At 34.2% G+C, this 144,179-nt stretch overlaps 6 protein-coding genes and 1 long non-coding RNA gene across 18 annotated transcripts; 3 read left to right on the forward strand and 4 right to left on the reverse strand.

Moving 5' to 3' along the window:
* The first annotated feature begins 3,514 nt into the window (after positions 1-3,514).
* LOC114286202 (uncharacterized) lies at positions 3,515-6,188 on the forward strand. The gene is made up of 3 exons (XM_082921067.1): positions 3,515-4,579; positions 5,480-5,708; positions 5,823-6,188. The coding sequence occupies exons 1-3, from the start codon at positions 3,714-3,716 to the stop codon at positions 6,003-6,005; spliced, it is 1,278 nt and encodes a 425-aa protein (XP_082777193.1). The 5' UTR covers positions 3,515-3,713; the 3' UTR covers positions 6,006-6,188.
* A 25,008-nt stretch (positions 6,189-31,196) lies between these two features.
* LOC114286203 (E3 ubiquitin-protein ligase RZF1) lies at positions 31,197-33,862 on the forward strand. 6 transcript variants are annotated; one of them, XR_003637433.2, is made up of 3 exons: positions 31,197-32,672; positions 33,311-33,468; positions 33,597-33,862. XR_003637433.2 is itself a non-coding variant. In XM_028229302.2 (2 exons), exons 1-2 carry the CDS (start codon positions 31,628-31,630, stop codon positions 33,315-33,317), a joined length of 1,026 nt encoding a protein of 341 aa, XP_028085103.1. In that variant the 5' UTR covers positions 31,197-31,627; the 3' UTR covers positions 33,318-33,610. The 6 variants fall into 6 exon arrangements, 1 of the variants encoding a protein (XP_028085103.1); XR_014364541.1 differs by having other exon boundaries at positions 33,314-33,468; XR_003637432.2 differs by having other exon boundaries at positions 33,349-33,468.
* A 478-nt stretch (positions 33,863-34,340) lies between these two features.
* Positions 34,341-63,359, reverse strand: LOC114286204 (YbaK/aminoacyl-tRNA synthetase-associated domain-containing protein). Its single transcript, XM_028229304.2, has 12 exons — positions 63,143-63,359; positions 49,716-49,775; positions 49,554-49,607; positions 49,348-49,408; positions 49,093-49,169; positions 45,787-45,836; positions 45,582-45,664; positions 45,095-45,165; positions 44,851-45,007; positions 40,404-40,537; positions 40,226-40,324; positions 34,341-34,627 (listed from the first exon to the last, which is right to left on the reverse strand). The coding sequence occupies exons 1-12, from the start codon at positions 63,179-63,181 to the stop codon at positions 34,553-34,555; spliced, it is 960 nt and encodes a 319-aa protein (XP_028085105.2). The 5' UTR covers positions 63,182-63,359; the 3' UTR covers positions 34,341-34,552.
* On the forward strand, positions 58,668-58,985 carry LOC145822816 (uncharacterized). Its single transcript, XR_014364544.1, has 2 exons — positions 58,668-58,759; positions 58,802-58,985. It is a non-coding gene; the product is annotated as an uncharacterized LOC145822816 (long non-coding RNA).
* On the reverse strand, positions 60,812-62,211 carry LOC145822815 (eukaryotic initiation factor 4A-13-like). The gene is made up of 2 exons (XM_082921072.1): positions 61,447-62,211; positions 60,812-61,409 (listed from the first exon to the last, which is right to left on the reverse strand). Exons 1-2 carry the CDS (start codon positions 61,836-61,838, stop codon positions 61,349-61,351), a joined length of 453 nt encoding a protein of 150 aa, XP_082777198.1. The 5' UTR covers positions 61,839-62,211; the 3' UTR covers positions 60,812-61,348.
* Positions 63,360-71,333: 7,974 nt separating the features above from the next.
* On the reverse strand, positions 71,334-72,704 carry LOC114286205 (Integrase-type DNA-binding superfamily protein). Its single transcript, XM_028229305.2, has one exon. The coding sequence runs from the start codon at positions 72,312-72,314 to the stop codon at positions 71,655-71,657; it is 660 nt and encodes a 219-aa protein (XP_028085106.2). The 5' UTR covers positions 72,315-72,704; the 3' UTR covers positions 71,334-71,654.
* Positions 72,705-82,290: 9,586 nt separating this feature from the next.
* On the reverse strand, positions 82,291-107,854 carry LOC114286206 (Thioredoxin superfamily protein). 7 transcript variants are annotated; one of them, XR_014364545.1, is made up of 4 exons: positions 107,466-107,813; positions 107,220-107,309; positions 85,824-85,993; positions 82,291-82,644 (listed from the first exon to the last, which is right to left on the reverse strand). XR_014364545.1 is itself a non-coding variant. In XM_028229307.2 (4 exons), the coding sequence occupies exons 1-4, from the start codon at positions 107,724-107,726 to the stop codon at positions 90,127-90,129; spliced, it is 474 nt and encodes a 157-aa protein (XP_028085108.2). In that variant the 5' UTR covers positions 107,727-107,813; the 3' UTR covers positions 89,843-90,126. The 7 variants fall into 7 exon arrangements, 3 of the variants coding, with proteins under 3 accessions (XP_028085109.1, XP_028085108.2, XP_028085107.2); XR_014364546.1 differs by lacking the exon at positions 82,291-82,644 and adding an exon at positions 83,554-84,188; XR_003637434.2 differs by lacking the exon at positions 82,291-82,644 and adding an exon at positions 84,442-84,757.
* Positions 107,855-144,179: the final 36,325 nt, after the last annotated feature.

Below are 144,179 nucleotides of genomic sequence, written 5' to 3' on the forward strand. Positions count from 1 at the left end.
TTTGATATTAATTTAAAGAGTTTGGCTTGTCTTAAGTTGAGAGTGTTTGGACTTAATAAGTTTATTTTGGGACTGATTTTAATGATCCCAACTATTCACTTTTTACAACTCATTGAGTAAATATTCATGTAAAAAATCAAAATTATTAAATATTAGTAATTATATATTTGAATCATATTTGTTTTAAAAAAATAGACGACAAATATAATTTAAAAAATAGTCATTTATTTTTTGTAATATAAATTTAATTCAAATATATAGCTACCGATGTCCAATTATCTTAATGTTTTGTATGACTACAAATTTGATTCCAATGTATAACTACTGATGTCCGACTATCTTAAATTTTTATATGAATATTTTTCTCAACGAATCTTACAAATTCAACGGTCTGAATCACTAAAATATATCCCAAAGTGAGTATAAATTCAAATGTTTTCTCAAGTTGAGATAATCAAGCCAAACTCTAATTTATAATGGCCCTGTTTGGTAGAGCTGTGGGAAAGTGCTTATAGCTTATGCCTAAACAGCTTATAGCTTATAACTTTCAGCTTAAGCTGATTTCCAGCTTATTCTTAAAGCATCTCCTGCCCCACTCAAAGAATAAGCTGTTTTCTGACTTCCACAAAGCTATAAGTTATAAGCTATAAGCTAAACCAAACACATCAAAATAGCTTAAATTAAGCTGAAAGCTGAAATAAGCTGAATTTAAGCTGTACCAAACAGGGCCAATATTGAACAAAGAATACTTCAATTTCGTTATAGAAATTATTTTTAGACAGACGTTGGAGTAATAATGACTTAGAGATGAGTGATTGTGTTTTAAATGTTCTGCAATTAAAACAAATAGATATGCAATAATTGAAGTTAAAAAAAATTATTTTAAAAAGTATAATAGAAAGCTTGGATGACCTTTAGCTATGGGGAACAATTAGACACATAAGGACCATATTAAGCCCCCCAAAAAAAAATATGTCAAGTGCCAAATTAGAAATTCACTAATTACGACAAAGTGTAATTTATTACCTTACTCTTGATACATTGGAGAATATATCCATGGAATGGGGACTATTGCTTATGGCAAAAATTGAATTCTTGACTTTTTATAATAAGGTGCAATGATTTTGGTCAGCTGAGTTAAATTACATAAAAAATAAAAAATAAAAAAAAGTCGATATATATATCTAATATTTTAGGAATGTTTTATTCACTAGAAATTAGATGTCATATTACATTAAGAAAAAAAATTAGAATGTAAAATCAACCAAGTTACTTGAATTAGGTTGCTCGTTCTAGAGTGGGGTTGCAAATGAGTCGAATTAAGTCAAACTTTAGTATGTTTGAACTTATTTATTAAGATTTTAACGAGTTCGAGGTCGAACTTGAGCTCAATAAAAATTTAATGAATCAAGCTCAAGTCGAGTTAGTTTAGGCTTGACTCAAACTCGAGTTTATTCACAAGTCTTAACGAGTTAAAAAATTTATAAATTCATACTTACATATAAGACTAAAGTTATAATTAAAATTTTGATTATACAATTATATATACAATATATTAAAGAAAGTCAATATTCTACCATAATAATAATATCTACCACCAAATGTACTATTTATAGTTAACTATTATTTATATTTATACTTTTTAAATATATAAATAACATATTTATTTTATTTTTTATACATATTTTTATATTATTTAATTAATAAATAATAAATGTTAACCGAGCCAGCTAATGAGCCGAGTTTTAATATATTTGAACTTATTTATTAAAAATTTAACGAGCTCGAACTAATACAAAAAAAAAATTAACAAACTGATTTCGAATAACCTTTTACCGAGCCAAGCTCGAATCTGTTCACGAACAATTCTATTCATTTTGCAACCCTAGAGTAACTTAGGCCTCGTTTGGGAACAGGCTAATTTAGTAACTTTTTGGCTCTTTGGTTAAAATGTGATGTAAAAAAAACTAGTATGTTTGGGATGACTTTTTGGCTTTTTACGAAAAGATGTGCAAAAAGTAGAGAGAAAAGGGAATCTTTGACTTTTTGGTAGGAGTTGTTGACTTTTTGACTTTTTTAGTAACTTTTTGACTTTTTAGCTAAAATAGCCTCTTGCCAAACGAGGCCTTAGTATGTAAATAAGTTTAATTTTTTTTTAAATTATTAATCTTTTGAGTTTGGCTCAAATTTGTCTCTATAAGCATATACTTAAAACATAAAATACTCAAGTTCAATTCATGAATTTTTCCATGATTTTGTAACTGTTTTTGAAAAATTGGACTGAAATGTAATTTCCCCTATTGTAAAGCAACCCTTAAACAACCATTACTCTTGTTTAAGGCCCTAGAAATGTACTTGTTTTGCCAGATCATGAAACAGAATACATAACAACAGGATTCATGCCCTTTCTATTATTCTGGCTTTGTTTGGCTGAGTTTTCTAATTTTTTTGCTTTAAAAAAATTAGAAATTAATTTGACAGAATAAAAAATTATTATTAAAATTTTTGAAATTATTTTTGAAAATCCAATATTTAGTCAATTAAATAATGCAATGATTAAAAACCAACGGTGATGGGTTCGTCATGTAGCTTTAATCACACCCACCGTTTACAAACCACGAAACACATTCTTTTTCTCGTGAACTAATTTTTTGGGGGTTAATTACAATTTTTAAACACTTCTTCTTTTCTATTTTTAATAATTACAATTTTTTTAGTAATGCATTTTTTAGGGCCTATAAAAAAAAACCAATCGCTCGGTTTGATTTCTAGTTTTCAAAAATAGTTTTCTGAATTTTCAATTAATATTTTGTATTTTTAGTGATTTTTTAAATATTTTAATTTTTTTTTTTACTTTTTAGGTCTATTTAATCTTGATATACTTAAAAAATAAAAAAAAATTTAAAAAATTCAGTGAATATAAAGAAATTTTTTTTTGTATTTTTTGTAAAAATAAATAAATATTATATTTTTTAAATATATCTAAATTAGGTGTATTTAAAAAAATAAAAAAATTGAACTTGAGACATTTGATAGAGCACTCTCTCAAACCCCAAACCTTAGTTACCAAGTTAACCCTTTAGGTTAAGTGAATTTTCAAATTAATGATATAGATCACATATTTAGACCAAAAACGTAATTCTTTTATTAGTGAATTTAATAGTATCTACTGAAGGAGTAAGGTTGAAAAACCAAATTCTTTCATTTTGTATATTTTGAAAATTAAATTGATACAATTTACGCATTTAAGAATCAAAATTATACCAACAATAAATTTTGGGATTAAAAATTGTAATTAACACTTTTTTGAAGAATTGAAGAGTGGCACGTGCCGGCCTGCAACAATAAAGCAAAAGGCCGAATCTAGATCCGACGGCACTCCCACATGAAGCCAATCCAACGGCCCTAAATCCCCATGCAGATCTCACCTTCCGATCCCCATCCAACGGCCTAGATTAAACCCAAGTGGCCCCACCTCAAATCACCATATATTTCGAAGGACCAAAACTCGGTCCACAACACACCCCACATCTCTCTCTCTCTAAAACTATTTCTCTCTCTCTTTCAGTTGTTTGCTGCTGCTGCTAACTTGCGCGCACACCACTGCTTATCCTGCGCTCCACGCCTGAGATGACTCCGGCGGTACAGGAGTGCCCAATAGGGTTAAGATCAGACGGCTGTAGATTAGAGATTGTATAGAGGGAACCACGCAAATGGACGGTCCTAAGAGCCAAGCGAAGCTTACGAGGACTCAGTCGTCTCTTCTCCGGTCATCTCCGACCATCCGATCGTCAATCCACAGCCTCTCTTCCGTGAACGAGATCACGTCAGAGCAAGAAGAAGACATAGAAGAACAGAAGCCACACAAGCCCGGTTCAGCCCCGGTTCGTCGCTGTTATCGCCGGTTCGTCCCCGTTCTCGCCATACTCTCCATCACTCTCTACACCCTTTACCTCTATTTCGGAAACGGCGACGTACCCACATCGGAAAACCTCCTCTTAGCCCTGATTTTCCTCGCTGTCTTGCTCTTTTTCGCCGGAAAGAACAAGGGTTTGGTCCACCAAACCTTGGCATTTCTGAGAAAAATCTTGGATGAGTACAAAAAGAAACTTGGGTTCTCCAAAAACAATCCCAAACCGGTCCAATGGTTCATCGGGGAGTCCACAGAGTCGATAAAGGACAAAAGAGATGGAAAAGACAAGCGAATTATACGAGAAGGTGTTGAGTTTTACAGCAATGGCGATTTCTACGAAGGGGAGTTTCATAAGGGGAGGTGTAATGGGAGTGGAGTGTACAATTACTTTGTGAATGGAAGGTATGAGGGTGATTGGGTTGATGGGAGGCATGATGGGTATGGAATTGAGAGCTGGGCTAGAGGTAGCCGGTACCGGGGTCAGTATCGACAAGGTCTCCGGCACGGTTTTGGGGTTTATAGGTTCTATACAGGGGATACTTATTCAGGGGAATGGTTTAATGGGCAGAGCCATGGAGTTGGAGTTCAAACTTGCTCTGATGGAAGCTGTTACATTGGTGAATTCAAGTGTGGGGTCAAGCATGGCCTTGGTTGCTACCATTTTAGGTATAAAAAAAAAAAAAACTCATCAACTTCAATTTCAATTTCAATTTCAATGTTCTACGTTTTTTGAATTTTGAATCTTTAGCATTGATTGGTTTTTGTTGGTTTTTCCATGTGTGATCTTTACTATTTTTGACCTGTTAATGATTAATAGAACAGTAGATTGTTTATGATTATTTTGATCTGTGTAATCTTGTGAGGATTACTGTTTTTAAAAATTGTTTATGAATTGGAATTTTGTTGTTGGTTTAGTTTCTTGAGTGCCCATTGGTAGATAAAAATTGTTTCTTTATTTGGTTTATGTTGTTTCTTGATTTTTTCTTGAGATTGTGCTAATTTCTTAATTTGTATTGAGATTTTATGTTTATTGATGAACCCAGATGAATAAAATGTAGAAATTTTATGTTTGACATTTTATTTGAATTCTTAATTATATTCCATAATCTCTCAAACATCTGAATCTGAGGCATATTTATGTCCGTAGTCACTTTCTTGATTGTCTGCTTCTGCAATTTGGGAATGGAATTTTTCGTTTTAAGAATCAATCGGAAAGCTGCAGCTGTTGTGTGTTCTTGCATTTACTTGTCATAGCTTTTCTGTCTGGGAAATAACTTTTGAACTTTGATTTTCCATCCTTCTCATAACGGCCATGTAATTATGCGTTTATGTCGTCTAAGATGGAGTTGTAGTTAGCGCCTGACTTTTTTATTTTGTCTTGCATTGGGGCTTTGATGTCATCATGTTTGGAAACTTTGATGGAGGAGAAATTGGTTTATCAATCACTTTTATAATGTTTGTAAAGTTTGTGTGTTCTTTAAAGAATTGAGTTCTAGAATCTAGAATAAGACATGTAATTTCATTAATATTAATAGTTTTTTGGTTTTTTTTTTGGTGTGTGTGTAGAAATGGGGACAGATATGGCGGGGAATACTTTGGCGACAAAATCCATGGATTTGGCGTATATCACTTTGCTAATGGCCACTGCTACGAGGGCTCGTGGCATGAAGGCCGTAAACAAGGGTATGGCATGTATACGTTCAGAAATGGTGACACAAGGTGTGGCGAATGGGACTGTGGCAATCTTAAGACACCTCTACCCCTACTAACGGACGCAGTCCTGCGAGCAGTACAGGTGTGTGTTCGCTCATCATTGTTATCCCATTCAATTGTCATATTTATAATTGGAATTAAGCATCATGACAAGGTAAAAATAAACTTTTGCCCTTTCTATGTATCAAAATTGCAGGCTGCTAGAAAAACAGCTGCTAATGCAATTCACATTCGGAGAGTGGATGAACAAGTGAACAAGGCGGTGATGGCTGCAAACAAAGCTGCCACTGCTGCTAGAGTTGCTGCTGTCAAAGCTGTTCAAAACAGGATGGATGGTAAATTTTGCGATACTGACAACAACACCAATAACAACAACTGAGAGGGGACAGACAAGCTTTGCTTGCAAGTGTAAATTTACTAAAATGTTAAGTATTAGGAAAGCAAATCACCCCGGTGGGCACAAGCTCATCGGAGGGTGAGAGAGAGAGAGAGGTGTAACTTGTACAAAAATCCTTTGTGTACACCATCAATGGAAGTTGAATGAGTTTTTTTTCCCCCTTCATGTCTTGTCTAATTGGAATTATGCTTTTTTTTGGTGGAGTTGAAGAACCATGAATCTCTCCATTATTGTGGTTATACACAACAATAATAATCATGAGATCATAGTTCTGATCCCAGCTTGTCTCTTACAGCACCATCATCATCTTAGCAAGACCTTATCTCTATTGTTAGGACCTTTCTATTCTATCCTGCAATTAATTGATTTGCAATAAAATGATTTTCCAGATCAAGTAAACCGACCTACCTTATAATCATTAAAACATTTTGCTTCTTTGGATTTGTGAGCCTGGTTTGGCTATCGTTTTGGGGTTAAAAAGTAAAAAATGAAAAATTAGATTAAATAAGTCAATAAGATAAAATATTACATTTAACTTATGCTTATTATATTTTTTTTTCAAGAAAGTTACAAATTTTAAACTAAACAAAAAGTCTATTATCTAATGCCAAACGATACTTGAATTTTGATGGTTCAATTATAAGATTCTTGAATTATTCAAAGGTAATGGAACATAAATGACAGTAGTTTGAAATTTGACTCAAATTTTGTACTTTCAAGAATTCAGAATAAGATTTAATAAAATGAAAAATTGAAAAACCATAATTGTATTTTATCCAAAATTGCCCTCTCCTTGTAACAATTTAACACTTTTTTTGTTTTGCAATTTATGGGTATAGATGAGTATGTTGGTGGCTGTTCTTCAACACACTTTTCCTAACTGATGTGTGTAATATGCCCATGCCTGTCTTAGATGTGTCGTCGACATGAGTAACGTGAGAGGACGTGAATGATCTTGGCACCATTTCTTTCTTTAATGCTTACTTTTTCATTTTGGGCAAGTCCCCGATAGAGATGCTCTTGGCACTTGTGGATTCATTATAAAATCTTTACTAATTTAAATTATTCTTATTATATAATTTGTTGAATTAATTATTTTTATAAAATAAAATAAAATTAATTGAACAATCATAGCCACAAAACAATAAGTTTAAAAAAAAATTCTAATTTATTTATTTGTAATTGTTTAATTATTTTTTTATTATTAATAATCTTATAATATAAACAATTTAAATCATAAAAATAAATTTCATAATCGCCACGCATATGCAATTGAAACGAAGTCTTGCCTGTATGAATGACAAGGAAAGGAACCTATTGAAGATATCATTTTATTTTTAATTATAGTAAAATATTGAAACAATGAGTATTGACTTCTGCTTAGATGTTTGGGTTTTTGTTTATTTTGCGATTTTTATTTTTTTTTATTTTAGTCTTTAGTGAAATTTTTCTAAAAAGCTTTAGGTTTCTAGATTAGCTTGATAAGACAAATCGAAAAAAATTTTAAAAAAATTTAAAAAATTTTAAAAAAAATCCAAAAAAGTAAGCCAAAAATAGGAGACTTTTTTTTTTTTTTTACTTATTTTGCCTTTTTGATTTTTGATTTTTTACTTATTAGATTCATTTATAGAAGACAAAAATGTAAATATAATTTTGAAAAAAAAAATGCTAAGAACAAAAGAATTCAAAAAAAGATGTGACTTTTTAACTAATGAACAAACTTCCCAAATGAGAATGTCAAATTCAAAAAAATTTAATACAATTCGACATATTAATAAGTAGATGTGTCTATACTTCTTTAAAATTTTAAAGATTTAGATTTGATGGTTGTACATTACTGGATGTGATAATGTGACAAATCACAAAAACAAGTTAGATCAAAGTAAAACAAAAAATGAAGTATAGTTTAAACTATAATATGCAAATATTAGATTAAACTAATGAAGGAGCCATGTGGGTTCTATTTGAGGTAGTATAATGTGGAGATTGCCATTAAGCACATGGTGTGGTGGGTACAGGGGTTAAAAATCTTTAACTTTTTCATGCATGCTTTGATCCACAATCTCTATTTCGTCTATTTTTTTATTTTTTTAAAAGGATGAAAATAATATTACTTTTTGATTTCTTTTTTGTGAATGTTTAAATTTATGCAAATTCTTGATCTACAGTATCTGTTTGTTTCTTCTATTTTTTAAAGGGTGAAAAGAAGAGAACTTTTTCATTTTTGTTTCTTTTCACAATGTTCAACTCTTTGCCTACTCTTGTGATCTTGTTTTTTTCACAATGTTCAACTCCACTATTTGCCTACTCTTGCGATCTTGTGTTTTTTCACAATGTTCAACTCCACTCTTTGGCCTCTTTTGGGAACATAATTTTTAGTCACTTTTTTTGGTTTGTAACAATAGTTAAGATAGCGTTTGGTAACGTTTACGTTTTTTGTTTATGTTTACAAAAATTTTATAAACTGATTTTTGTTTATTTTTAAAAAAAGATAAATTATAAACGCGTTTGATTTGAACAAAATATTTTTAAAAAATTTAAAAACATAAACTAAAAAATATATTTGTTCAGGCCTAAAATATATATATTTATTTTTTAGTATTTATGACAATAGGATCACACACATTATAATTGAAAAAAAAAATATTTGAAAAAGAATTTAATTGAAAAAAAAGATTAATTGAAAAAAAATTATTTGAAAAAAAAAATTATTTGAAATTTTTTTTTTTGAGAAAAAAATAATTGAAAAAAAATTATTTGAAAAAAAAAATTGAAAACTGAAAACGTAAACTCATTTTTTGAGTTTACGTTTTTTTCTCAAATTTATAAACTAAGACAATCATTTATAAATCAAAAAAATTACCAAATAATTTTTATAACAGTTTTTAAAATTTTTGTAAATATAAACTGAAAACAGAATGGTTACCAAACAGGTCCTTAGTTGGCTTTTTTGGCTTTTTTTTCATTTGGGAAGTTGGTTTTTAGCCAATGGTGAAATTACAATTCTACCCCTCATGAGTCAAAATGTGTTATATGGCTGAAGTTGTAAATATTTTAAATTAAATAGGAATAGTTTGATTATTTTATTGTGATTTGACATCATAAACAAATATTAATAAAAAAATTAAAAAAAAAATTACCAAGTTTTTAAATCATTTATCTAAAAAAATCAAAAACTTAATTAAAAATCAAAAAATCACTTTTTATTATCTTTTCAAAATAGGCCTTCGCCTACTCTGGTGATCTTGTTTTTTTACAATATGTTCAACTCAACTCTTTGCCTACTCTTTAGTGATCTTGTTTTTTTCACAATGTTCAACTCGATTGATTGATTGCACTCACTATTTCTTATGACTTTTCGCTTAAGAGATGGTTTAGAAAGTTTATTAAAAGTTAATTTTTTTGGTTTTTTTTTTTATTATTATTATTTTTTTTTTGTTTTTTTATGTATATAAAAAAATATGAGAGGTGATGTAATTCAAAATATATTAAAAATTAAAAGTTAACTTTTTATTTGCTTCCCAAATGGCCCCTACGAGCATCCTTACTAGCCTACTTAAATTTCATCTTAAAATATTATTAAAAAATATCATTCCCTATTTTAATAATCACTTTTTCATCTATTTTTCTCAATAAACTCTCTATTCTTTCTCTATTTTATTAATAAAGGGCGAATTACACTAACAGTCCCTATAGTTTGAGGTGAGTATCACTTTGGTTTATGACTTTTCAATTGTGATACATTTGACCCTAAATTTTGAATCTTATTTCAAATAAGGACAATTGAAGATATCATTGCTCAATTTTAAGAGAAAAGTTGTTCATTGGATAAAATATAAAATAATTTGACAAAAATAAATATAAAAAAAAATTAAATTTTTAAAAATAATTTCTACCCATCAGAGATAAAATTATGTAAAATTGATAAATCTTTTAGATAGTTATTTATTTTTTTATTTTTTTCCAAATTAATTTTTGTTATGTGTTTGGATGATGATCATGTAATAGATGGTTGTTAAACTTTTAATGTGTAATCAATATATGTAATATATGAAATATTTTTAGTTTTGGATTTTTTTGATTTAATGAATTGGTTTAATAATAATATCAAAATTATCGCCATATTTAATTTTTGAAAAAATAAAAACTAGTTTAATGAAAAAATAAAACAACCATCCATTACAGGATCATCATCCAAACACATAATAAAAATTAATTTGATAATAAATAAATAAATAAATGTCTAAAAGATTTATTAATTTTATGTAATTTTATCTTTAGTGGGTAGAAATAATTTTAAAAATTCAAAAATATTTTTGACATTTATTTTTATTAAATTAGCTTATATTTCATCAAATTGACGACTTTACCCTTAAAATTGAGCAATGATATCTTCAATTGTCCTTACTTGGAACAAGGTTTAAAATTCATGGTCAAATGTGTCATAATTGAAAAGTTATGAACCAAAATGACACAAGACCCAAACTATAGGGACAGTTAGTGTAATTCGCGCATTAATAAACTCTCTATTTTTTCTCTATTCTATTAAAATATAATTTTTAATTATAAATTTTTAAAAAATAAAAATCCTAAATAGGTACTACAAACCCTAAAAAAGCAAAGCAATATATATATATATAAGGGAACTACAATGACTTCCTATAAATAGGGAGGCACTGTAGCAATTTTTATTTTAGAAAAATGTTTAAGGTGCTGCTGGAAGTATATAGGGAGCCATCAACCCCTTAAAATAGGTAAGGGTTTAGGGGTTCTGCTAGTGATGCTCTAAAGCCCATATGCAGTGGCGAAATTAAAATAAATAATGATTGGGAACTCTAATAAAGGAGTTTTAATGAGTTCTAATAGGAGTGGGCTTTACTGTGATTTGATGTTTTGGCTTCTTTTTTTTTTTTAATTTCCTGCCATATTATTAGAGCTCCAAAATTAAAGAAATGTATCACTGCTCTTAATTTTTTAAGTTTATTGCATGATATTACAAAGTATTAGTTAAAATATTAAATAAATCCCAATTATCTATAAAATTCCAGTGGGTTCATTTGAACTCACAACTTACCATGTGGTCCCATGCCGACATACATTCCACAAATTTAAGACATGTTTGATTGTGCTTTTATTTTTTTGTGCTTATAAATCATTTTTATTTTTGTGCAAAAACAATTTTTGAATATATAAAAATAATTTTGAACTTATTGTTTCCTAAAACAGTTTTCAAAAATTCAAAACATAAATTTTACAAATCATTTTACGAACAATTTTATATGTTTTTTAGAAAAACAAAAACATGGCTAAGCAAGTAAGCAAGCAAGTCCTAAACCCACGTACATTTAACAAAAGTAAGACTTATATAGCCTATTTGATTCCAGGATAACGATGTAAGATTGACTATTAATCCTATTAAATTCATATTTCTGCGTTTGGATCATACAAAAGGTATCCGGCTTAATAATACGTAAGACTCTTAATCCTATAAAATTGTAGTATATTTAGTACCAAAAGAGAGTTGGTATTAAAATTATACATATAATTATCCCATGAGATTGTTAATTCATCACTAATACTCCAAGTAATCAAACAGGACCATAAGAATTTAAGGAATTTTCAATGAGAATTTGTTAAGAACCAACTAATAGGGTAAATTTCAAATTTACATTTAATATATTTTAATACATTCTTATATATAGAGTCCTTTTGGGAAGAGCACAAAAACGCAAGCGTTTTGTTGATGTGAAAAAAAGCTGGGCCAGTCGAAAACGCAATTGTTGCATTTGGGATGTGACAAAAATGCTGCCCTGTGAAATTACGTAAATACCCTCCACGTTAACAAATTACCTAAAATTCCAAAGTTTGGCAAGGGTATTTTGGTCATTTTATTTTGATTTGATGCCAGAAAGAAATATTAATCTGAAAAATCAAAATCAGTTTTTTACCAACTTCCCAATTACTTTCTAAAAATGTCAAAAAGCTTGATAAAAAATAAAAAATTAACTTTTTACTAACTTCTCAAAACACTCCATATTTTTACATAATTAATACATATTTTACACGTATGCCAACATTAATGCATTTCCAACCTATAAAGCTAGGATTGTTTTTTAGCAAGATCTTTTAGGGTTTGTGATGATATGGTTTATTTATGTTTAACTTTGACTAATCCTAGAAAATGGGTTAAGTTTATAAACCAATAGATAGGGACTACCTCAGCCATGACCAAACCCTGTTGCCAAGATGTTGGTTATATTTTAATTAATTAATTAGTAAAATATTATACAAAAGGAGACATACAGACAGGTATGTATCTCATCTAATATATATGTAGAAAGAGAGAAGGGGAAGCATTAAAATTATTCTTGTTTTTTTATATAAATGTCTTGTAGCATGTCCCCACCATTACTATGGCTAGTAAAATTATTTTCGGTTGATATTATTGGTCTAGATATGAGTAAACAAGTGCTAGTTTTCTTCTTTTAGTTATCTTGGGAGTTGTCAACTCTGACCGCTGTGGGAGGATGCTCTTGAATTTATTATTTCTAGGGTTTTGTTTAATTTATTTTATTTTATTGTTTTTAATTTCTGATCTAGTCAATTTCCTTGGGTGAATCCTCAAAATATGTTTGTTTCAAGATGCAATCTAAAGGATTCGTCCAAATGAATAACAAAAACTTTTGAGTGATAATGATGTGGAACAACTTTTTTTTTTTTTAATTTATAAAATTTCAAATATATAATTGATATATCATCATAAATGTGCTTGTTTATATAAATGCTTTGTTTGTAAGTTACTTTTCAAAACATCTAGGCTATGTTTGAATAACAAAAATATTGAACTAAAATGAGAATGTCTTTACTAGTAAAAAATTTGCTGTGTTAATACTTATTCAAGCATTTGGATTTGTTAAGAATCCTCAATTAAAAAAAAAAAGAAAGGAAAATGTTTGAGACCCCAACAAAGGAGGACCCTCACAACCCTTACTGATGTGTTTGAAATTTTTTTTCTATTTCTGACAGTGACATGAATGATCTAGATTATTTTGGGAGTTGTGAGGGTTGTATTTTGTGGGAGTCACTATCATTATTGATAAAAAAATAATAAAATTTAAAATATTTTGGGTCCAATTATTATTTTTATTTTTAAATATTTTACATTCTTCTAAAAATGTGAGATTCCTATGAGATAGTGGGAAAATCGAATTCCTACTTAGTTTGAGAATGTAATTTCTGCTCAAATAGATAATTAAGAATCACTTTCCTATTCCAATCTAGTCTAAATGCTAAAAATCATAGTGACATGAAAATCACATTCCCATTCCCCTCAAAATTACTGTCATTCGAAGTGGGAAAGAATTATCTTATAACTCATAATACTTCTTATTAAGATTGAATTTGAAACATGAATTTGAATAGAAATTTGAAAAGAAAAAAGAAAAAGATTGGTGAAATGTAATTATATTTCAACTATTTTTTTCATTTTTCTTTTTAAATCTCTATGTAAATCTATAATTCAAATACAACCTAAGGTAAAACTTCTTTAAGAACTCGTAGAAATTTCTTATAACCAGTTCTTAAACCCATATTGTAGATTAGAAAACATTGAGCATTAAAATAACTATTTTAATAATGACATAATTCTTTTAATTGTTTTGGTTGATTTGTCCCTCATCTTTTAATTACTTAGACATGCTCCCAATTTTTATGTTAAATTTACAATTTATTGTGCAATATTCTCAGCCATTGATTCTTTCTTTTCTCTCATAGTCTCTGTCAATATATATATTATATAGGAATTTTTCGAAGTTTGTATGTTACATGGGGAACTAATATTTCAATTTGAAAGTTTTCATATTGTTTAATTCATTTTCCAAGTTTTAAAATCAATTGAATTGGGCAAAACCATGTTTGACACTCACATACACATGTGCTTAATGAAATAGATGGTCAGTTGGGCCTACAAACTTTATTACAGGCTTTATTTTGATAATTTAATTTTTATTATAATTACACTATTTTAACTTCAAAATTTTTTGTGTACGTATGAGTTTGAAACTGAGTCATCCATTTGTTTCAATTCAAGACAAATGTAATGAAATAATGTGGTTAAAATTAATATATTAATCTGATTTTTTTTACGATTAATCTATACATATAGGCTTACAAAATAAATGAATCAAATTATTAGAGTAAAGCCAGTGTTGGGCTCCAAAGACCCAGTTGAACCACCTGCAGTAAACTAGAGACAACCTATTAGTGAATTATGAAAATAATTATATTGATCTGATAATTATAATTATATTATTTAGACTTTAAATTTTTTTTGTGTATGTATGAGTTTGAAACGAAGCCATCAATTTGTTTTAATTCGAAACAAATGTAATGAAATCATATAGTTAGAATTAATAGATTAATTTGATCTTTTTATAATTGATCAATACATACAGACTTATAAAATAAATAGATCAAATTATTAAAGTAAAGCCGGTGGTGGGATCCAAAGACCCAATTCAACTACCTACAGTGAACTAGTTATACCTAGTTATAATTGATCATATTTCTTCTACTCCACTCTGTCTTTCAGTCGGCTTCAAACTCAAATAGATTTCTATCTTCAAACCTATTTGAGTTTGAGGGGGTATTATACCTATATCATGGTGAACATGGTTATGCGCACCACCTAAGTTGTCTCTTAGCGCACCACCCAAGCCGTCCCCTCTTACGCACAATCCAAGCTATCCCTCTGACACACAACCCAAGCTGCCCCCTTTGTCACACAATCCAAGCAAACCACCCAAACCGCCCCCTTTGGCGCACTATCCAAGCTACCTCCTAGCGCACTCAGTCATCTGTTGCCATTGTCGTTCAGCACCACGTCATAAGTTATGTGTGTGCCACGCTTGCTGGTTCAACATCCTGTTAATTCCTACATCGGTCCAACATGACCCCGTAAATTATCCCGACATTGATTCCGGTTAGCTCTTACATCGATCCGGCATGATCCCTTTAAACTGTCCGACATTGATTCCGATTAGCTCCTATATCGGTCCAACATGACTCTTTTAAACTGTCCGGACATTGATTCCAGTTAGCTCATACATCGGTCCGGCATGACCCCTTTATACTGTCCTGGCATTAGTTCCAGCCAGTTTCTACAATGGTCCAACACGACCATAAACTGTCTCTCGGCATTAGTTTCAGCCAGTTCTATATCGGTCCGGCACGACCTTAAATTGTCTTGGCATTAGTTTCAGCCAGTTCCTACAATGGTCTGACACGACCATAAATTGTCTCTCGGTTTTAGTTTCAGCCTCTAATCTATTTCAAGCGCCCCTGCGCTACTGTTTGGATTTTGTAATCTATTTGCCTTTTATTTTATTTAGTTTTATTTCATATTTTAGTTTTTCTCTCCAAATTCAAGATGTTTATCCTCCTTGAGTTTGAGGAGAGATGTTAATGTATATATTATGTATTGATTTCCTATATATATTAGGTATTGCCATAGTTAGGTCTCTTATAAGATACTCTTTCTCATAATTAGATTTCTAATAGGATACTCTTTCTCAGCCTATATATACATGCCTTCTATTGTATAGGACAATTTATTTTAACACAATTCATTCAATACAATACACATTATTTCCTCTCTCTTTCTCTCTCTCTCTCCATTATTCTAACAGATATTTTCAATGGAAGACATCCAATAGAAACTTGAAGAAATATGAAAAGTCGTTCCTCTATTTATAGTAGATGATAGCACACTCATTTACTCAAAATTTCTATGTGGGAACCAAGCTAAAAAATTGAATTCCAAATGAATGAAGGAAAACAAAATGTTGAATTCCCTCTAAGTGAAAGTGTAGAGATTCCTTTAGATTCCAATGTAGGAATCAAGAAAGGAAAGAAAACAAAAATATGGAAATTATTATTGTTATTAGTAAATAATATATAACAATTCCCCCATGAATTTACTAATAAAACAGAAAAAAAGAAAAAACAAAAATGAATAAATAAAAATTAGGTATTTGTATAGCACATACTCTTAAGTGACCAAGCATTGAACTTAGAATTGAATAGTAGAGTTGAATATGACTTTCGAGATTCAAACAACTAATAGAACTAAGAGAACTAAGCCTTGATCTTAGTGAATTCAAAACTAAAAACAACCGTATGCGCACCTAATTTGTTTATGAACTAGCAATTGACCCATGTAATGCACATGCTTTTTTTTTTAAAAAATATATATATATATATATATATTTAATGGTACAATGTGTGTTATAAAAGAATAATTTTAATTTTAAAATTAAAATTAAAATTAAATTATAATTATAATTATTTATTTTGATAATATTGGAACTATCGTTTTGTAAAATTATTACTTGAATACTTATATTTATTAATTTTAGTTAAATTATTTGTATATTTTGATAATTTTAGTTCTATCTCTCGTATTATAAAAGTGTAATTATCATATAATAATTTTGTATAATATATATTAAATTATAAAATTGTAAAATAAATACTCATTTTAATATTAAAATAATAGTAAAATTAGAAAAACAATTAGTAACATAAAATTAAAAGTAATTCTAACTATTTAATTTTCTTTTATATTCATTTGGAAAATAAAAATATGTACAAATAGAAATTATATAAAATTTATTAAAAAATTAAATATAAATATGTTATAATTGAATTATCATATAATGATTTAAAGAGTTAATTACCTAAAAGTCCTATCTACACATTTGGTGGTAGCTTAGGTCCCTATCAAACAATTTTTGAACTAATAAGTCCCATGTACAGGTAAAAAGGCGTTTTACTCTTTAATCCCAAAACTGAGAATGTTCACAATTTCAAAACTGAGAATGTTCTCAATTTATAATTATCAAAACTAGGAAATTTCTCAATTTTTTTCTAGTATGAACTGAAAATATTATCAAAACTAAAAAATTTATAATTATCAATTTTGAAAATTTTCTCAATTTTTTCTTGATTAAAATTGAGAATATTATAAATTGAGAAGGTTCTCAATTTGGCATCACAATTACTATCCCAAATCCCATTACTCTTCCCCTCTCTCTCTCTCTCTCTCTCTCTCTCTCTCTCTCTGTCTATATAGTTACATAATTATCTATATATATATATTGGTTCAGATGTCTTCTATTCGTCCAGATCTGACCACCAAAGTCTACCCTGAACCCTACACTTCATCATCATCGGACGAGATCGACCATTTCGATCTCTTGCCCGATTCAATCATGCTCCTGATCTTCAACAAGATCGGCGATGTCAAAGCCCTAGGTCTCCGATGACGATGCTTCTTTCGTCTCTGGATCCTCCAACAAGTCTCGCAGAGGTTTTTCGAACCTGTTTCAGTTCGTTTTCGGTGGAATCGTCAAGCCACTCCAAGCTCTGGACGGTGAAGTTGGCATGGTCGAGGTCGGCGCTGGAGCCGACGACGCTCTGGACGGAGGGGAAGGAGGAGTCATACGGGAGAGACCAGAGATTGGGTCTATAGGGAGGAGAGAGAGAGAGTGTGTGTGTCTGGTTGGCGAGGAGGTCTTGGAAGGGTAAATTGGCTTATTAAAAATTAATGGGACTTGAAGGAGCAAATAGTTTTATATAGGACTTAATGGATTATAAGTTTACAAAATGGGACTTGTATGTAAATGCCCCTATATTAAATTATAAGATTATAAAATAAACACTCTTAATTAAATTAAAATATCAACTATATAAAAGAAATTCAACAACAACTAACTAAGAAAGAATCACATAATAATATATCTAAACCCAAAAAGTAAAAAAATGAAAACATCCAAACGATAGATATATCTCAGTATGTGAAGTGATTAATCATTTATAATATGATGTCAACATAATAGAATTTATTGTTCAATAATTGAAAAAGTAACTCAATCAATAAATCTAAATTTTAGAGGTTTCTTAAGAGTATCATTATTGTGCAGGTTTTTTGCCCTGTGAATTGTGATTATATAAAATAATGTATGAAATGAAGTATAATTTCATATATAGAATCACTATAAAATTTAAACGACAAATCCATAATATAGAATAATATAGAATTGGTATTGGGTATAGAATAATGCACGGGAAAATAAGAAGGAAAAAAAAAAAGCAATTTAGCAGTAAAAAAAAAATCTTAATATCCTTGAAAGAATTAAGAAGAAAAACGTGAAATGCAAAATTGATATTAGTTTTGTGGATTATCTCAATTTATCATGAAAAATGTATGGAAAATGAATATTTGTCAAATAGAATCCATATAAAATAGGTAAAATTAATATAATTTAAATTAGGTTTAAGTTTATGTAGAACTTTATATATATAATTAAGAAAGGTTTTTTGGTGAGAACCCCCTTCTATTGGGCTTTTTTGGTGTAAAGGACATGGAATAAACTAATGTTGTCAAAACCCTCAGAATTAAATAATAATAATAATAATAATAAGATGAAAAGACAAGAATACCCTTGCATATGTATGGACAATAGTAAGCAGTTGAGCTGTTTGTCTCTCTTGTTCTTTTTCTTTGTTTGAAAACCATCGACTTCAAAAACCCCTAATTCAAAAACCCTCCTTCAAAAATTGTCAATTGAAACAAAAATTGAAGCATAATGAGAGACTTTCAAGTGCCATTGTCGAATATTTCAAAATTATTAAACGATTTCATCATCTTCTACCAGTCGTTACTTCCGAATCAACCATCACAAGTCAGAGAAGCTCTCTTTCTTTTACAACTCTCTCTCTCTCTCTCTCTCTCTCTCTCTCTCTACCAACTCCACTGTCGATGGTTGTTCATCGCCTCCACCATCTCCATCATCAGTCGGCATCGCTCATCCTCACCGTTAGCCAACGGCCACCATTTTTACTGTCAACCATCACCATTTCAAATTTAATGCCTACAAATTCATGTTGGAGATCAATAACTTCAGATCTGAAATAAAATGACCTCATATATGTCAAAAAAATGATAAATTGAGATATTACAATGTAAAATCAAGATTTTTTGTTTGTTTGTTTGTTTGTTCATAGATCTAAAGTAAAATTCGACTATAATTCATTTATCTAGTATGTACTCTATTTTTGTAATAGTAAAATTTTACTCTGGTTAACAAAAATAAGTTTGATTGCTGATTTGCTTAGCGGTAGTAAAATTTTAGTTTGAATCGTAGTAAAATTTACTCTGATTCAAAGTAAAATTTTATTCTGAATGACGCTGCGATGTCGCATTACTTTGATAATGACAGTAAAATTTTATTGTCTACGTCAATTTCGACGATATTTTGTTTTATTTTTTTAAGAAATTTCATAGTAACCTGGATCTTGTTTAATAGATCTTGATCAGAGGATTCTAACAAAATTAATTTTATTAAAAATCGATATATAGATCAAAAGTTGTATCATTTTAAAATTTAAAAATAAAAGGGCACATATGTTGGTACAGGTAGGATATATTTTACGTAGAACTCATACTAAACCTATATTGTTTATGACAGTAAATTTTATTTTCTTTCAAATAAAATTTTACTCTACCATCTTTCATAGTAAAATTTTATTCAAAACCTTCACATCTACTGAACAAGCTCCATTACAAATTCTTTTACATGAAACTAATTAAGAACATTAAAAAAATATATCAAAGTGTCAAATTGAATTACAAAGCAACTCAGTAAATTGGAAAGACAACTATTCAACAACACTGTCACGACCCAAACTCGTCCCTATGAGTTTACCATCATGACCGCCCAGTAATCCTGGAATAACCAAAGGCCTCTAAACAAATTAACAAAATACAAGGGCTAGCGGAAGCAAATATATAAAACATATATAGTCCATTGAGCTGTGTAGACAAACATGGGACACGAAGTTAAAACTTTAGATGCATAAACTTACATGTGACGTCATGCATACATCCATCCTACAAAACCAATAACATAACACAAAAGAATTGTCCACAAAAACAATAGTAAACAAAAGTCTTAAACTTATAACTTGTTTCACAAAACTCAACCACTTGACTTTTTCCGGAACCTCCTCAGGAGGCACAAAGGTTGGCAAACAAAACGGACCTCCAGGCAATCATCACTGAGCCTGGTCACCTACATACATAAATAATAGAGTGAACGGAGGCCCAGTAAATAATAACAAAGTAAAGATTTTAATGAATGATGTCCATAACAGATTCAGATTCCAAATCTCGTATCAAATTGGAAACGTAGTCATGTTCGTATTCGTATCAGTATTAGAAACAAAGTCATAATCACGTTCGAATCATGTGTGGTACATCCATTAGTATTAACATATCACTTTGGTCATGCATATCAAGTTCCATAATGGAACCTCCAGTACCGGGTATCTTACAACATACGTAGGCCACGGTATTGTTTCCCCCGAGCGAGGGCCTTGTGCCACGGTATTACTTCTCCTAGGTGAGGGCCTATGCCATGGTATTGTTTCCCTCCGGCGAGGGCGTCATGACCATAAGCCACAGAATTATGTCCTCTGGGCGAGGACCTCTGTTAAGCATACCTTAAGCGCATCACAAAGAATTGAATCATCATTCATTCATACAAAACATAGCCTTTTAGAAAATTGATCGTTTCATATCATCATAAAATAATTACAGTCAAACATAACTTTACAAAGTTATTACTCACAGATAGCTTCAGTAGTAGAACAAATGGACCAAACCGCTCACGACGCGTGATCTACACAAACATATAACAGATATACTTATTGAAACACACGCTCGGATAGTTCTTAACTTATTTCATTTTGTTCTTAGTGTGGTTCTAAGTCTTATTCTCATTATTGTGCGTTAATTATGTCCCAGGAATGCTTAGGATGCAATGAAGATGCCAAAATGCACTTTGAAATACTTAACAAAATTTTCAAAAACAGGGCACCTCACTTGAGCGTTACTTCCTATGCTCGAGCCTCTGCAAAAGTACTGGTTGCATGAATTTTCCACTCAATGGATGCTTGACGGTTGCTCGAGCGGAAGACTGAATAAACAGGGTCCTCACTCGAGCATAGCTCTTGTTGCTCGAGCGATCTACAAAACTTGCAAAACTTCTGGGAGCATGAATTTTACGCTCAAGCTTAGACTTTTTCACTCGAGCGAAAACACAAAACAAAAAGTGGTCGCTCAAGCACAACTTTGGTCGCTCGAGCTGAGAGGCAAAATTCTGGAATTTCTAGATTACTCCTAGTAGTTTCAAAGCTTGAATTCAACCAAATAAGACACATCCTTTTAGGACCAAAACTTGAGGAAACACTTGTAAACTTACAAAATATCATGATTTAAAGATCATTTCGTAAAATCGAGGCCCAAAGGCAAGTGAATTCTCCAAAAGCAAACTTGACTTGTATGTATCTATAACATGCATGTATTAATTCATGTTCTACACTTTAAAAACATGATCAATTAATGTCAAATGATGTGAAATGAGACCAATTGTCAAAACCATGCTAGAATGAACACAGGTATGTAAGAATTCCTTGGAAACAACCTCAAAACATGATAAAATAAGCATGCATGCATGAATCATGTTTAATTCTACCATCTAAACTCAATTCCCTTTGAATCATGTATAAAGTAACTTAAACTCATAGAGTGTAAGTTAATTTCTTACCTAAAGTCCACAATTCCCTTAGATTCTAACTAGGCTTGAATAACTATCACCAATTCTTTCCAATTCTTGATTGATCTTAGAAAATCTCCCTTAATCATCTTGAATTTAATCTCTTTCCTTCTCTCTCTCTCTCTCTCTCTCTCTCTCTCTCTCAAGGAATAAGGTGAAGTGGTATATGAGCGAGTCCTAGAGTTGTATTGGCCTTATATAGGCTACTTAGTGAGGCTTAATTAAGCTTTGCTTAAGTTAATCAATTATCACTATTTTATTCTGGTTATTTGGCTCCGAATCGAATTCCAATTAAATTTACCATAAATTTCTAAAAATTCCAAATAACAAATAAATCAAGTCAATTTCATGATTAGATGCCGATAAAGCCTTCAATTCGCTTACTGAATTGGTGATACAGACAGATATTCCTACCATGAACAGATAGAAATGCAAATAACACATAACGCATGTAATTAATGCAAAATTTTATCTTAATTACTTATTAGGCATTCTTAATCGTAGGTTACAGGCTAATCACAAGTCGGGGTTGTTACAAAAACAGTAAAAATGGATTGTTATTGCAAAAGTACTACATTATTTTCATACTTTTATTACAAAACAATAATGTCTTTCATGACAATATCTCCTTACAAGTCTTCATGTCATGATTGTACTTCTTGCATCTACCACACTATACTCATCTTATATTCTCACTCCTAGATAGAATCCTATTCTTTCTTGGCCTATTGGGTAGTTTCTTACAAATTAGATGAAGACAACAAGAATATCCACAGCTATCAGTAGTCTCTGTATTAACAATACCAATTGCAAGAGGAAAAAAATTGAAAGAGATAACACTTTACAATTAGTAAGTATAATACACAAAAGGTCAAAAAAGTAAAATAGTAAAATGTGACCATAATTAAAAGTAAAAGTTTATTCTGAAAATAAATAAAATGTTATTCTGAAATTAAGTAAAATTTTACTTTGTAAGACACTGACAGTAATATTTACCTTGATCTCCATCCTTCATTGTAGTTGATAACAATGTGTCCTTATATTTGCCATTCAAGAAAGTACCATCAATAAATAATATAAATCGGTTAAATCCTTCAATGTGCAGTCTGACACAACCTTGAACACAATGGTACGATTACCATACTTGCATAACAACATAAGAGGTGGAACCATTTTTCAAATTTGTAATTAGTTAAACAGTAAAAATTTACTGTCAATCAAGGTAAAATTTTATTGTCACTATGAGTTCAAAAACAAATCACAGAAGCACATAGTACCAGAGTAAAATTTTATTGTCATTCTATCAAATAAAAACAGAACACATAATATCCGAGTAAAATTTTACTCTAATTTTATCAAACAAAAATAGAGTACATAAAACTAGAGCAAAATTGTACTCTTAAACAAAAACAGAGCACATAGGGGGTGTTTGGGAACCTAGCTTTAAGACTAAAATAGCCTCAAAGACAATTTTAGCCTAAAGCTCCTAAACCAAAAGTCTTTTAAAAAAAAAAAAAAAAATAGGCCGGCAATGGGCTGTCACTGTGACGGTGTGGGCACAGCCTACCACTATCACAGTGACAGGTAGGTAAATTACAATTTTACCCCTTTAGATTAATTTTGGAAAATGTGGAGTTAGGAACAAATTTGTTATTTTAACTTCAAATATCATTTCAACACATTTTTCAATACACCAGCTCAAATAAAAATCCATCCTATCTTCCCAAATACAAAAACTAAAATAGCTTACAAAAATAGCCAAAAATCCAAGAAGCCTATAAAATAGCCAATTTCCAAACACCCACAAAGTATCAGAGTAAAATTTTACTCTCTTTCTATCAAACAAAAATAGAACACATAGTGCCTAATCAAATTTTGCTCTCGTTCTATCAAACAAAATCAGATCATACACAATAAAAATAAATAAAAAAAAACAAACAATCAACAAATCAACATATTTGATCAAACTCGAACAATAATCAAACACGTGATCGAAGCAAAACCTCTAAAACTCAATCAACACTCTCAATCTTGATGAAACTCTCAAAATCTGATACAGATTTGTATAGATTTGAAATATAAACTCTCGTTGATACAGATTTCGAGATTGCTGAAGAACACGTGATCAAAGCAAATTTGGCGAGATCATCGGCGACAAATCATCTATCGTTGACAGACAGCGAGATTGTCAGCAACGAAGTCTTCAGATTTCGAGATCATCTTCATTGATTTCAGATCGTCTTCACTGATTAGATTTTCAAATATATGAGATCAGTGTATATATCAATCAGATTTTCAAATATATGCTATATATATATATATGGAAGGGCAATATTGTCTTAAAAAAAATTATGGTGTGTCCTTGCTGAGCTACATGTCTCTTTCTCAGAAATTTTTTGAAGTTAAATTAGTTAAGTTGTCTTTTATCCTAACAAAAGTCCAAAAAGAGGGGTTTCACCGAAAATCACATTAAGAAAATACATACTAACGTGACTCTCTTAAAAAAAATTAGCCTTTATAATATGCCACCTAAGCATAAGAGAAACATTACTTTTAATAATATATATATATATATATATATAAACATGAGGAAACACAGAGGAAGGGGATGGACCTAAGGTTAGGAGTTCAAATTGTAGGAGCTTCATTTTAAAGGAAAAGTGAAAGGAAACCAGTTTTTTTTTTTTTTTTTTTTTAATTTTAATTCAAATCAAATGTGTTTATAATTTTTATTTTTTAAAAAAATAAACAAAAAAAAATTATAAATATAAATTAAAAACGTAAACGTTTTTAAATGCCACCTAAATTATTGTTATATGTAGATAGCAACTCCGCTCGAAATATCAATGGCTCGAATGACTCGAAATTTCAAAACGACGTCGTTTTAGAATTTTTTTTTATTCTTTTACCGGTAAGATAATATTTTCCGTACCATTTGAACTATTCGAGCTCTGCACATTTGAATTACGGATCATTTTCGACGTAGATAGTACTAATGAATTGGTCAAAGAACATTGGCATTAATTGGCCTCCCTATAGTGACACCGAAAAAAATCTTTTAAAGGTTTGTGGGTTCTCAAAAAAATTTCCCAACATTGGCTCAATGCATATATGTATGCATGACACAGTGGGTTTCTGACAGATTTTTTTCTTTTTCAAATCAAAAGTTGACTTTGTCAAAAGGAAAACTCTTTGAAGAGAATGACTAATGTTGCACAAATGGAAAATGTTATATAGTGCGTAATGTATGTCGTATGTGATTTTATTATAAAATTATATAAATTTTTATAAATTTATATAAGTGATTTTATAAATATACGTTTACGTAAGTTTATAAAAATCTAAAATTTATGTAAATTTATGTTTAATTCATATATTTTTATAAGATCATTTATGTCAATTTATAAAAATTTATGCAATTTTATAGTTGAGCGCATGCACACCAGAGAATTTTTTAATCTTACAATTGAATACTTTGAATGTATAATTATGTACTTGGAATGGGGAGGATTAATATCTTTTTTACTCTTCTTGTTTTGCTTCAAGTATTGGTTGTGTCATTTACTTTTTCTATCGGAGTTGTTTGCTCCACCAAAGATTCAAAAATGACAAATAAATAAATAATTATCCTTAAGTTTTATTTAATTTTATTATTGAGTCCTATTAAATTTTATTATAAATAATTAAATTATATTTTTCATATAATGTTTCTGCTCAAATTTTCATAATATTGTATTTGATTCCAATTTTATTCTTTTCATTTAATATGAACCACAATTACATGAATTTTATTTGATATTGGAATTGTTTTATTCTTGACGAATTAATATATTTCTCAATCTGTGAGATAATTGACAATTCTTATTCTTATATTTTTCTTTATGAAGTTTTATTTAATCTCAATGATAAAAAAATATCTTTATTATAAACTTTAAATAAATAAACTTGTATATGAAAATTTTAATTTACATTTTATGAGAAGAATAAAATAATTTAAGAACTAATTAATTAATTGCTTCAAAAGAATGGCATTTCTTTTTATGGAAAAAAGAAGGAGAAATTACAATTTAGTCCACTTTTCAAAAAAAAAAATTATAAATACATTAAAAAAAAATCATGTTTTTAATTATTAATATTTATAAAATTTATTACTGATTTGTAATTATTATTATTTTTTTAACTACTACTTATTTGATATTTTTTAAAAAAAAAAAAAAAAAAAAAAAAGAAGCAGTTGCCAGACCACATAAATGTTGTTGTACGGAAACACTTTTGATTGTTTGAAATGTTTGATATATTTGGAAAAAAAAAATTGTCTATTTACATGACAGCGTTTTGCTTTATGTGAAATTATTAAAATAATAATATTAAGAATTATGAAACTAAGCATTTGAAGAGTAGTTAGGGCTATTTTGGAAAGTTGGTTTTTAGTCACTTTTTTTTGTTTGTAATAAAAGTCAAAAGTTGATTTTTTTGTCTTTTTTTTTCATTTGGGAAGTTGGTTTTTAGCCAACGGTGAAATTACAATTTTATCCTCATGGGTCAAAATGTGTTACATAGGTGAAGTTGTAAATATTTTAAATAAATGGAGGTAGTTTGGTCATTTTATTATGATTTGACATCATAAACAAACATTAATAAAAAAAGTCAAAAGTCACTTTTTACCAACTTCCCAAATCATTTGTCTAAAAAAGTCAAAAGCTTGGTTAAAAATCAAAAAGTCACTTTTTACCATCTTCCCAAAATAAGCCTTATTAGCAACTTTTAAATAATTATTTTTTATTTTATTTTATAAAAGATTGTTGTGTCATAAACTATGTTGAAATAACTTTTAAGTTTTATTTATCAATATCATTATTGCACTAAGTAACCAGAGACTTTTTCATAAATAAATAAATATAGGGTAATTATATTTTATTCATTTGATTTACCTTAAAAACATATAACCCCATATACTTAGAGAGAGAATAATTCATAATACAAACATTTAAGTAGTTTCTATATAGCAGGGTCACTCAACTATGTAGTGGTAAGTTACGGACTTGCACACAGGATGGAATTCGAATCCACACTCCTAACACTGGGTATAGTTCGTCCAAACTTGAAAAGTTTGTCCTACCAACTATATGTGTTGTCGTTAAGGTAGTTAGGCCTGAGTAGAGTAGAATTTAGAACTTCAAGTCTTATAAACCAAAGTCTCCCAATACAGCTGGCGGCAATAAGTAGGTACTTTTGTCCATGAAACTCATTTTATATTTTTAAATTTTTAAAAAATAATTAATATATTTGGGGAAAATTATAATTCTATTAATCAAAATAATGATACTGTTAAAATTTGGCAGCCTTTTAACAAGATGACTCTAATGCAATTTGAAATTTTAAGAAATGACGATGTAATTCATAAATAAAAAAAATAAAGGCAAAAATATAGATTTTTATTTCTTTTTTAAATTAATAGATTTAGAATTTACATTTCAATCGAATCATAAATAAATATGTGTACAATGTTAGATGGTCTAATGTGAAGTACAATAATAAATAATAACACATACCATCAATTGTGACCGTCGCCTCCACATGTGACCAAGTTTTCTCTACGTGCCCACAATAGAACCATTACCATTCCCACTTTAATTTGGTTTGATTTTTTTAAAAAAAAAAATTATAAAAATTAAAAGTAATTTAGCAAAAAATAATAATAAATAGAAAACACTAATCAATTTTATATAACTTTGCCCTTTTGGGGTTGAATATAATTTTAAATTTTTTTTAATATATTTTAAATATTTATTTTTGTCGAGCAAAGTCATTATGTTATGTCTCTGTTAAGAGCATCTCCAATAGCAAATGCTATAATAGCATTTGTCATTATTATAATTTGACAATAAATAATAGTAAATTGTAAAATTATAATAATAGTGCTCCAATGGTCACATGTCATTTTGGTAAATCTCAACTAATTTTTCCTCCAATTTTGTATGTGTTATTCAGATATAGGTTTTTTAGTGATTTTTTTATTATTTATTTTTTATCTTTTGTGACCTTTTTCAAACTTTTTCTAAAAAAAATATTTACATTCTATCCAACTAGACAAATATAAAAAAAATTTAAAATTTTTTGAAATTTTGAAAAAAAAATTAAATACATTGAAAAATTATTGTCTTCATTTCAATAAATTTGTATTTTTTTCATAATAATAATGAAAAATTAAAATTATATTAAAAAATAAATTATATTACAAAAGTAAAATTATATTGAAACAATACATTACATTATAAAATAAAAATTACATTAAAAAATAAATAATATTATAAAATAAAAAGTACATTCTCTACCAATTATTCATCAAGGGAGACTCCCAAACACAAAGCAAGCTTCTCTAACCTCATTTTTTTAAATTTGGAGCGGTCCCAAATAAAACACCTAAATTGACTTTGACGTGTTAAAAACTAGGAAGAAAAGGTGGATCCTCCTCTCTCCCAAGTCCAAGGTGCTGGGGACATAAATGTCACTTTCAAATATTTAAATTTAATGTCTTGACTTTTTCTTTTCTTCCTTCTTTCAATGACAAATGCTAATTATTGACCAAACTTCATAATGAAACTTTATATTATTAAATCTTACAATGATGGGAGTTTTTGAAGATAAGAATTTTAAAGGAAAAAATAAATAAATTGTAAGACTTTTTCTTATTTTAAAATTTTTTCATAGATGTTACGCAATAGACTAAACGAATTTGCCTTGCAATAGTAGTTAACAAGCTTTAAAATAATTGTCTTTCTTTTTATAAAAAATTTAAATAAATAATATATAATTAATTTAGACCATCAATACAACACATTGATACGGTATTCTGACGAGAGTGAAGTTGAAGAATGTCACTTACTATTGTAGGAGTGTAAGAATAATCAAGAAAAATTGACAAAACCGATTGAACTGGATTAGATTTGGTCTTTTTTTAACAAGAATCGGTCTGTGCAGCTTTTAAATTTGATTTTTTTCAATTTTCGATTCGATCTTGATTTAAACACCTTATACTCCGATATAAACTAAAACCGACCGCTTCAACATATATTGTATTTATAAGATATATATATATATATAATCTAATTATATAATGATATTAATAAGTATAATAAATTATTAACCTTATCATCTTCATAACCTAAGTTTATAAACTCTCATTATATATAATCTTAATTCTAACTCATTATTCTTGAAACCTTAGTATTTTTGAACTTTTTTTTGTTTTTATTTTTGTGAATTTAGGAATTGAAAAGTATGTATTAAATTGATGGATTGGATATGTTTTAAATGGTAGACAAATAACTAATTTAATATTTTTATATAGATTAATGATTATATTTAAATGTGACTCAAGTTTGAAAAATTCTAAACTGATTAAACCGCACCAAACCAAACTATTTCAATCGGTTCGGTTCGGTTCGGTTCGGTGCGATTTGATGGGAAAAACGATCTGTATCAGTGTTCAAAATAATAAAACCGACATTTTCAGTTCGGTATAATTTTTTATCTAAATGTCGACCGTACCAAACCGATTACATCCTTGTACTATTGAATAACTAGTCAGACTTGTTCAAAATGACAAATGTTAGACATTGTTTAATATTGAAATTAGAATAAGAAGTATATTGAAAATGAGTGAAAATATTAAAAATATATATATATATATATATAAAAAGTGCATCGTGTTCTCTTTTTTTATATTTTACTTGTGCTTTTGAAACATTTGTTAACAAGACTTTTTCAAAATTAGAAAATAATTTTCTTTTATTATCAGCATTTATTAAGCCAACTGTGAATGGGAGTTAAGTCACCTAACCCGATCAGCTTTCTTGACTTTGTATGCAAATGTTGGTCTACTACAGAGATGAGATGATGTTAATTATTGGGATATCTAAGTTTCCCCCCAACCAAATCCTTTTTAATGACATACCAAAGGGTATAGGTTACATCATTCTCAGAACCTTTATATGACTTTCTTCTCTCTTTTTTTATGTGTGTTATATATGTATGTACCTAGTTAAAACTTAAAGAAATAAAATTAAAAAAGGTTCAAGTGTAAAGTAGTAAGGCCTTGTGATCGAAGGCCTTTTGTTTAAAGTACTAATTGGGGATGAGAAGAGGTGGGGAGCATGTGATCCTGATCGGTTATGAGATTAGCCTTTGATTAGGATGTGAGTTGTTTTTTTAATTTTTTAACTTTTTAACTAGTCAGGGGTTAAAAAGTCTCGTTTTAAATGAGTTTTTTTTTGTCTTTTTTGACTTTTATGAGAGAAAAAATAAAATGATTATGATTATGATTATGATTTGAACGTGACATTTTTTAGCCTAGGGTAAAAAGTTTATTTTATTTTTTTTTTGACTATTTTTACACAACCCACCCTAAACCCAACTTCCCAAACAAGTGCTAAGGTTATATTTGTTTGATCGTAAAATATTTTTAACAAAATAATTTTTATGTTTTTCAGTGTTTGATAGTTCATAGTACTAAAAATTGATAAAGTAAGAGGTAATATGATTAATAAAATAAAAATCGGTAACTTAAATTTTAGCACTTCAGCCAAACGTCGAAAAATGAGGTAAAGAATTATTTTTTCCTTTTGTAAAATGTTTTAACAATCTCATGGGATACTTAGATTTTGCTAATTCAATTACAAGGGAGTAGAGGTAAAAATATTTTATTGACCTCACTTTACAAAAATAACAAAGCCGCATTTTATATATTTTTTTCGTCTCAAAATATTAGTTTCTTATATTTTTATTTTATCTTTTTTTTTAAATTCATGAACAACACAAAAAGTACAATTATGACAATTAATAATCCCAAAAAAATATACTTTCAAAGGGTAATTTTAAAAAATTATTATTTTTAAAGTGCAATAATTATACTATCAAAAAAAGTTAGATTCTCTAAAAGAAGCTATTATTTTGAGACGGAGGGAGTAATAAGTTTTTTTTTTTTACATAATTTCATATTTTTAATTATAACCAAATAATAATATCACACTAATGCACAAATAAACATAATTTATCTTACATTTCTAATTTAATCTCACTGTACTAGTAATCTCTTTACTCAATTTTACTATACACATAATTCATTCAACTTAGCCGGGCAAAGAAATTGAATGTTGGCAAGTTGAGATTGATGTGTCTCCAAAATTCAAATCTAAAATCTAGGCACAGGTTAAAAATCAAGTATCAACACAAACAAAATTTTATACACAATTTTTATACAAAATAACTTGTCGTTTCGTAAGCATTTCATTTAACACCGCAATGACACCAACTATTAAATTATTGGAAAATGTTTGAGGGTTACAATTTTTGTGGTCACAATGGCTCAAAACTGTCAAAACGACGTCGTTTTAGCGGTTTTGAGCCATTGTGGCCAAAAAAATTGTGACCCTCTAGCATTGCTGTAAATTATTCCACTTAAAACAGTATCAAGGGGAACTTTGGTCCGAATACAAAATATTAGCACTAGAAAATATTTTCTGTAAGGGATATACCAATGTGGTGTACCTCTGTCACACATTCATATAAAGCCCACAGTTGTAAAGCCCACAATTGTGAAGCCCAAATAGAGATTCTAAAGTGCGTCCCGCGTAAAAGTGAGCCGTTACGATTCCCTCCAAATTTAAACAAAACGAAACAGACTTTGCACAACACATCACTCATCCTTCCCTTTCCATGGAAGAAACAATAGATGAAGAGACGGCAAGCAGAGAGAGAGAGAGAGAGAGAGAGGGAGAGAATCGCTTTTTGCGGCTCCGACAAGCTATTCTTTGCTCTACCCATCACATTCTTCTTCTATATGCTTTATATATATATGCATTATAGAAAGTCCACAAGGAACCAGTGAAAACCCATTTCGATTTCAAATATCCTGCATTCACAATCATGTCTTCCACCCCTCCACCTCCTCCAACAACCAATAATAGCATTGGCATTGGCATTGGCAACAGCAATAGCAACAGAAACAGAAACTCTCCGCTATATTGGTGTTACCAATGTCACCGGACTGTCAGAATTCCCTCTGAAAACCCATCTGACCTCGTCTGTACTCACTGCTCCGGACAATTTTTATACGAAATCGACGTAGCCAGGCCTACGCTTGTTTTTGATTTCACCCAATTCGATCCCTCCCCTGAAGCCCGCATTCTCGAAGCCCTCACTCTCATGATCGATCCCCTTATTGCCCACCAAAATCAAAATCAGTTCCCAGATATAGGACTTCAACCGCCTTGGCGGCGGCGTCATGGTTTTGGAAGTCGGGGTTGGCACTGGCCGTGGAGGCGAAACAGGGTTGTCGATGAGAGTGATGATTGGGACCCAGAAAGTGGGATTCTTGCTCGTCCTCGCTCCTGGATTATCCTCAGACCTGTAGGACCTCCACCTGTTCGACAAAATTCCCAACTCGAAGGTTTTGTTCCTCCGGGGGCTAATCCTCAGGATTACTACATTGGGCCTGGGCTAAGAGAGTTGATCGATGAACTGACTCAGAACGACAGACAAGGCCCTCCCCCGGCCCCTGACTCGGAAATCAACGCTCTGCCAACTGTGAAAATCACCAAGGACCATCTAGTCGACGATTCAAATTGCCCTATTTGCAAGGAAGAATTTAAAGTTGGTGGGGAAGCAAAAGAGCTGCCTTGTAAACATGTGTATCACTCTGACTGCATTGTTCCTTGGTTGAGGCTTCACAACTCTTGTCCTGTTTGCCGGCACGAGCTGCCAGTTCCGTTTGAGAACAGAGTTGAGGACGAGCTGCAAGTTCCGTTTGAGAACGGGGTTGAGGATGATGAGACTGATGAGGATTCTTTTGATGAAGCAATTTCTAGATACAGGCCACACAGGCGGAACAGGAGGTGCTTGAGGTTAAGACAGTTAGCCTCCTCTTTATGGCCCTTCCGCTCAAGGTATCGCCGACCACTTGATCCCCAAGGTGATAGAACATTACTTACTACTCATGCCATTGAGAGTTAAATAAATTCCTTGAAATTTATTATTTAATTTACTGTTAATTTTATTTGATTGGCCTCTGTTTCTGTTGCTTGAAGAGTTAATAATCTTCCAAATATAGTAAATTGTGTTTCACATTTTACAATGATAAGATCCAAAAGTTAGAGCCCAACTTGTAATGAAGATGAGATTAGCAAGCCAAGTTCAAAAAGTTTGTCTCAATTTTGAAGAACTTAATTTAAATTTGGTTTCTCAACAAAATTTTGATATATATATATATATATATATCCTCGATGAACTCCATTGATTGATGTTCAATTTTCCTCATTCTATAATCAGAAGAAAAAATGTCTTCACGTAGAAATTCTAGGAGGAAGTTGGAAAGGAGTGAACTTTAAAGAGGGATAGATTGAAGAGAGAAATTGTCTAATGCATTATTTAATCTCAAAATCAAAATAAATCACATGGTTGTTTTGATGAATTTCATGTCTGAGGAATATGATCTTGCGACTACAATTTTCAGGAGGAAGAGTAACAATTTGTAGTTTTTTAATATTTATCGCATTATATAGCCTTTCTCTATGTGTATAGTCTTTGTACTGAATATCTTCTTATTTCCAGCAGCTAACTCATCGTCGCATTCATGCTTTATTCTTTAGCCCGTGATGTTTCAGTCATCAATGTCCGAAGAAGTTTATGAACATGAAATGACAGCGGTTAAACATATCGCGGCTGGTAGATAATACAGTATGCTTATTTTCCATATGTTGCTTTATACGGTATGCTTATTTTCTATATGTTGATAATCACAATATCTTATTTTTATCAGATAATTCTATGGGTTTTTTTTTTTTCTGGCTTTTTATTTGTAATTTATAATGATCTTTCTATTCATGGTGGGAGACAGATTATTTTACTCAAGTATCAACGTTCATGGTGGAAGTGATTTCTTGTAATCGGCCATTGCAAGAAAATCCCACAGGACTTCAACTGTTTGGTGTACATTGATTGCTATAAAGAATATCCTCAGGAAAAAAATTGGAGGAAGGAAAAAAAAAAGTTGAACCAAACTGCTTCTGTTAGGATCATTGTATCTGCTGTAATGACCGATTAGATGTTTGATTTCAACATTAACAAATTAAAAAATCAATATAAAAAAAAGTTATTGCAGCAGGATTATTGTCATACTGGTTGATAATCAAGCAACTACGCATTGTTACTTCTAAAGGTTTCTGATCTGTTTGTTTGAGCAGAAAGCTTTTTGTTGAAAATGTTTTCTACGTTTTTTGGCGTTTAGTGTAATGAAAAACGAAAATCAACAGAAAACTTTTCTGCTAGCAAAAAATAAGTCTATTTAGACAGAAAATATTTTACGAGAGAGAGATTTCAAGTCTGGTGTAGCATCTTCATTGATGCCATGCTCCAATATTCAAAATACTAAGCACATGTATGTACCCTGTTTGATAAAAAGACAAGGAGATCAATAGATAACTTTCCTGAGAATTTTTCCATCAGCAGCCAACCTGATTGAACATTCCATCCCAACTGTTCATCAGCAATATAGAGCCAACATATCAATATCCATCTAAACACACAGCAATTATGAGCCATTATTCATAAATTTATAACTGAATTTTACCAATTCTCCACATAAAGTAACTTTCACTTGCATTAACTTGTATACCAACATAAAATCAGCACAGATAATAAATAATGCCTTTAGGCATTATGAAAAATTCACTAAAGTAATCAAAAGCTGCAAACTGAGGTTAACACATGAGTTACTATCCGATTGGCTAAGAAGAAATTCACATCTCTGATAAGATGATTCCCCTTAAGCCTGGATTGGTATTTCTGATACCATTACGGACATCTAGAACCTTGGTGGTGAGTACCGGCATGAAAACCTTCAGTATATGCTGTGTTTTTTAATATTGTCTGCAATAAAAATATTCATTTGTTACTGCAAAGTATTTAACAAAAATGAAATTAATTGACTAAACATATGAAAATGAAACGATAGAGCAAAATGCAGTGATCATAACCAACCTGTTTAGCCTAATAATCAATACAAGGAAATTGCTTTCATGAAAAGTAAAGTATATCCATATCATAATTAATGACAGCAAATGACAACAAAATAAGAACGTTGAGTGGCTAATATTTAAGCGGTAATGATTTGCAAGTGGACCATAACTCAGGCATCCAATCACTGTCATTCAATCTCCTCAACCTCTACCTCAATGGTTTGAAATCATCAGCTCATTGGAGCGCTTTGCATCAACAATGCAAACAAATAATAACAATGAATCAAAAAAATAAAATTTCTTGGAAAGAAACCTAAATAAAAGCCTGTAGGGGGTCCAAAGTGAACAGTGATTATGAGAGTAATCAGAGAGACAAATCTACGATAATAAGCCAACAAATCTGGGTTAACCGGAGAATGAGTAGCCGGGTGAGGGAGGAGCAAGTGGTTCAAGAAGAAAGAAACGTACAAATGCGTAGCATATCCCCCAAATCCCAAGAAGTTCTCCCTTTGACCTTGCGAAATGGGTCCTATTATATGCTTTTTCTCGGTACCAAAGAATCCCAAGTGGCCAAACAAGATGATGACATGTGTCCTTGAGGATCACATAAATATTTTGTCCTGAACCACCAGGATAAGGTAGTCACATGTCCTCTGCATTTACTATGTACTATCTGTTTGGCACATACCTCAACAACTTCCATTTTGAACCTCAACAAGTGCACTTGCAACGATAGTACTTGTTGCTGCACCTACCTCCTCAGTTCGGCTTGGCCAAGACATGCATTCTCAGGACTTCATAACCTGCTATCAGCCATATTTGTATTTACCTCAAGGACTCCCCGAACCTTAACCACCTAACCACAAACTCCCCAACTTCTTAAAGCATAGGCCACAACAAGAGTTGTGCCTCGTACCAAGCCCAAGAGGACTTCCTTGGTCCTGCCTGTGCAACAAAGGTAGGCTCATGACTGGGTAAATGGAAAGGGAGTCCCATACTTTCAGGCTGCCCTACTCCCATATTCGCGAGGTCGCCGCAGTATAATTATATCTCTAGCTCTGCTATTAGTTCCAACTAGTAAGCGTTGGGGCCAGCTATCAGTGCCGCCATTTCCAGTATTATCGGCGCTGCCATTTGAACTTGTCAAGGGAAAAAGCAGCCGCAACAACTACGAACCCTTTGCAAGTGCGTCGGTATGTTCACAGGTGAACCACAAGAAGCTCTAATGAAAGTATTTCTGAGGCGAAGACGCACCAGGAATATCTTGGTCCATGCTAAATTGCTTGAGGACTCCATCGGGTTGATAAACCACACTTGGCATGCCCTCCTCATACCACTGGCAGATACCTAGGAAGGACCATGGCAGTTACAAGGAAAGAGTTAGCATGGATGTTGTCAAGAGAAAAGTCTAGGTGGCGAGCCTCATAAAAGTAGAAGGGAACTGCCACGCCTATGAAAATCTGTGTATGGGCAAAAGACACACTCGTCCATGTCATTAATATAGTCCATGAACAACTTGGAACCAGCACCAGACCACTGAGTAATCCAGGGAAGGGCATTGTTTACTTGTCTCGTAACCACTTGTCCCTCTGCATCTAAGACTGGGTTACCCTCAGCATCCAAAACCTCATCAGTAAAAAAGACTGCAAACTCTTTGGGAATAGGGCCTGTAGCGAGAAACTGCTCATAGAAGAAAGCTGTCAAGAACTGGGTGTGAACAAAACTCACATATATCATAATAGCCCATGGACCTCTCCATGTCTAAGTGGATCAAGTCAAGGCGAAAGTATAGATTCCCCAAGAAAAGGGGAACCAAAGGAATATGGAAACCACTTCAAAGTTTAACTGCCAAAGGAAACACCAAGGGGTTCGAACTCTCAGCTGGATTGCTGGGAAGAATGAAGAAAGAAAGGAAATAACTCACAAAAGCAGCTTGATACAAGTTGTCACAGTAACCCAGGCCAACTATAGAATTACGGTCCTCTTCGATGATGTTGCCAACCACCGGTTGGATGTCTTTGAAAAAGTACTTCAACCAGGAAATGTATATGGTCTTGTCCCTCATCAGCCTATCCGCTAACAACTCGCCGGTTTTGGCATCATACCAAGAGTCGTGTTTCCTTGCCTCACGGAAGGCACTCTGAAAAACGATAACGGCAGTCTGTTCATTGACAGTTAGGGAGGCGGGGTCGAAAGTATGATCTCCATGGGAACTGAAATGCAACAACACCGAAACATCCTCCAGAGTAGGGTCGGTTTCTCCCCAAGTAAGAGAGAAAGTATGAGTGTCTTAGCTCCAATAGGAAATGACGACGTCTGTGTTGGTTTGCACCTTGAGCATAAAAAGCTTCCTTGAAATCAGAATGACATTAAGGATTCGAACAACCCTCAGACGCTGCTCGAAGGCATCATCCTCAATAACATCATCTACCCAAAGAGGCCAGTCAACCAAGGGGCTGGAGTGAGTGCGATAGTAGATGTAAGAGTGGAAAAAGTCACCGCGTTCAACACGGAACCACAGTACTAAGGCAAGGTTGACCATGTCAGCCTCTTCTAGAGAAGCCTTAGCAAATGGGAGTAGGGGCTCCTCCAAAGCGGGGACAAATGCGTCGTCGGCTGTCCAAAATGGGTCAGCAAGACTCCCAAAGAATGGAGCCCTCCTCCATTCGGCACGTGAAAGGACAGGTTTGTTGGCCAAGAATATGTTGCTTGCTATGTGGAAGGTGTGGAAAGAAGAGAAAACTTTGAAAGAACAAAGAAGTCTTTAAGAAAAGGAAAGTTTGAAAGGGGAGAAGTCAGGAGAGCGGGAAGATGAATGAGAAGTAGGGTACCAAGGAGCCCAAGGCAACTATTTATAAAAGGGGCCAGGAAGATGGGCCTGGGGCACCTCCCCACGATCATCATGACCCGTCACAATCAATGCGCCTCCCCAAAGCATCATGACCCTACAAAAGTTAGAGTAGCTTTTTACTGAATAGACAAGAACCCAGGTCCATCGGCTGAAGTCATGCATGCGCGGGAAAATGGAGCATGTTTCCCACGTGCGTAGGGGGCAAATGTAGGGGGGCATAAATTAAGTATGGATTTAAGTGCTGAGGTCACCTCTATTAGATGAGCAAGTATAATTAAAGAAGCATGGGCTAAAACCCAAGGGAAATGGGTCAACCAGCGGGCCGAACCAGGTCCGACCCGCCAAGGGTCCGAATAGGCTTCGTGCAGCGAAATTGCTAAGAAAAGTTGCGGAGGCAACACTTGCAGTGGTCAAGTTGCTAAGACACTTTACCTCAACACCGCCATTTCCAATATTGTCGGCGCCACCATTTAAACTTTACCGAGGGAAAAAGCAGCCGCAGCAACTACGAACCCTCCGCAAACTACTTCTCGAGACAACACTTGCAATGGTCAAGTTGCAGAAGAATTTACCTCAACTCCGACATTTCCAGTATTGTCAGCGTCGCCATTTGCACTTGCCGTGGGAAAGAGTCGTCGCAGCAACTACAACTACTGTAACTACCTACCAAGGGAAGATTCCACAAGGATAATAGCAGACTTTGAGGGAGGCTTCCATTCCACAAGTAGAGACTAATACTTGGCGCTGATAACAAGTCTCAAAGCATTACCAGCCTAGGGTTGATAGCAGGCCCCGAAGGTCTAGCTTCACGCTGATAGCACGCTTCGAAGCTCAATAGCTTAGCACTGATATCAGGCCCCAACGCTTACTGGTTAGAGTTGATAGCAGACCTAGAGAACCAAGGCGACCCCGCAAAGATAGGAGCAGGGCAGCTTGAAAGCAAGGGACACCCTTTCTATTTACCCAGGTTCTGAGAATGCATGTCTTAGACAAACCAAACTAAGAAGGTAGGTGCAGCAACAAGTACCATTATTGCAAGTCCACTTGCTAAGGTTTAAAATGGAAGTTGCTAAGGTATATGCCATACAGATAGTACAGTGACACGTGCTGAGGCACTTGTGCCAATTAAATAGTACATACTACATGCAGAGGGACACGTGGCTACCTCAGCCTGGTGGTTCAGGACAATATATTCCATGTGATCTACAGGGACATGTGTCATCACCTTATTTGGTCACTTGGTATTCTTTGGTACCAAGGAAAAGCCTATAAACATGACCCATTTCCCAAAGTCAAAGGGAGAACTTCTTGGGATTTGGGGGATACGCTACCCATTTGTGCACTGTCATTTCTTTCTTCTTAAACCACTTGTTCCACCCTCACCCTCACCCTCACCCGACTACTCATTCTCCGGTTAACCTAGATTTGTTGGCTCATTAACATAGTTTTGTCTCTCCGATTACTCTCATAATCACTATTCACTTCGGACGCCCTACACTCCCTCACCAAGAACTCTTGGATTGCAAAGGTATGTGCTATAGGGATATGGGTGGGATTTCTTTTTCTTCCTTTGTATTTTGATGGGCAATCTTAGTACTATAGAAAATATAGAACCAATCAATTTGTTTCTCAACAAATCCCACTTTTGGTGAGAAATGAAACCTATAAAATAAGATAGATTTCTTTCTCTCCATTTGTCATCTAATTTACAAACCAAACATGAAAAAAGAGTTATCTTTCTCTTCATTTATCATCAAATCACTCTATCCAAACAAACTGCCAATATATTCCCATGGTAAAAAATCTTAGAGGACCTGTGCATAATGACCATAAGACAATACCATTTACTTTTAACATCAAATAAATTTTTGGCAACCAATCAACAAAGATATTCAATTAGATGGTCAAAGATCACTCAATAGTTGGTATTCTGACTTTGCATCTCCTAATAGGGCTAAATTAGCCCCAAATCCAAAGAAACTGAACTTCCTTTCCAAGGCTCATAAGGAATCCATTGCCTCAAATGGAAATATGTAACAAACACTTCCATACTTCCAATGACATACTCAATATAAGAAGCACCGACATGGATACTGATGTGGATACAGACACGGACACGGATGCGGATACAAGACACGGCGATTTCAAAAAAATAGAGACAAGGATACGGCAGGGACATAGCAATAAAATATGTTTCCATATATTTTTATTTGCTATCTAGATCAATATTGCATCCACAAACAATCAATACTAACAAAAACTATAACTAATTCTTTTCTCTTTTTTTAAAAGCACTTTTAAATTAACACTTGCAGTTTATATCTTTTTTTATAGATGATCTATTAAGTATTTAAATCTAAAAAAAAATAATAATAAACATTCAACATTCATCACAAGCACTAAATAAAATGGGAGAAAAGACAACTTGGTATGTCCCTAGTATGTCTCCAAAGTGTTCCCGACATGTCCCTTGAAAATAAATTAATTAAATAATGGGGCACACCATGTGGTGTGTCCCATACGTGTCCCCAAAGTATCTGCGTGTCCCCAAAGTGTCCGTGTGTCTGACACGGATACGGCACTTGTTTTGAAGTGTTGGTGCTTCATAGCTCACAGTTTAAAAGGAGTTAGAAGGAAAGAAAGAGAAGAAAAACTCACCGCCAGGTTAATCAAATCCAAGCTAAGATGTTTCTTGACACTGTCTGATACCAAAGCACCAAGCTGTTCCCCATGTTCCTGAATTGTCTCCCCTTTGATCTGTGCATTATTTCCTTTCTCAGCCCTAGACCAGAAAAGAGTTTTTTGGTTGCAATGAAAGAGCATACATTCTACTTACCTCCGAGAGAATTACTGCTGATGTTTTCTCAAGTATTTCTTCAACAAATTTTTCAGGATCAGTGAAAGTGCGTGACAAATTCATGTTGGTAGATTTCTCCTTTTGTGCATCATTGAATGGTTTAGCAGCTTTTGCTGCATCAAAGAGAGAAGAATTTGTTAACAACTACAACCATTAAATACAGGTCCGTCATGATCAGCTATAGGTCTAGGAGCTGCATCAATGCAAAATTATGAACCAACTTCTTTCAAATTTTTTTTTTTTATGCAATAGTCATTTACTCAATTAGAGATCTTAACTTATAATTTGCACTCAAACAGAGCAAGACGAGACTTTTTTAAATGGCTTTTCTCACTGAAAATTTCCCATGATCAGAGTAGTTTGTCGTAATCACATAAATCTAAAACAAGCCTTATTAACAGTATTTTATAAATTAAACAGTAACAGAAGAAAATAGAAATATTAGTGATATGAAAGTCTTTTAAAGTCCAGTGACTGTTTTTCTTCATATGCTTCAGCCAAGATATTTATATGCAAATAAGCAAGAACCACAATTACGACATGTATCAAAATCATTTCTCACAAAGTATCCTACCATTTTTATCAAGAAAATGGCACAGATGTTGATTTTTATATAATCAAAACATTGGTTCACCAAATGAGTTCTAGAGTTGGGTTTAGTATATAGATTTTAGAAGTCAAAGTTCTTTTTTTCCTATTCAAAGTCCAAGTTATAGTTGGCGTAGGAGATCTTTAAAATCTATACAAAATAGAGGTCAGATTTTAGATAATTAACAGAACTCATGGAACTTCTTTAGAATTGTGTGATACAATTCTAGCCCTCAGCGAGATTGTTACGGACTACGAGTATCGGGTGTGGGTGTGTATCCAAACATCATACCTTCATAAATTTAAATCTTGGGATTTTGAAATACATATCCAAAATTAGATATAGGTATAGAGACACATCATATGCACATATATATTGCATATTATATAATATTCTAGGATGAGATGTTGTAAATTATGTAGAAACATACTAGAAATTAAATATGATTCATGAAAAATATGAAATTTTTGTATCTAATTCATGTAAGAGGCTAAAAATATTGCTTTACTGACAAATGTGAGTTTCTTCTTCTTCATGTATTGGCACAAATTAAAGTATCTGAGTGTCTAAATTAGGTAGAGTGTCGGACACATATCTCATACCTTTACCCATGTCATATCCGGTGGACATGGGTACTGTGAGAGAAATAGAAGAGTCCATATCACACAAGTTATGGAATCTTAGGTGTGATACCTAGAGTTTTTTTTTATTGTTTCTAATTCTCTTGCAATTTTAGGCCTTTTAAAGCCTCAAATAGATCTACACTGCATCTGTTTCACTCTTTAAACCCCTGTAGACAAGCCTTATCATTCTCCATTGAACCAACCAAGACACGAGAGAACCTTAGATCTGCAAAAATAATGTTCTTGGGTGCTTGTATTGTTCTTTCCACTTAAATAATTTCTCCAAACCTATGAAGCACGAATATTCCAAAAAAGGTGTTATACGAGTATCGGATACATATAAGATACGGATAAGTGTCCGATATGGCGGAATACATATCGGATAAGGCAAATAAATATCCAATTTTTTATTTTATTTTTTAAATTTCGGTTACGGCAGGATACGTGAGGGGTACACCAAATAAGTATTCAATTTTTTTTCTAATTTTTTATTTTTTATATTTTAATATGCCAAATAAGTATATAATTTTTTTATTATTTTATATTTATATTTTTTCAATGGTCAATACTCTCTGCTCTCGTTCTTCTTCTCTCTTCTTTTCTTTTTTTTTCTTTTTCCCTTATCTATTAGGCTAATTTATTTAATTTTTTTTCCACTTTTTTTTTTCCCCCTTTCCCTACACTGTTTTAATGCAAGTATTTCTTTACCAAATTTTAATTTTAGGAACTTTAATGTTAGTATTTCTTTATTTAATAGGAATCTCTCTCTTTATTTATTAATTTGCTTCAGGTTTTATTTTCATGCATATTACATTATTAAAATTATAAAAAAATAATTTTTTTTATTTTACGAACGTATCCTCACCGTACATGTATCCTTCTTGTACAGATTTTGGCGTATCACCATATCCGTATCACCGTATCCATATCCGTATCCGTACTTCCTAACTCCAAACCCTACCCATTGCTCCGTAGAAATAGAAACAGTAACACAAAAGCCAAAATTTGAACCACCATTCCAGACCCAGAACCAATGAAAATCAGTCCTAAAGCTTTCTGCAGCTGTCCCACATTATTTTGGGCTCACTACTATTAGGGAGTGTTTCCCACACTCATCCTACATCACAATGTCTAGTCTTTTCTTTTCTTTTCTTTTTTTGGATCAAACACAATGTGTAGTCCTTGGTTCATTGAAGTTCGTCAATCCTATGGTTTTTGACAGTTCAGTCAATGAATCAGCACATTACCAAATGGGAAGAATATCATATTATATGGTCATCATGTTACATGGACTTGGGTACGGGTGTCGGGTGCGGGTATGCATCTAGAGATCAGACTCATTAAATCTTAAATTTAAGGGTACGCGGACTCGACAAAAAAATATCATATTTTTATATTTTTAATCTAATATATGAGATAAAATGGTACTATATGTAACTTGCAGTGTCAAAATGAAATTTATAGTAATTATACAATAATATGTACATACGATAATTGTGTTATATACAATTATATAAGAAGTATCCGTTGAAAAGTATCCAACACATATCCTATACCCTTGTCCGAGTGTCGGGTGTCCAACACGGGTATTTGATCTATTTTGAAGAGTCCGTGTAACATAGGTCATCACTCATTAAGAGTGATAACATATGATAGATTGTGATAGGATTACAGGATGGATATGTGAATGTCAAAATGTCAAACATACAAAAAAATTAACCCCAAGAACGTTAAAACCTTGTCGTTATGATATTCAAAGTGATATAGTCAGACGTGACGGACGTTAGATACGAGAGAATGTTATAGTGATGTAAACATGCTGATTGGTCTCAAGGTCTGCAAGCCATATCACTGGGTTATCAGATAAATTAGTCAAGTATAGCTGGGTGTGTCAACAGGTATTTTCTGATCTGGGTATTTTTCTAATGTTTTGGATAACAAAAAATAAGATTTTATCCATCAAATATAGCCTAAAAAGGCAAGTGATAGAGGATGGAAATCAATATTTAACCTGATGATGAAAGAAAGAAGAGGAGAGGAGAAGAGAAGAGAAAATTTCAAATAGCAATCATGCACATCAACATGATAAGGACAGCCCTTAAGAAAACAGTCATTCCCAACCACGGGTGATCAAGTACTACAATCAATACCTCGATCAAACTACTTCCCAAGCCAGCCATGGGCTACTTCCGGGAAATCTATTTCAAGTAGCTTGGCAATGAAATTTTGAGTTATCGGTACAGGACCTTCATTAAGGGATGTTGCTTCTCTCTTTGCAGTTAACCCACCTATCCTGACCTTAGGAAGGAATGGAACAAGGGATGACTTTTCCTCTCTCTTAGTAATAGTAGTAAGTAGTCTCCCAAACGATTTGATGGTGGCAAGGTGTGTAGCCTCTTGATATCTGGGGGTAACATACAAAGTCCCCACGATAAGTAATCGAAAAGCTGAGAGAGGCCATCTCAAAAATACAAGGGATTTTCCAGACTTCCTTAAGAGGGAGGAAGGATCCTTCCTAGTTCCTACCAAGTTTATTGACCAAGCAGAGCCCGCAATATCAATATTAAACGAATCTATCCTTTACTAAATTGGGATGTGTGTTCATCCTAAAGTATATCAGTGGCTCTCTAAGGCCTCACTCGTACTTGATTAAAGGAGTGCGGTTCTTCCATACTTGTCTCACCTCACAGGAGTGACCCTTTGAGATTTGAGACACCAAGACTTCTATGAAAGTAACACGTTGTTAGTCCTTTTGCAACCCCGTACCAAAATAGATACTAAATACTGATATTTTTAAAATAAATAAAGAAAAGGAAAAAAGAAGAGGCTCTTGAAATAAGGTATGATGCATATCAAGTTGGTTGCCATAGTAGAGAACAAGAAGGCCTAAAGCTAAAAAAGATGACAGAATTGTGTATCAAAACTCTGAAAGCACCTTATGCCAACTGAAGTATGGGTCACTTTAGTTGCAATAAATAATCAAATAGACTCATTTTAAATGCCAAGTGATCAAGGTACAATAATTCCATTCCGGAAAGAACTAAAATGAGTGTGCATTGTAGAAATTAATCTAAGGAAAATATAACAGTAAAAGTAAATTACAAAATCACCAAAAGAACTTAACTGAACTAATAAAGTCAAGTTGATTTTATTCACAAACACGTGATTTTTTTTTTTTTAAGTCAAGTTGATTTAAGGCACACTAATTCCATACCTGTAACAGCTGTGGACTTATTATTCACAGACACGTGATTTTTTTCAGGAGCTTGCAAGGGAGCTGCTTTTGGTGGCTCTTCTGGCAGGGGTATGGCGTCAGATGGAACAAGAGCTGCTAGATCAGGAGGTTGATCCTTCCCTACTGAAGGGTTAGCCTTCAAGAAAGAAAATTCTTTTTGAATCACAAAATCCACTGAACAATAAGTAGGTGAATTCACTCAGGAAAACAAACTTGAAATTACCTCCAGGTCAACATAGGCTGGATTTTTTCCTATTGATTTTAGAAACTTGTCAAGATTGTGGGCATTAAGAGCTGAAACCAGCAAAATTATGAGACAAATTATTAGGTTGTGCTGTTACTCTCACAACAATGAACAGACTAAAAGTGGATTTTAAAGAGTCAAATTATCAACCAACAAAAACAGCAGATCTGTGAAAGTGTCATGTGGGAAATATAAAAACCAACAGAATAAGAGCACTTATAAACCAAAAAAAGAAAAATAAAAATTGAAGTTTTCAAAGAGAAGAACATTCTATATAAAGTGTTTTTCACACTTGTACACCGAATAAAATCAAGAGTCTTTAGAATTTCACAGTTGAAATAGATAACACAAATACCTCCAACCAAAGTCCCAATCAGAAAAGGTAAAGAAAATATCCCATAGTATCGAACACCAATACAAATAACCAAAATAAGTACAGTTTTCTTAAGAAACCATTCTCACTTACAGATTGATGTATCATTAGATAGCGGGTGGAAAAAGCAGCACTCTTGATCTTTAAACCCTTTATCCAACATCAAGGAGACATTCCTTCACAAAAGAGAAGCAAGGGGGGGAAAATAGGGTTTAAAAATGATATTACAACAGATGGATATTACAATTAAATTACAAATGATCTCAAAAAACGGCCTATAAAAGATTAGGAAGCATACCGGGCTGAATCATTCACTAGTGCAAAGGGAGTCACACAACCCAGAGGCACCTTAAAAATAATAAAGACAGAAGCAGTGTCAAGGAGTGAATCTCAGTCAAATCTATTAAAATATACATATATTACTGTTCAAGCGGAATGATATTATTGTTCAGGCAGCAGAATGATACTATATTGTTCACACAAATCAATTGCCCAAATAGAAATATTCTTTCTCCCAAGAATGACTGGATACAAAATAACATGATGGCACAAACCCCCAAGACCAAATTGAAAAGAAGATTTCCCAATCCAAAAATTAGAAGAACAACCATGCTTTATGCTCCAAAATCCAATGTAGTCAAATATATCCATTAAAGAAGCAAAGCTACTGAGATAGATCAGTTACAAAGCACACAAGCAAGAAAGAGACATGAATTCATGAGTGCCAACAAAATATAAGATGAGAATTTTCGCCACAATGATTTCCAAAAGACAGAAGTGAAAGGCTAAAAGAGGTGGAGTTTGAAGCAGCACCAAGCATCATGATTACCTTTGACCAAAAAATAGGGCCAAATAAAGAAGGCATAATAGAAGAGGTGAAGTTTACATATGAACCTTTATTTGTCTTCTTGCATCAAGGTGTAAGAGCATTTTACTACCCCCAAAAGAAAGAAAAAAAAAAAAAAAAAGGAATATATAACAAAGTTCAAGGAATGCTAGAAGGCACCCAACTCTCAAACAGAGACGCACAAACCAAACCTAGCCTAAGAAAATCCACTCACAACTTAAGTGGTTAACCTGGGAAAGAAAACACCAAGACCAAGCCTACAAAACAAAATTTCACAACCAAAGGGGCTAGGCCATGAACAAACTAAACATCCTCTCACAACTCAACAGCTTAGGTCACAAAAGAAAGTAAAGAGACTGTTGCACCTCTATTATTGGGTGCTTTTGCCCATATGTCTTTCACCACCCACTATTCTTTTGCTAGAGGTCAACTGGTCCCTCTCACTCTCACTCATGTTGTCGCTGATGGAGTTCACTGATAGTAGAACCATGCTGATTAGTCTTTGGTGCCCACTAATTCTCTCTCTGGTTGCTCTCTCATGCTAAAACTATAAATAAGAGTGCATGAGGGCTCCATGGATAGAAGCAACTAGGGAATAGTTTTTCCTTTTTCATTTTGACCGCCGAATCATCTTTTCAAAAATACAATCTAGGACCAAAACAAGTCTTGGCCATGTTTGAAGGGTGGATCATGTCTCTAATGTGTCTGCCTTAATAAATATATAATAAAATAAAATAATTTGGAGAAATCACATGGCATGTCTGACACATGTCTGAGAAATTGTGTCTGACATCTAGGGATGTACAAAAACCCGAACCATCTGACTAAACTGATCAATCTGAACCAAAAAATCAACCCACGGACGGTTTCTTAATAAACAACGGTCGGTAGCGGCTTTCAGTGAAAAAATCAATTTTTTCGGACGGGCCATAGTTTCATATACGTGGTAACCGAAAAGACCAATCTGACCTATATTTATTAAATTATATATAATTTTACTCGTGTATGCGTGTTATTGACTTTCGTATTACCCTTTATCTCTAAGCATTATAACCTGACAAGTGATAATGACTTTTAGCACTTGATTTTGATAGACTACTCTAGGGAGTAGGTTACATAGAGGTGATAGGATTCTTAGAACTAGTGCCTGACATTGATGTCCTTTTCTCTCCCTCTCTCTCGTTGTATCTCCTTCCTTCACATGTTCTGCTGTGACTTTCTCTTTTTTTGTATCTTCCTCCCTCACGCGCCTCTTCAGCTCTCTCACTCTCACTTACATGCATTCACCCCTTCTCTCTCTCTCTCTCTCTCACACACACACACACACACACACACACACCTGTTCTGCTCTCCCTCTTTTTTGGTATCTTCCTCACACCACTTCAGCTTTTTCTCACAGTCTCTCTCTCCCTCTTTCCCCTAAAATCCTTCATCTACTTCCATTATATCGATTTCCAGAACCTATCCATGACCGTGACTCAATGATGAAGAGTCAAACCCTAAACTAGGTTATTCCTAGTAAATTGATGTTGAACAACGGCCATGAACACTCGAAAGCACTTAGCAAAATAGATAAACACTCGTTGATTCTTGGTGAGTGTTAATCATTCCCTAATACAGCCTTTATTTTTTAGTGTTATGTCTTATCTTCTTCTCCAATTGACATTGAAACCCCTTTCTCTTTTGCTATTTTTTGTGTTTATGACTTTCCGTGACCCGTGCAACCCGACCAAGACCAACCACAAAACCGAATGTCACTTACGGTCGATTTCGAACAGCACATCAATCAAAAGAGGTTGATTATATCTTCAACCCATCATGGTCGGGTCAGTTGGCAAATTGATAGGAAAACCGATCCAATCTAGTGTTATTAGAGGCGATAGGCGCACCAAGGCACCAAGGTCTCCTGGGGCCTACGCTCAAGGCGCAAGGCGAGGGGCAGGCTTCACCGAAGTGAGGCGCATCTTGTACGGAAAAAAAATGTATAATTTAATATAAGTAAATAATTTAGGATTCAACATAAACAAATGAAATGTTAAACATTTAGTATTTTTTGGAGATTAGGTATTAGGGCTAATTTTTCTTATATCATTGATTTGGGATTGAATGCCCAATATATTGGCATCTGTAATAAGAGTAGGGATCTTCTACAGCTGCACCATATTAAATCAATGGTCAGATTTTAAACAAAACCTATTAAAGCAACAATAAAAAAAAAATAAAAAACCCTCAAGACGCAAACCTTAAGCCAATCAGGCACCTTATCACAGTCATCTAGCCTGGAACACTATAAGGCACAAACCTTGAGCCTAGACAGGACTTGGGCCTAGGCACACACCTAGGCGCGCCTTATTGAAGTCGCCTAGCCTGGAACACTACAAAGCGCAAACCTTGGGCTTAGATGGGACTCAAGCCTACTAATCGCACGCCTAGGTGCGCCTTTAATAACACTGATCCAATCGGACCCGTGAATAACCCTACTGACACCTTTCAGACAACATCATAGCTACCAAAACGGTGTCCATGCTTCTTAGCTTTAGCGTGTAGTTTATCTCAGAAACAACATTAGAAAGCAGGGACAACATATTTCTTTTTTACTCATCTTTTTTATTTACTTTTTTATTTTATTTTTTTTTGGGTGGAGGTAGGGGGTTACTGCCTTGCCAGGCTATTGCAAGCAAAGAAAGAGAGCATATGACATTCTCAGTTGATTAAATAAAACATCACAGGCACAAAGAATTAATAGCATATACGTGCCTGAAGTATTTCTGGTAGTGCTTCTTCATGAGCCATTCTTAAACCTGCTTTTCCCAAACCAAGCCTCTGAGATAGAACTGCTCAGCTTCAATGCCACAAATAACTCCCATAAACATCTAAGATAGTAAAAACCTAAAAGGCTACAAACCAATCAAAAGAACATATAGAAAACCAAGTCTAGTAACATCTATCTAAGTCAATTGAGCAGCTTGAGCTTTAGAATTTAGATGAAGCAATCAGAGGTATATTTATTACCCTTCAGATCTACTTTGGTATCTGCCAAAGCAGAAACAATGTAAAACCTATGTTTCTTATCCTGCACATAAAAGCAAGTGCAAGTATGAAGTATCAAGCCATTAATATAGAGGAAAAGAAGGTGCGGATATTGAAATATCAGAAGGGAGATGGAAGTGTGAGGGGTAACAAAATAGAGTGCCTTTCCAACTCTTGAAATATCATACCTTTAAGAATAGATTTTTACTCAATGCGCCTTTCATATGACCAACATATTTAGCCTGATGGTAAACAAATGAAGTTGCTTTACAGAACACACAAAAAACAGGAGAGAGAGAGAGGGAAAGAGAGAGAGAGAGAGAGAAAGAGAAGAATTGTTTTTTTATTACCTGAGCTTCAACTGTCAAAACAATAGGATGATCATATTGGATAAAATCAACTTGAAGCTCCTAAACATCACCAATGGAAAACAAGGTGTTTCAAGAGAATAGAATATACAAAATCTCACTTATCAACAATTCATATCAAGAGTAAATATCAAGTTATTCACCAAAACACACATTTGGATTCCAAATATAAAATAATTCTTCTGCTAAGAAAATTAAGATAGGTTACTATCTGGTCAAATTACATCACCATCACATAAATAACAAATGGTAGCCCCTAAAGCTCCATTTTTTAGCCGTAAAATATTTTCATGTACAATGATTTTGCTCCAAAAAAACAAAAATTTCCTTCCGGTGTTTAGTTAGCATTTAAAATATTCTCTACAACAAAAACTTTAATAAAGAACCAATTATAAAGTAGATTTTAAAAAGAATAAAGGAAAATGATTTTCATACATAATTTTCATGCAGAATTGAACACAAATGATGTGGCAATGTCATTCTTACAATTATGAACAATAGTAATGAGAATTTTAACTTTCAATAAGTGGATATGAATGTGACATGTCATTATATATACAATTTTTGTATACAAATTCTATTTGTATATCATTACTAAAGAATAAAAGAAGACAAGGATTGAATGTAACAAAAATAACAAATCCAAAACCTAATTTCGATCAATTGCTCAACCATAATATATGTATATGTATAGGTGTGTATATACATATTTAGAGAGAGAGAGAGAGAACAACAACGTTCAATGTGTATGAAAGTAGTGAAACTTGAAATATACTTCAAGTAGTGTCCGTGATGAGAAATAAAAATAACTACGGAATTTTTAAACGTAAATCATTTTACACTTTATGATGTAAAATATTTTACTCACTTTTCGGCCAACCAAACGACAGGAAATAGGTAAAATAAAATATTTTACAACGAAACAAACAAAGCCTAAATGTAAGTTATAAATTGGTTCCTGTGTTACCAGAAAACACCAATACCCTAACGAATTACGTAGTGAATTACGTAGTGGTATGCACATTCCGAAACATGATACACTTTCATTCCAAAATGGTAAATTTAGTGATCCGAAACGATCCCAAAAAAATTTCCCAATATATTTCCTTAAATGTTACCTTAAGAGGAAAACAATCAAATATAATGAACTAAAATCTAAGTTGACTTAAATTTTGGCAAGACGAAAATATCAAAAATGAAATATATATATATATATATTGATAGATGCCTAATAATTAGAAGAAAATTACTCTAGAAGTACCTTAAATTCTTAAATGTAATATATACAAAGTGTACCCCTATCGTACTACATTTTAGAGCATGGAGCATAACATGTTCACATTCCCCGTTCCACATACCGGAACGATCCACGTTCCAGGTAACATAGATTGGCTCCAATACAATATATATCCAAAACAAGTCACCTTCAACAAGATGCTATGATATTCAAACAAACCCCGTGTTTCCATTTCCAAATATTAAAAACTTCATCATTTCATTCAATTGAACAAATGTTAGTTTTATGCAGCAGAGGAAGGGTAAAAGATGAGCAAATTTTGTTGCAAGTGAGAGGCAAATCACGATCATCCCTTTAATTGTAAGAAAAATTGATGAAAATCATGGAAAGAAGAAAAAGAGCAAATTTGGAATTTCACATGAAACACATTTAGGACATTAAGAATTAAAGATTTGGAATTATTTTGAGTCTTCATGTCATTATAGTAGGTTTTACTAATTAAGGGTACACTAGTAATTCCAATAATTATAGGACATGGGTTGTAGGGGTTGCCCATGAATTTTATTTTGGGTCAAGTTATTAAATGGGTTAATATCTATGGGTTTTATTATGTCTAAAATAATCTTAGTGGTCAAAAATCCAAATTTCCTATTTTGATATTGAAGTCAAATTAGAAGTCATTAAAGTTTCCTATTATGATTGAAGTATAATTGGAAGTCATAGTTGGTCTAGAATATTAGTAGTTGCTAAATATTTTTAATTTCTAAATTTAAGTTATAGTCCTTATACAATTAGGAGAGTCTTTACCCTATAAATAGATGTGTAATTTCAATGATTTGAAAAGAGTTATTATTATGAAAATTTGAGATTGTGTTTGTGTAATTGGCCTATCCTTTGTGAGGGTGAAGCATCTCTCTCTCTCTCTCTCTCTCTCTCTCTCTCTCTCTCTCGCGCAAGGTTACTGTTCGCAATGCTTAGAACAGCCACCCGACATCCCCTAAACACTTGTGTTTTCATTCCCAAAACCCTACCCTTTTACAAACCCTTAAACTCCTATTTTTTCAAATACTTTTGCAACCAAAAAATCTAGCCCTATATAGTCTATTGTTACTGCTTCTAGTATACTTAACTCAGCTCACTACTTGTACGAAAGTAATCCCTTCTCGTCGTACATCAGTTTGGTATCAGAGCTTCAAGATCCTACCTTGTTCATTACCAATCTTTTGATGAAATTTCTTTTTTTATTACAATGTTGACAAGCATTGAATTAAATTGGAAGTTTGAAGCCTTGTCAATAAATTATAGAGCTACTAAGAAAGATGTTGCGATATTAAAGGAGGATTTTGCGATAATTAAGGAGGATGTTGCAACAATAAAGAGTGATGTGCATACTATCAAGACAACTTTGAATGGATTGAAAGCTTCCACGGAAAGATTGTTGGTTGCTATTTTACAAAAGACTAATATACAGGAGTAAAACGTTGATAGTGTAGAATATTTTGAAGAAACTATGAAAGAGCAAGATGAACATGTTGCTAATATTGAGAACATTGAAGAAATGAAGGCAAAAATTAATTTGCTTACTAACCCCGTAAACTGTCTGCTACAACGGTCCGACACGACCATACCGTGTCTCCTATCCTGTTTTTTTTTTTTATTTCTCATTTTTTATTATTATTAAAACTACAAGTGGTCTCATTTAAAACTACACAGTTTTACACACCCAGCACCCCATTGACACAGACCACCCACTCACACAACGCATGGGGTCTCAATTTTTATTATTATTAAAAAAGCCCACCCAAGTGGTCTCATTTTTTATTATTATTAAAACATGGTCTAATCATTACCCTCATGTTTTTCACTGGCAGTGTCCACCTTTTGTACTCCACTTTCTTTTTTTTATTTTCTTTCTTTATTTTTTTTTTTTCATTAAAAAAAAAAAAAAAAAAAAAAAAAAAAAAAACCAACCATTGCAGATTTTCACAACATCGTGGGCCACGAACCCACGTGAACCATTCTCCTTTTTCCCTCACTCTCTCGTTTTGATTTCCCATCTCTTCTTATTATTTCTTCCTTTTTTTTTTTTATTTCTCTTTCACTTTATTTTTTCATCTTTTTTTTTCATTGTTATTTCTTTGCACCAACACACAACAAAACATTAAAAAAAAAAAAAAAAAAAAAAAAAAAAAATTCAAACCACACCACGTTCCCACCAACCTGTATAATATATTATACTCTCTTATCCTTTGCCATATTACCTTTATTTCTTTTATTTTATATTCCCTTTTCCATTAAAAATAAATAAATAAATAAATAAATAAATAAATAAACAAAAACCAAAAATATACAGATTTGCACACCAAACTTTCCCTTATTTTATTCATGTCGGGGCTCACCCCGATCACCATTTTACATAAAAAAAAAAAAAAAAAAAACAAAAACAAAACAAAAAAAAAAAAAAAAAACCAAACAAACAAAAAAAACATCCACAGGCGGGATTTTGCTTCTCTACTCTGCCACCGGTCTCTTCTTCTTGCCTCCGTCCTGGACGGCCCTTGCCGGTGTTGCCTCTATGTTTCCTAGACCACCAAGCAGGTTGCCTCCCCCCTGCTCCTCCACTGCAGCATACGGCGGCCCTCCAAATCGGAACATCACAGTGGCCTTCCGCTTCAGCTCCTTATTTTCTGCCCTTAGCACGCTTATCTCTGCTCGCGCATCCTTATACATGCGTTGGAGCAGAGCCAGCTGGGAGTTTAACTGTTGCACCTCATTTGTCCTGCTACAATGGTCCGACATGACCCCGTAAACTGTCCTGCTACATCGGTCCGACATGACCCCGTAAACTGTCTTCAACAACGGTCCGACATGACCCCGTAAACTGTCTGCTCCAACGGTCCGACATGACCCCATAAACTGTCTTCTACATCGGTCTGACACGACCACACAGTGTCTGCTACAACGGTCCGACATGACCCCGTAAACTGTCTTCTACACCGGTCCGACATGACCTCGTAAACTGTCTGCTACAACGGTCCGACATGACCCCGTAAACTGTCTGCTACAACGGTCCGACACGACCATACCGTGTCTCCTATCCTGTTTTGTTTTTTATTTATCAGTTTACTTTTCTGTTTTGTTACTCTCTTCAAACTCAAGTTGGTTAGTTCCTATCCTCCTTGAGTTTGAGGGGGGCTGTTAATGTACACTAAACCTAACCCACTAACCTAACCCACTACATCCACCCCACTAAAACCTACCACTACACACCTCCACTACTTCTCACCCACTCCACCTACCACCTCCACTTTACCTACTACCACCACCCACTCTACACCTACTACTCCCAAAACCTCTCTATATATAGGACTTGTAATATACAGATATAAAGATCAATAAACACAACAATCTTGTAATACATCAAAACATCAATCAATAATACATTAGAATTTACCTACACCTACCACCACCTACTACCACACCTACTACACCTACCACCAATTTACCCTCACCTACTACCCAAACCCTCTCCTATATAATGAGCTACTCTGATTTGTAATATAACATATCAATTAATCAATCATCATATCAATCAATAATACATTTATTTTTTTACATGGTATCAGAGCAGGTTTAGAACCTAATATTTTCGCTTCCCCGGCGGGCGGCAACCTCACCTTAGCCGTCCGCCGGACCTCAACCTAGTCCGCTAGAATTTTCTACACATACCTTCACTCTTCTTTACCACCTCGCCGAAACAAACCCAAAATCCCTCTGGGACATTTCGTCGAACACCACAAGACCATAGATCAGCTTTAGCACCATCGTTTCGAAGCTGTTCCGGCCAAGCAGAGAACCCAAAATCGGAGACTTTGAGATCACCATTTTCATCAAGTAGGAGGTTTTCAGACTTGAGATCGCGGTGGGAGACACCGCGGCTATGGCAGAAATCGACTGCGGAGATCAGCCGCTGGAAGTACGTTCCTCTTTAAGTTGAGGAAACAGGCTGCTAACCCGACTTTCTTCAAACACCTTCTTCAGTGAAATCGGCGCCACCTCAAACACCTCCACCGTCACCGCCAGCCTTCCTTTTCTCCCCTTCGTGGCCCTCTGCATCCTCATCTTGAAATCCTTCACCTGCGCCACCTTATAGCTTAGCCCTTTCCCAGATGAAGACATCGGCCTCGTCCCCTGCTTTTTTCAACGCATTCGAGTTCATTTCATCGCTGTCATCTGGGTTTGATCTATCGCTCTTGTTCGAGAACAAGAGGAGAGTTGGGTCGCTGTTCACGTCGAGGTGCTCTGCTTCGGCGATCATGGAGAAGATAGAGGCGGCGGGAAAAGGGCCATTAGGAGCTTCGAAATTAACCTCCGAGCTTCAGAGGAAATCCATGGCGGAAATTCCAACTCTGCTTTGAAAACCTTTCTATACATGTTCATGAGGGTCTCATCTTGAAATCACAAAAAAAAAATAAATAAATAAATAAATAAAAATAAAAATAAATAAAAAAACAAAAACAAGTGGATCTGACAGTCCACTCTCACCCATGACACACACACCCACGGGATTGACAGACACGCATGATTTACTACTGCTAAAATTTTTTTTTTATTATTCTATTTTTTGCCAACCCATAGGTCCCAATTCTCTCTCTTCTTTTTTCCAACATAATCATCCATCCCAACACACACGCACATGCATAAAGAGAGCCATTTTATTTTTTTATTATTCAAACAACACCACACTGTCATCCCACTATCCCTTTTATTTATTTTATTTTATTTTATTTTATTTTTTTGTCAAAATCAAAAAAAAAAAAAAAAAAAAAAAAAAAAAAAAAAACATCCATTCACATGGCATGTCCCTCAGCCTTTTGACAAATTCTTTGTCTTTTTCTTCTTATCCCCGTCTTTATCATTTTCGTTTTTCCTATATATATATATATATAAAATAAAATAAAATAAAAAAAATAAAAAAAAAAAACCAAATTTATACAGCTTTGCACAACAACTTAGTTTTATTTATCTTAGGGATCAACCCTGATTACAGTTCTCCACAAAAAAATAAAAAAAAAATAAAAAAATAAAAAAAAAAAAACAACAACAACAACAAAAACAAACACCACATCCACAGGCGGGAGTTTTTCTTATCTACTCTGCCGCCGGTCTCTTCTTCTTGCCTCCGTCCTGCGCAGCCCTTGCCGGTGTTGCCTCCGTGCTTCCTAGACCTCCAAGCAAGTTGCCTCCTCCCTGCTCCTCCACTACAGCATATGGTGGCCCTCCAAATCGGAACATCACGGTGGCCTTCCGCTTCAGCTCCTTATTCTCTGCCTTTAGCACGCTTATCTCTGCTCGCGCATCCTTATACATGCGTTGGAGCAGAGCCAGCTGGGAATTTAAATGCTGCATCTCATTTGTCCTACTCTGCAGCCGGTTCGACAAATTTGTGACCGCTGTCATGGTTTCCACGCATGACTTCAGAGTATACTGATTAGCCTCAATATCAGTTTGCACCGCCATTTTTTGCTCCACCGACCGCATCGGAAAGTTCAATGGAGCAAAACCAGAGGTGTTTGGTTGCGGTTCACTGGCCACCGCACCAGTTATTTCTCTTGTGGGCTCGTTCAGTTCTGGAAAGAGCGTGAGCAGGTTCTGGGTAGCTGGACGGGAAGAAGAGGCCATGTTTTTGGGTTGCTAAGTGTTTCAGAAAAGGGTTGGTTTCCGGGTGTTTCAAGATTTGCAGAGACAAGCTCTCCGAGCGTTCAGAGGTTTCAGACTAGTATGCACAGCCTTCGCCTCAACCTTGTTTTAAATAGCCAGGGCCAGCCACGCGCATCGCGCGCCTCTTGACGCCCGACAAACTGGCACGCCTTTTTATGGCACATCTTTTGATAAAGTGGGCACGCCTTTTGATGGCATGCCTTTTTGAAAAATTGGGCACACCTTTTGAGGGTGCGACTTTTTAAGGGTCCGACAAGACTCTGTAAACTGTCCTGACATAGATTCCGGTTAGTTTCTACAAGGGTCCGACAAGACTCTGTAAACTGTCCCGACATTAATTTCGGTTAGCTCCTTTATGGGTCCGACAAGACTCTGTAAACTGTCCCGACATTGATTCCGGTTAGTTTCTACAAGGGTCCAGCAAGACTCCGTAAACTGTCACCACAACTGTCACAACATTGTCTTCTACAACGGTCCGACATGACCCCATAAACTGTCTTCTACAACGGTCCGACATGACCCCATAAACTGTCTTCTACAACGGTCTGACACCGCCATCGAGTGTCCTCTACAACGTTATGACACCACCATTCAGTGTCTTCACCAATGGTCTGACACGACCATACAGTGTCTCATATCCTTTTTTATTTTTATGTATTTTCTTGTTTTGTTCCTCTCTTCAAACTCAAGTTGGTTAGTTTCTATCCTCCTTGAGTTTGCGGGGGGCTGTTAGAATTTACCTACACCTACCACCACCTACTACCACACCTACTACACCTACCACCAATTTACCCTCACCTACTCCTCACCTACTACCCAAACCCTCTCCTATATAATGAGCTACTCTGATTTGTAATATAACATATCAATTAATCAATCATCATATCAATCAATAATACATTTATTTTTTTACAGAAAGCATGATAGATCATCATGATCAAGGTTCTAAAGCCAATGACACAAAAAATGATGGAAATGAACTTTCTGCTCTTAACAAGAAAATGAAGTTCACATTAAGTTTATTATTCTTAATAAATTCGATGTGGTAGTGATGACAACTTTGAACTTTTTGATTTTCTCATCGTTCGTTCAAAACAATCAATTTGAATGGTTGCAAGTGCAATATTCCATAATCCTCATACTTCAATATTATAAAACTCGAGGTCGAGCTTTTTCAAATGCAGAGGAGAATGATGAAGATCATGGAAAGAAAAAAAAAGCAAATCTAGAATTTCACATGAAGCACATTTAGGACATCAAGAATTAAAGATTTGAAATTATTTTGAGTCTTCATGTCATTATAGTAGGTTTCAGTAATTAAAAGTACAATGGTAATTCCAATAATTGTAGGACATGGGTTGTAGGGGTTACCTATGGATTTTATTTTGGATCAAGTTATTAAATGGGTTATTATATATGGGTTTTATCATGTCTAAAATAATCTTAGTAGTCAAAAGTCTAAATTTCCTATTTTGATATTAAAGTAGAATTAGAAGTCATTAAAGTTTCGTATTATGATTGAATTAGAATTGGAAGTCATAGTTAGTCTAGAATATTAGTAGTTCCTAAATATTTTTAGTTTCTAAATTTGAGTTATAGTCCTTATAGAATTAGGAGAGTCTTTACCCTATAAATAGATGTGTAATCTCAATGATTCGAGAAGAGTTATTATTATGAAAATTTGAGATTGTATTTCTGTGATTGGCCTATCCCTTGTGAGGTTGAAGCACTCTCTCTCTCTCTCTCTCCAGCAAGGTTACTGTTCGCAGTGCTTAAAAAAGTCAACCAACAGCCCCTAAACACTTGTGTTTTCATTTCCAAAGCCCTACCCTTTTACAAGCCTTTAAACTTTTATTTTTTCAAATACTTTTGCAGTCACAAAATTTCACAAAATCTAATTGTAAGAAATAATGTATAGAGAAAGAGAGAGAATAAATTGTATGTATTATTATTGATTGATATATTGATGTCTATTACAATGATTCATGATTCCTATATATAGAAGAGGGTGAGTGTGTAGTAGGTAAGGAGTAGGTGAAGTGGAGGTGGTAGTGGTGTAGTGGGTTAGGTTTAGTGGAGTAGGTGAGGTGGTAGTGGTGTATTGGGTTAGGTTTAGTGGAGTAGGTGAGGTGGTAGTGGTGTAGTGGGTTAGGTTTAGTGGAGTAGGTTTAAGTGGGTGAAGTAGGTGGAGAGTAGGTGGATTTTAACAGCCCCCCGCAAACTCAAGGGGGATAGGAACTAACCAACTTGAGTTTGGAGAGAGTAACAAAACAAGAAAATACATAAAAATAAAAGAGGATAAGAGACACTGTATGGTCGTGTCAGACCATTGGTGAAGACACTGGATGGTGGTGTCATAACGTTGTAGAGGACACTGTATGGGGGTGTCATAACCATGTAGAGGACACTGTATGGTGGTGTCATAACGGTGTAGAGGACACTGGATGGCGGTGTCAGACCGATGTAGAAGACAGTTTATGGGGTCATGTCGGACCGTTGTAGCAGACAGTTTACGGGGTCATGTCGGACCGTTGTAGCAGACACTGTGTGGTCGTGTCAGACCGTTGTAGAAGACAGTTTATGGGGTCATGTCGGACCGTTGTAGCAGGACAGTTTACGGGGTCTTGCTGGACCCTTGTAGAAACTAACCGAAATCAATGTCGGGACAGTTTACAGAGTCTTGTCGGACCCATGAAGGAGCTAACCGGAATCAATGTCGGGACAGTTTACAGAGTCTTGTCGGACCCTTGAAGGAGTTAACCGGAATCAATGTCGGGACAGTTTACAGAGTCTTGTCGGACCCATGAAGGAGCTAACCGGAATCAATGTCGGGACAGTTTACAGAGTCTTGTCGGACCCATAAAGGAGCTAACCGGAATCAATGTCGAGACAGTTTACAGAGTCTTGTCGGACCCTTGGAAAAGCTAACCGGAATCAAATGTCGGGACAGTTTACTGAGTCTTGTCGGACCCATGAAGGAGCTAACCGGAATCAATGTCGGGACAGTTTACAGAGTCTTGTCGGACCCATGTAGAAGTTGCACCCTCAAAAGGTGTGCCCAATTTTGTCAAAAAGGCGTGCCATCAAAAGGCGTGCCCAATCCATAAAAAGGCGTGCCATCAAAAGGCGTGCCCAATCCATAAAAAGACGTGCCATCAAAAGGCGAGCCCAAGTCATAAAAAGATGTGCCGGACATGATGGCGAGGCACGTGAGTGCCTTGACTGGCGCGCCCGTTTGTCGTCTGGCGTCAAGTGGCGCGCGATACGCGTGGCTGCCTCGCTATTTAACCAAGGTTGATGCTGAGGCTGAGGCAGACAAAAAAACTTCTGAAAATCCTCTGAAAACAACTCTTCCTTTGCTGAGAAAGAAACTCTGTAATACTCTGTAACCAACCCGTCTCTGAAACACTCAGCAACATAGCCTCTTCTTCCCGTCCAGCTACCCAGAACATGGCCTCCTCTTCCCGTGGTCTGCTCACGCTCTTTCCAGAACTGAACGAGTCCACAAGAGAAATAACTGGTGCGGTGACCAGTGAACCTCAACCAAACACCTCTGGTTTTGCTCCGTTGAACTTTCCGATGCGGTCGGTGGAGCAAAAAATGGCGGTGCAGTCGGATGTGGAGGCCAATCAGTATACCTTGAAGTCATGTGTGGAAACCATGACTGCGGTTACAAATTTGTCGAACCGGCTGCAGAGTAGGACAAATGAGGTGCAGCAGTTAAACGCCCAACTGTCTCTGCTCCAACGCATGTATAAGGATGCGCGAGCAGAGATAAGTGTGCTAAAGGCGGAAAACAAGGAGCTGAAATGGAAGGCCAGTTTTATGTTCCGATTTGGAGGGCCGCCATATGCTGCAGTGGAGGAGCAGGGAGTAGTGATCATGCCCAGTGGAGTGGGAAACACGGAGGCAACACCGGCAAGGGCCGCCCAAGACGGTGGCAAGAAGAAAAGACCGGCGGAATAGGCGAGAAGAAAAATCCCACTGTTTCGATTTGTGTTGGTTGTGTTTTGTTTTGTTTTGTGTTTTTTTATTTTTATTTTTTTTATTTTTTTTTTATGGTGTAAAATGCTGATCGGGGTTGATCCCCGGCATGAAGAAATGACAAGTTTGTAAAATGTTGTTTTTTTTTTTTTTTTTTTTTTGTTTTTGTTTTTGTTTTTGTTTTGGGAGTGTTTTGTTGAAAAAATAAAAATAAAATGAAAGAAAACAAGGGAGAAAGAAAATAGATAAAAAATATTTATAGATGGATTATATGAAAAACATCAGTGCGATTGTTTCAAAATAAAGTGGGGTATTTAAAAAAGAGGAAAAGTGACTTGGAAAAAATAAATAAAAATAAGTGATTTTTGAAATCAAATGGAGGAGAGAGAGGGACAAACCCATGTAATAAAGTGGAGAGAGAGTCGGTGAGTGGGGTGCAAAAGGTGAAGGAGAAATGATGGATTGAAAATGGTTTGGGTCAAAAGTGGACACTGTTAGTGGGGAACATGAGTGCATTGATTATTTGATATAATAATAATAATAATAAAAATAAAAAGTTAGAACAGTTGGAGAGAATGAGTGGAGTATGGTAAGGGTTTCATCCAAAGCCAAAATTCCTGCAGCGAATCACTTCGCAAATCCTAGCATGAGCTTTTTCTCTTTCCAGGCTTATTCATGAATTTCCTGGTGATTTCAAGAGCCTCTGGTGGCATTGTGGCAGAGAACACCCCAACCTGAATTTTGGGTGGCAGCAACTGAGAACACCCCAACCTGGATTTTGGGTGGCAGCAACTGGAAAATATCATAGATCTGATTTTTAAAAAACCTCGTGACAGCATTTCATCAGCTTCATCCAAGACAAACATTTTGATGTAAACAGGGCGAAGTGATTGTCTCCGCAACATGTCAAACACACGACCAGGAGTACCAACAACAACATGAACCCCACTGGAGAGAATGCGCTGATCTTCGCGCACACTAGTCCCTCCAACACAAGCATGAACCTTCACACTTTGCTGGGCAAGTTCAAGAGTGGGTGGAAGAACCAAAGCTTGGCACTCAACCAAGCTATAATCTAGCTGCTGCAGAATTCCAGAGCAGAATGTTGCAGTGTTTCCAGTTCCAGACTGTCTCGTCATATGAGGTGAAGAATTCTTCTCCATCAGCCTCACACATGACTACAGTTGCACAAATCTTTGTTGATTTTATCAGCGGAATAGGTTGAGGTCCGGCGGGCGGCTAAGGTGAGGTTGCCGCCCGCCGGGGAAGCGAAAATACTAGGTTTTAAACCAGCTCTGATACCATGTAAGAAATAATGTATAGAGAAAGAGAGAGAATAAATTGTATGTATTATTATTGATTGATATATTGATGTCTATTACAATGATTCATGATTCCTATATATAGAAGAGGGTGAGTGTGTAGTAGGTAAGGAGTAGGTGAAGTGGAGGTGGTAGTGGTGTAGTGGGTTAGGTTTAGTGGAGTAGGTGAGGTGGTAGTGGTGTATTGGGTTAGGTTTAGTGGAGTAGGTGAGGTGGTAGTGGTGTAGTGGGTTAGGTTTAGTGGAGTAGGTTTAAGTGGGTGAAGTAGGTGGAGAGTAGGTGGATTTTAACACTAATCCTATGAGTCTATTGTTGCTACTGCTAGTGTACTTAACCAGACTTACTACTAGTAGGAAAGTAATCCCTACTTGTCCTACATCACAAATTCAGCTATAAGATAATATTTGATTTGCTGGAAATTGGAATGATTTTATGAAGGAATGGAAAGGCCATTCTCCTAAATTGGTGAATGGTGATTCCATTTGCAATGTAAATTATTTTCCTTTTTACCTAACCAACATGAGAATGGATATTTCTCATACTTCGGGTGTTTCCAAAATACCCCTATAGTTGGTGTTCATGTAAAAATTATATTAAGAGGAGAATGGGACTTGAAACTGAGATCATGGATTTGATTAAGAATACACTTAGCACTTGAACAATGCATGTTATGTGTGCATTCGTCTTTGTCACTATTCTTATACTATTACTATTTTCCGAATTGCACACGCATCGCTTGTGTGGACCGCTAGTTCCAATTAATCAAACATTGCATTACAGCTATCTCCTGTCCATGACTTGGATGAAACCGATTATAGAATCAACAACTTTGCTCAATTAATCTAGAGTATTAAACATCTACTACCATCTATTATTATGATATTCAAAGTTCTTCATGAGTTTCTTGTCTTGTAACTATGGATTTGTAATCATATGCACTAGTCATCATAATATCAATTCAGACAGTTTGTACTCCATTCTAAAATAGCATACAAATAGAAGTCAATTAAAACCAAAAACCCAAATATATATATATATATATATCAAATTGAAAGAGTAAAAAGTAGGAGACACACAAATGGGGATTATCATATAAACGATGAAAAATATAAAACAAAGGCAAGGAAATGCAGAGAAAGAAAAACCTGTAAACGCGCGAGCAACTGATCCTTCGAATAACCCATCTCTGTCTCTCTGTGATTTGCGAGCTGCGAAGACACACTGGATCGGCCTCCTATAGGTCACCACTTGCAGGAACTTTCGAATGGCAGCCTCGGGAGACCATATACACCCGTAAAGTTCTCTACACAGATTAGGGCCGGTTTGGGTGTGGTAAAAAATAATTTATTTTTTTACTTTTTTATTTTTGTAAAATAAAAACTATGTTGATAAAATAAGAGTATTTTAAATATTTTATCAAAAGATAATTTAGACATTTTATGAACGAGTTTAATGGTAAAAATATCATTTCTTTGATAATTTATTTTATTACAAGATTAATTCTGATTTTTGTTTGTATTTTTTTCAAAATTAAAGAAAAAAATTTAATTTAATCTTGTAATAATTTATTTTATTTTATTTTCTAAGGGGGGTAAGAGAAGAAAGACGCGTCACACAATGGTAACTTAATGCATTTGATAAATTCTTTAACTAGTTAATTTTTGTCATGGAAAAAATTCAATTGTGGAAATTATTTTTTTATTTTTTCGTACTTGTTGAACATTTTAAATTTAAAAGAAAAAAAATACTATTTCGATCCTTCTTGAAAAATAAAAACAGTTAATAAAATTTTAAAATATATATATTGAATTGTGTTTCAACAGTAGTGATTGCAAAATTACCCGACCTAATTATATTTGTCCCGATCCGATTTTAATAAAAAAAAGTTTAGGAGAGTATTGATAAAATAGGGTAAAGTATATGAATAAGTAAGTCAAACTGTCAAGATTATGATAAAATATGAAATCGTATCATTAAAATAATTGAGGTTAAAGCCAGTAATTTGCACGCAAAACTCGAAAAAAATTTGACCCGTTGCCATCCTTATTCAAAAGTTCATTTCTGAATTTTTTTGGGCCAAGCCTAAGCTCTAATCTCTTTGGGGGCAAAAGGACACACCTCTATTGAAATTCATTAAACTAATTATCTATTAAAATATAACACATGTCACTCATTTAACAACCAATCCATTGAATATCATAAATTTCTCTATCTCATCACCATGACCTGTTGTCACCACTGTCAGCGATTTTTTTGGCCAATTTTCTAGCTATTTTTCCAACACCAGTGACGATGACCAACGACTTTTTCGGTGTCGTTGACCTTTTCCAACATATCCTTATTGCCAAAATTTTTTTTACCTTAGATCTAATATCTTGTACCTTTTGAGATAGACTTTTCACTAATTTTTCTTAGATATAATTGTAACATGTTTAGCACTTGCCAAATAGAATAAATTATATTAAAACACAATTTTTATTTTCTTCTATTTTTTTCTAATGTCCATGAGGTTTATACATGCATTGGGTTGTATGATGTTTTTATATGCATAATGTCTGAGTTCAAATTTTATCATTGCAAGGTTAAGTTTTACCAATTGTTAGCCAAATAAAAAGAAGGGTAAATTACCCAGAAGTCCTATTTGAAAGAGGAGAAAGTTTATTTAATCCCACAACCTTTTGGATACTCTCAAAAGTTCATTACGTATGTTTCTTCTTCATTTGTCTCTGTACATTCGTTATTCTTTACCTATTTCTCTTATTGATTTATGGTAACCAGTGACTACGACGTACTTATTCTCTTTCTCTTTCTAATATATAGTCACAGGTGATCGACGAGTACTATTGATTGGGGTTCACTAGCAACTATCGACCACCAATTTCTTATTTCATCATCACCGACAGCAAAAGAGACAAGTTTCCAACGAAGAATATGAGTAAATCTACTTAAATATGATATAGATCTCAAATTTATATCATATTTGAGTAGAGCTACATAAAATCCAGCTAGATCTAAACAAAAAATAGTTGTCAGAGTACAATCTTCTCTCTATATATGTTTCTCTCCTTCGATCTCTCAATTTTTCTACTTTTTCTCTGCTACACATTTTTATTTTTCTATTTTAATAGAGAAAATTTTCAAGTTCCAAACAAGTTATTTTCGAGTTTTAGTTATAGTTGGTGAAAACTATAAAATTTTATAGTTTCAGTTTTTTTGATATTGAAATGAATTATGCTTTAGAACTGTAAAAGTTTGCAATTTCATAACATATTTTCTAGCTTGATTAATAAGGATAAATGCTTAATAGAATCATGTTTTGAAACTGTAACATTTTACATTTTCAAAACTTGATTTTTCAATTTGATCAATATTGAAGATCATTTGCTTAAACCCTACAAAAATTGAAAAATAATATATGTTTTTTTTTTCTTCTCATTGTTACTGTTTATTGTTGTTATGTTTTTTTTTTTTTCCCCTTACTTAAATTTATCAATATTTAGCATATTTTGTTTTTTTTTTTGCTCTAATTTCTCTTTTTTTTTTCCCATCAATATTCTGAACATTTCGGTGAATCTCCGATGATATTCTTGATGTCCAGTGAATGTTTTGGCCATTCCAGCGACTTCCAATGACATTTAGAACACTCCGACAATACTCTGGCGAACTTCTGGTAATACTTCAACGACTTTCCGATGATGTTGAATATTTTGGCGAGTTTCGGTGATCGTTTGACAGAAGTCCGGCGGTGGTGGAATATAACAATGTTTTTAAATTTATTAAAAAGAAAAAAAAGTATTTTTTAGTTACAATTAAAAATATGTAAGACTAATTGGTACAAATATTTTATTTTTTGATTAAATGAGTTTTAAATTTTGTATATGAAACTTATTGGCAAGTACCCTAAGTATAATCAAACAACCTCCAATCCAAGGCATCTCTTCTGGGCCTAGGCCCATTTCTTGGTGGATCATAATCACGAAAAATCAAGGTGAAGCCCACCTATAGTCATCCAACTGTGTGGTGTAACACTGAACTGATCATAACCCTTTTTTTATTTCATTTTTGGAAAATTTAGCCAAAACCCTTTCATTGGACTCTAATTTGATGAAAATAACAATACAATTTATTTTGTTTCATAAACCTTTATATATATCTCACAGAACTCTCTTGACGAGGAATACTTTTATTTTATTTTATACAAGTTTAAAAATGTTGCGTTTTTGTATTTTTGGTTAGTTCATTTAGTATGTACTCTGTTTTTAGTAATAGTGAAATATTACTGTGAATCAGAGTAACATGTTACTGTGAGACAATTACTATCAAACAAAATAACATATTACTATTTACATCAATTTCGAAAGTATTTTTTTGTTTATTTTTAAAAAATTTCATAATCAATATGAATCTTACTTGATAGGTCTTGATGAGAGAATTATAAAAATATTAATTTTATTTTAAAATGACATTTAGATAAAAAGTTACATTATTTTAAGGTTTAAAATATTAAATTATTCACTAAATATATTTTGGTAATAATAGTATTTGTTGGACTTTTTAAAGAAAACTTTTTGTGTTATTCTCAATGCATTAAAGTTTTATAATGAGAAGGGTTTAACCAAATTCCCCTTCATTTTACATAACTTTCATATTATTAAATATTGAACAATAAATGTTAAGGACTCCAAAAAAAATTATAAAAAATTCTACACGATACTGATATATTGTGAAAAAAAATTTGATAATTTTTTGAGTTTCTAACATTTTTGTAAAATATTTATGTTTAATTGCATAATTGTGATTGTGATTTGTTGGTGGTTTACTTGGGGATTTGAATTGGTTTACTTCATTCACCCCGGATCGGGCCCTCTGTCTTTGGTTGGCAAGTGTGGGATTACCATAAATATTTTCAAATCTTCTTACATCTTTTTCCAAATCAATTTCTCGTCATTTTCAAATGATAAAAAAAACCTACCCAAATCCCTTTTCAATTTCATCTAAATTCGTATAAATCAATTCTTTAACATATTTGGGTTGTGAAATCATACGTTCAAAGTGTTTCTTGAAATTTAATTTTGATTAAAATTAAATAAAAAAAATCTTTAAACGTTCCTTCAATATAAATTTAGTCATAAGATGATCATATTACAAATATAATAATGAAGAATTAGTAGTATAAGATTTTATTTTTTTTGTTTTTGGAACGCGAATTAGTAGTACAAGATTAATAACCCCAAGGTTCAAACAAAACTTATAGGGTGTGTTTGGTAACGTTTACGTTTTCAGTTTATATTTACAAAAATTTTATAAACTGATTTTTGTTTATTTTTAGAAAAACATAAACTACAAACGCGTTTGGTAATTGACAAAATGTTTAAAAAAAAATAAAATATAAAAAAGAGTGAGAAATGACGAGTGGTGGCAAGTGGCGGTGGAAAACGGTGGTGAAAAGTGGTGACGGTGGGTGGTGGGTAGCTGGTGGTGGTGGTGGGTGGGTGATGGTGGCGGGTGGTAGTGAGTGGGTGGTGGTGGTGGTGGCGGGTGGTGGGTGGTGGTGGCGGGTGGTGGTGGTGAGTGGATGGGTAACGGTGGCGGGTGGCGGGTGGTAGCAAGTGGGTGATGGTGGTAGGTGGGTGGCGGATGGCGGGTGATGATAGGTGATGGTGGGTGGGTGACGGCGGCGGGTGGTGGGTGGTAACGAGTGGGTGGTGGTGGTGATGGTGGCGGGTGGTGAATGTTGGTGGCAGGTGGGTAGCGGATGGCTGGTGGGGGTAGGTGGTGATGGTGGGTGGGTGGGTGACAGTGGCGAGTGGTGGTGGTGGTGGTGGCAGGTGAGTGGCGGATGGCGGGTGGTGGCGGGTGGTGGTGGTGGTGGTGGCAGGTGAGTGGCGGATGGCGGGTGGTGGTGGGTGGTGGCGGGTAGGTGGCGGATGGTGGTGGTGGTGGGTGGGTGACGGTGGCGAGTGATAGGTGGTAACGAGTGGGTGATGGTGGCGGGTGATAGGTGGTAACGAGTGGGTGGCGGTAGCGGGTGGCGGGTGGTGGTGGCAGGTGGGTGGTGGGTGATAGTGGTGGTGGTGGTGGCGGCGAGTGAGTGGCAGGTGGTGGATGGTGTCGGTGGCAGTGGCAGGTGAGTGGTGGTGGCAAGTAGGTGGTGGTGGCGGACAGTGGATGGTAGTGGCGAGTGGTGGGTTGTGGCGGTTAGATGGCAAGTGGGTGGTGGTGGCGGAGGCGGAAGACGGTGGTGGAAAATAGTGGCAGGTGGTGGCTAGTGTTGGGTGGTAAAAAAAAAAAAAAAACTGAAAACTCAAAATGGAAACACATTTTTTGTATTTTCATTTTTTAGCCAAATTTATAAACTGAGACCACTGATTTATAAATAAAAATTTTTACCAAACAAGTTTTTATTTGAATTTTTTAAATTTTTATAAATATAAACAAAAAATTAAAAACGTAAGTGTTACCAAACGGCACCAGAAAGATTGATTATGTTGTTGAGATCACATGATGTGTCTTTGCATTTGCAATAACATGTAGTTGGGGTCATGTGCTCAAATCTATAACCCAATTCACATACAAGGGCAGCCAAGACCACAATCCAAAGTAGGTCCCAGAAACCCACAAGTTAAAGCACATTTTGGGACCCATACCATATATGTGCCATAAATCTAAAGTAAGTTATTACTAGATTTATTGTTGCGACAAACACTTTTGTATAAATTCCAAATAGTTGATAGCTTTGATTCATAGAGTTGGCCTTATACAATGTAACAGAAAACAAATGGGTATGGAGCCCTATATCTATCCAAGTGCTCAACCATTGCACAACAAGACAGCCCATGTGAACAAATAGTGGCGGAGCCAAGAAATTAGGTTAGAGGGACACTTATTAATTATAATTTTTTATTTAAAAAAAATTATGAGCAACATTAAGATAATCATAGTTTTATTAGATAAATTTAAACATAAAAAATTATATATTCATTATTAATAAGAACAAATCAAAATTCTATAATAGTATGGAATAGCTCGGTGTGAGATGATGATGTATGTTTGTAATTTTAGCACAAAAAATTATGGAATAAAATTTCTAATTTTAAAAAATAAAAACACATCATTTATAACACAAATTATTATAAAATATATTTAATTTTTATTTGACAGAAAAATATTACAGAGATGATATTGTTCATAAATGATGTGTTTTGAATGAAAATTATTAAACAGTCTTAGAGTATCATATGACGTTACCTACGTGATGCTCAAAGTATAGAAAATTACAAATCATACTAAGTGGTATGTCAACTACTTGAACATAATAAGTTCATTATATCCAATTTATAATATTTTTCGCTACACCATTGATTTAAACTACTATATAAATAATATCACATAATATTTTTAAAGTATCAAATAGCTACTTGTTATAAATAATATAATAAATCTTTAGCCAAAGAACATGTTAAGAAAAAAAAAAAAAAACATTTTATACATAGTAATAAAAAAAAAAAAAAATCAAAAGTGAGGGGGCACGTGACCTCCTGGCCGTATGCTACCTCCACCAAATGACCATGTGAAATCACGATAATCGTACAAGTAGTATCAAGTTTTTTAATCAATCAATAAAAAAATATTACAATTTATCAATATCAAGACAATTACGTTAAAATGTCTACATTTATTACATGACCAAAAAAAAACCCATCAAACATAATAGGGAAAAAAATAAATAATTAAAGAAATATCTCATAAGGAGAGGGAAAAGGAAAAAGATAATTTAGACTTGAAACTTTAATTCTAACCAACTAAACATGTACAATAATTATTTTTTTAGGATTAAAAACTTTAAATTTAACTTTTTAAACTAGCGCTATACAATGTAAATGATCATCAAAGGATGTTAGGATTAATTATTTTTAGATGAGAAGATCTTTTTAATGTAGGGTAAGACTAATCTTATGAATGGATATAGTCTTTCGAAATGTGAGATCACTAAAATCACATATCATCACAAAAAAAATGAGACATCTATATTCCAAAGGAGCTTTTGATTTTGAAACATATTGAACCTTCTTTCTACATAAAAAAATATTTTATAAATTATTATTAGAATCCTAATCCATTTTTTCTACACTATTTTGGGTATTAAAAAAAACGTTCATTTAAATTCTTCAACTCACCATACTGCACCAATATAATGCCTTAAATAAAAAGAGAAAAATAAAGACAATAAATGGGCAAACAAAACACACACAAAACTCTTTCAATGTTTTTCAGCTATTCTTGCATATACAGCCTACAAGTATGCTCTTTATTCCCAATGAAGGCATTTCAAGTTTTTATGCATGTGCCCCATCATGTGCTGGATTACTTGGGGTTTGCTTGCATTTTTTTGTTTTTTTTTTCATTTTTCATTTTTTTTGTTTTGTTTATGTTTTTGTTTTTTTTCGTATTACTATAAACAAAATAATGTAAGATACAAAAATACTCATTATTTTCATATTATTTTTAAAAGTTTTTCTGCAAAATTTGTTTTTAATATTGAAGAACAACTTTTTGGTGTTTCCTCAAATGATAATTATTTTCAGAATTTTTTTTCCTAAAAACTACTAAAATCAATTCGTCAAAAAAAAAAAAAAAATAGTGAAAATTTCAATTCAATGGGTGTTTGGAAAAATAATTACAAATAAGTGGTAAATTTTATAGATGTTAATAATTAAAATCATAAATTTTTCTATAAAAATATGTAATAATTTTGTAGAATTACCACTTAATAGTAATTTCTTTAAATTTTTACCTTCTATGTGAAACGAAAACAACAAAAAAACATAAATGCAACCTGATTGGAAATTGGGTCGGGTTTTGGACCAAGTTTGGGCCTTCATGGTAACATGACTCATGATCCATGTAGTGACCTTATCAGTTTGAATTTTAAACCACCTTATCATAGGGATAAAAGGTGAATAACTCACAATCTCATCTCTTGTAAAGATAAGATAGAGTTGTAAGTGGTTATATCTTTTACATCTATACATATTATGTATAACGTGATATGATTTTTTTTACCCCAATAATATTCCTGAAAAAAGACTTTATCTCTCTAGCTTTCTACCATAGAAGAACAACCATATATCTCTGTACTGTGAATAGTATGGGTAATTCTCTAATAGTTCTACTCCACTACTACTAGGATTTAATTGAAAACATCAACGGAGGCACGTGATTCACCCACATGATTCATAGATTTGGTTTGAGCATAAAATGTATGACTGAATCTGTTTATTTCCGCCGTATATTATTTCTTATTTTTCCTACAATAACTATGTTTATACCAAAGGATTTACAATAAAAATCAACAAATTACCACTGAAAATACAATGAATATTACACACACTTTGCAGCAATTCTATATATAGATATATATATATATATATATATATTACATAATAAATAAATTGAATACCTAGAAATTCACATGGGTGAGTCCAAAAAATGTCTCACTCAAATGTGAATTGGTGCTCCTAAAACTCACATATATGTCACTGTCAGCAATGTCTTCAAGCAATTAACTGAAGATCATCCAAATAATAAACAAATTTAATAAATATAAAGAGATGGGTTGTCTTGATTTGAATTGAATCAATTGATGATGAATCTTCATCAGCAAAAGCTCCAAAGCCGAATATCTCCTTCTTCATAGACATCTTCAAATTCAATCATGGGTGGGTCGAAAAAAGTCCCATGGATCAGCATATCAGTGTATTTTGGTGAATCAAAGTTGTACCATGATGATGATGTGATCAGAGACATTGGTTCATCAGACTCATCATAGGGTGTGTAGGCATCTAATGATGACGATGATGATACAAATGACATATCATCAGATGGAGATGATGGTGATGATGAGGAGGTGGAGGAGGGAGGTGGTGGTGGTGGTGGTGGTGGAGTGGTGGTGGGGTTGTTGTCATTGAAACAATTGGCAGCAGCAGCAGCAATCCTCTGGATGGACTTAGGTGACAAGATGGTGTCTGGAGGAGGGAGGTGGTGGTGGGAAGAGGAGGAGATTGGGAAGTTGAGATTGGCTGAGGAGCCCTTGAGGCACAAGAGTGCAGCATCATAGGCTCTAGCAGCAGCCTCTGGGGTGGAATAAGAGCCTAACCATATTCTTGTTTTTTGATGTGGTGCCCTTATCTCAGATACCCATGAACCCCAGCTTCTCATTCTCACTCCCTTATACTTCTTCTTTTTCAATGATGTTGATGTTGATGGTATTGCTTTGTTTGGCTCTGGTTGGATCTTGGGCTCACTCTTGATCACCATTGTTGAAGGGGTAGCTATAGCTAGGGATTGATCAATCACTGGCTTGTACTATTTTTCTTTGGCTCTCTTTTGTAACTTTTTTGATCTTGTTCTATTGGTGTTTGTTTGAGGATGGGTAAGTGAGTGTTTGGGAGGAGAAGAAGAAGATGATGGTATTTATTTATAGATGGGGGGGTTTGGGGTTTTAATAATAGTTGGCTAGCAGATCTCTCTAGTCAAGGAAAGGAAACAACAAGGTTGTACATGTAACCATGAAGGAAATGGGTGACAGATGTTTTACAGTTTTTTCATGTGATAGGAATAAAAAAATATATCCCTGGCTTTTCTTGAAAATGACTATTTTGTCCTTGAGCATTTGTATATCAAAATATAAAATAACAAGTCTTAATTTTATTACTTTATTTTTTGATTGGCATTAATTTTATTACTTTAGAGCAAAAGACTAATCAAGATGGCTGATATTTTCATAAATATCACTATCTCATCATTTTTTATCAAAAATAAAAAATCTGTAAAAATATCAATTCCATTTTCCTTTCATGGTAAATTCTGCCTCAAGTGTTAATTCTAAGGGTTGGTTTGGGATGTTCTAAAAAAGTATACTTTTTGACTTATTGGCTTATATGGGTTGGGTTTGGGTTGGGTTTGATGTGATGTGTTAGAGAGGTGATGTAATGGGTTTGGGTTGGGTTTGATGTGATGTGTTAGAGAAGTGATGCGATTTAAATAAGATGATATGACTTAAATAAGATACTGACTTTTTAACTTTTTGTATTATTTAAGTCATGTCAAACTTGGCCTATGTTGACTACTCTAGGGCTGTGTCTTAAATTAATGTTATTTTGATTCAATGCAACCCTATAACACAAAATTTGAAGAAAACAGATAAGCCATAGTTTAAAAATTGATTACAGTGTTCCCTAAGGAATTTTTCAAATAAAAATATTTGAAGGCCTTTTTTTTGTCTTTTTTTCTTTTTTTTTTTTCTCTCCTGGAGGCAGTTAATAGTAGGGTATGAGGAAAGAAGGACAAGTCAAAACAGTGTGAAAGTATTTCAAAGACAAACACTGTAAAAAAATTGGAGAAAAGGCTGACTTTTGGCAGTCTGGAATCCAAAGGCAGGCAGACCAGCCGCTCACTGACCCTCCTGGAAGGCTCCTTCAATCATACGAACACCTAAATGCTTTTATGCTACAGTTTTTGACTTACGCAACAAGTCACCCCCAATTTGACACATGTCGAAAGTCTCTGCTGTAAAATTAATTAGTCCTTTGGTATACTTTAACTGATAATTTGAAAATAGAAATTAAAAATATCTTTCATTTAATTTTTAAAAATTAAATTTTCTAATTTATTTAAATTATTTTTATCTCATAAATTATAAATAGAAATTGCACCAAATAATTTGATAAAAAATATAAAACGGCCCAACAGTTGGCCCAAGTGTGGATGCAAGGGACTCATTTGGGGCTTGATAGTTTTTAAAAAAACATATATTATTTGCTTACAGTTAATGTGGTAAAAATAACTCCACTAAATAGAAAAAATAATAATTATTATTATTATGGGCAAAGATGCTTTCAAATTATTATCAATTTTTAATTTAAAATAGTTTGTATATATTTGGATGATATATTATAAGGTAATTCTATTTTCACACCATACAAATTCTTAGTACACACCACAAATGTGTTTACATATAAATTTTCAAACAAAAGTTAAACGTTCGGATATAAATGTATGAACATAAAACAGTTATTCGGATATAAATAATTGAATGAAATGTATATTTGAACAATTTATTTTTGTTCATAACTTTAAATCCAAACATTTGACATCTGTTCAGAAGTTTATATTCAAACACTATGATGTGTACTAAGAGTTTGTACGATATGTAAATAAAATTTCCTTATATTTTATTTCCCATTCTATTAAGGGGGAATAACATATCAGTGGCTATTTCAAAGGGGGAAAAAAATTAAATTAATAATAAATTTTAGAAATTTTAATTATTAAATTAATGTGCTAGTAATTAATTTTTGAAACTACAATTCATTTGTATTTTTGCCTTCTATTAATACAATTGCGAGAGAGAAACATCAGATTCTCTGTTCATATGCAATTAGGGGTGCAAAAATAGCTTGCGGTTTGTGGGCGGTCCGAAGTCAGCACGCGGCCCGGGATGGGTCCAGTCCGCTTAGGACTAGGCCCAAGCCCAGACCAGGACCCTAGGCTTGAGCTTGGGCAGTTATCTTGAAGTTTGACCTGGCCAATGAACCAATCTATCAGCCTACTCAAAACATGGCCCGAGGCCGAGCCCACCCAACCCGTCCAAAATCCAGGATCATTTTTAGTAAAAAAGAATAAAATCTTAGTAAATAAAATAAAAAAAATATATTCAAGCTTGATGCAATTTTGACAACAACAATGATTTAGAACACTAAAAAATACATCACTACTAACAATAATACATTGGAAATGACAATAAATAAAAAAAATAAATAAAAACAAGCCATAGAAAGTAGGCGGAACCCACTATCACATCATTAATGCTCCCCTTAATGCTCTCTTTTTAATATTCCCAAACATTTTTGTTTTGACAAAAGCCCGAACAAACCGACATAGGCTGGCTTGCCTAGCCCAATTTACACCTCTATAGAGGGTCCAAGAAATAAATTTCCGATAGAGAGAGAGAGATGCTAAAGGACAACATAAAAAACTGTTTAAAAAAAAAGGTAACTAAAAAAATAAAAATAAAAAAGCAAGAAAATAAAAACATCTCAGCAACCAACCAACACGCGCAAATATAACAGTTCTGAGTTTGACAAGGATTAATTACAATAACATCCTTTTAATTATTGGTTAATATTATTTTTTTATGACTTTGTATATTTTAACTTAAATAATAATGTATGAGTTTCACTCCTCCCAATCACTTTAAAAAATGATACATTTGTAAGATTTTTAATTAAAAAAAAAATTATAGATAAAAAATATTTGTTAATAATTAACAGAGTCTAAGGGTTGTTTGGAAACAAATTTTTTTAGTGACTTGTTGATTTTTTTAACTAAAATATGAGATAAAAAAATTACGTAATATTTAAAAAAAATTATAATTTTTATTTAAAAAATGTACAATAAATAAAATAAATAGAAATAATTTTTTGACATTTGTTAAATTTTTAATGTTTTTAGCTTTTTTAGGCTTAATTGCCAAAAAATTGTCAATGTAATTAACATGTTTAGCAAAACAACAGCAGATAGATATATTCCAGCTGGCCTAGCTGGTGCTTGTCTGTCTCGCAGCCTCAAAAACAAATAAAAACGCGTCATTGGGAGCTCTTTCACTAGTCCCTTCCTTTCCTCTCGATCTTTCTATCATGGTTACTTCTACAGTCAGTGTGATAGAGAATGGATAGATAGATTAATAAAATAATGAATGTAACGCAACGGTTCCTGACTAAAATGCTTTCACTTTCTCTTCATAGGAAATTTTCTAATATTCAACTCTTTTGAGGTGTCGCCTAGTCATTAATGTCGTAGTCTTTAATTATGATATACGATAGTGGGATTTTTGGAAAGAAAAAAACGTCAGTTTTCTAACGCTTTTTTACCTATTTTGAGTCATATTACTTCTCATATTTTTTATTTATAAAAAGATAAAATAAATTAAAAAATTAATTTTTTACCAACTTTTCAAAGCATCATAATGTTAATTTTAATTTGATTATGACTTAAGTTTGGATTGTTTTGACGTCAAAAATATTTTATTTACTTTTCGTTGTTTAGTTGAATAAAAATTAAGTAAAATATATGTTTTAAGAAAAATATTTTTGTACTATTTTTTTAAAAAAATTACTTACTTTTAAAATTTTCGTTAATCGATTTTTATAAAATTAACTTTCACTCACTATTTTTTCAACACATTTAATATTTTTCAAATAAATACCTTAACTCACTAAAAAATCATAAATGATATAATTTAATATTTATCTCTTTTGAGGTGTCGCCTATTCATTACGTTATAGTCTTTTGTTATGATATATTATAATATTAATTTTATTTGATTATGATTTAAGCTTGATCTGTTTTAACATAAAATATATTTGTTAAAAAATATTTTATTTATTTTTTGTTATTTAGTTTAACAAAAAACAAGTAAAATATTTTTTTAAAAAATATTTTAGTATTATTTTTTTTAAATCACTTACTTTTAAATCAATTTTTATATAATTAACTTTCTTTTTTGGTGTTGATAAAATTAACTTTTACTCACTATCTTTTCAACACATTTAGCATTTTTCAAATAAATATGTTAACTCGCTAAAAAGTCATAAATGACATTTTATTAAATCAAAATTTCTTTTTTAGGCAATAAATTTTTTTTTTTTCAAGTATCAAGTAAATGCCGAAAAATAAAAACAAAATATTTTTTCTATGTAATTGAGTTACAAGATTTTTTTTTTGGTGTAAAATATTTTACGTCGAAACAAAACAAACCTTAGTTATAAATACTATAGTATTAGTTATGATTGTAATGCTAGTTATTATGATATTATTTTAGTTATAATTTAATTTTTTTTAGTTATATCTTAGTGTTTAATTATGAATTTTCTTTTTTTAAATTATGAATATCAAATGATTCAGTTATAACATTTTTAATAATTAATCTCACAAATATCATAATTTACATATAGTACATATTTTTTTACCATGGGGTTTGCTGCTTTCGAGTTGTTATCTCAACTTGAGAGAGTGTTTGTACTTAGTAAGTCCATTTTGAAATCTATTTTGGAGATACGAATTATTCACTTTTTAGAAATCATTTAGTGAAATATTCATGCAAAAAATAAGATAATTGGGCATCGATATCTATAGGATATCTATATATTTAAATCATATTTGTTTTTAAAAAATGGATGACAAATATAATTTGAAGAATAGTCATCTATTTTTTGTGATACAAATTTGATTCAAACATATAAGTACCGACACCTGATCATTTTAATTTTTTACACAAATATTCTACTAAAAGAGTTCTAAAAAATGAACAATTTGAATTACTAAAATCGATTCCAAAATGAACCTAATTGAAACATGGTTTGGGAACTTGGCTTTTTGGTTAATGAGATGAAAAAAAAATTATGTTTGTGGTGATTTGTGAATTTTTTTTGTTGAATAAATGATTGTGAAAGAAAAAATAATTGATTGATGTGTAAAATATAACAATTTGTCTTATTGATTAGTTTAATATTTTTATTTTTACTAATTATTTTGGCCAAAAAAATTATTCTCAAATATGACTTGAAATGACCAATATAAGATAAGAACAACCCTTTACGATAAGAGAACAACTTCTCTCCAGTTCAAAATCGGACTAGAACATATTGTTGGGATCCGTGAGCTTATTATAGAGCTTACATTGATGATCTGAATCATTTAATATATAGATTTCGTCGAATAATTTATAATTATAAAAAAATTACATTAATCGGATATCGATAATCAAATTTGATCTGATCATGTGACTATTAGTAGATGATCAACGTAATTTTTTATAAAAATAAAATAATCAACGAGTCCTACACATTAAACTGTTCAGATTATTGACATACAAGCCTACGAAGACCCAACACCATGCTCCAGTTGAAAAGCTGAGCATCACGATAAACCATCTCTAAAAAGTTGTCAAGTTGATCGATGAGATCGATGAGATACCCGCCCAACATCGCTAAAAAGATTATGATATATAAATCTCTTAAAGGGTATCTATAGTATGTATCTTAAAATTAAATTAAAAAAATAATATAATTTTATATTTTTTGAATTACAATTAAAAAACATTATAAATAAACAACACATAAAATATAATTAAAAATCTTATAAGTTATAATTAAAATAAAATCATAACTAAAAAAAAAATAATATAATGAGATGCATAAAATAAGAGTGTGCATAATAGAATTTTCCCTACTAATTTTCGGTTTTATTTTTTTTTGGTGTGTGTTTTTCAAATAAAAAATGTTTAAAAACTTTAAAACAGGAACTCTAAAAGAACTCTAGAAATAGACCCACTCTATTAATGTAATATTTTGATTTTTTTTTTTAACTCTTATCATATTACTACAACTCTTTCTATAATTTAAAATTTAGACCTCCCTATCATGTTATCTTTAAATTTTGGGGAAAGGACCAGCAGAGAGATATGACTTTTCCACTCAAAGTAGCATTTTTCCCATGTGGGTGACGGTTTCATACTCACAAGTCTCTATACTCAGGTTTCATACTAGCCTGCGTTTGTTTCTAGGAAAATTGTAAGTCGACGAAAAATTAAGGGGAAAATTGTACCTTCAAAAAATTATTCAACATGTTTTGGTTCTATTTTTTTGAATTACAGTATTTTTTTTAAAAAGTGATTTAAAAATTCTATTTTAAAAAAAATCTTTGTTTGATTTTCAAAAAAATACATTATTACAAATTCCAATTTTCCTCCAATTTAAGAAGAGAGACAATTAATTTTTTTTTTGTCACGTCACAAAATACTCCCATATTCAATGTATACTCTCATATTTAGTGTATTTGATTTTAATTTTTTAAAAATTAAGGGCTTATTTGGTTTGTTTTTGGAAAAATTGTTTTTGAAAAAAATTTGGGAGAGTTGTTTTAGAAATTTTTTTGGTTTATTTAGTTGTATATTTTGAAAAATTGATTGAGAAGGACAGAGGAGAAAGAAAAAATGATTGATTGATGTGTAATAGAGAGAAACTGATTTTGAAAATTTTTTGAGAAAAATCTCAAACCAAACAATTTTTTAGAATTTTTTTTTTAAAACTCATCTCTAAAACTCAAACCAAACATACCGTAGTTTTTTATTTTTAGTAAACATTTTTTCAATTTTAAGCAATTCTTTTTACTTTTTAAATGCACCTTAAATATATCTAAATAATAAAATATTTTAAAAAATTAATAAATACACAAAAGTATGAAAAACGTATTAAATTTTTGTATTTTTTTTATTATATATTATTTGGTATTTAATGAATTTTTTAAAGATTTTTTCACAAATATTATACTTTTTAAGTGTATTTATGTTAAGTGTGTCTAAAAATTAAAAAAAAAATACTTAAAATATTAAAAAAAATTTGTTGAAAACATTAAAATACGAAAAAAATAAAAAAAGGCAGAATTTTCATAAAATTGTTTTATAAAAACCAAAACCAAACAAGTTGAATTAGTTTTCAACAAATTTTGTCCGGTTTTCAAAATAACCAAACAAAAACTCCAAAATTTTCAACAAAATGAGTTTAGAAAATAGGAACCAAGCACAATTATTTCATGATAAAAATTATAATATTTATAAATTTTATTATTTATCTATAATTATCTTTTAGAATTTAAATTGAATTGATTTTTTTTTCTTCAAAAAATAAGGATAAATTACGTTAACCAAATATCTTTTTTAATAAGATTAAATGAATCAAAATTCATGCAAATACTGTAAAATCAAATGGACAAACAAAAAAATATATACCTCAAACTCAATATAAAAAAGATAATAATATTATTTTTTAAATTTATTTGACTAACAAATTATAAATAAAAAGAATAGTAATTATTTTATAAATTAAAATTCCAAAAAACTCAATGTAATTATGTAAAAAAATATGAAACTTACTTTAAATCTCAATTAAATGTAAATTACCAAAAACTAATTATAAAATTTGTGGAGGTACAGTACAATCACGGATGGATGTACACTAGTCTAATCTTGAGAATAAATAAAAATTGCAGTCATTCTAAAAATGCAGAGTAAATTATAAATATATCACTTGAGATTTTTTTTAAAATACAAATTGTTTACTATGATTTTAAAAATTACAAATACCTTATTGTCAAAATTTTATTTAACAAAATTAATGAAAAAATAAAATTCTTAACTATTTTCCTATACAACAAAATTACATAAATAATTAAATGAAATATATTTATGATTGGTTTGATAATTTATTAATAAAATGGATAATTTGTTGTGCAATTAAGAACATAAAAGGACGAGATGTAATTTCTAAAATTACAAGACAATATGTATTTTAAACAAATTTCAATAGGTGTATTTATAATTTATCTTAAAATTTAATATCAATTTCTATTAATATAAAATAATAAAAATATGATCCAAGGACAATATAAATGTTCCCAATTGTATCTGAATAGAGTTCGATCGTGGGGGTTAAATTGACATAATTTAAAAATGAGAGACAATTAAAACATTTTCATATATTAAGAATCAAAATGACACAAAACTCAAATTTTAAGAATCAAATATATAATTAAATCTTTTTTTCAAACATTTTTTCCAAATTGATTTTCTCCAGATGGGTGGCTTTGGTCTACGATACGAGAAAAAGACAAAAAAAAAGTACAATAATTTAAAATATGGCAATGTCTAGGGTTAAGAATGCCTCCAACGTACTCAGATATTTCATCAAATTTAACTTTGATAAAACACGTCCATTTTTTCTACACAAACCATGACATCAAACTCATCAAATGAAAGCGAGGCCAGATTTTTCATCAAATCAAAAGAACGTTTAACCATTTGTTAAATTTTACAAGTGACTGTTGGTGGATGACCAAATAGATGATCGGCGGGATATCTGGGTGGATGATTGGCATGGGAAAGTTTTGCTGAAAATTTGCTCTAGGTTGAACGACCAGCTAGATTTAATGAAATGATTAGAGCACAACATAATAGATCAAGCTTCTACTCAAATAAAATTTGATGAAAAATTTGAGTAAGTGTTGGAAGGATGGCTATTTTAATTCAATCTGCGAAGGTCCGCCCATACCCGCCCGAATGGGACCGATTTAATCCACCCCGACACTTATGTAAGGCAGGAGTAGATTATGGCTCCGTTTGGTAGAGCCGTGGGAAAGTGATTATAGTTTATAACTTAACAGCTTATAGCTGTGAACATAAGCTGATTTTTGACTTATAAATTAAGCTTCTCCTCCCCCACTCAAAGAATAAGTTGATTTTTGACTTACAAAAAGCTATAGACTGTATTATTAAGCTGAACCAAACACATCAAAATAACTTAAAGTAAACTAAAAGCTGAAATACGCTGAAAATAAACCCTACCAAACAGGACCTATGTTTTGATCACCCGCAACGTGGGTGGAGTGGGAGTGGGAGTGGGAGTGGGTATCACCTCCATCAATCCAAACCCAACTCGATATAATTAATAATATACAAATAAACAATATATATGTATATATATAAGACAATTAGATATAAGAAAAAAATACTAAAAAGTCTATAATTCTGTTTAAATATAAATAAATAATAATATTAAAAATCTCATTGTTTATATATATGAAAACAAGAAACATTATTTAATGTGCTAAGAATTTAAATGGGTCTTAATTTTTTTTAACTATTTGAATGTGGTTGGGTATTCATGGAGATGGGGATAAAGTAGAAAAATTTCACCTGTAGCGGGAGCAAGGCGGGGGGCGAACAATGGTGAATCCGCCCCAAACCAATCTCGTGGCCATCCCTAATTGGAGATACTCTAAAAGTGACGTTTTGGGGTTCTGACTCTTTTGGTGGGCATTTGGCTTAAGGTCAAAAATGTCAACTACTTTAAAAAAAAAAATCATAAAATTTTTTATCATCAGCTAAAAAAACAAATTTCACATCAATTTTTTTTTCACTCAACAAATATTACTTTTAACAACTTTTCAAATACATTAACTTTTTGATTTCTAAAGTTACTAAAAAAAAAATTAAAAAACTAAAAGATCATTAAAAAAGTCAACCCTAAACAGACCCTTAATTAATTAAGGAATATGAAAAAAAGAAGAGTTAGAGATGTCCTTGAAAAATGTTTTTTGAGTTTTCAAATTAAATTCAAATAACTAGGTAAAGCCTTAATTAACATACCCAATTAATAGCAGAGACCAAAAAAAAAAAAAAAAATGTTGAACATGAATATGACTAACAACAAGAATGGTGTCGTCAATCCGTACAAACCCCTCTCCCTCGTCTCTCCTTCCTCCTCCCAAGACAAGACACAAGTGGGAACACAAATTTAAGACATCAATATACAGCAGGAATCATTTGCCTTAATTAAACAGAAATAAATAACATGATAAATATTTTATATTTGTTACTCTATCAGGTGGCTGACAATAATATATATGATTTTTTTTTAATGTCCAAATTCAGTATAAATAATAAATGTTTTTTATATTTTAAAAAAAGGGTTTCTCACATGTTTGTGCCACTCTCCAGCTAATTTGTTTATTTAGTAATTGTGAGAAAAACCTGCAATGAAATGAGGGGTCAGTTTCTTGGAAGTTTGAAGGAAATTTCACCAAATATATTTTGTGTTTTCAAACTATGTGCCTCAGATGAAACCTTCACTTAGCTGTACCATTGGGAGCACACCTCTATTGGGTAATTTTTTCAAAATTTTATGTTAAGACTTTTAGGTTGCAATAACACTTAAAAATTAATTGATTCATAATTTATGAATAATTATGTATATTTTAAATTTGTTCATAAGATGGTTCTCAAATCATACCATCCCAATTTGTTCTTTGAATTAATATTACAATTTTATTTATTCATAAAACTTCAATTTTGCCCATCCTTTAAATCTCGAAGTCTAACTCTAACTCTAACTCTAACTCTAACCCTACCCTCGCCCACCCACCACCAGTGCTAGCTACCATCCCCCGTCCAGCCCCGACTCCGGTTGACGCCCTCCAATGCCTCCCCAGCTCTAGTCACTACCCCTAGCTCCTCTTGCAACCCTCACCTCAGCAAATGCCCACCTTTGCAACCCTAACCCCACCTCTCCCTCCTTGGAGTCAATCCCTCTCCCTCTCTCTCTCTCTCTCTCTCACACACACACACAACTAATTTCTTTGAGGCTCTAGTTCAAGTGCATTGCAAAGGTGAGAGTGTTGGATGGTGGGGAGGTGTTGAGGATGTCCAGAGGGGTTAGCCGAAGCTAGAGAGGGTGACCGGAGCTCATCGTGGTGGGTGGCAGTTAGGGTTTGAAAGAATGAGATTATCTTTGGTATTACGTGGAATGTCCAAAGAACTTTTGTAAAATTTGAAATTTGTTGATAGGTATTCAAAGAAATAAGAAGTTCAAAGAATTTATGTGAGTGCCAGCACAACAATAATAACGCATTAATATATACATATATATAAATAAATTTAATATGCCAAACAAAGAAAGGCCTTTTGACCTTTATGATAATGAGTCTGTTTCATACAACTTATTACAAGTTAAAAATTAATCAAAAAGTAAAAATTAAAAACATTTCTCACTAGTCTTATAGTAATCAATTTTTTCTAACTTGTTTAAATTATTTTCATATCATAAGTTGTAAAATGAAGTGGCACTAAACACTTCAACACACTTTAAAAAATAGAGTTATACTAGGGACTTCAAATATTTCACCAAACCTCTCACATAGGTGTAGGATCCACACACATGTGGATTTGTGTGAGTCCTACCCTATGTGAGAGGTTTGGTAGAATATTTGGGATACATAACATTTCTCAAATAAATAAATAAATAAATAATAGTATATCATTATTAATGCATAAATGATCACGAAGTTTCATGCATCTTTCTCTTTATTTATTTATTTATTTTTGCATTGTCTCTTTCTACCATTAACACCACTTATATAAGTATAGAAATAGGATTTTCATAACAGCTGTGTAGATTTGTTTTTGGGTACATAGAATAGGATATATACATATATATGTGTGCGCGCGCGCGCCGGGGGGGGGGGGGGGGGGTATATAATGTGAACTGGTACAATGTTCATGGCTTCCGTACCACCTACCTGGCATATGATGTGAAAACGACACTACCCATATAAGTATATCGCCAATACTACATCCACACAATTTTCTCCTACAGCCTATATTTATTAGAAGTCGACACATAATAATGTGTTTTGACAGTTATTTAAAATAATCGGACCTGAAGCAATTGAGCCTCATAGCGGTAATTACTTGTAGTTGGAAGAAAAAAATGTGACATCCACACCAACTTAAAGGGTTAACTTTATATAATAGTATAGATTTATAGCAAGATTTTAAATATTGGCATATTTTTAACATACACGCCGATATATAGATTGGAATAAAAATAAATTACATATTAGCCGATCATGTATTATTTCATAGTTGATTCACGACCTGGCTCACTGTCGATGCAATTGATTCACAGCTAATATGCCGACTCAACAACTATAAAACTCTTTTTTCTGAATAAGGATTTTAAAAAATTCACGATCTCATCACCCGATTCTTAACACTAAAGATATCGCTAGAAAGGAAGGTTCATGAAATCAACAACCATTATCCATGTAGTAGTGATGGCATACTTAATGCCCGGTTGTTGCTCTTACTGCAGACAAGAAAATCTTTAGAGATGAACTTGTTGACATGTTGAACTCCAAAGGAACTAACCTCCATGAAGTGCACATAATGTTGACAAATAAAATAACCAGACTTAATATCTCAATTATATATTTATATATGCAGCTTGGTTACCTGTGAAGTGCTGTAGTACAATATCAGTAAATTATATATACTGCAGATATTCATACTGGTATGACTCTTGAGTCTTGATATGATCACTGGTAAACCTAGCCTACTATGAGATATATGATTTGCTATGTAGCCTAAGTGGGGCTAAGTTCCTTATGTTGTGTTTGGTTGAGGGATTTGAGAAGGGATTTGGAAAAGGAAATGGAAAAGCTAGGTGAAATATAAATAAAACATGCCTAAATTTCACATAGTTTCACACACCTTTTCCCTTTCCCTTTCCAAATCCCTCCCCAAATCCTCCAACCAAACACACCATTAGTCTCTCTCAATAATGGTTTTCCCTTGTAGAATCCTTTTTGGCTACATCACAAAGATTACTTTTCTATATGTTCTGGCTTTGATATCTGGAAATAATTGAGTCTTCCTCAGAAGAAAAGTTTTTTAAAAAGAAATACGAGGCTTGAATGGGATTTTAATTGCAGTCAAGCAGGATTGAGGTTGACTATCATAACATTGCACTTTCTAACAAAGAAATGAGTCTGAGTTCATTCATACATTAGGCTTTCACGCTCTTCCATCAATACCCACAAGAAGCCTATTTTGCCTCAAATAGAAGTAGAAAGCCTCAAAAACTAAGGCCTTGTTTGGCATGCAACACTTTTAGCCTAAAAGCCAAAAAGTTACTAAAAAAAATCAAAAAGCCTATAACCTATACCAAAAAGTCAAAGATTTCCTTTTCTCTCTATTTTTTTGCACATCTTTTCGTAAAAAATCAAAAAATCATTTTAAACATACTAATTTTCTTACCTAATATTTTAGCAAAAAAATCAAAAAATTACTAAATAACCTGTTCCAAAACGAGGCCTTAATGTTGAATAACTCTCCTTATATTTGTCATTTGAGATGAAGATAAGCACACTAACCTTTTGATTATTGCTCATCTCGTTGAACAATCTTTGCTTGAAAGACAAATGTTACACATATAGAACATAGACACAGCGTTGCTGGAAACATCTCATTGCCTCAAGGCAGCTGCTAGTTTCTTTTGGATTAGCTCGACTCCAAGGCGAGGAGATAATCTAGGAAGTATCTCCTGCAACAAAGATAAAGATTTCTTACACCTTCAGAAAAGCAACATGTACAAAAGCTTGTTTAAAAAATAAATTTCTTGGCGTATGTGGTGAGGTCAAATTTCTAGGTAAGTGTACCACTAAAATGAAACCTTGGAATTTTTAGCTTTTTTACTGATACCCTTGTCCGAAAAACGTGTTGCACTTAATTTGATTGCTAATAAGGGTTTATGCTATCTAATTATAAAGTTTCTGGTTCTCAAGAATCCAGCTTGACATGTACACTAAATTTTTGACAGTACAAAGATGCACTAAAAGAATCCGTGTTTGTTACTGTCAGGATTAGACAAGTATGCATATGTATTTGAACATACATAAATACAACATAAACCATACTTATAAATAAAGAGTGGGGTAATTGCCCCGCGGTTCTAAAAATTACAAATACCCCCTTATTTAAATTTTTTATTTAACATAATTAACAGAAAAAATAAAATTCTTAACTACTCTTCTATGCAACAATAAAATTACCTAAATTGTTAATCAAAATATATTGTTGACATCATTTAAAAATTATTAATTGACTTAATGATTTATTATGAAGCACGGATACTTCAAAAAGATAGACGTAGCCATATCATATCCATATCGGATACCGATACACCTTAGATACTCGTAGATACCTATTGGATACTTATTAAAAGTATCGGATACTTCTTAATTAATTTTTCATTAATTTTGAAATATCGGATACTCCAAATCACTTATTAATTCTTTTACAAAATTAAAATTGTAGCATTTCTTACATAGCATTATAATTATAATATAATATAATTGTAAGAATAAATACAAGAATATTTTTCTATTATTTGTTTAGTTTTTCGATAAGAAGAACGTAGTGTGTTAAAGGAATATATTTTGTCAAAATTGATGTACCCTTATTATTTCATGCATGTTCTCTATAACTAAATAGAAAGTAAGGATTAACAAGAATATAACAATAATAAATTAAATATTGTTGAACGTATAGATGATAAGAAGAAGAACAAGAGAGAGAGAGAGCAGCTGTATATTCCTTAATTCAAAAAGCATAGGGTTTCCCCCTTACAACTATTTATACTAATAAGAATAATACATAAAGACCAAACTAACCTTAACGCTTAACACTCTCCCTTAAGTTGGTGTAAAGATGTCTCTCATGTCCAACTTGCAACAAATAGGGTGAAAGACTTTACTACTAAGACCCTTAGTAAAAACATCCGCCAGTTGATCTTCAGACTTAACAAAAGGCGTAAATATCACGCCCTTATTTAACTTCTCCTTAATGAAATGTCTATCAATCTCAATATGCTTAGTACAGTCATGTTTGAACAGCATTGTGTGCAATACTAATGGCAGCCTTGCTGTCGCAATACAAAGTCATGAGATCACTCTAATCAGGTCCTATATCACCCAACAAAGATTGAAGCCACATTTGTTCACATATTCCATATGCCATAGCCCTGTATTCAACTTCAGCACTAGATCTAAAAACTATCGATTGCTTCTTATTATGCCATGTGACTAAATTTCCCCTTACAAAAGCACAATAACCGGAGGTAGAGCGTCGGTCGTCTATAGAGCTTGCCCAATCTGCATCTGTGAACGCTTCCAACCTCAAGTGACCATGATTAGAGAACAAAATTCCTTTTCCAGGATCAGATTTAGGGTACCTCAAAATGCGATAGACTGCATCCAAATGAGTTGCACGAGGATCATGCATAAACTGACTCACTATCCCAACTGCATAGGCAATATCTGGACGAGTATGAGAGAGATATATCAATCTTCCCACAAGTCTTTGGTACCATTCCTTCTCCACAAGCTCACCAACCCCACTACAAAGACGATGATTAGTATCAATCGGTGAATCAGTTGGTCTGCAGCCCAACATGCCCGTTTCCTCAAGAAGATCTAAAATGTACTTCCTTTGAGAAATGAAGATGCCTTTATCAGATCTGGCAACTTCAATCCCAAGAAAGTATCTCAATGGACCAAGGATTTTTATCTCAAACTCCTTGGCTAACTACATCTTGAGATGGGTCACCTCCTCCTCATCATTACCTGTCACAACTATGTCATCCACATATACAATAAGCACTGTTACCTTATATACATTGTGTTTGACAAAGAAGGTGTGATCCGCATTGCTTTGCTGATACCCAAATCCTTGCGTTGCCTTTAGGAATCTACCAAACCAGGCTCTAAGAGATTGTTTCAAACTGTATAAAGCCTTCTTCAATCTACAAACCTTTCCAACTGTAGACTGACATGAGAATCCTGGAGGTACATCCATATATACCTCCTTCTCCAAATCCCCATGAAGAAAAGCATTCTTCACATCTAGTTGCTGTAGAGGCCATCCCAAATTAGCAGCACATGACAAAATAGCTCGAATGGAATTCATCTTTGCTACCAGGGCAAAAGTTTCTTGATAATCTATTCCATATGTCTGGGTAAATCCCTTGGCCACTAGTCTTGCTTTGTACCGTTCAATCGTCTCATTTGCATTGTGCTTAATGGTGAACACCCACTTGCATCCGACTGATTTTTTCCCATTAGGAAAAGACACCAACTCCCATGTGTTATTTTTACTCAAAGTTTGCATCTCTTCTACCATAGCTACTTTCCACTTAGGATCATTGATGGCTTCTTTCCAGCCCCGCGGAATACACACAAAAGAAAGAGACGAAACAAAAGCACGATGTGGAGAAGACAACGAATCATAGGACACGAATTTAGAAATAGGGTGTTGAGTATAGGCTCTAACCCCTTTCTGAGAGCAATACGAAGACTCAAATTATCAGTAACAGGACCATCAACAACAGGCGAAAAAATAGGTTGAGGATTATTACCTATAGAGTCAGTGGAAACTAGGTGTGGAACTGGCATAGGAGATGATGATTGACTTTGTGGCACAAGAGAAGCCTACTCTTTCTGACGCCGTGAATAAGTCTTAAGATCAGCCTTGTCCAAACGACCACCGATATCCGACTCCTCATCAACAGAACTACTAGGCTCCCCCTCACCACAAATAACAGGCCGCTGATTAGAAAGGAAAAAAGACAACTCATGCTGATATGATGCCGTCTCATCCGCAATCTCATCGATACCACTCTCCCCTTGATGAGATAGCAGAGGACCAGAAAAAAAGGACTCCGATTCATGAAAGGTGATATCTATACTAACATACAGCTTATGACTGTGAGGATCATAGCATTTGTAGCCCTTTTGAGTAGCAAAATAACCAAGAAAGACACACTGGACAGCCTTAGGATCAAGCTTCCCACGAGTACGAGGTTGAAGATGAACAAAACAAACACTATCAAAAACTCGAAGCGGAAGGGAAGAAGTGGGATAAGTCACAGGAAGAAGCTCAAGAGGAATTTGGAAATAGAGAACACTAGAGGGCATACGGTTAATAAGGTAAGTAGCGGTAAGAACAACATCCCCCCAAAAAGACTTAGGAACGTGCATGGTAAACAAGAGAGAGCGAGCAACCTCAAGGAGGTGGTCATTCTTGCGTTCAGCAACTCCATTCTGTTTAGGAGTGCAAACATAACTAGTCTGATAAAGAATGTCATGCTCCTCAAGGTATGCCCTGAAAGCGCCATCAACATATTCAATCCCATTATTACTCCTAAGAATTTTGATAGTAATATTAAAGAGATTGGATACCATTTTATGAAAACTTTTGAAGCACGGAAAAGCCTCATTTTTAGTACGAAGTAAATAAATCCAAGTCACACGGGAATAACAATAAATAAATGTGACAAACCACAGATAACCAGAGGTAGAAACCACAGGGGAAGGGTTCCACACATCGGTATGAATAAGCATAAAAGAAAAAATATTTCTTTTATTAATTGAAGGATAACAAGTACGTTTATGCTTAGCAAGCTCACAAGCATCACAAACAAAGTTATTCCTAGGACAATCATGAACTAATAAAGGAAAAAGTTTCTCTAAAATGCTAAAGGAAGGATGCCCCAAACGGCGATGCCACTGATGAAGGAGACGAACAGAGGAGCCAGAAGTGCATTGAAGAGCCTGAGAGGACAAAGGTGATGCAGGAATGGCATCCAGAAAGTACAGTCCACTTTGTGCTCTACCACTGTCAATCATTTTCCCCGTAGCCAGTTCCTGAAAGACAATGAGTCGGAAAAAAGGTTATAGAGCAATTGAGAGCAGTAGTAAGGCTACTAACAGAAAGTAAGTTTGTTGAAAAATTAGGAACATGAAGAAGAGATGAAAGCGAAAGTAAAGAGGTGCAATGAACAAAACCCTTGCCGGAGATAGAAGATAAAGTGCCATCAGTCACTCTAACCTTATCTCGCCCAGAACTAGGTGAATAAGAATGGAAAAAACTAGAAGTACCCGTCATATGATCGGTAGCATCGGAATCAATGATCCAAGGAGATGACGAAGAGGCACTAAGTGCACTAGCAGAAATACCTGTGTGGGCAAAGTTGGAAGAGGCAGAAGAGGAAGGAGCTAAGGCAGATGAAGAATCAAGTCGAGCCATCAAACGTCTGAGAGTGTGAAACTCATCCTGGGAAATAGAACCAGCATCATTCGAGGCACTAGTAGTGTAAGAAATAATGTATAGAGAAAGAGAGAGAATAAATTGTATGTATTATTATTGATTGATATATTGATATCTATTACAATGATTCATGATTCCTATATATAGAAGAGGGTGAGTGTGTAGTAGGTAAGGAGTAGGTGAAGTGGAGGTGGTAGTGGTGTAGTGGGTTAGGTTTAGTGGAGTAGGTGAGGTGGTAGTGGTGTAGTGGGTTAGGTTTAGTGGAGTAGGTGAGGTGATAGTGGTATAGGTGAAGGTAAATTCTAACAGCCCCCCGCAAACTCAAGGAGGATAGAAACTAACCAACTTGAGTTTGGAGAGAGGAACAAAACAAGAAAATACATAAAAATAAAAAAGGATAGGAGACACTGTATGGTCGTGTCAGACCGTTGGTGAAGACACTGTATGGGGTGTCATAACGTTGTAGAGGACACTGTATGGTGGTGTCAGACCGATGTAGAAGACAGTTTATGGGGTCATGTCGGACCGTTGTAGAAGACAGTTTATGGGGTCATGTCGGACCGTTGTAGAAGACAGTTTATGGGGTCATGTCGGACCGTTTGGAGAAGACAGTTTATGGGGTCATGTCGGACCGTTGTAGAAGACAGTTTATGGGGTCATGTCGGACCGTTGTAGAAGACAATGTTGTGACAGTTTACGGAGTCTTGCTGGACCCTTGTAGAAACTAACCGGAATCAATGTCGGGACAGTTTACAGAGTCTTGTCGGACCCATAAAGGAGCTAACCGAAATTAATGTCGGGACAGTTTACAGAGTCTTGTCGGACCCATAAAGGAGCTAACCGGAATCTATGTCGGGACAGTTTACAGAGTCTTGTCGGACCCATAAAGGAGCTAACCGGAATCAATGTCGGGACAGTTTACAGAGTCTTGTCGGACCCATAAAGGAGCTAACCGGAATCAATGTCGGGACAGTTTACAGAGTCTTGTCGGACCCTTGAAAAAGCTAACCGGTATCAAATGTCGGGACAGTTTATAGAGTCTTGTCGGACCCTTGTAAAAAATCGCATCCTCAAAAGGTGCGCCCAATTCATAAAAAGGCGTGCCATCAAAAGGCGTGCCATCAAAAGACGTGCCATCAAAAGGCGTGTCCACTTTATCAAAAGATGTGCCATGAAAAGGCGTGCCAGTTTGTCGGGCGTCAAGAGGCGCGCGATGCGCGTGGCAGCCTCGCTATTTAACCAAGGTTGATGCTGAGGCTGAGGCAGACAAAAAAACTTCTGAAAATCCTCTGAAAACAACTCTTCCTTTGCTGAGAAAGAAACTCTGTAATACTCTGTAACCAACCCGTCTCTGAAACACTCAGCAACATGGCCTCTTCTTCCCGTCCAGCTACCCAGAACATGGCCTCCTCTTCCCGTGGTCTGCTCACGCTCTTTCCAGAACTGAACGAGTCCACAAGAGAAATAACTGGTGCGGTGGCCAGTGAACCTCAACCAAACACCTCTGGTTTTGCTCCGTTGAACTTTCCGATGCGGTCGGTGGAGCAAAAAATGGCGGTGCAGTCGGATGTGGAGGCCAATCAGTATACCTTAAAGTCATGTGTGGAAACCATGACTGCGGTTACAAATTTGTCGAACCGGCTGCAGAGTAGGACAAATGAGGTGCAGCAGTTAAACGCCCAACTGGCTCTGCTCCAACGCATGTATAAGGATGCGCGAGCAGAGATAAGTGTGCTAAAGGCGGAAAACAAGGAGCTGAAACGGAAGGCCAGTTTTATGTTCCGATTTGGAGGGCCGCCATATGCTGCAGTGGAGGAGCAGAGAGTAGTGATCATGCCCAGTGGAGTGGGAAACACGGAGGCAACACCGGCAAGGGCCGCCCAAGACGGTGGCAAGAAGAAAAGACCGGCGGAATAGGCGAGAAGAAAAATCCCACTGTTCCGATTTGTGTTGGTTGTGTTTTGTTTTGTTTTGTGTTTTTTTATTTTTATTTTTTTTATTATTTTTTTTTTATGGTGTAAAATGCTGATCGGGGTTGATCCCCGGCATGAAGAAATGACAAGTTTGTAAAATGTTATTTTTTTTTTTTTTTATTTTTTTTTTTTTTTGTTTTTGTTTTTGTTTTTGTTTTTGTTTTGGGAGTGTTTTGTTGAAAAAATAAAAATAAAATGAAAGAAAACAAGGGAGAAAGAAAATAGATAAAAAATATTTATAGATGGATTATATGAAAAACATCAGTGCGATTGTTTCAAAATAAAGTGGGGTATTTAAAAAAGAGGAAAAGTGACTTGGAAAAAATAAATAAAAATAAGTGATTTTTGAAATCAAATGGAGGAGAGAGAGGGACAAACCCATGTGATAAAGTGGAGAGAGAGTCGGTGAGTGGGGTGCAAAAGGTGAAGGAGAAATGATGGATTGAAAATGGTTTGGGTCAAAAGTGGACACTGTTAGTGGGGAACATGAGTGCATTGATTATTTGATATAATAATAATAATAATAAAAATAAAAAGTTAGAACAGTTGGAGAGAATGAGTGGAGTATGGTAAGGGTTTCATCCAAAGCCAAAATTCCTGCAGCGAATCACTTCGCAAATCCTAGCATGAGCTTTTTCTCTTTCCAGGCTTATTCATGAATTTCCTGGTGATTTCAAGAGCCTCTGGTGGCATTGTGGCAGAGAACACCCCAACCTGGATTTTGGGTGGCAGCAACTGGAAAATATCATAGATCTGATTTTTAAAAAACCTCGTGACAGCATTTCATCAGCTTCATCCAAGACAAACATTTTGATGTAAACAGGGCGAAGTGATTGTCTCCGCAACATGTCAAACACACGACCAGGAGTACCAACAACAACATGAACCCCACTGGAGAGAATGCGCTGATCTTCGCGCACACTAGTCCCTCCAACACAAGCATGAACCTTCACACTTTGCTGGGCAAGTTCAAGAGTGGGTGGAAGAACCAAAGCTTGGCACTCAACCAAGCTATAATCTAGCTGCTGCAGAATTCCAGAGCAGAATGTTGCAGTGTTTCCAGTTCCAGACTGTCTCGTCATATGAGGTGAAGAATTCTTCTCCATCAGCCTCACACATGACTACAGTTGCACAAATCTTTGTTGATTTTATCAGCGGAATAGGTTGAGGTCCGACAGGCGGCTAAGGTGAGGTTGCCGCCCGCCGGAGAAGCGAAAATACTAGGTTTTAAACCAGCTCTGATACCATGTAAGAAATAATGTATAGAGAAAGAGAGAGAATAAATTGTATGTATTATTATTGATTGATATATTGATATCTATTACAATGATTCATGATTCCTATATATAGAAGAGGGTGAGTGTGTAGTAGGTAAGGAGTAGGTGAAGTGGAGGTGGTAGTGGTGTAGTGGGTTAGGTTTAGTGGAGTAGGTGAGGTGGTAGTGGTGTAGTGGGTTAGGTTTAGTGGAGTAGGTGAGGTGATAGTGGTGTAGGTGAAGGTAAATTCTAACAAGTAGTAGTCTCAGAAACATGTGCTTGAGGACGAACACCAGCACCACGACCACGGCCTCGAGTAGGTCGGCCATGCAACTTCCAACAGTGTTCTTTATTGTAGACACCCTAATTTTGACTGCTTGTAAGATTTAGGCGCTTTATTCCAAACACTCGATGATGAAAGTCACACTGTGCAATCTTTTGAATTCTCAGCGAAGAAATTTAGATTCAAGCTCTAATTCCAAACCTTGCACCCCATTTTGGCCAAATTATTTTAAACCAAAACCCTCTTTCAAAATATTTGTCCAAATGCTTCTACGATGTTCCGAGGCTCGCATTTCATTTAAAACTGCACTTGTCAGTAAACCGAGCAAGGACAAAATGAAAATAAATGAAAGGGAGGTGAACTCTTTGAAAACAAAAAAATCTTTAAAACATCTTGGTTAAAGGTTTGGAGTTGAAGAAAATTGGAGATAAAGCCTCATTATTGCATATTATTATTGTAATAAATTAGACAGCCCCTTTCATTTGTTAGTCATTCGGCTTTGTAATAATTATTTATTCGGACATTTGGACATTCAGACCCTCCTTCGCGAGGATAAATATGTAATAAGTTGTATGTCTTCCAACCCTCATTCTTTCTCCCTTTTATTTCACTGCTTATGATGGTTAGATTAGGGACATCATGTTTAATTAGCATTTTCCATGATTTGCATCCATTCGTTTACATGCATAAAAGTTCGGCTCATCATATTATTCAAATGTCAAATTCAAACTCCTTACTCGCATACATGCGCGCTATCACAGGCCTTGAATTGACTCACATGCCATACTAGTAGCCAAACCTTAATTGCACGTTGCATGTGGTGCAGTAGTCATTAAATTAGGATCATACATTTTTTTCTAACTATTTGCTTTCTTTTTGGACTCGCCTTCGGACATTAAGGTAAGCATTTTTGCTTTAGCATATTGCATAAGTGTGAATGCTGTCATATCAAACATACTACCATGAGACTAACTGCTTATTTGATATACCTGTTTGAATGCTAGTGGATGAAGGCTAATTACTTGAATTGGGATATGTTGATTCATGTATATATAAGATCACCATTTTCAGTGATACATATTCAAAACACTTTTTTTCAAAACAAACATGAAATCAAACATTCCAAACTTTTCGTGAAATTAGTCTACACTTGTATGTTACATATAGAACAAGAACGTATACTGTACATAAAAACCACATCATGATTAGTAGAGACCGATCTTTGATCGGGTGAGTGGGGTGTTCAATTATTGACCTTCCCCTCTCATACCTAAGTTTCCGAACCAAGACACTTTGGTAACGACGAACTAATGGCCTTTGGCACGAGTCATGGGTTTCCTAAATTTCTCAAAAATAAATATTTAGGTGGCGACTCTGAAATCTGACAAAGCAGTCCATTTTTGACATTTGATTCAAACATTGATTTTTCAAAAGAAATTGCCGGATTTGGACTCTTTTTGTGTTTCCACCGTTTCATATTGCACTTGTGAAATCAGATTCAAAAACCACACAAGTGGAGTCCGAACTGTAAAGGCTATTCATTCTTCCGAAAGGGAGCACGAAAAGTCGAGCTACATTTATCATGTCTATCTTTTCCACAATACTCACACTTCAACCGGTCTTGATCAACAAATGGACCCTTACCACCACCTTGAGGCTGACAAGGCAGAGTATCACAAGACGTGGGGCTGACAACCATCGCTAACTGATCCGGAACAGGAGCATGCACCATAGCACTACGACGACTCTTCTCCTGCTGAACCAGTGCATTAGCCTTACGCAACGTAGGAAACAGAGAGCGACCCAACACCTAAACCCGTATCTGATCATACTCCAAATTTAGGCCAACAAGAAAGTCATACACCCGTTCCTTTTCCACAACCTGCTGAAACATAGTGGCATCCGTAGAGCAAACTGGCTGGAAACTCTGGTAGAAATCTAACTCCTGCCATAAACCACTCAACTCAGCATAGTAGATTGCCAGAGAGCAATCCTTCTGATCCAATCCCCTAATCTTCTTACGCAATTCATAGGCCTATGCATCATTCCCCTGCTAAGAATACATCTGAGAGGCAACTATCCAGATCTTATGAGCAGTATCCATCAAGAGAAAAATCCGACTAATGGTGGGCTCCATAGAATTGATGAGCCAGGTCATAACTAAAGTATTCTCAGAAATCCATTGTGCAGATAAAGCAATATTCTCAGTAGGTTGTTGGGTACTACTAGTAATATAGCTTGTTAACCGCCGGGCGGCAATGGCAAGACTGCAAGAGCGGGACCAAATCAAGTAATTGGCCATTAAGCTTGACCGGACTAATCTGGAGAGATGGACTATCACCAAGAGTCATACCACGACTCAGTCCACTGTCCTCCTTGCCCTTACCCTCATTAGCAGCCATGAGATGAGAGAAAGATGGTGCAGAAACACAAGCAGGATATCAAACAAATCCAGAAAACACTGAACCGGCACAGTAACTCACATTTTAAGGCTAAAACAGGGTAAGATTATCCTAGAACACAGTAACCAGATCACCTACAAGCCCAAAAAACTGAAGCAGACCATCCAAAACATAGAAAAAAGCCAAGGTAGGGCAAAAATACCTCAAACCATGGACAGTAAACCCTTTAAGGGTTCCAGTCGGCTCCTACAGAAGTGAGAGGAAGGGACAAAACCAAGCAAAAAGGGTTCAAATAGCAGCTTTCAAAAAATCACCCAATTTTGACGAAAAATAAAAAAAATTGGAAAAAGCAATCAAGAATGACCAAGACATCAAAAGGAGATTACAAGTGAATACCCATTAAATTTCGAGTACGCTGATTTTTTTTTTTTTTTTTTTTTTTTTTGCTTTTGTTGCTGTTATAGACGTACCTACCTACAAGAACAAGGAGAGAAAAATGAGAGGAATCATCTTCAAGGAGGAAGATTGTGCTCTGATACCATGTTGAATGTATAGACGATGAGAAGAAGAAGAATAATAAGAAGAAGAAGAAGAACGAGAGAGAGAGAGAGAGAGAGAGAGAGAGAGAGAGCTGCTGTATATTCCTTAATTCAAAAAGCATAGGGTTTCTCCCTTACATACAGCTATTTATACTAATAAAACTAAGACATAAAGACCAAACTACCCCTAACACTTAACAAGTATCAATAATACAACATTTTTACTAGTGCCAAAGGGAAAAGTTGGATTATTCTATTATTGTAATATAAACATATTAGACTTGATATTGAAATGAAATATTCGCTAGATTAATTGAAAAACTTAAATTAATACATAATTCTTAAGGGTTAGTATTTTGCATCATAAAATTACAATGTGGTTTCTCAAATTCTTGAGCTTACATGTATCTCACTACTAATAATTTTAAAATATATATTTTTTTACAAACGTATCCTAGCTGTACCCATATTTTATTTTTTTAGGTTTTGTCGTATTGCCGTATCCGTATCGTATCGTACTCGTATCTCGTATCCATGCTTCCTAGATGACTTATTAATACAATAGGTCATTGGTTATGCAATTAGAAACTTGAAGAGGTGAGATGTAATTTCTAGAATCACATGGGCTAATCTATATTTTAAGCAAACCTCAAGGGATGTATTTGTAATTTATCCTAAAGAGTGTCATTATATATAACTCAGGGTAGAAAAACGCGCGAGTAGGAGAAAAGAAAAGGGAAAGCTAATAGGAAATGACAAAGGATAACAGGTCTTCACAATGAATTCTAAAGCACCTGCAAGTCATAAAGAAGAATCTAGATATTGGTGTTGTACATTTGAAAGGAATGGACAAAAAACACCCAAGAAAAAAAATAACAAAAGTGAGCAACAAAAAAGTTCATTAGTAATCAAACCAAATTGGTCAACAAGAAGCACTGGTATTTTTACTTTCTTCAATGAGCGAAAGAATGCCCTTACATAAAATGTCTACCAGCTTTGAAAATACCTAAATCAGTTCTCCAAGGTCAATTTAACCTATTGGGAAGCACGCGATTAGGTTTAGCAAATTAATCTATTAGTTGATCATTAATGGGAAAACAACGTGATCAAGAGAAGCCAACCAGCCAATTAAAGGATTAATCATCTAAGTTCAAGATTAGGCCCTCACACTCGTTAGATTTCCCGACATGTCGGACAGTCATTCAAATATGTCCTATTATTTACTATAACAATATTATAATAATAAATTAAAAAAATAAAAATAAAAAACAGTACACACCTCAAACACTTGGGGAACACACATGTTCATCACTTAGATCTACATAAAACACATTACAAGCTTAAACAAAAAAACTTAGGATCCAATCATCAAAAGAATAATAATATAGATTTATACCTATTAATTCATTCTCTTTTAGACTTCAAAAATTAGTATTATGCTTTATTTTCTTAGCATCTCTAAATGAAGTACTCACATAAATAACATATACTAAATGTTTTTTGGTCGGTGACATAATAAAAAATATATATAACTAATACACATGTCATGTCTTGGATGTTTAAAATTGTTGTGTCATCATGACAGAGTTGTCTCTCGTGTCTATGATTCTTAGCCAAGCTTTGTCACTTGTTTTGCCCTTACTTTGTTTTAACCCTAGTTGCATTTTTTTTTTTAAATTTAAATAATGAAGCAACAATATAGTACAAAACCAAATCGAATATTAAGTAAAATATGGTTTCGAAGTTAAAGTTCACACTTATGAAGTATTTTTGACTGAATAATAATTTTACAACAAATCTGGTGTTCCATCTTAGGCAGACAACTTAAAAGAGAAGTCATTGCCGCTCTTATTATGATGCTCTTACTATTTAAACAAGAGAAATGTTGACCACAGTGGCTATTTCCTTTTTGAACCTTCTTCAGATTGATTTACTTATAAAATTGAAGAGCACAGGTTTAAAGATCAGCCAAGTTCCAGGGAACCCAACACCAAATTACTTATATCCAACATGAAATTATGTTTCTCATCTCCTTTTTTCAAGTTTTAGAGAAAAACCAATTTTGACAAATGCTATAAAGTTTGAGCTATGTAATCATCAGGTAATTCAACAAATCCCAGCAAAATTTCGCCACAGCCTGAATAACAAAGGAGTATTAAACAACCAAGAACTTAAAAGAATGAAAGATTAACAATAATGTTAGAATTTACCATCACCTACCACCACTACCACCTCACCTACTCCACTAAACCTAACCCACTACACCACTACCACCTCACCTACTCCACTAAACCTAACCCACTACACCACTACCACCATCCACTACACCTACATCTATATAAGGAACCATTTGTAATAGACAGTAAACAACAAAATATATCAATCAATAATATACATCAATTTTTACAAATAATTACTTGGTTGATAAGAAAGAGAAGGGACTGCTTATTTGACCAAGAAATTTGCTCAATTACACAAGGAGATATCGTAAAACCTAAAAGGCAAGGATACGGACAAGTGACACAATGATTTTCAAAAAAAAAAAAAAAAAGATTATACAAGCACAACGGAATATGAAAAAAAAAAAAATTAGCTGCTACAAACAACCAAAATTAATGGGGTAAAAAAACACTCAAATCTATAATTTAAACATTATTTAACTTCCCAAATACTATTCATCAATTATAATTTTATAAACCATTACATCATAAAGGGAAAAAGCCTTCAAGTTCGATAATGAATAGATCAACCATCAAAAGTATATAAATCCTCTCTATTTTATTTAAGAAAACATATACCAAAAGTTTGGACAAAAAATTTAATAGAACCAACGTAAAGTGAAGCAAATTATAGCAAGTTAGGATTTGAGAACACTAGCAAGATTAGATGAGCAACTAGATTTTCAAGGAGATACGCTCTCTACTTCTCTCAAAAGAATTTTAGGGTACATATTAGAATAAGTTTTATTTTTTTGTTATATTTTTTCCAATTTCCACCATCTTGTTTCCAAATACAATACTTTCATTGCCAAATCACCTTTCCAACACTAAAATACCAAACCTGTTTTGTGGCATGCACGTAGGGTTACAAACGAGTCGTTTGCTTATCGAGCTCGTTTATTGAGTGTTAAAATTGATGTATTTATTGATTGATATATATTGTTGTTGTGTATATTACAAATGGTGAGTGGCTCATTATATAGGAGAGGGTGAGTGTAGTAGGTGAGGAGTAGGTGGTGGTAGGTGATGGTAAATTTTAACAGCCCCCCGCAAACTCAAGGAGGATAGAAATTAACCAACTTGAGTTTGGAGAGAGTAACAAAACAAGAAAATACATAAAAATAAAAGAGGATAGGAGACACTGTACGGTCGTGTCAGACCATTGGTGAAGACACTGGATGGTGGTGTCATAACGTTGTAGAGGACACTGTATGGGGGTGTCATAACGTTGTAGAGGACACTGTATGGTGGTGTCATAACGGTGTAGAGGACACTGGATGGCGGTGTCAGACCGATGTAGAAGACAGTTTATGGGGTCATGTCGGACCGTTGTAGCAGACAATGTTGTGACAGTTTACGGAGTCTTGCTGGACCCTTGTAGAAACTAACCGGAATCAATGTCGGGACAGTTTACAGAGTCCTGTCGGACCCATAAATGAGCTAACCGAAATCAATGTCGGGACAGTTTACAGAGTCTTGTCGGACCCATAAAGGAGCTAACCGGAATCAATGTCGGGACAGTTTACAGAGTCTTGTCGGACCCTTAAAAAGTCGCACCCTCAAAAGGTGTGCCCAATCTATAAAAAGGCGTGCCATCAAAAGGCGTGCCCAATCCATAAAAAGGCGTGCCATCAAAAGGTGCGCCAGACACGCGGCGATGCACGTGATCGACAGAACGCGTGTCGGCCTCTTTGTCATGGTCTTTATAAACCGAAGCGGAGGCTGAGGCTTGGAAGCAGAGACAAAAAACCTGCTAGAAAAACTCTGAAAAACTCTTCGTTTTCTGAGAGAGATTTCTGAGAGAGATACTCTGTAACACTCTGTTTTCTGAGAGAGATTCCTGAGAGAGACACTCTGTTGTCCAAAAAATGGCTTCATCTTCCCGTGGTCTGCTCACTCTCTTTCCAGACCTTAACGAGTCCACAAGAGAAATAACTGGTGCGGTGGCCAGTGAACCTCAACCAAACACCTCTGTGTTTGCTCCGTTGAACTTTCCGATGCGGTCGGTGGAGCAAAAAATGGCGGTGCAAACTGATATTGAGGCCAATCAGTATACTCTGAAGTCATGCGTGGAAACCATGACTGCGGTTACAAATTTGTCGCACCGGCTGCAGAGCAGGACAAATGAGGTGCAACAGTTAAACTCCCAGCTGGCTCTGCTCCAACGCATGTATAAGGATGCGCGAGCAGAGATAAGTGTGCTAAAGGCAGAAAACAAGGAGCTAAAGCGGAAGGCCACCGTGATGTTCCGATTCGGAGGTTCGCCATATGCGGCAGTCTATGTTACATGGACTCGGGTACGGGTGTCGGGTGCGGGTATGTATCTAGAGGTCGGACTCATCAAATCATAAATTTAAGGATACGTGGACTCGGCAAAAAAATGTCATATTTTTATATTTTTAATCTAATATGTGAGATAAAATGGTATTATATTTAACTTATAGTGTCAAAATGACATTTATAGCAATTATACAACAATATGTACATATAATAATAGTGTTATATACAATTATATAAGAAGTATCCGTTGAAAAGTATCCGACACATATCTCATACCCTTGTCCGAGTGTCGGGTGTCCGACACGGGTATTTGATTTATTTTGAAGAGTCCATGTAACATAGGCGGCAGTGGAGGAGTATGGGGGAGTGAACGTGCTCGGTGGACAAGGAAACACGGAGGCAACACCGGCAAGGGCCGTCCAAGACGGAGGCAAGAACAAAAGACCGGCGGCAGAGTAGAGAAGAAAAATCCCGCCTGTGGATGAAGTTGTTGTGTGTGTGGGTGTGTTTGTTTTTTTTTTTTTTTGGTGTAAAATTGTGATCGGGGTTGATCTCCGGATATGAATAAAATAAATGTGTTGTGCAAACCCGAATGGTAGGAAGGACATGCAGAAAAAAAGGGGTGAGAATGTGTGAATTGTTTTATTTTTTATTTTTTATTTTTTTATTTTTTTGAAAGAAAGAAGATAAAATAAAATAAATAAAAAGAATAGTAAGATCAGACGGCATGGTGTAAAGTGGATGAAAAGAAAAAAAAAAAAGGTGAAGATTGATTTAAAAATAAAAAAGAGTATGGGTGTGGGCAAAACCAGCTGGATACCTAATGGCCAATGTAATATATCATACTATAATAATATAATATATTATAATAGAACATACCAAATTGCTTTAGCAGCATATGTCTGTTCCAACATTAATTGTCTCATGGGTTTGTGTGTATGATGCTCTGGGAGAGATGATTATGTTGGAAAAAAGAAGAGAGAGACTTGGGACCCTATGGGTTGTCAAAAAGTAGAATAAAAAAAAAAAAATGCACATGGGTTGGAAAGTAAAACAAAAGAGAGAGAGAGAGAGAGGTGTCTGAGGAGTGCCTTGACAGTGAAAGATGCGAAACATTCCAAGATTGCACCTGGGCCCGTCTAAAGTTTGAAGATTATTTTGCTAGCCGTGTGAAACAGTTGATTTTTACTTTCCCTGAAGATGCCGCAACCAGTACAGGGGCTCCATTTTGGTCGGCCCCTAATCGCTTCCCTAGCCACTGCAATTCTCCGTTACGGATCTCAGCCACCTGCAATTTATTCTGGCAGGGTCGAGACTACGGGCGGAGACATTTGGCATCCCGATTCCTGATTGGGCCAAGAACCCTAGGAAGTTGGCTGAAGCTGTTGAGAAAGTGATGGTCCAGTATTCCTGAAGTTGATAAACTGAGAGCCAAATTCATAGCTGGAAGGATTATCCCCGCAATTGCAACCTCCACAGCAATGGCCACTGGTCTCGTCTGTCTGGAGCTGTACAAGGTTCAAGATGGAGGACACAAAGTAGAGGACTATCGCAACACATTTGCCAACCTAGCACTCCCTCTGTTCTCCATGGATTTGCACCCTATGTTACATGGACTCGGGTACGGGTGTCGGGTGCGGGTATGTATCTAGAGGTCGGACTCATCAAATCATAAATTTAAGGATACGTGGACTCGGCAAAAAAATGTCATATTTTTATATTTTTAATCTAATATGTGAGATAAAATGGTATTATATTTAACTTATAGTGTCAAAATGACATTTATAGCAATTATACAACAATATGTACATATAATAATAGTGTTATATACAATTATATAAGAAGTATCCGTTGAAAAGTATCCGACACATATCTCATACCCTTGTCCGAGTGTCGGGTGTCCGACACGGGTATTTGATTTATTTTGAAGAGTCCATGTAACATAGTTTGCACCTAGGACATGGTACGATCTTGTCTGGTCTCTTGTCTGTTATTGTTTGATCATGATGATGATGATCATCAGCTTTGTTTGGATGATCATTTTTTGTTGTTTGTTGTTGTTGGTGTTGTCTGATTTGTACTGCGATTGTTGTGCTAAATAGCTTGATGCCTTGTGCTCCTCCATGATGAACATCCGCCATGGAGAGAGAGAGAGAAAATGTTGAGAGAGAGCAGCGGAGTGAAGGTATGGGTAGAGGTCCGGCGGGCGGCCAAGGCGAGGCTGCCGCCCGCCGGTGAAGCAGAATTACTAGCTTCTCAACCTTGCTCTGATACCATGTTAAAATTGATGTATTTATTGATTGATATATATTGTTGTTGTGTATATTACAAATGGTGAGTGACTCATTATATAGGAGAGGGTGAGTGTAGTAGGTGAGGAGTAGGTGGTGGTAGGTGATGGTAAATTGGTGGTAGGTGATGGTAAATTTTAACATTGAGCTCGAGCTCAGCTCAACTCGTCTCGTTAGTATTAATGAAACTCGACCTTGGCTCGGCTGGATAAGCTTTTTTTTTAATATTATTTATATTATTTAATATATAAATAATATATTTATTATATAATTTAAATAAAGATAAACGAACCGAGCTTATTTGAGCTCGTGCTCAGCTCGTTTACTAAACGAGCCTAATATTCGAGCTCGGCTCGCTTACTAAATGAGCCGAGCCCTTAACGAGCTTGTTCATGAACAGCTCGATTCATTTGCAACCCTACATGTACGAAGACATGACACATGTCCCTGAATTTGTGATTTTTAAATAACATGTTTGGTACTCAAATATGGACAGACAAGTTTACCTATAGGCTATAGTCTTATTGTCCAAAAGGCGATTCTAATGATCCTTTTAGTTGAGTGGTGCAAAATACAACAACGAATTCACCAAATTGACAAAACGGTGCCAAAAAAAAAAACCATTTCTGTCTCTCTAAACATCTATGAAGCACAGATATGAACACGAGTGTTGACACTTGTATGATATGGGTATATTGATATGGTAAAATCCAAAAAAAGTAGGATATGTGTACAACTTAGTATGTTTGTAAAAAAATATTTATTTTCAATTTGAAATAATGCAAAAATTGATTAAATAGTTTTATTTGTTAAGATCCAACCTACAATTAATATTTAGGAGTGGTTTGGGATGTTCTAAATAAGGGCTGGTTTGGCATATTTAAAAAAAGCTAAAAAGTCAAAAAGTCACTATCCTATTTAAGTTACATCATCTTATTTAAGTCACATCACCTCTCTAACACATTACTTCAAACTCAACCCAAACCCAACCTATATTTCATAAAAAGTAAAAAAGTGCACTTATTTAGATCATCACAAACAATCCGAAGTGTACTTTTTAACTTTTTATAAAAAGATGTGTAGAAAAGCAGAGAGGAGAAGTTGATTGAAGTGACCCAAAAAAGATAAAAAGATAAAAAGATAAAAAAATAGACTAAAATAGGGTACCCCAAACAAGGCCTTAATATCAAAAATAAAGGTATAAACCAAAATTAAATGTCATTATATTATATAACTTACAAACCATAACTTAAATTTAAAATCATAAGTATAAAACTAAAAATAACTTACAAACCATACCTTATATTTACCAGGTTAACTTCCTAGGACTATGAATTGTTGAAATTCAAAATATTGGGTAGAGCCACTAAATCCCTACCATATAGGGGTAAATTGCAACTTGAAATCTCAATATTATTCAACATTCAAGTATATTGGAGCTCTATATTCCTATTGCCTCAGGCTGTGCTATGTAGTATAGACAAAATTTTGAATAATTTTGTGTGTAAAAGGAGTGAGCTGAAGTAGTCAGGTGCAAAAGTTAAGGAGGAGCACATTTGTGCACTTATGACTGAAGGGAGCTGGGATTCAAAAAACTTTAGAGTTGAATAAGACCACTATGCTAAGGCATTTGTAGGCTTTGAGCAAGAAAATTGATTTTTTGTGGGTTAAGTTGGCTCATACTTGTGTGATTAAGGATCAGAGTTTATGGCATATGACTCTTCCTACTAAGTCATCCTCGACAATTAGGAAATTTTTTGATATAAGAACTGTGGAGCAACTCTTAGCAGCAAGAAACTCCTATGGGGCCTCGCTCCTCACTCCGGAACCTCACCCTCACCCTTGCTCCCGGTCCCAACCTTGAACTCTTCTATAAGGCCCTCATTCCCTAGCTCCCGCTTCATGTAACTGTGGGGCAATCCTTGATCAAGTATATCATTGATGATGGGATTTCTACATTTTTGTGGCTTGATAGTTGGCCTCCCTTGGGTCCTTTGAATAAGAAATATGGGGAAAGGGTTGCTTTCCATATGAGCGGAGCTGCAGATAGCAGAGTTTCCTCTATTATTAGCTTGGGTAATTGGAAGTGGCCTAGAGGTATAACAGAGGTTATTACTGATATTGAAACTAATACCCTTGCTAGCTTCCTACCAAATCCTAATAAGCCTAACTCCGTGGATTGGCTACCCTCTAGTAATGGTGAATATAGTGTGGCTACAGCTTGGCAAGCAATTCAAACTGTGTTCCCTGTTGCCCCTTGGCACAAAGTGGTGTGGTTCTCTCAGAATGTTCTTAAGTGGAGCTTTGTGCAACAGGTTGTTGTTTAGAGGAGATTGGCTACAATGGATAGGCTACTCAAGTAGGGAACCGTTTCGGAAAACACATGAGTTTTGTGCAATGAGCTCAACTCATGATCATCTATTTTTCTGTTGTGAATTTTCAGCATATATTTGGACTATTATCTGGAGAATAATTTTTCCTAGACTAAGAATGCAAAATATTGATGAAGAGCTAGTTTGGGCTGTTGGAAATTGTGGAGACAAGGCTATTACAGTTCATGTATGCACGTTGGCCCTTGCTGCTGCTATGTATCATATTTGGAAGGAAAGGATTAGTAAGATATTCAGGAAGCCTGTTTATGCGGTTCTAGATGGGCTAGTGGTTGACATTATGGTTAAGCTTAGCTCATTAAGGAATGTGAAATTCTGTACTAGTGCTAGATGAGTGTGATAATTGGGGCATCTCTTCTAAGAATTTCAGTCATCAAGTGTGTTGTGTATACTGTTGTTGTTTGACTAGTGTTTTTGTTGTTTTTCCCACAAGTATATGATATGACTATGTGCAAATATTAGATTTGCTGACATACTCTTGATGCAGATTTTCTCAAAAAACAATAATAACTAATACTGTAAATGGATTTCTCCACCAAAAATAAAAAATGAATGAATTGTTAAACATTAGATATTTTTTTTTTGGGTGAATGTTAAACATTAGTGTTGTTAACAATGTTGAATGAAGTTAATTATTCAAATAATCATTAAGGTTCTTATTAACAACAACACTACAAACCCAGACATACGAACCAGAATTTACCCAGAAAAAAGAATCAATGGCCAAATTCATTTTAGTCATGGACCCACAATTCATCAATTTAATCTCCACCATTCGGGGGTAAATTATGGGTTGGCAAGACGGGGTTCATAGCATTTTTGTATTAACAATTGAAACTATCAGCCTGCATTGCTCAAATTTAGGAGTTCCTGAATAACAAAATCAGCAGCCAAACCAGAAGATCAAAAGATTTCCCCCCCAAAAAAACGAAAAAAAAAAAAAAGAGTAAAAAACCCACAAAAAAATTCATGAGTGAAAGACAAAGTTAACAAACAACAGCTTAAAAGTAGTAATTTGGGAAATGAGAAACCTCAGTGCCATCAGACAGGACTCTGGCCAACACAGGTATCTCGTACTGGTAAGCCCTCTCCCACTCAGGATTCGTTGTTATATCCCTTATCTGACAAACAGCAAACAACAAACAACAAATCAAAGCAATTGAGAGAGAGAGAGTGTGTGTGAGGCAATATGGCTAGTCTAATAAAAGTACAAAAACCCAACTCGTGAGTGAATATATATATATATATATATATTATGAGAAAGAGGGAATGAAGACCTGCAAATCGATGTCGTGGAGGGAGTCATGGTCTGGGGAAGAGAGAGAGAAAGCGGCGTGGAGCTTTTCTTTGAGGCCATCGCACAAACAGCAACCGGGCTTGGAGTAGAGAATGAGCTTTCTTGATTCTGAAGAAGAAGATGAAGAAACGGGTTGAGCAGAGTAATTGAAGACAACTCGCTTGGCCCTTCTTTGGCGAGTAATTGCCACAAATGATGAGCATGGTCTTGCTGCTGCTGCAAACGTAGCTGCCATGGCCATGAGACGGAGACGGCGAGGGAGAGGGAGAGAGATGTTACGGGTTTCAGAAAATTTAGGGCCAATTTGATTCGTTAGTGGACCTCAAGTGGCCCGAATCACTCTTAAGCCCCGTTTGGGACGTCTATTTTGGTTAAGGAAAATGTTTGGTAGCTCAAAATTTTGTAGTTTAAATGGTTCAAATCTGTCAAAATGACGTCGTTTTACACTCATTTACACTCAAAACGACGTCGTTTTGAGTGATTTGAGCAATTTGAATCACAAATTTTTGAGCTACCTAGCATTATTGTTTGGCTAAAATAGTCATCAACACTGATTATTTACTGCTCTAATATCAACTTTAATGAGCTGGCAATGCAAGAAAAAAACATAAGAATAATGCTTGGGACCCTCTTTTGGGGGTCACCCCCATTTGCCATGTGGCGGGTGGTGATTGGAGGAGCAGGAAAAAAAAAAAAAATGTAACCAATAAGAGAGAGGGGGTCAAGGGGGTGGAAGAAAAAGGGGGATGAATCATTGTTGAAAACATAAAATAAAGGATAAACTATCATATTAGTGGTGGGGTTCATATGGTACCATGTCATTAGTGATGTATTAGTGGTGTTAAATTAGTGGTTTGAAAATTTTTCAATAATCATATATGATAAAATATGTTATTTTAGTTAAATAGGACAAAATATCACATTCAATTTATAATTATTTTATTTTTTCTTTCACAAAAATAAAAAAATTAAAAAATCTATCCAAAAAAAACTTTTTAACTCTAACCAAAAAGTTAAAAAATTAAAAAACCAACTCTTGCCGGTTGGATTATCGTCTAGACCACCCGTATAATCCTTATCAATTATGATTCCATTCTTATCAACCGTGATTACTTATATTTTTGAATGATTGATCGAACAATTAACATGCACAAATTATTAACTGTGGTACAATTCAACTACAATTATTATTTTTATTTTACGACTAACCAAACAACTAATATGCACAAATTCAGACTACTCCAACCAGTCAAAATTTCCACCATTGCTCATTGAGATATTCATATATAATAATTGTGAAAAAATCATCACTTTAGTATATATATTTTTTTTAAATTTAAAAATAATTTAAATAAAAAGAAAAATAATTTAAATAAGATTAAAATTTTAAAATAACACAATAATTATAGACCCTCTTATTACGACTCTATGAATTGTAAGGAAAATTCCATTTTTATACTTTGGGACGTGTGATTTACCATCATAGCGTTTAAAAATGATCATAGCATTTAAAAATGATCACATAATTCTCTTGTAATTTGTGAATTGAAATGCACATTTAGATCGGTTAACGATTTAATGAAAAAAATTAAAATATTCCTATATTGTCATCTATACTATATATTAAGTAAAATAGGGTTTCTAACCCCCAAGGTCTGTGGAAGTGCCAATATGTCAATCCTAATTTTTTTAAAAAAAAAATTAACCTCAGCATTTATTAATTTATCTCAACACACAAGACTTTTTAACTTCTCTCATAATTACTGCAGTACCTTTTTTCAAAATAAATAATTTGTATATTAAAAAAAATTTAAAACAAATATAAATAGCTATATCTATATCTATCTAGTTATAAACCACGTATGCAAACAGTAAGTTTTCTTTTTGTTTTCTCCTTCTTGACTTTTTCTTTTGTTTAGTGTTTTAATATTGTAATTAGATAGCGCATAAAAATATTTGTGATTTGTCTAGCGAATAAAAAATTATAATTTGATTTTTTAATATGATTGAAGTTAGATAAATATAAACCCTTACAAGAGAAAAATATGATTATAATTAGTTAAATGATTCTTTTTTTTTTTTAATGTGATTGTAGTTAGTTTAATAGTTCTTTTTTTTCATTTACTTATTTTGTTATGGAAAAAATGTGATGTGATTGTAGTTTGTTCAATGGCTCTTTTTTTAATATGATTGTTGTAGTTAGTTCAATGGTTTTTTTTAATGTTATTTAATCTTTTTATTTACTATTTTAATATGATTGAAGTTAAATAAATATAAACACTCACAAAGAAAAAAATGTGATTGTAATGTGATGTGATTGTAGTTTGTTCAATGGCTCTTTTTTAATATGATTGTTGTAGTTAGTTCAATGGTTTTTTTTAATGTTGTTTAATCTTTTTATTTACTATTTTAATTTTAGTTTTAATATGATTGAAGTTAGATAAACATAAACACTTACAAAGAAAAAAAAATGATTGTAGTTAATTCAATGGTTCATTTTTTTTTAATGTGATTGTAGTTAGTCAATGGTTCTTTTTTTCATTTATTTATTTTTTTATTATGGGAAAAATGTGATGTGATTGTAGTTTGTTCAATGGTTCTTTTTTTTTAATATGATTTAATCTTTTATTTACTATTTTAATGGGTTTTCTTTACAATTATTTATGAAAAAAATATGATTGTAGTTAGATAGCATAAAAATATTTGTGATTTGATTTGATTTTTTTTCTAATTTGATTTTTAAAGTACCAATTATTGATAATGGTTAGATTGTATTTTGAAAAAAAAATTGTAATTGATTTTTTTAACTCGCTGTGTTTTTTGAAAAAAATTTATTGTGTTTTTTTAACTATCAATTCACTTAATTTGTGATTTGATTTTTAACTCACTGTGTTTTTTGAAAAACAAAGTGGATTGTACTTATTGGGGTCACATAATGTACCAATTATTGATGATGATTAGATTGTATTTTGACCAAAAAAAATTGTAATTGATCTTTTTAACTCACTATGTTTTTTGAAAAATAAATTATTGTGTTTTTTTAATTATTGATGATGATTAGATATCATTAAAAAAATTGTGATTTGTATGATTGAAGTTATCTCCTTTTGTTTATAATTTTATTTTTTAATGTGATTGAAGTTAGATAAACATAAACACTCACAAAAAGAAAAATGTAAATGTAGTTTGTTCAATGGTTCTAAATAATCTTTTTATTTACTATTTTAATGGTTATTTTTTCAATTATTTTTTATATTAAAAGAAAAATGTCATTGTAGTTAGATAGCATTAAAAAAATTGTGATTTGTATGATTGAAGTTATCTCATTTTGTTTATAATTTGATTTTTTAATATGATTGAAGTTAACTCACAAAAAAAAAAAATTGATTGTAGTTTGTTCAATGGCTCTAAATAATCTCAATCTGAATTTTCTAAATTTTTTATTAAAAAAAAAAAAACTCAACATTTATTGATTTGGTCAAAATCCATTGATTAATATTTATTAACTTTTTTCAATCCACGTGTCTTTCCACATGCCTGCATTTATTGATTTGATCAAAATCCCTTGATCAGCATTTAAAATCCTCTCATACAAATAATTATAGATACAATCTGTGTATAGTTACTGCAGTACCCTTTTCAACTTCTCTCATACACTATGATTAGTGATAAGATTGTAAAATAATTTTTATAAAAAATCTTAAAAAAACATAATTTATATATTTAAAAAAATCTATAACAAATATAAATATCTATAATTATCTCGTGCATAGCATGGGTGATAGGCTAGTTTGTTTAAAAGGAAAAATGTACTTTAATCTCCTAAGCTTTATTTTATGTGCAATTTACCCCTTTAAAATTTAAAAAGAGTATATAACCCTTTATGTCTACCACGTGTTTCACGTATGTTATTAAGTTTGATGAATTTTAACTGTGCAGTTCAGTTCACAAATCACGTGAGAGTTATGTGGTCATTTCAAAATATTAAAAGGTAAACCGCACATGACTCAAATCACAAGAGTAAAGTAAAATTTGTCCTTTTTTATGGTCCATTTTTATTTCTATTCTTAAAAATAAAAATAATAAAATGATTCAAAAACATTAATTTTTATTTTTATGTGAAAATAAATTTCAAAATTTTAAAAGTACCTTTTTAGTAAAAAACAAATTGTTTAAAAAAAATTCAAAGATAATTCACCAACAAAAAACAAAAAGGAGAGATTTATTAAGAATTCTTTTTCAAAAACTTATATCTCAGTTAGTTCATAACATCTCTATAATAAAGTAGGATGATTTTTGAAAATATATAAAATGTATCAGAGATACATTTTGAATCAAAGGTGTAGATCAATCTAAGTATATATATCAATGGTTCAAAATACATTTAATTCCCGCCCCAAAGCTCATCTCTCTCTTTCCCACGTTTGCCTAAACACGTCTGCCCTTCTCTACACGTTTTATCTCACATTCTCATAAAAGACACCTAAAAAGGATTGAGTTCCGCTCATCGCCGCCATTAAAAAGAAAGATCGACACCCACCCTCCTCGGCTCCCTTGAAACCCATCATTGTTGCAATTCAAACCCATCGTTTTGAACTTGCACTCGCACCCCTTCCTCTTCGCTTGGCTCCCTTGAAACCCGTTGTCTCTCTCTGTGTTTGTTGTTGCAATTCAAACCCATCGTTCAACACCAAAACAGAGGTAAGTTCTTCAGTTCTCTGTGTTGATCCACATGCTTCAATGTCACAAACCCACATTTTTTTGAAATCATTGATTTTGATTTGAGCTCTCTATATGTATGTATGTAACTCTCTTTGATTTGACCTATCTATATGCATGTATCTAACTCTCTCAATATGCTTTTTCAGAGGTTTTTTGTCACGTCTCAAACCCACCCCTAAAAGTTTGGCCATGATCGGCCTGTACAAAGGACTCAAAAACAAAAGTTTGCAAAATAAATGCTAATCCATAACGGGGCCTAAAGCGGAAGCAAATAAATAGTAGAACATCCATTGAGCAGTGCTTATATGCCAGGATCATTAAGCATCATATTCAGATGGTTCATATACATAGTTCATATATACAAGTACAAATTATGTACGTTAGTAATCCAAAAATTACATATTCACAAGTGTCTAAGTAACAAGCTTGAAAGACTTGACAAAATGTGGAGACAATTTCCAAAAGACAAAAGGCTCCACTTTGGAGGCTTAACAAAACCAGTCCATCAAAAGGATCTTGAAGCTAACCTAGGGATGGCCTCCAAGTTGATCACCTACATAAACATATATAAAAATGGAGTGAGTAAGGCTCAGTGAATAATAATAATGTAAGGAGGTTTGTGTGAATGAGCATGTCTTGGAGAATATTTATCTAACATATATATGTCTCCATAATCATATTTCAAAACGGCCTCGGGCCCACATAAGACGGAATGGCCTAGGGCCCAACGTAAGACCGTACGGCCTTAGGCCCAACGTAAGACGGTACGGCCTTAGGCCCAACGTAATGGGCAACGGCCTCGGGCCCAACATATTACACAACAGTCTCAGACCTAACGTAATATACAACGGCCTTAAGCCCAACATAGTACACAACGGCCTTAGGCCCAACTTAGCAACAGCTGTTCTGAACTTTATAAGGTCGATGAAACATTGACATATCTCCACCTCCCTCGACCTCAGGGCCATTTATCATAACAATTCATACATGGTAGGGTAGATGGAACATTGGCATGTCTCCACATCCCTCGGTCTTAGGGCCATCATATATAACGGAAACAGAACGACCTCAAGTCCATTTCGTATGCCATCGCTCATATAAATACCATTGCTAAATTGTTTCCATCAAATTATAAGTTATATAACGTATGCCATTCACAATAAAAAATACATGAATCGTAACACTATTTATCCCAAATATGCCATACATGGTCAAGGTACATAATTCATGATAAAAATACATAAGTAAAAATATATCATTACACTACTATTACTCACAATGGTTTAGTCGAGCGACGGTCACTTCCCGCAAGTGACCTACACATGGCACATACACAAATGGCTTTTCTAAACTTCTATTCTTTAACCATTCTTCCATTCGTTCACTTCCTATTCATTTTTAAGCATTTCGGAGGGAGTAAATATACACATTAACAGATGCAAAAGGTCAAAAAGGGTAACAGAGGATGACAAAATTTGCCCACAATTCCCGCACGTGTGAAAGTCCCTCACCGCACGTGCGGAGAGATGTGCCGCACATGCGGCCCCGCACGTGCCTTTATTTCAGAATGCCGAAGTTGCTTCTCCTGTTTTCCGCACGTGCAGCTGTGAGCTCCGCATGTGTGGTTGTGCATCCCGTACTTACGGTCATGAGCCCCGCACATACAGTCCTGGGTTCTGTTTGAGCAAACCGAAAACTCAACAATTTCAAGCTTTCCAAAGGCATTTCAAGGCTCTATTTCAAGAAATTTTATTTCAAGAATATAATATATCATCATAATAACCTTAAAATTCAAGCCCAATGAGATCAAACTTCTTTTAATTTAACATATAAAACCTTCATATTTCCTTCATTTTCCATCCTTTCACACTATATATTTATATATATAGCTACAAGAGTTTAAATCATGCAAAGGCTCGAGATTACTTAACAATTTCCACAATCTAACTCAAATCAAACTCCAAATAAAGGAATCAACTCATAAATCAAGCAAATGCAAGGATTACATGTTCATTTTCATGAGATTTGTTCAACCAAGATCATAACTTAAAACCCTAACTTTTATGAGTGCAAAAACTCCATCTTAGGTTTTGATTCCAAGCAATTGAAAAGACATTTCAAGTATTTGAGTTGATTAACACTTATCTTGGGCCAATCTTTGAGTTACTTTTTTTAATTTCCTCAAATCCCCAAGCTTAAAGTTGAATCCTCTTCTTCTCTCTCTTTTCTTTTCTTCTCTGTCTTTTCTCTCCATGTTTTTGTCTCTTAAAAGGCTAAAGATGAGCTCCAATATATATAACAAGTCATACATATCTATATAGGCCAACCAAACATAACTTAACGAATCAGACGAAATTAATTTTCAATTAAACTGCCCCAAAGGGCTCTAAAAATTCCAATTAACATATTCATGTACTCAATTTTGGTTTATGAACTTATTAAAGTCGTTAATTTTCAGTTTCAAAGTGTTAACTCTAGGAGTTTTAGCCAAACAAGGCTAATTAATTCATCACAAATCAAATTTTTATAAAACTTCATCTAATGTCCTAAAAATCATGCTAATCATAACTGTAAAGTCAATTTCGGTTTATCACGCCTCTAAGGCTTTCAATTTTCAAACCAAATCTCGCAATTTCAACAGGTTTTCTCATAACCGACAGATACAAATTTATAAACATGTAATTCACACATTAAAACATGGAATTTCACATCAAGCACATAATTACACGTATAATCACTCATATAATGAGGGAATTAAAGCATATGGAGCATTTGAAAGAGTCGGGTTATTACACTCTTCCCCCATTTAGGAAATTTGGTCCCTCAAACTTACAATGGGACGAGATTATAAATCTTAGTCTCGTGGCATTATCTAGTTTTGTCATGGATGTTCAAGTTCAGTTATATAGAATTTAAAATCAACTCCATTTAGTTATCCCATAGAATCATGTAGAGGCTGTAGCAGTCAAAATCATATATTCTCGCAATAACTCAAATTCATAATCATAATAGTTTCCTGTCAACAAGTTTTATATCATCAATTTTCAAGCACCATAACATGGTAGCAATCATTCTCATAAGCGCATAATGCATATACTCCCATAACATAGGTCAATTTCTATCATAATCCATATATTCTCAATTGTGTTCATAACCAGATCTGGGTCAAATGTTCACAATTATAATCCGATCAACGGAAACAACCATATCCAGTCAGATACAAGTTCAACCAAATCAAAGCAAACAAAAATTCTACCTTATCATTTGCAACCAAAGTAAATTTCGTTCCAATAATCTCAATCAATTCACTTAGACCTATAGTCAAGAGTTTTACAATTGTGTATGTTATACAATTTCCATTTGAGATAATCCCAAGCTAGTCCCATAGGCGTACAGTCATGAGCTTCGTTATCTAGGCAATAGAAATAGATACGATAACCGTCATTCCAAGCAAAAGTCTATCCATCCAAAGAAAGAGTTAGAATTCAGATCCAAATTACATTGGCTTTGGCATCATATGCCGGGGTAAAAGTGGTTATAACAGTGAAGATGCTTTCTTATAGAGAATTCTTCCTATTCTGCTGTAACTATCATCGACCCATTACAGATACATAAAGTTCCTCACGCGTTCACAAGGTAGTCAAAATATAAAATTCAGTTCATTCAGCTCCTTGGTTCACAAAATCTTATCAACTATTATATCGTTTCAAAGTCATATTGCACAATGCTAGATCAGATCAATTCGATAGGATAGTAAACAAATTCCCAAACAGGTCTTAATAGGGCGTATACCATTATTCATTCTGTATAGTAATTGGCAGGAAGCAAAATTGCAATCAATATCATTAGTCCCCCTTACCCGATTCCAAGAGAAGTCAACACGCATAATTTCTTGTCACAACCACTCATAATACGTTCCAATGTCCAGTTATTGCCAATCATAAATCAAGATGTTATGTATAACAGTTCATAGCAAAATGTCGATACACAGTGTAAAAACTAGTTTATTAAAGTAGCAAAATTACAAGTCCAAACCTTTCCATAGCAAGAGTGATCTATCAATAACTTTCATTCAGGCAATAAACCTCAGGGGTACTCCATAATTAAAGTTTAATCAGTCTATGTAACAGCTGATAGTAAACACACTCATGTTGTCACATTTTTCCATAGGCAATCATTAAGCAAAAATAGCAATACTCACCATATGAAAACGAAGCAATTCCACTCCCATCTATTTAGCAAATGTAATTCAATAATTTCTCAAGGTTCAAAGGTTCATCCGTAATTCCCAAGGATATGTGAAAACAAAACAATGTCAATTTTTTCATGTTCAATGCATTCGTAAGTCTATTATTAGCCCTCTAGCAATGCTCAATCAACAAAAGTTTATTCGCCATCCCATTTCCAAAAGTTCTACATATTGATTATTCTACAGTACACAGTTCAAGTTCATAGTTCTAATAAGTCTCTGGGTTCAGTCAGCATGTTCCCAAGTTTTATTGAATCAAGGTATGTTCAATTTTCATTTTCATTACCACATAGCAATTTTGCACATTATCTACGTCAATTGTTCCATTATTCCAGGTACAACTCCTATCGTTCATTCTTTTGGACTAACTCTCACAGTTCCTAAGTTTATGTCCATTTCGTACTATAATCATAGTCATATCAATAGGTATCATAGTAAATTGCCGCATACAATGTCAAGACTAATCACCAATTCTTCTTATCCACAAGGTCAAACATTTCCATAGTATAGATAAGTCGTCAAGCAGTAGAGGTTCAAGGGTATGCAACACGTAGGGTTCTATTTTGTCAATTCTAATGCCATTCTCATCAATAATACCAGCGTGCCAACCATGATTCAGTCAATGTATGAACAATGCATTTCATGCCAAAGGTTATACGAATTTTCCCCACATCAATTTTTCACACATAGATTCCGTATATAAACAAGATATTGATCCTATGGTTAACCATGGAACAACTATGAACGAATTCGCCGATCCGAATCAAAGAATATTCCAAGTAAAAATGTACGCATGCACTAGTCCAGAATCAATCAACATACAGGTATTCAGTATAGATACCTGGAATAACAACCGTAGTATCTTGAGTTTTGTCTGGGACGAGTGTAATGACTTTATCCTGATTAGTAATCCGAGGACAGTTCCTTATCATGTGATCCATTTCACCACATCGATAGCAAGCCCCAGAAATTCGGTAGCAAACTCCTTGGTGTTTCTTACCACATTCGTTACATGTTGGTGCTATATTCCACGTCGAGTTTGCAAGGCGCAATGATCCCATATTGTGCTTTTTAAATGATCCTTTCCTTGAGGAAAAGCCTTGCCTCTTGCTTTCCCATCTAGAAAATCGATTCATGACTTTCACCACATTTCCTTGATGCTCTTACACTGGTGGTGACAAAGATTCTTGTCATAGCGGTAACTGATGTTGTTGTCTTAAGATCTCTACCTTTTCTTGTACTATACCCTCCAGCCTATCAAGTCAGCCTGTGGATGAGTCTTTTAACTCATTTGCCCTTATTTCCTCCATGATCTAGACAAACCCTGTATTACACCATGTCAAGTATAGAAATAAACACAGATACATATAGACATATTTACACACAGGCACACATTTTACGTATCTTCAAAACACAACTAATCATATGCATAACAGATGACTGCATACTTATCAGATTTTGCATGTAGAATACTTATTAGATAATTGCAGACTCAACCATATTCATATTCCACATATACACCTATTTGCGGAATCGAAATGCACATAAGCAACAATTTATGATTCACATGTTCATACACTTGCATTATAACAAAACAACACTTGTACACTTTCACACGATGATTCATATCTCATGTTCACATAAATGATAAGATCGTAATCATACATGTGCCTACATAGCCTTCGGATGCATGCTGAAACAATAATCATACTTCTACATGTATTCCACATAGTTCATTTTCAATATCAGAATTAGCATAACACGAGTGCACATAACTTTCATTCTCATGGTTTCCGTTCTCATTCCATTTCAAACATATCCACACAGTCCACATCATTTTGTTTTTCCATTGTGCGTTCTCAACGGCACATTTTGTAACCATAAGCCAGTAATTCTATACAATTTTTCACATATTTCAGTTCAGTTCAAATATATTCCTTCATTTCACATGCATTCACTTCATTTCATTTTCAGATGTCTTCACAACAGTTCATATAGTCGTGTTCATGACAGTTCAAACACGCACACATGCCAATGCAATGTCCCTAAGTCTTTTCTAGGACACCCTACAACTCAAATGGACCCGTGTGTGAGGGAGTAACTCGTGCTCTAATATCAACTGTCATGTCCCAAACCCGCTCCTAAAAGTTTGGCCATGACCGACCTGTACTGAGGACTTAAAAGCAAAAGTTTTCAAAATAAATGCTAATCCATAACGGGGCCAAAAGCGGAAGCAAATAAATAGCAGAATATCCATTGAGCAGTGCGTATATGCTAGGATCATTAAACATCATATTCAGATGGTTCATATACACAGTTCATATATACAAGTACAAATCATGTACGTTAGTAATCCAAAAATTACATATTCACAAGTGTCTAAGCAACAAGCTTCAAAGACTTGACAAAATGTGGAAACAATTTCCAAAACACGAAAGGCTCCACTTTGAAGGCTTAACAAAATCGGTCCATCGAAAGGTTCCTGAAGCTGACCTAGGGCTGGCCCTAAGTTGATCACCTACATAAACATATATAAAAACGAAGTGAGCAAGGCTCAGTGAATAATAATAATGTAAGGAGGTTCGTGTGAATGAGCATTTGTCTTAGAGAATATTTATCTAACATATACACATCTCCATAATCATATTCCAAAACGGCCTCAAGCCCACATAAGGCAGAACGGCCTAGGTCCCAACGTAAGACGACACGGACTTAGGCCCAACGTAATGTGCAATGGCCTCAAGCCCAACATATTACACAATGGCCTCAGGCCCAACGTAATACACAACGGCCTTAGGCCCAACATTGTACACAATGGCTTTAGGCCTAACTCAGTACACAATGGCCTTAAGCCCAACTTAGCAACAACTATTCTAAACTTTATAGGGTCGATGGAACATCGACATGTCTCCACCTCCCTCGGCCTCAGGGCCATTTATCATAACAATTCATACATGGTAGGGTAGATGGAACATTGGCATGTCTCCACATCCCTCGGCCTTAGAGCCATCATATATAACAGAAACAGAAACAGAACGACCTCAGGTCCATTTCATATGCCATCGCTCATATAGATACCATTGCTCAATTGTTTCCATCAAATTATAATTTATATAACGTATGCCATTCACAATAAAAAATACGTGAATCGTAGCACTATTTATCCCAAATGTGCCATACACGATCAAGGTACATAATTCATGATAAAAAATACATAAGTAAAAACATATCGTTATACTACTATTACTCACAGTGGCTTAGTCGAGCGATGGTTGCTTCCCATAAGTGACCTACACATGGCATATACACAAATGGATAAGCCACACATTCTTTTCTTAACTTCTATTCTTTAATCATTCTTTCGTTCGTTCACTTCCTATTCATTTTTAAGCATTTCGGAGGGAGTAAATATATACATTAATAGATGCAAAAGGTCAAAAAGGGTAACAAAAGGTGACAAAATTTGCCCACAATTCCTGCACGTGCGGAAGTCCCTCACCGCACGTGTGGAGAGGTGTGCCGCACATGCGGCCCCGCAAGTGCCTTTATTTCAGAAGGTAGTCAAAATATAAAGTTCCTCACGTGTTCACAAGGTAGTCGAAATATAAAATTCAGTTCATTCAGCTCCTTGGTTCACAAAATCTTATCAGTTATTATATCGTTTCAAAGTCATATTGCACAACGCTAGACCAGATCAGTTTGATAGGATAGTAAACAAATTCCCAAACAGGTCTTAATAGGGCGTATACCATTCTTCATTCCGTATAGTAATTGGTAGGAAGCAAAATTGCAATCAATATCATTAGTCCCCCTTACTCCCCCTTACACGCATAATTTCTTGTCACAACTACTCATAATACGTTCCAATGTCCAGTTATTTCTAATCATAAATCAAGATGTTATGCATAACAATTCATAGCAAAATGTCGATACAGAGTGTAAAAACTAGCCCATTAAAGTAGCAAAATTACAAGTCCAAACCTTTCCATAACAAGAGTGATCTATCAATAACTTTAGTTTGGAGACTGTTTTGATGAAAATTTAGTTTGGAAACTTTTTTTTTTCTTTTTTCTTTTCTTCAAAAAGAGTGGGTACTTAGTAGGTCTTATTTTAAATTTTTTTAATATGAAATCTCTCACACATATAATAATTTTGGGGAGTAAAATTGACTATGCAAATAAGAAAATTGACTAAATCTTTAGTGCTCCTCTCTCTATTTGATTTTTTTTTTAATCAACTGTTGTTCATAAAAAATTGGCTAAACCATTAAAGGTATCTTACTTCTTTAATATGATGCTTAGCTTCCATTGGGAATTAAATTGTTCAATTTGCTTTTAGTTTACGAATTTTTTTTTTTAAATTTAATATTATCATTTGTAAATGTTCTACAATAATAGATGAGTATATAATACTTGATCTTAAAATGTAATTTATCCAATTTAATGTAATTTATCATCTGGATTAAAATGTAATTTATACAATTTAATTTTTTAAAAGGTTTTGGATCTAAATTAATACTTGATCTTCATAAAAATGGATTGTATTTTTTAAATGGGTTTTGATTTTTGACATGGTTTTGAAATGGGTATTGATTTCCTATGTTTTAATCAAATCACGAATTTGAGAGAAAATAGAGTGAAGAAAAAAAAAGAAAAAGTTTGAACGAAAGAAGGACTCGTCGCCACTCATTGCCACTCTGTTTCGCGGTTGTCCACCACCATTAAAGAGGAAGATGAAACAAGGGAAATAAAGGGTTTGGAGAGAGAATTGTTCGAGACGTTAGAGAAGGAGAGAGATAATAGGTAGAGGGAAGAGGGGATAGTAGAGATAATAGGTAGCGAGAGAATGAATGGGTGACAGACAGTAGAGAGAGGGTCAAAAAAAAGAAAGTGAGTGGGACACATGTAAAGAGTCCTAGAGATTTATGATTCATTTATCTCTCTTCTTAAATAATTGAAAAAATTAGTGTAATCGGGAACATGTGTATTCTCAAAATAATAATAATAATAATAATAATAATAATAATGATAATAATAATAATAATAATAATAAAGTCAAACAGAATTAGTATTTTATTTTTTCATTATTTTAATAGATTAAAATAGTTATATTTGAGAAGATAATTCATTTGAAAGTCGAAACTGGATCTACATTTATAGTTTGACTGCAAATTTTTAGCAACAAATTTGATAAATTACATTTTAATTTAACAATTTTATTTTCATTTATATTTTAATCTCGTCATTAAGTACACCGTGCCTTCAGATCCAGTTTCGACAAATGAAATTTCCAACCAAATGACCAAACAAATGAAATTCAACATACAGAAGTTTCCATTTCTAGTTTCTCAAATGAACAAAAAGTTCACTTAACAGTTGCCCTAACTTCATCCAAACAATAAAGGGTAGTGAGAGATTGAAACTAAGACAATCATTTTGGCAAAAACCCTAGGTGGAGAAGAAAGAAAAACCAGAAGGCTCCACAAGTCAAGCTCTCTCCCCTCTACAATCTGCAATTCTTACTTTGCAAAACCCATTTTCCAATCAACCCATAACCCACTTCAAAAAAAAAAAAAACAAAAAAAAGTTTCCAAACTAAATTTTCATCAAAACAGAGGGCTCAAATCAAAGAGAATGATTTCAAAAAATTGTGGGTTTGGGACATTGAAGCCTGAGGATCAACACAAAGAACTGAAGAACTTACCTTGTTTAATTAATAAAAAAGTAAAGAAATACAAACAGAGTATTACAATTCTACAATTGAGAGAAGTAAACTCCTGGTTTTGTGAGAGAGAGAGAGAGAAAGAGGAAGATATTCAGCGAGTGAAGAATTGGGGATGAGAAAAACCCACCTCTCTTCGAAAAACCTTTGAAAAAGCATATTTGGAACACTTTTGTCATGACCCGAACCCGGCCCCGTGAGTTAAGGACATAACCGGCCAATAATCGTGAGATTACCTACGGCCTCAAACTAAACCAAACGTATTTTAACAGAGTTAATGGGGGCCAAACGGAAGCAATTTAAAAACTTTGTCCTTAGAGTTGTGCTTACATGGCACATCAAACAAGTCATACATATAAACATTAATAACTCACAACAGAATTAAAGTATCAAAAAGTTCTGTACAGACAGGATCATCCAAAACTAAGTCAACCCATGATCTATATACAGACATATACAAAGGCTCTGCCAACGTGACAACATAAAACAAAATAACAAAGGCGAAGGCGAGTCTCATGCGTGAGATACATAGGCTGACTTTCTAAAACTCGGTTGTTCCATACAGACTTCACTGTGGCTGGGTCTGGACCTCTCTTGGCTCACCTACAAATACATGAATGAGCGTGAGCGGAAGCCTAGTGAATAATATCAAATAAAGAAAATACATTGGAACATTATACAACAGACGGTCTTTGACCCAATTCATTCATGTTAAACTAGCCTTTGGCCTTTTTCGAACGTTTATATCAGAGTGGCCTTTTTGGCCTTATCAAACTTTCGTATCAGACTGGCCTTTCGGCCCATCCAAACTTTTCATATCAAACTGGCATTTAAGCCTTTCAAACTTGTCATATCAGACTGGCATTTAAGCCTCTCAAAATTGTCATATCAAACTGGCATTTAAGCCTTTCAAACTTGTTATGTCAAACTGGCATTTAAGCCTCTCAAACTTGTCATAATAAACTAGCATTTAAGTCTTTCAAATTTGTTATGTCAAACTGGCATTTAAGCCTCTCAAACTTGTCATAATAAACTAGCATTTAAGTCTTTCAAACTTGTTATGTCAAATTGGCATTTAAGCCTTTCAAATTTGTCATATTAGACTGGCATTTAAGCCTTTCAAACTTGTCATATCAGACTGGCATTTAAGTCTTTCAAACTTTGTCCACCATTCAAAATTAATGAACTTTACAAAACTTACATAGAAGTAAGCAATTGGACAACAATATGTATTTCAGATATTACTCACAGTGATCGGTTTGCAGATTTGCCCTGGAGCTCGACCTTACACATTCCATGAACACAAAAGGGTCACTAACAATCCAATCCGTTCTAAATTTACATTTTCCTCTTTAGGCTTTATTCTTATCTCTTTAACTCATTTACAATGTTTAACACATGCCTAAGAGTGCTTGCAAGTGAAAGAGAACGGAAAACGAAACACAGAATGCGAAAATAAAATCTCAGAAGATAGGGTCCCCGCTCGAGCGGACCTTTAAGGCCTGCAAAAGTACTGGTTGCATGAAAAATAAGCTCGAGCATGAAATAGGGCGCTTGAGCGGAAGGCCTGTCTACAAAGCTCCATGCTCGAGCGTGAAATATCCCGCTCGAGCGGACACCAAGTCTGCAAAAAGTACTGGGAGCACGTATTTCCCGCTCGAGCAGCCACTACCCCGCTCGAGCAGACATCAAAATTTTGGGTTTCCCAGATTGTGTTCTTGAGTTCAAATTGGACTCTTAACCAAAAATTCATGCATTTTATAGCTCCAATTCCACACATACTTGTACTAACATAGTATAAACACCAAAACACATCATCATGGAGCTCAATTTCAAAGATTTAACACATGCATGGCTCAAATTGACACCAAACTCAATTCTAACATACACATTCATGCATTCAAAGCTCTTATCTTCATAGATTGTACATGCATATGATGTCTAGCTCCCATTCTCAACCTAGATGATACCAATGGTGATTACACATGAGCTTCAACTACAAATTTACATGGATTTCAACCAAATTGCAACATGAATCATGTAATTCAAACTCAATTATGCAAATTCCAACCAATTACATACATGCATGCATATATGGTCTTCCAATTCAACAAAACAAATTCAAAACATGCTCTTGACCATAAATTAACTTTGAACACACAAGATTACACCTTAAACTCATGAATTCAAGAATCAATGCTTACCTAGAAGCCTAATCTATGGTTAATTCTTGAACCAGACTTCAAATTCCCAAGCTTGAGTAAAAAATTACACAATTCTCTCCCTCTCTCTCTCTAACAGCCGGCCCCTTTCTTTTTCTTAGAGTTTGATTAGCCCAAGTGAAGCTAAAGGAGAGAAATGAGGGTATAGTGCTCAAACACAACAAACCCCACTAGCCACAATTAATAATTTTAAATAGTTAGGCACTAATTCACCAATTTAATCAACTTAATCTGGTCCGAATCAATTTTTCAATTAAACTTCACCTTAGGCTCTAAAAATTATGTCAATCACAATGGCGCAATCAATTTCGGGTTCTGTGGCCGATAAGGCCCTCAATTTAATTTCCAAAGCAAATAGTCAAACAGATATTCCTACGGTGAACAGATAGAAATTCAAAACCACATATATTCACATAATGGCACACAAAATCATATTAATCACATATTCATACTCAAATTAATGACCAATTAGCATACCACGGAACAGGGGTATCACACATTTTCTCCAAGTGTTTAAAGAGTTAGATACATACATACGGAGAGCTCAAATCAAAAAGAGTTACATACATACATACAGAGATGTAGACACCTCATTTTGACCGATCCTAAGATTTGGGCGCTTTCTGTTGATTACCCGATGATGACAATCAAAATGTGTTCCTCACAGAATTCTCAGGAAAGAGATGGAATTTCAGCTTTAATCCCAACCTTCACACATTTTTGGTTAAACTATTTTAAACCTTAAAACCCTCTTTTCAAAATATTTTTCCAAACATTTCTACGATGTTTCGAAGCTCCTATTTTAATTAAAATATTACACATTTCAGTAAACCGATTACAAAGTGGAAATAAATGGAAGGGAGGTGAACTCTTTGAAAAATATTTAAAAACATATTCTTTTTAGGTTTAGAGTTGAAGGAAATAGGAAGGGATGGAAGAAAATTGGTTTAGGAAAATGATGGGCATCAAATCGTTAAGAAAAAAATTAACAGATTTCACTAAATTAGGAATATCTCTTTGTACACTTAGAATTTAGATGTGAGGCTACCACCTTTGGAATGTAGACTTCTAGGAATTTAATTTAGACCTAAGAATCACTTAAAACTGAGTTTGGATAGGGGAGATATGCCCCTTTGAAGTTGGGCTTAAGAGCAGATTTTGTTGACTGGCCCGACAGAAATGAACAGCCTTCACTAAATTAAGCATATCTCTTTGTGCACTTGGAATTTAGATATGAGGCCACCACCGTTAGAAATTAGACTTCTGGGGCTTCAATTTAGACCCAAGAATCACCTAAAATCGAGTCCGGATAAGGGAAGTATGCCCATTTGAAGTTGGGCTTAAGAGCAGATTTTGTTAACCCGACCCGAAACAGCATCGGACCCTTTTTTTTTTTTGGTTCGGTTGGGACACATCATTGACCCATTTTATGATATATTTATCACCAAATATATATACACTCAGCCTCCATTATCTAGTGTTTGATCCATTAGAGATAAGGCTCCACTTTTATCTCTCATTAGCTCTATTATCTTCCTTTTGTCTTCCATCATTTCTCTACTTGCTTAGCCTATATGTATACATTAGATTGTTAAAAGGAGCAAGAGGATAGAGAAAGGAGAGAACATTTAAGCTAGAGAAAAAAGTGAAAAAAGAGAGAAAAGTTGAGTTTTTGGGCTAAAAACATACCTATCTTCCATATACACCCCATACCTTCCATACAAACTGAAATTCTATCTTTTCTACACCCAAAACTCCTCCAAAAATTCTGAAATACTTGAATTTTAGTAGCTTTGATCAAGAGGAAGGGTGGGTCTTGGTAAAAGTGTACAAAAACAATAGAGATAATCATTTTTTACCACATACACCTCCAAGCCATTATTCTAACAAGAATTCTAAGCTTTCAAATTGAGGATTGAGAATATAATTCATATACTTGAGGGGATCAAAAGGAAGTTTGGAAATCATGAAGTTCATTATTTCTTGAAGAGGTGAATTTTCAATTTATTTCATTTTCTTGCATTTCTTACTTATTTTGCTCTTTTGCTTTGATTTCTTGTTATTTTATATATTGTTGTAATCTAATTGCAAGTGGTGAGTTGAGAGTCACATATATATTGTTTTTAATTCTGCTTTAAGAATGAGAAAGAGACCTTCCATGCTGAATGGATTAATGCTTTCGGAGGTTCATTACCAGGGCATTACATCTCTCTCATGCCAAGAACAAACTTCTTGTTTGATGCTCCTCTTCATTAGTAGATGCAATTATCACTTTTGGAAAAAATGATTAAAGAATGGAAAGGTAATAAAAATGGCTAATAAAATTGGACTAAAAGAGGTACAAGATAATAAAATTGAGTTGGGTTCAGTCTGATGTCATATTGAACCTATTGCATTTCTTACTTATTTGTCCTTTTGCTTCGATTTCTTATTATATTATATATTGTTGTAATCTAATTGAAAGTGATGAGTTGAAACTCCCATATATATTGTTTTTAGTTCTGTTTTTGTTGTGAAAATCTAAGAAAACAGAGTTTGGCCGAGCTTACCGAGCTACTCGGCCCGTTAGTTGGTCAGACAGCCACCTAAAAGTACACCAGCACGCCTGTGACCTTCATGACCGTACCCGTGACCTCTAGGCAAAACCAGACAGTCTTTCGACATTGAGAAGATCAACCTCCGATGGTCTTTGAGGCGCTTGAAGTTACTATTTTGTTATGTTTATTTTATTTTGAGTATTTGTGAGGATTTTTATATTGTGTTGTAATGTTTATTCATCTGCCTCGAATTTATAATATTTAAAGTGTTGTAATAATCTCTCATCCCCACTTTTATATATCTCATTCTTTAATCGCTTTCCATAACTGTATATACGTATTTATCTTGCATGCCATTCATATTCATGCTTTTACATACATGATTCATGCTTAGATCCGGCTAAATTTGCATATTTGTGATTTAATTGATTATTACATGATTTTGTGCGCTATCGCTTGTTTTGCAACATGTTATGTTTTAGAAGCCGGATCTTTAGAAGTATTCTTGTGTATATATTGCATTAGGATTTTGTATATAGGATCATGCATATTTTACTAATTTTGTTTTGTAGTTGTTCGCGGGATGTCGTTAAATATGTAAATTGTTATGCTTTAGCATCCCGTTTTTGTGCGTTTTTCTTATTATGTTTGAGAATCCTACCATGTGGCTACTTGCTTACTTGATATAATTGTATGAATGTTAGTGGATAGAGATTGTGTCGCTTAATTTGGAATGATATTGATTTTTCATTTTTGTACACTCAATTTATTTGGGTTAAACATCTTCAAAACTCTTTCAAAATACATGAAATCAAATTGTTCCAAAATGAATGACATAGTCTTTACTTCTATGCTTCACATAGTAAATTTTAGAATTTATTAAATAATCAGAACATGAACATATAAAGAAAATAAAATTCATATCAAGGTTAGTAAAGGCCGACCTTTTGATCGGGTGAGCAGGAGTGCTCAATTAATGACCTTCCCTCTTCATATCTAAGGTTCCGAGCCAAGCATTCTTGGTTACGACGAACAGTGGGCTTGGCACGAGTCACGGGTTTCCAAATTTTCTCAAAATAAATATTAGGTGGCGACTCTAAGATCTGATGACGCAGTCCATTTGTGGCAATAATTTTGTAATAAAATGGATTTTCTATACAGTTGCTAAATCTGGACTCTCATCTATGTTTCACATTGCACTTGTGAGACTAGATCAAAGAAATCAAGGATCCGAACTATTTAACGCTCACGGGTACCCCCCAGGCATGTTACAGTTTCTGGCGACTCTACTGGGGATTTTTATGAAACCTTGCTCGAACTCCATGATATGACTTTTTTTTCAATTATATGTTTATTGCATTACATGCATTGGTGCACTTAAAGTTCCTGTGTTGCCCAGATACTGGTGGGAGCAGATGCACACTTTTTGTGACACTATACCTATCTCTACGTTACTTTGGAGGCCTTGTCTTACAACCTTTTGAGATCTGTCAAAAAGACAGCTATACTATCTAAGGTTCTCAGTCTCTGAAGGGAGGCTATATTGACTCTTTTGATTTCCTGGGATCTTCATTAGTTATGACCCAAAGGACTCTTTGGTAATGTCACCTTGACTTCAACTCCTAAAATAAAGCCAACATTGCACATATAATGAGTTATAGTACCTTTCAAAATTAGGACAGGATGCTCTCCCATTTCTAGATATATGATGCCATTTGTCTGAATTGTGAAACCCTAAATCATTTCAAAAGCTAGGATAAAGTAACCCTACCCGCCATAGGGGCATTTGTTCTCTTTCTTACTATGTGCAATGTATAGTATCGATACAGGAAATCTCAAATTCAAACGTGTGGTTCAGAAATTTTAGTTTGTGGGGTTGAGTTCAGTGTGTCAGCATGAGTTAGCAGTAATCAGTGGTCAGTTGAGTCGAAACGCTACTAAAATTTTGATTAGGGGTCCCATTGTTTTCGCAAGGTAGTTTGCAAACATAGCTTCAAACATACCTGATATCTCCCAAGTTTTGTGGACTCGTTCCGGCAGACTTTGCAAAATCCAGGATTGTATTAATGGTCAGCCAGCGTTAGTCTCTCTCCCACCAGTTACTCGAAGAAAAAGAAATAGGATGCTATCACTACCAACACAGATCACTCAGTAGTCACCTATCCGCTCACCAATAGCTAACTTTCCAAGGCCTATCATAATGCAAAGTCCAAAAGAGGTTGCTGCTATGATGGCATCTTTTCAAAGAACTATGGATACCTTGAATCACAAAATCGCTACTCAGGACGAAACCATTGTTGAAATACAATGCTTATCTAGAGCATCGGCATCTACTATACATCCAGTCCCAGCTGCCCAACAGAATCCTGATCCACCCCCACAAGTTGAAAACCCTCAGGTCCTAGATCCTCAAGAGATGTTTCCACAAGCTCCAGCTTTCAAGCCTCCGGCACAGCCCCATAAGGGAATCCTTCCCTTTGATATCAACGATATCGATTCGGCTCTAATTAAAATCGCCAGGCTAGAGAAGGCGCTCAAGAAATCTCAGGGCTTCAATTCCATCCCGGATATTGAAGATGGCTATAACGAGGCCTCTATCAGGTTACTGGAAAAGTTCAAGATGCCTCATATCGATAGATTTGATGGGAGCGGAGACCCTATTATGCATGTTCGTCTATTCTCGGATATACTACGACCAATGTGCCTGACTCGGGCTCAGAAATTGTCATTGTTCGGAAAAACTCTATCGGACATGACAGCTATTTGGTATGCCAAACTGGAGGATTTGACTAAACGAAATTGGAAAGAATTGTCTGAGGGGTTTGTTAACTAATACTCATACAATACTCAGACAGAAGTAACGATTAGCGAGTTGGAAGTGATCACTCAAAATCCCAAGGAACCCTTTATTGATTTGTTGCAAGATAGAGGGAAAAGGCAGCCAGGATAACAAACCGGCCCTCAGAAAAAGAACAAGTCTGGTTGGTAGTTCAGAATCTTGAGCTGGATATGTTACAAAGAATGATAGTAGCGCCATTGTCTACATTTGCTTCTCTGCACGAGTTGGGGGTCCACATCGAAAGTGCATTCAAGAAAGGCATCATTCAGCAAACCAGTGAATCAGCAAGAAGGCCGTTTACTAGGAATACCAATGCTAGCAATAACACTATTCCTTGGCCCACCGAGATCAGCTCCCTCGCCACGGCAGCCAAAATGGCTGATCCCTTTGCCGCTACAACCTCACAACCCACCGGTCCAGACCGAAACCAAAGAACCTTTACCCCTGTTCACATGAGCCCAGCCCGCGCTCTTAAACACCTGATGGAGAAAAGGCACCTTAAGCTCCTCGACCCTCGACCTCTTCCCGACCCACTCCCACCTAGACATGATCACACCCAGTACTGCATCTTTCATCAACAATACGGTCACCCTATAGATCATTGTTATCGCCTACATCATAAGATCCAGGATCTTGTTGACAATAAAATCATCGCCCCACCCTCCAAACCAAATGTGACCACCAACCCACTTCCACTCATAACCAAGTCCCACTACCTAGAAATGTCAACCTAATCCATACACTACCACCCACCTTTAACCCTAATGCATATATCACCTCATTCTGTCTACCTAAGCCAAAGGTGGTTATTCCAGAAAGCACAAACATATGCATGATAGACATAACACCCAAAACCTGACCACGGCCTATGGTGGTGCAAGTGGAGGAAAAGAAGAATGAACTAGAAAAAGGGTTGTTTGACCCCCAAGTTATAGAGAAAGGGGCCTGGGTCGCAGAACAATATGACCCCAGCCTGTTCATTATGGCTGCTGACCAGCCAAAGCCTGTAATCATACTACCAAATTCCCTCAGCATCAATGCCATTGGAGAAGATGAGCTGGGGCAAAATCTACATAACTGACCTGAACAAGGTTTGGATGACCTGGAGGAATTAGAAAAAGACCTGGCAGATCTAGGGAAAGATTTGGAGAACCTTTACTTTTTCAAAGAAGAGGATGTAGGCAGCGTACAGATTGGGTGGTGAGATCCAAGCCAGCCCAAATCTAGCAATGGGTGAAAAAGAATCAGACACAGAGGAGCAAATAAAGAGAGATCTGAAAAGAGAGTAGGTAGGTGACAATAGTAATGCTGCGGCTGTACCCAAGGTTGAGACTATGCTTATGACTGAGTCCATGCCTATAACCGAGAAAGAACGAGAGATGGAGCAGTTCCAACAAGAACGAATAGAGGAGCTTTAGAGAAATATAGCCCAGGAACAGGAAAAAAGGAAGAGGAAAGAAGGGACTGAGTCAACAGTAGACGACGTACAGACCATAGAAAAACCCATGTGAGAATCTGGTGATAAGGGAAAAGTACTAAAGAAACTTAGACAATATCGGAAGGTAGAGATTGAATCAATCACCGAAGAGGAGTGGCGTGCGAACGAAGGGACTGATGTGAATATGCTACGGGTGGATCCCAATAATGGCTTAGCAATGACTGCCGAGAAATAGTAGGAGGGCAATGATCTGAGCCATGCCTATACTGACGAAGGGTGGAGAGCCAATACCCCTGATGATACATGGTATGCAGATGAGATCAACCACATGACCTGAAGTGTTCGGTATTTCAAACCCCCAGCTCTAGATCAGCCAAAATCCTCTGAGAAAGAGGTTGAGAAATCGAAAGAGAAGGACGTAGAGGAACACCTGGTCTTAAAGCAACTAAAAAAGATCCAAGCAGATATATCAATTTGGGGGCTACTGATGGCCTCCCGGGAGCACAAGCAGGCGTTGCTCGAGACATTGAACAGAACTAAGCTGCCTATCGACACCACCATTGATCAACTGGTGTCATTGGTCACGTCTGGGGATGTTACTCCCGTATTGTATTTTACGGACAGAGAATTGCCACTTGAGGGTGCTAATCACAACCGACCCTTGTATGTGACTCTAGAGAGCCAGAAGAAGTGGATCCTGGTGGTACTAGTGGACACCGGCTTAGCAATTAATGTATGTCCGGCAAAGACCGCTTATGCCATAGGCCTGAAAGCTAGAGCCTGTGGAAACATCTCTTGAGGAACTAGGACCTGAGGGTTTTCAATTGGTGGAAGAGGATCAAGATTCGGTTGGGCAGCTGGGACTAGATTTACAATAGATGCCGATGCTCCAAATGACGTCACATTTCAACAATGGTTTCGTCTTGAGCAACGGTTTTGTGATTCAAGGTATCCATAGTTCTTTGAAAAGCTGCCATTATAGCAACAACCTCTTCTAGACCTTACATCATGACAGGCCTTGGAAAGTTAGCTATTGGTAAGCGGACAGGTGACTGCTGAGTAATCTGTGTTGGTGGTGATAACTGCCTATTTCTTCTTCTTCGAGTAATTGGTGGGAGAAAGACTAACGCTGGCTGACCATCAACAAGATCTTGGATTTTGCAAAGACTGCCGGAGTAAGTCCACAAAACTTGGGAGATATTAGGTCTTTCTGAAGCTTTGTTTGCAAACTACCTTGCAAAAACAATGGGACCCCCAATCAGAAGATTAGTTGCATTTCGACTCAACTGATCACTGATTACTGCTAACTCATGCTGTCACACTGAACACAACCCCACAAACTGAAATGCCTGAACCACACATCTGAATTTGAGATTTCTTGTACCGATCCCATACATTGCATATTGCAAGAAAGAGAACAAACACCCCTATGGGGGGTAGGGTTAATCTATCCTAGCTTTTGAAATGATCTAGGGTTTCACTATTCAGACAAGTGGCATTATACATCTAGAAATGGGAGAGCATCTTGTCCTAATTTTGAAAGGTACTATAGCTCATTATATGTACAAGGTTGGCTCTATGTTAGGAGTTGAAGTCAAGGTGACATTACCAAAGAGTCCATTAGGTCATAACCAATGAAGACCCTAGAAAATCAAAAGAGTCAATATAGCCTCTCTTTGGAGGCTGAGAACCTTAGATGGCAGAGCTTAGATAGCAGAGCTACTTGTTTGACAGATCTCAAAAGGTTATAAGACAAGGCCTCCAAAGTAACGTAGAGATAGGTGTAGTGTCACAAAAAGTGTGTCTGTGCTCCCACCAGTATCTGGGCGACACAGGAACTTTAAGTGCACCAATGCAGGCAATGCAATAAACATATAATTTAAAATAAAAGTCATACCATGGAGTTCGAGTTAAGGTTTCATAAAAATCTCCAGCAGAGTCGCCAGAAACTGTAACATACTCGAGGGGTACCCATGCGCGTTAAATAGTTCGGATCCTTGATTTCTTTAATCTAGTCTCACGAGTACAATGTGAAACATAAATGAGAGTCCAGATTTGGCAACTTTATAGAAAATTCATTTTATTACAAAATTATTGCCACAAATGGATTGCGTCATCAAATCTCAGAGTTGCCACCAAATATTTATTTTGGGAAAATTAGAAAACCCATGACTTGTGCCAAGGCCATTGTTCTTCATAACCAAGGATGCTTGGCTCGGAATCTTAGGTATGAAGGGGGAAGGTCATTAATTGAGCACCCCCGCTCACCCGATCAAAAGATCGTCCTTTACAAAACCATGATATGAATTTTATTTTCTTTATATGTTCATGTTTTGATTATTTAATAAATCCTAAAGTTTACTATGTGAAGCATACATGTATAGACTATACCATTCATTTGGAACAATTTGATTTCAAGTATTTTGAAAGAGTTTTTGAAGATGTTCAACCCAAATAAATTGAGTTTACAAACATAAAAAATCAACATTATTCCAAATTAAGCGACACAACCTCCATCCACTGGTATTCATACAGTTATATCAAGTAATCAAATAACCACATGGTAGGATGCTTAAACATAATAAGAAAAACACACACAAACGGGATGCTAAAACATAACAACTTACATATTTACCGACGTCTCACGAACAGATACAAAACAAAATTAGTAAAATATGCACAATCCTATATACAAAATCCTAATGCAACACATACACAAGAATGCTTCTAAAGATCCGATTTCTAAAACATGACATGTTGCAAAACATGCAATAGCGCACAAAATCATGTAATAATCAATTAAAGCACAAAGATGCAAATTTAGTCGGATCTAGGCATGAATCATGTATGTAAAAACATAAATATGCATGGCGTGCAAGATATATACATATGTACAGTTAGGGAAAGCGATTAAAGAATAAGATAGATAAGAAGTGGGGATGGGGAATTATGATAACATGTTAAATATTACAAATCCGAGGCAGATGAATAGAGATTACAACACAATATAAAAATGCTCACAAACACTCAAAATAAAATAAACATAACCAAATAGCAACTTCAAACGCCTCAAAAACCATCAAATGTTGATATTCTCAACGTTAGAAGACTGTCCGGTTTTGCCTAGAGGTCGCGGGTACGGTGATGAAGGTCACAGGCATGATGAAGGTCATGAAGGTCACAGGTGGCTACCCAACCAACTAACGGACCAGGTAGCTCGGTAGGCTCGGCCAAACTCTGTTTTCTTAGATTTCCACAACAAAAATAGAATTAAAAACAATATATATGGGAGTCTCAACTCACCAATTTCAATTAGATTACAACAATATATAATATAACAAGAAATCAAAGCAAAAGGAAAAATAAGTAAGAAATGCAATGAGTTCAATATGACGTCCGACCGAACCCAACTTAATTTTATTATCTTGTGCCTTTTTTAGTCCAATTTTATTAGCCCTTTTTATTACATTTCCATTCTTTAATCATTTTGTCCAAAAGTGATAATTACATCCACTAATAAAGAGGAGCATCAAACCAGAAGTTTGTTCTTGGCATGAGAGTGATGTAATGCCTTGGTAATGAACCTCTGAAGAGATTAAACCATTCAGCATGGAAGGTTTCTTTCTCATGCTTAAAATAGAACTAAAAACAATATATATGGGACTCTCAACTCGCCACTTTCAATTAGATTACAATAATATATAATATAATAAGAAATCAAAGCAAAAGAGCAAAATAAGTAAGAAATGAAAGAAAATGAAATAAATTGAAAATTCATCTCTTCAAGAATGGATGAACTTCATGATTTCCAAACTTACTTTTGATCCCCTCAAGTATATGAATTATGTTCTCAATCCTCAATTTGAAAGCTTGGAATTCTTGCTAGAATAATGGCTTGGAGGTGTATGTGGTAAAAAATGATTATCTCTATTGTTTTTGTTCACTTTTACCAAGACCCACCCTTCCTCTTGATCAAAGCTACTGAAATTCAAATATTTCAGAATTTTTGGAGGAGTTTTGGGTGTAGAAAAGATGGAATTTTAGTTTGTATGGAAGGTATGGGGTGTATATGGAAGATAGGAATGTTTTTAACTCAAAAACTCAACTTTTCTCTCTTTTTTCACTCTTTTCTCTAGCTCAAATGTTCTCTCCTTTCTCTATCCTCTTGCTCCTCTCAACAATCTAATGTATACATATAGGCTAAGCAAGTAGAGAAATGGCGGAAGACAAAAAGAAGATAATGGAGCTAATGGAGCACTGATGGAGCTAATGAGAGACAAAAGTGGAGCATTATCTCTAATGGATCAAGCACTAGATAATGGAGGCTGAGTGTATATGCATTTGGTGATGAATATATCATAAAATGGGTCAATGAGGTGTCCCAACCGAACCCAAAAAAAAAAGGGTCTGATGCTATTTCGGGTTGGGTCAACAAAATCTACTTTTAAGCCCAACTTCAAACGGGCATATCTCCTTTATCTGAACTCGGTTTTTGGATATTCTTGGGGCTAAAAGCTCTAGAAGTCTACTTTCTAATGGTGGCGGCCTCACATTTAAATTCCAAGTGTAAAAATAGATATGCCTAATTTAGTGAAATCTGTTTATTTCCTTCTTAACGATTTGATGCTCATTTTTTTCCTAAACTAGTTTTCTTTCATCCCATCCTATTTCCTTCAACTATAAACCTATAAAGAATATGTTTTTAAATATTTTTCAAAGAGTTCACCTCCCTTTCATTTATTTTCACTTTGTCCTTACTTGGTTTACTGAAAAGTGCAATATTTTAATTGAAATAGGAGCCTCGAAATATCGTAGAAACATTTGGAAAAATATTTTGAAAAGAGGGTTTTAAAGTCTAAAATAGTTTAGCCAAAAATGTGTGAAGGTTGGGATTAAAGCTCAAATTCTATCTCTCTTCTAAGGATTCTGTGAGAAGTGCATTATGATTGTCATCATCAGGTAATCAATAGAAAGCGCTCAAGTCTTAGGGCCGGTCAAAATGGGGTGTCTACAAGTGAGCTCAAATCAAAATCAATGATTTCAAAAAATTGTGGGTTTGGGACATTGAAGCCTGTGGATCAACACAAAGAACTGAAGAACTTACCTTTGTTTTGGTGTTGAACGATGCGTTTGAATTGTAGCAACAAACATATAGAGAGACGATGGGTTTCAAGGGAGCCGAGTGAAGAAGGTGGTGTGCGAGTACGAGTTTGAATCACAGCAACGATTAGTTTCAAGGGAGTCGAGGAGGGTGGGTGTCGATCTTCCTCTTCAATGGCGGCGATGAGCAGAACTCAATCATTTTCAGGTCTCTTTTATGAGAATGTGAGATTGAACGTATAGAGAGGAGGCAAACGTGTTTGGGCAGATGTGGGAGAGAGAGATGAGCTTTTGGGCGAGAATTAAATATATTCTGAACCATTGATATATACTTAGATTGATCTACACCATTGATTCAAAATGTATCTCTGATACATTTTATATATTTTCAAAAACCATCTTATGTTATTATATAGATATTTTATGGATAATTTTACCATTACAAATATTTTTTTGAACATTTAGCAACTTGATAATGTGAATATTCATATTTGACAGCGTGAATGTTCACATTCACATTGATAATGTGAACGTTCACATTACAGAGCACTCACATTGTCAATGTGAATATTATTATTAGGGATATTTTTGATAGGACTTATTAAAATATAAAAAAATAATTTATGAAGTGAAATATAAATAGGTGATGAGAGATTTATGAATAAACATCTAAAAAAAATTCAAAAATAAAAAATAAAAACCACTAATGCTGATCTATCTAATAAGTGGAATGGGCCGTGCTTACGATTGAAACTTATCAAATTAAAAATTGAAGCTTAGGTCCATGCTAGCAGAAGTTTTAGGCCTATATTTTGACATCATCATTGAGTTTTGTTTTTAGAAGTAGAATGGAGAGAATTGTTAGTGAGGGGACTGCTAGTGACGGGATTAAAAAAAATTGTATTTGTTTGATAACCAATGGAGTAGTAATGGTTCATGTTTGTTTTGAGAGATAGGTGGGATTAACCATGTAAATTGCACAAATACCCTTTGCGTTATTATCAAATTTGGACTTATACCAACTAAAAAATAAATAAATTTTTACTCAATATTATTCTTCTTCTCTTCTTTTTTTTTTTTAAATATTAAAGAATCCAACTATTAAAAAAAATTTGGTCAATATTATTCTCTTTTTTTTTTAATATTAATGAATCCAACTATCAATAAATTTTTACTCAATGTTATTCTCTCTTCTTTTTTTTTTTCTTCTTTTTTTTTTTTGTAAATATTAAAGCATCCATCTATCAATAAAATTTTACTCAATTATTTGTGTTTAATATTACATGAGCCATATTATGAGGCTCATTCCAAGTATTATGACCTTCATTCCACGAGTCATATTTTTCATAAATAGTCCCAAAAAATCTAATAACATGTTATTTAAAATTTGTCTAACTACTATAAATTTTGGGTATCATCCCCACAAATACAACATAATATGCTTGTTTCCCTGACATTCTTATTACCATATTTAAAAATTAAAAATTAAAAATTAAAAGAGAGAAAATTAAAACAACACCATACATTCCTTGCCAAAACACAATGAATCATAAGACATATCCATACATGAAATAAAAGTTTAACCACCAAAACATACTATGGAAATCCACCATAAAAGGGAAAATCTACATATCCATAATTTCCATGCAAAATTATGCACCATGAAGGTGCATCCACGATAATACCTAAGCTACAATATTTATGCATCACATAATATATTATCAAAGTCATATGGAAAACAAAAAGACCATTAAAAAATAGATGCCAGATTCAAATATGACCTTCAAATAGCAAAGAAATCCACTCCATCTTGTCATTCTTATCTAAACTGAAGAACAAGTCAACTTTGTCCTTATCTTTCACTATCATAGATGATGTCATCAACCTTTGGGTATTACTCATTGGCAACTTTAGAAGTTCTGCATTAACCAACCTCCTTTATTCGGATAGGTCTTATGAATATCCTATCCTAGGAGCAATCTCCACCATCGTAGTATTAGTATTTTCAATGAATGATCCAAGATTTTTTCCCATCTCTGATAGTTTAGTGGGAATCCCCTTTGCATATCGACCCTATTTTTTCCCAGTTTTAGTAGAGTCAGCACGATTGGGAACATTACCTAAAGTAGACATTGAATAGTCCATATCACCCATGTTCATACAAAAATGTTCAACAAGAGACTCATTTCCTTTTTCTGTAGTTTCATTTGCATCCTCCTTTTCCATGGCTACAACTGCATCAGCAAGATCCTCAGCCAGTTCATCAATCGCCCTATCTTTCCCAAATAGAATAAGGTAATCTTCATAGAACGGGAATGACCTGTTTCGTATTCCTTTTGCATCTAGCACCCTCTATACAAGTGATTATCCAATTATTAAAAAGAACAAGTTGATTTATAAGTAAAGAATAATACAAATAACAAAATAAAAATAATGTGTACCCTCACATAGTTTAGCCATACATCGTCACTATCAACCAGCACCATCTTTTGTTCATCATCCCAACCAAAATCACTTATCTTTAACATATCTTGAAGAGTGTTATATTGTTTCCTCCACAACTTAATCTTTGAATCGATGTGAGGAATGGCTCAAAGATCAGTTCCAGGAAATGCACTTAAGATCTTCTTCTCACATTCATTGTAGAAGCCTGCCCTAAACTGATTATTATCAAGCTTCCACCTGGGATTACTTGCGGTTGCATCCTTCATGGTTGTAATAAGGAAGACTTCCTCACGATTATTCCAAAACCTTCAAGGTTTCCTCTTCTTACGAGAACTAGTGGTAGTTGTGCCATCCATACCTATATATATGTATATCATAAGTTTAAATCATAACACACATGTCAATCATAAATACCAAATCAACTTACAAAATATTTGTTACAAATACCACACAAAAACTAAACAAATATGGTTTGAATTACATGTCATAATAAACTCTCACTAATAAATAAAAATCATCATACAACACTAATTTATTGACCTTTGCTTGCTTGCCATTCATTAAACATTTGGGTTGCTAAAGCTGTTCATCATTCACTCCATTGATTAGATGCTTCAACAACGTCAATCATTTTATCTCCTAATTTAGTAGCTGGAGGAGGAGGATTCATTTCCTTATTCTTATCATCATCGAGATCTTTAGGCATTTCACGTTGCATGAGATTGTGGAGAAGGAACATACAGTGATAATACGAAATTGAGTCTTGATTGGAAAGTAAGAATAAGTTCTTAATATTGCCCACCTCATTTTAAGTAGCCCAAAACACCTCTCAATGACGTTACGAGCAGAAGAGTGCCTCATGTTAAAAAACTCTTGTGGAGTTGTTGGGGCACCCCCTTCTCTCTATGTGGAAATATGGTAATGATATCCTCTATATGGTGCAAGAAAGCCATCCCCATTTGTGTAACCCACATCTACGAGATAGTAATGGCCTATAATTATGTAAGATGGTTTCGTTATGTATATAAGAAAATAATTGTTTAATATAAATATTATAACAACCCTCATTCTTATCTTAGTCGTGCTTATATGAATTTACAGACTTTGATTTGTTTTGCCTGAGTAAGGGTTCCTGTCTTGTCTTGATGCTATTATGTTTTGCCTAAGTGTTAAATGCATGTTTTGTTCCTTGGTTGTGTGTTGAACTTAAACTATCTATCTTTGTTATCTCACACCTAGGTCATATCTTTGAACCCCTTACACCTAGGCCATTGTGCGTCAACACCTAGGATCATCTTGAAACCACCTTGGTTGACCTCTACCTTCACCCTGGCATCTTGGCCAAGATGTGCATCATCTAGGCCGAGGTGTGCAACACCTAGGCCGATACGTGTATTATCTAGGCCGAGATGTGCATCATTTAGGCATTCAACATCTTTGATCCTTGAACCTAGCAATCTTGTTCTGGAACTGGCACAACTTAGGCCGAGGTGTGGCATATCTAGGCCAAGGTATGGCACACCTAGGCCAAGTGTTATCCTTCCTAACCGAGATCAGGGAAACCTTACCGGCCCGAAGCTTTGTTTTGATCCAGGATCCTTGTCTTGTCAGAGTGCCGTGCCACCTTACTTGTTATACACACTTGGATCTACTCTTGTCTTTTCATTCTGGCACCTTTTTTAGGAGATTTGATCAGATGATGCCACGTGTCCCAGTAGTGGTTTAAGTTAGTTAGCAGTGAAGAACCCATATCATTTGCCATCTTTGCCTTGTAGAGAGAGAAACTCTAAGAGGAAGAAGAAGAAGTTCTTAGAGTGAGAACTAGATTTCCAAACTTGATTTTCATACCTTGAACCAACAGATTTGTGTTTTGAGGTTAGATTCTTGATTTACTCTTGTTGTTCTTTATGTTAATCTGATCACATTGCATGATCTAGCATGATTTATGAGCCATGCATTGATTTAAAGTTTTGTTTAGAGAGAGAAAGTGATGTTCTTGTGTTCTTGAAAAAAAATCATGTTTTGATCCAAAAGTTTGTATCAAGTTCCATGTTTTTGTGTTTGTTTTCATGAAATCTTCACTTATGGGTACTCAGGTCCATGTTGTTGAACTCATATCATGAAATCAGAGATTTTGAATAAGAAATTATGATTTTAGCATTCATGTTCTTCAAGGGGGAACCCAGATTTCCAGACTTCACTATTTCTCTAAGTGTGGTCACCGAGACCCACTCTTGTCTAGACCTCACACCTCTAGACCAAGCATTGCATCTCATATTGGCCTACCTTACATGATCACTTGCACCTTAGCCTATCTTGCATGTGCACCTAGGCCAACCACTGCATACCTAGGCCGACCACAGTACACCTTTGCCGACACCTTGCAACATCTCGGCAGGCAGCCCCCACACCTAGGCCAAGGAAACTACACCTTGGTCAAGACCTCCTGAGTTCACCCCGCTAGGCCATTTTGGCCCAGCTCATCTCTGTGTATCCATTCTGAGACCTAGTTTGTACCCAACATGCTTTTCCAAGAAGAAAAACATTAATTCAACTCCCAGTACATGTTTTGGTTTGTCTTGACTTGGTTTTGGAAAGAAATGCCGAGATCTATTTTACTCATTTGAAGCTTGTTTTGAGAGTGCATTGCATACCCATCTTTGAGCATCTCTTCTTGTCTTCTTGAAATGCATTCAGTGGATTTTGTCATGTAGTTGTAGGTCTTGAATCCTTGCCTTAAGCCCTACATCCGAAGAGCTATTGTGAGTGGTATTTTTAATAAAGCTATGTCATAATGTTTTGGATAAAAGCTTTGCTTTGTTTTGAAAAAGTATTTGATCAAACATGAATGATTATCCTTTAGTTTTTGTATCAAGTATTATGTTTGTTTTGATGACATTCTTGGAAAGTCCTTAGTGCTAGGGGACTATAATGCAACTAGTACCTTTGTTTGAGATATCTCCTTTTCCAGCGACGGCTTCAGCGGGTGGGCTTGTCTAATCGATTCCGAGTCGATTATTCCTTTGTTTTGTTAGGAATGTCACCTTTGTATTATGTAGATATTAGTAAACATCCCAAGAAGCTTTGAAAGACTTTGATTGATAAACTCGGTTCATCCCAAGACTTTGTTACAAGTTATGATATATATTGTTTTGAAAGGAATCTCAGATATCATTCATTCAAACCTTTATTACTTATATCGTTCACTAAGTTTTCAGCTCACCCATCTCCCTTATATATATGTAGGTGATGAACAAAAAGGCGATGTTGCCTAAGCTTTATGTGGATGATGTTTTGGTTCTTGTTCTTTTTTGTAGCATCTTGAAGATTATGTTTCTTAGCTTTGTAAATCATTTGTTTTTGTATGTTTAGGCTTGAGAAGCCTTTTGATTAAGATGTAATGTTAAGTTTATTTTATTTTGTATTCAAGTTGTAAGCCATGTTTATATGTAATTCATTTCATTTGATCTATACACATCTCTTATGGACTAATTAGATTTAAATTTATGCTTCCGCACAGGTACGCCCCATATGTATACTCTATTTGTGTGAATCCTTGTAAGTTGGCCTTCTATGATTTTGAATTACTGGCCATCACGGCATCATTCTATTAGGGATGGAATGGGGTTGTGACAGATATAGTGCACTTATATATATATATATATATATATATATATATAACAATATATAATTATCATACCAGTAGGCACTTTCAACCCATTAGATCTATTGACAGCATCTCTAAGTACCCTAGAATCAGAAGCAGATCCTTCCTATCCAGGCAAGACATATATGAATTGCATGTCTTCAGACCACACACCCAATACATTCGTGGCAATTTCGCCCTTTCTCGTTCTATACCTTGGTTTGTCTATTGCAGGGGCAAGAACCTTAACGTAGGTTCTATCTAAAGCACCAAGACAATTCTAATAATAAAACAATATTATAAAATTAATATAGCCAATAAAAATATATAATTTGCTAATTATTGCAATTTGTAAATATATTGTACTTGAAAACAACTCCACCTACCATCTGTACAATCATCAGCTATTGGTTCAAGCTTCTTAAGTAGGAGACTATGGAGGCACAACATAACCTTGAGAACATTATTGAAGTGCTTACTAATTGTTTGACCACTCTGCATGAAATTAAATTTAATTTTGCAGTTCTTATGCTAATTGCTTATCTAAGACAACATACTTTGAGTCTGACAATTCAACACTTCGCACCAACCCACATAAAAGCATGAACGTACGCCTATTCATCCGAAGTTGGTCATGACAATTTATGTCACTATCGTTGGCCAATCTATTCAAATGGTCAATTTATTTTCCATAGGGGTGAGGTGATCTAGGTAGTTGCAACCTAATTTCTTTCTTCTTGAATGCAGCATGTAAAATCACTATATACATAGCAGATGCATAATTAATGGATGATACAACGTGTTGGAGGGCTACAAATTCCTCTATGAGGTTCTTTCTCCATTTCTTAGTGGCATAATTATTATCCATCTACAAAAAATTAATAAACAATAAGCGGCTAAAGTCAGCACAAAAACAAAAACAAATAATAGATAATAGAAAGTGTTTAATATGATAATGAAAGTCAATTTTAATGTCAAGCTAAAACAGAGCATAATTTCTACTTTATCTCTTTCATTTCTTTTTTTGTTTCTACAAATTCAAGGTCCAACATAGCTTAAAAGTAAATCAAATTTAAAAAATAAAAAAACAAAAAAAAAACAGAGTGTAACGGCCAAAAAGCCATAGTAGAGTGAGTTTGAAGTATAATCGAATATCAAATTGAAAAATGATAGACATCTTTTTTCATCAACAGGAAGTGAAGACATCTTTGTTAGGCCATTACTCTTTAGAAATGTATTCCTTATTTTTATAACCACTATCAAATATACTATGAAATTGCATATGAAGCAGATTACATATGAAGCTACCATTGTCAAAATCATATATTTATAGCAATCAACATTAGTTTGAAAGCTGTTACACAGTTCAGGTGATCCGCCCTATAAACATTATCAATGGTATAGAGATGGTTCAATCATTTGAAGTGCTACAATTATAATAACATAATCGCTCCCTCCAAAATGGAATGAAACAGAATAGATAGACTAATAGGATTAAATGGTCAAGGTACTAATCTATGAAATCAATTTCCAAAATCAAAATCTCAAACATTGCAAAAATAATAAAATATGCAACAACAATAACTAGGACAGCCAAAGGCCAGAGAAAATTTTACATCGTCACAAAACATGAATGAAAATTCCACTAAAATAATATTAGCAAAGATCACAGTCATACATATAGCATTTTGGTTTTTCTTTTCTTTTTTTGTCTTTTGGGACAAAAAACATTTCAATTCCTTCAAGCAACAATTTAACATTTGAATATCATAATC

Source organism: Camellia sinensis, chromosome 3 (assembly GCF_055761805.1).
Source record: "Camellia sinensis isolate YWXY chromosome 3, ASM5576180v1, whole genome shotgun sequence".
NCBI classification, from domain to species: Eukaryota; Viridiplantae; Streptophyta; class Magnoliopsida; order Ericales; family Theaceae; genus Camellia; species Camellia sinensis.

Excerpts from the sequence above, each read along its gene's own strand:
- LOC114286202 (XM_082921067.1), top strand. The coding sequence starts at position 3,714 with ATGGACGGTCCTAAGAGCCAAGCGAAGCTTACGAGGACTCAGTCGTCT. Across the intron at positions 4,580-5,479 it reads CTTGGTTGCTACCATTTTAG|AAATGGGGACAGATATGGCG; the intron begins GTATAAAAAAAA and ends GTGTGTGTGTAG. Across the intron at positions 5,709-5,822 it reads CAGTCCTGCGAGCAGTACAG|GCTGCTAGAAAAACAGCTGC; the intron begins GTGTGTGTTCGC and ends TCAAAATTGCAG.
- LOC114286203 (XM_028229302.2), top strand. The coding sequence starts at position 31,628 with ATGTCTTCCACCCCTCCACCTCCTCCAACAACCAATAATAGCATTGGC.
- LOC145822815 (XM_082921072.1), bottom strand. The coding sequence starts at position 61,838 with ATGGAGAAGAATTCTTCACCTCATATGACGAGACAGTCTGGAACTGGA. Across the intron at positions 61,410-61,446 it reads TGCTGCCACCCAAAATCCAG|GTTGGGGTGTTCTCTGCCAC; the intron begins GTTGGGGTGTTC and ends CCCAAAATTCAG.
- LOC114286204 (XM_028229304.2), bottom strand. The coding sequence starts at position 63,181 with ATGGGTTATTCGAAGGATCAGTTGCTCGCGCGTTTACAG. Across the intron at positions 49,409-49,553 it reads GTAAAAATCTATTCTTAAAG|GATAAGAAACATAGGTTTTA; the intron begins GTATGATATTTC and ends TTTTATGTGCAG. Across the intron at positions 49,170-49,347 it reads TACCAAAGTAGATCTGAAGG|TTCTATCTCAGAGGCTTGGT; the intron begins GTAATAAATATA and ends GAAGCTGAGCAG.
- LOC114286205 (XM_028229305.2), bottom strand. The coding sequence starts at position 72,314 with ATGGTGATCAAGAGTGAGCCCAAGATCCAACCAGAGCCAAACAAAGCA.
- LOC114286206 (XM_028229306.2), bottom strand. The coding sequence starts at position 107,726 with ATGGCCATGGCAGCTACGTTTGCAGCAGCAGCAAGACCATGCTCATCA. Across the intron at positions 107,310-107,465 it reads TCCACGACATCGATTTGCAG|ATAAGGGATATAACAACGAA; the intron begins GTCTTCATTCCC and ends GCTGTTTGTCAG. Across the intron at positions 90,562-107,219 it reads TCCTGTCTGATGGCACTGAG|GATGAGTTTCACACTCTCAG; the intron begins GTTTCTCATTTC and ends TCTATTTCCCAG.